General features: G+C 36.9%; 3 protein-coding genes and 1 non-coding gene across 4 annotated transcripts; 2 read left to right on the top strand and 2 right to left on the bottom strand.

Annotated features, from left to right (window-relative positions):
• The first annotated feature begins 44,839 nt into the window (after nucleotides 1-44,839).
• Nucleotides 44,840-55,369, top strand: TTC14 (tetratricopeptide repeat domain 14). Its single transcript, XM_045903311.2, has 12 exons — nucleotides 44,840-45,164; nucleotides 45,620-45,744; nucleotides 45,855-46,054; nucleotides 46,973-47,057; nucleotides 47,222-47,351; nucleotides 47,631-47,786; nucleotides 48,420-48,491; nucleotides 48,898-49,017; nucleotides 49,121-49,243; nucleotides 51,870-51,987; nucleotides 52,926-53,035; nucleotides 53,845-55,369. Exons 1-12 carry the CDS (start codon nucleotides 45,004-45,006, stop codon nucleotides 54,752-54,754), a joined length of 2,310 nt encoding a protein of 769 aa, XP_045759267.1. The 5' UTR covers nucleotides 44,840-45,003; the 3' UTR covers nucleotides 54,755-55,369.
• A 1,375-nt stretch (nucleotides 55,370-56,744) lies between these two features.
• CCDC39 (coiled-coil domain 39 molecular ruler complex subunit) lies at nucleotides 56,745-107,234 on the bottom strand. The gene is made up of 20 exons (XM_045903315.3): nucleotides 106,508-107,234; nucleotides 99,924-100,043; nucleotides 98,164-98,310; nucleotides 96,541-96,699; nucleotides 95,692-95,784; nucleotides 95,467-95,595; nucleotides 92,070-92,261; nucleotides 89,145-89,248; nucleotides 88,258-88,390; nucleotides 84,817-85,011; nucleotides 83,715-83,879; nucleotides 73,815-73,952; nucleotides 71,435-71,643; nucleotides 68,656-68,779; nucleotides 62,241-62,400; nucleotides 61,701-61,807; nucleotides 60,831-60,971; nucleotides 60,505-60,684; nucleotides 60,284-60,369; nucleotides 56,745-58,501 (listed from the first exon to the last, which is right to left on the bottom strand). Exons 1-20 carry the CDS (start codon nucleotides 106,595-106,597, stop codon nucleotides 58,345-58,347), a joined length of 2,829 nt encoding a protein of 942 aa, XP_045759271.1. The 5' UTR covers nucleotides 106,598-107,234; the 3' UTR covers nucleotides 56,745-58,344.
• Nucleotides 63,168-63,270, top strand: LOC123835024 (U6 spliceosomal RNA). Its single transcript, XR_006788586.1, has one exon. It is a non-coding gene; the product is annotated as a U6 spliceosomal RNA (small nuclear RNA).
• On the bottom strand, nucleotides 64,397-67,626 carry LOC123863592 (E3 ubiquitin-protein ligase makorin-1-like; the record flags this gene model as incomplete). The annotated part of the gene is given in 1 exon segment (XM_045903314.3): nucleotides 64,397-67,626. A coding segment is annotated over 1 exon segment (1,056 nt), but the record flags the coding sequence as incomplete, so codon positions are not given.
• Nucleotides 107,235-144,179: the final 36,945 nt, after the last annotated feature.

Here is a 144,179-nt window from a genome sequence, read left to right as displayed (position 1 = left end):
TTATCTCAGCATTCTTTTTTACCAGCTCATTATGATAAAAAACCCAGGTTTATAATATTTTATTTCAAACCCACTTTGTCATCATGTGAAATAAAACTTTGACATGCTCACTTGTGAAAAAGAAAAGATCCCCACATATCACCAAAGAGCTACCTTCTGAACCTCAATAAGGGTGAATAGAAACAAAAAGCTCTGGCACCAAAGAGTACCTTTTAATTGTGAAACGTACTTTTAATTGTGAAATGTCAAACTTCTATCCAAAAGAGCAGAGTTGGTCACATCCACACCAAGGGAAAACCAAATGGATCACTCTTTGCTGTACAAATGGAGGTTTTGCAGTAGAGATGAATGTTGAAAAAACTGAGTGATCACATGCATATGGAGAGTTACTCATGCAAACTCATAAGACTCTTCACTGTTGAAATCAGCACCATATCAATAATGCAATCCACGATTTAGAGGGGAAAAAAACTGTCATATTAAATCAATGTGGTTCATTTAAGTTGGTTTTGTACTTTTGTTTGTATTCGATTTGCAGTTTTTTGTTTCATTATTACATAAGTCTTGGACATTAAAAGGGTTTATACCTAGTTTTATGTTTGTACATATTTTAAGGGTATTTTTTTAACAATCTTTTTTTTCCTTCAAAAGAGATATAGAGGGGCACCTGGTGGCTCAGTCAGTTAAGCATCTGCCTTCGGCTCAGGTCATGATGCTGGAGTACCAGGATTGAGCCCCACGCTGGGCTCCCTGCTCAGCAGGAAGTCTGCTTCTCCCTCTCCCTCTGCCCCTCCTCCCACTTGTTTTCTCTCGCTCGCTCACTCTCTCAAATAAATGAATAAAACCTTTTAAAATAAGAGAGAGAGATACACATCCTTTGATGGAATATAGGGTGTAGCTTTGCTAGGAACTGGCTTATCATTTGACTTCCTGTGCATATCCACCTATAGGGTAGAACTGTCACTCTGGCCAGAGTGTGCCAGTAGCTGTTTCCCATGGCAGTTATAACAAGTTGTGAAAGTAGTAGTCTACCCTATATATCAATCTCTATGAACCTGGTTGAAATAGTTCTACCCTGAGGCAGGAATCCAACTCAGATGAATTAGGTTGAATTATGTGAAACTAACAGTTTTGTAAGTCAAAAGTCAAATATCAGTGTTTTCTTATCATGCAACCTAATATATGCTCAAGCGTCTTTTCTTTCACGGACAGCCTGACCTAAAACAGTATGAATGCATCAAAACAGAGACCTCTTACCAGGCAACTAACCTTCTCTGATGCCATCCTGATATTCACCAGTGCCATTCATTCAAAGTAGAATTAAAAAATAAAGGCTTTGGGGCGCCTGGGTGGCTCAGTCGGTTAAGCATCTGTCTTCAGCTCAGGTCATGATCTCGAGGTCCTGGGATCGAGCCCCGCATTGAGCTCCACATAGGGTTCTGTGTTTAGCGGGGAGTTTCCTTCTCTCTCTGCCTCTGCTCATGCTCTCTCTCTCAAATAAATAAATAAAATCTTTTAAAAAAACAAAAACAAAAGTAAAGGCTTTTTTGTCTCTTCCTCAGTGACACCTGTGGAGGTGGTAGCCATCTTCTATTCGGCATCATGGCCACCCTCAGACCTCTCATGAAGCCCAAGATCATTAAAAAGAGGACCAAGAAATTCATCTGGCACCAGTCAGACCAATATGTCAAAATTAAGCACAACTGTGGAAAGCCAGAGACACTAACAATAGGCTGCACAGAAGATTCAAGGACCAGATCTTGATGACCAACACTGGTTACAAGAGCAACAAGAAAACAAAGCACAAGCTGCCCAGTGGCTTCTGGAAGTTCCTAGTTTCTAGTCCACAACATCAAGGAGCTTGAAGTGCTCCTGATGTGCAACAAATCTTACCATGCAGAGATTGCTCACAATGTCTCCTCTAAGAACCACAAAACCTCTGTGGAAGGAGCAGCCCAGCTGGCCATCAGAGTCAAAATCCCAATGCCAGGCTGCACAGTGAAGAAAATGAATAGACAGATAGCTTATATGCACAATGTATTTGTGTTAATAAAACTATAAAAAAGGCTTTTTTATATATAAAAATAATGAAAAAACAGCTATTAAATATACTTAAATTCAATATAAAAAAGAAAGAAATCCAGAAGAAATATAAAATTAGACAATAAAAATGGGACACTGGAGTTTTGAGAAGATGGTGAAGTAAGAGGATCCTGAGCCCACCTGGTTCCACAGACATACCAAGATTAACAGCTACATCTATGCAACTAACTCTGAAAACAACTGGATGACTGGCAGAACAGACCTGCCACAGTTACCCATAGAGAGAAGACCACATGGAAAAGGGTAGGAGGGGCAGAGACACAGTTGGTAATCAAACCCCCACCCACCACCATGTGACCAACCACAAATGGAAGGGACATCACAAGCATGGAGAAGTGAAAGGATAAGGCACCCCTGACACTGGGGACCCCTACTGGGAAGACAATCCCCATAATACCTGGTTTGAAAACCAGTGGGACTTAACTCCTGGACAGCCAGAGGGCAATAGGAAACTGAGTCCCCATCCTTAAAGAGCCAGTATACTAAATAACTTGGCCCAGACACAGCACAGAACCAGCAGTTTGAAAAGTGCCCGGGGTATAGGTGAAGGAGATTTCTGAATAAACATAGAACATATGCAGGAGGGGAAGGGATCTGCAAGAGTTTCTCTGGGAACAAAAGTGCTCACAGGCACCATTTCTCTTCTCCTTCCCACCCCACTCCTCAACCTAAATGGCTGGAAACTTGTGGGAATGAGTGCTAACACTCTCCATCTTCCTTGCTAGCACCTCATGCCCCATCCTGGCAGTCCCCTGAAGACCACCCTGTCAAACTTACCTGCTTTGACAGGCATCTCTCTCCAAAGGGGCTCTTGCACTGCTACACCAAGCAGGCAGCCCTAGCCAGAACCAGTGCCACCCAATGGTAAAAAACTGAAAGCTTTTTAAATCTAAGATCAGGAAAAAAGAAAAGGATGTCCACTCTCACCACTTTTATTCAACATAGTACTGGAAGTCCTCGCTGCAATGATCAGAGAAGAGAAAAAAGCATCCAAACTGGTAAGAAAGAAATAAAACTCTCTATTTGCAGATGACATGATACTATATACAGAAAACCCAAATGATTCAGCCAGAAAATTTTAGAACTGATAAACGAATTCAGTAAAGTTGCAGAATACAAAATTAATACACAGAAATCTGTGGCATTTCTATACACTAATAATGAAGTAGCAGAAAGAAAAATTGAGAAAACAAACCCATTTACAATTGCCACCAAAAAGAATAAAATATCTAGGAATAAATTTTATCAAGGGAGCGAAAAACCTATAGTCTGAAAACTATAAGACATTGATGAAAGAAACCGAACACAAACAAATGAAAAGATTACCATGCTCGTGGACTGGAAGAACAAATATCATTAAAATGACCAGACACCTAAAGCAAGATTCAATGAAAACCCTATCAAAATACCAACAGCATTTTTCATAGAACTAGAACAAACAATCCTAAAATTTATATGGAACAAAAGACTCTGAATAGCCAAAGCAATCCTGAGAAAGAATAACAAAGCTGGAGGTACCACAATCCCAGATTTTAAGATGTACTACAAAGCTATACTAATCAAAACAGTATGGTACTGGCACAAAAAAAAACAGACACATAGCTCAACAGAACAGAATAGAGAGCCCAGAAATAAACCCACACTTATATGTCAATTAATCTACACAAGGGAGGCAAGAATATACAATGGGGAAAAGACAGTATCTTCAATAAATGGTGCTGGGAAAACTGGACAGCTACATGCAAAAGAATGAAACTGGACCACTTTTTTACACCATACACAAAAATAAACTGGAAATGGATTAAAGACTTAAATGTGAGACCTGAAACCATAAAACTCCAAAAAGAACATAGGCAATAATCTCCTTGACACTGGCCTTAGCAACATATTATAGATATGTCTCCTCAGGCAAGAGAAACAAAAGCAAAAATAAACTGTTGGGACTACACCAAAATAAAAAGTTGCACAGTGAAGGAACCCATCAACAAAGCCAAGAGGCAACCTGTTCAATGGGAGAAGATATTTGAAAATGAAATATATGAACTAAGGGGTTAATATCCAAAATATATAAAAAAATTATACAACTCAACACACACAAAAATAATCTGATTAAAAAATGGGCAAACGACCTGAATAGATGTTTTTCTAAAAATGATATAAAAATGGAAAACAGACACATGAAAAGATGCTCAGCATCACCAATCATTAGGGAAATGAAAGTCAAAACTACAAGGAAGTATCACCTCATACCAGTCAGAATGGCTAGTATCAAAAAGAAATAACAACTGTTGGCAAAGATGTGGAGAAAAGAGAACACTTGTACACTTTTGGTAGGAATGTAAATTGGCACAGCCACTGTAGAAAACAGTACAGAGGTTCTTCAAAAAATTAAAAATAGAAATACCATATAATCAAGTAATTCTACTACTCCACTACTAGGTATTTCCCAAAGAAAATGAGAATACTAAAAAGAAAAGATATATGCACCCCTATGTTTACTGCAGCAGTATTTACAACAGCCAAGATATGGAAGCAACACAAGTGTCCATCAATAGATGTGTGGATAAAGAAGATGTGGTGTGTGTGCATGTGTGCATATATATATATATATATACATGCATACAGAGACATACACAATAGAATATTAGCCATAAAAAAGAAAGAGATCTTAAAAAAAAAAAAAGAAAGAGATCTTGTCACTGTGACAATATGGATTGACCTAGCAGGTATTATGCTAAGTGATATAAGTCAAACAACAAAGACAAACATCATATGACTTCATTTACATGTGGAATCTAAAAAAAACAAACAAACAAACTTTTTTTTCCAAAGATTTATTTATTTTAAGAAAAAGAGTGTGTGCAAGCAGGGGGAGGGGCAGAGGGAGAGGGAGAGAAAGAATGTCAAGCAGACTCCCCGCTGAGTATGATGGGGCTTGATCTCATGACCCTGAGATCATGACCCAAGCCGAAACCAAGAGTTGGACACTCAACTGAGCCACCCAGGCACCCCAAACAAACTCTTAAATACAGAGAACAAACTGGTGGTTGCCAGAGGGGAGGAGAGTGAAGGGGTGGGGTGAAGTAGATAAAGGTAATTCCAGTTTAAAATAAATAAGTCACAGAGATGAAAAGTACAGCATAGAGAATACAGTTAATAATATTTTATGTACGGTGACCGCCCCATTGTGGCGAGCACTGAGCAATGTACAGAATTGTCTAATCAATATACTATACATCTGAAACAAATACACCATTATATGTTAGTTATACTTCAATAATTTTAAAGTAATAAATAAATAAAAGTGGGACACTATCTTGAGGAACTTCTTGGCCACTGATTAGGGAGCCCTCCTCTTTAGGTCAGAAATTAGTCAATCATTTTTTGTATAAAGCAGTGCAGAAAAATTTCAAAACTCCCAGAAACAGACATCAGTCAGAATGGTTTTTCAAAAAAATTCTTTTTATTTTCTATTCCAAACAATATGAAGAAGGTATTAAATATCACCCACAGTGTTTGCTCAGCCCTTTTTTGTGAGGCATCTTTCCTTTCATTGTTTCAAATTTCCCAACAGTGATGAATTCCTACCCCCATCTAACCGTAGGAGAAGAGGACAAACAAAGGTTTGTCCAGTTATCACTTCACTGGAGCTGAGGTGATCTGCTTCCCTGTTTCATATCAAACATGAATATTAGTGACAATACCCAAATGCAACTTTTCGGTCTCATCTGGGACACTGAAATGCATATTCCACTTTCTCCCAACAAATATTTCAAAATAGCAAGCACGACAAAATCCTATGATATAGAGCAAGAGATGAAAAAATCTGAAGAACACCTCAAGTTCTTGTTACCTCTCCTGTTTTAACGTTCATAACCTATCTCTTGGGAAGGAAATACCCCAAATCTTGTGTATAGTAGCTCCATATCCACTTGGTCCCCAAATAAAGAAAGGAGTATCCCCTTGACAAACGGCCAATAAAGCCTGGTCTCAGAAACATGATATTCTATGACTTCTCTGTCATGACACCAAAGGGCTGAGGTTAAGAAAGAGGATATGTATTTACAGAAGAAAAAATGTGATATGTTAGATCTATGAAAAAGAGCTGAGTAAAATTATAATAAATGATAAAGTATTCCTGAAGTTCTGTGATAGTAAAGTTATTCACTTGTTCATTCAACAAATGTTTACAAGAATCTATTATACATAAGATATCATATTAATACAAATAATTAACATTTATTGAGCACTTAACTGCTCCAGGTACTATAGTAGATATTTTATGTACATTATCTCAAAATTGTTATAAATTAGGTATTATCATCCCAATTTTACAGAAGAAAAATTAAAAGTTAGAAAGGTTAAATAACTTGCTCAAGTTCGTAGGTAGCAGTGTCGGGATTTGAATTTATATCTATTTTGTTTTTAACATTAGAACCACTTAAAAACATTTGAAGATTGAAGGAATATAAATATTCAGTGTACCTAACAATGCACAAATCAATACTATGTTTAAGTAAATATGAATCATTTTTATTTTAGCCACCTAAATTTCATTTGGGGTCAAAAGCATAAATATTGAAGTACTTTTTCATTGACAGTAATGTTTCCCAATCTCATCTGTAGCACTTGCCAACAGCCAACATTGACATGAATTTTACAGGGGTGCCTGAAAAATTATCATCATGTAGGCCAGTGTGGAAATTTCCCGCTGGTTCCCCTGTGGCAGTGGAGTTGCCCTTCAAATCTAAAAAGCCTGTAGTCTGCGGAATGCCCAAGACTGGGTTCTTCCCTATGTATTTGCCAAACAATAACCAGGAGTGGCAGCTACTCAGTTCTATTTCGACTTACATGGTAGTGGACTAGACCATGATTATTTCATAAAAACATGTGATTATTATTTTACATATACAATAAACTCTTACTGAGTATCTATTAATGCAATCTATATGACAGGGATTTATGTTCATTTCTTTTAAAATAGTCCCATATAACCAAAGAAAATATAACCAATAAAAATTTGCATATCTACCTTGAGCAAATATAGCATATTTAGGACCATTTCTATTATTCAATTTGCATACATGCTCTAAGGAAGACATGTTGAAAAGAATCTAACTACTTCCCAGTCCTCTAAATACCTCAGATCTTATCAGGAAGGATATGTGCCTTTTTCACTATTTTTATCCCAAGCCCCATGTATATGCCTTGCATTGCTATTTTATATTAAAACAGTAAGTTTGTTGAATAAATGAGCTCTATATCCTTTCAAATCCTCCGGCAGCATCCTTTAAAACAATAATAGTAGCCTGTGGGTCAGAGGCTCTGGCTCTAGTCCTGACAATATGCTGGACCACCATCTGACTTTTTAAACAAGCCATAGTAACAGACTGCTTCCATGAGAGTCAGTGGAACAAAATGGGTGGCTAGAGTGTTAAGGAATGGTACCAGATGCTCCTTGGTTATAGCACTAATGGCTTTTAGCTCATTTCCGAAAGAATGAGCCTCGTAGATGAGGCCTTCCATCAGAGAGCACATGATGAACAAACAGCCTTTTGGAGGTGACTGTGGGAAATACTAGTGAGTGGCCCAAACCCTGCAGACCTAGAAACTATGGGGAAGATGATGAATTTGGACCCAGCTGTCAGAACAGGCTCCGGAATTCTAGCAAGAATGGCATAGTCCAAGGACTAGATGGCCCACCTAGTGGGTCAACGCTAAGAGACAAAACTGACTCTGGGCGATGGAAGGAAATATAATCACCAAGGTGTAACAGGTATCCTGGAAAGCCAAATAGGTGGGCCTGGTGGCATCTTCCAGAAGAAGTAACCAGTTTGGGCACCCCCTTACAGATAAAGCATGCTTAGAGAGAGTCTGGCAGCAACACACTTCGTAGAAGTGGGCAAGCAAGTCAAGTCTGCGGGGGTGGGGGTTGGGAGAAGAACTGTAGAGGCAGTAACTATGAATGGCACATAAGGTCAGGGCAGGACACAGCAAGGCTGGGACTGATGTTGTCTGACAGTCACAAAATTTCCCAGGGAGAGCTCTTAAAATCATCCTACTACTCACTCCTTATATCAGTACTCAGAGTCTATGAAACTGACGACTGCTTTATGCAGGGAAAATCTATTTATTTAATTCTATTTTTAACTTTTCCTTCAACTGCTGAGCTATCTACAGCCAATATTTTTCAAATGGTTCTATGGATGACTCTTTTGACCAAGACTCAATGAAGACAATTAAAAATGGTTACAAGATCACTTAGATCTTCCATTATTAGTGGTCCAGTGATCAGCACAGATCCCAAGATCACTGGGTCCCCTCTTCTTACTGTACATGCAAAGAACTACAGTACAAGAAGGCTGAGTGAATTTTTTGACATAGGACAAATAGAGGTAGCATTTGGCATCGAATCCATATCATGAATATGAACATGCCTAGGTCAGTGCTTTTGTCACTGCACAATACTGGTCCTATTATAATGAACACATTTAGCTTTTCGATTTACTGTTTCCCGTCTTGCACAAGACTTCGTGAAGTAATATTCTCATTAGAGTGTATTTCCCAAATAGCTTGCTTACTAAATCTCTCTTATTGAAGTAAATGTTGTATTTGTTGGACTTCTGAGTCTTGCCTTTCACTGCTTGAAACCAAACCAAACAAAAAGTACAGTGTCCAGTGGGTTTATACTTCCCTGACCATATATGAATCAAAAACTGTCAAATACAATTTATGTATGGTAACCACTGTTAATAATCAATGACATCACAAAAATCTTTAAGTGGCTTTATTGATGAGATATTAAATCTTATAGGACAGGAGAAACAAAGAAATGCATATTAAAGTAAAGGGAGAAATCTAAAAATGCAGTGAAAATTACCTAAGTAGGCATCCCAGCTCTTCCACTAATTAATTCTGTGACTTCAGTGAACTCACTTAATGTCAGGTTAAAAATCAAATAATTCTTGATTTTTGCCTTTCACTCCAAAACCTATCAGCAAGTCCTCTTTGGTCTGCCATTAAAACAGAGCCAGAATCCAACCATTTCCTACTGCTCAGCTGCTTATCACTTGGTGCATCTTTATCCACATCCTCACCTAAAATACTGCAATTATCTCCTAATTGGCCTCCCTTGCTTTTACATTTACCCTTTTATAGTCTAAACTCCACATATGAGTAATCATTTTTAAAACATGAACAGATCATATCAGCCCCCTACTCAAAACCTTCCTCTGGCTTCCCGTCATATTTAGAATGAAATCTAAATTTACTAAGGCCTAACTTTACATGATCTGGCCCCAACTACCTCTCCCATCTCTTCTTTGCCCACCCTCCCTAACTTACTTCACTAACTTTCTAGCTGTGTCTCAAATACGCAAACTCATTCCCACCTTAGACCCTGTTCACTGGTACTTCCCTTTGCCTGGAATGCTCTTCCCAGAGATATTTATACGGCTGGCACCTTCACATCATTCAAATCCCTGACTAACTGTATCTTTCACAAAGAGCAATTCCTGACCACCCTATCTAAAACAACTCAACCCTTCATTTACTATCCCCTTACCCTGCTCTTCATTTCTCCTCATAGCATTTTGCAATTACCCAAAATCAAATTTGTAATTTAACTGATTATAACCTTTTTGAGGGCAGAGACCTAGGGTGTCTTGTTAACTGATTTATCTTCATTGCCTAGACAGCATCAGCTATATAGTAAGTGCTCAATAAATATTAAACAAAATGAATTATCTTCCAAGCTCCATCATTTTATGACACTGTGATACTCACAGGATCAGTGGAGTAGACTGACGTGTTGACTCTATCAGATTCTGAATAGACTGGTAACTTCACCACCCATCTATCTTTGGGCACATTGCTTGGACTGGCTGCCCATAAAGGCACTTTTCTTTCCAAATGCAGGTAGATGCTCCTATATGCCTTCTATTGGTGCTGCTCTTGTCCTATATTCTCCTTTTCCCAATGATGGTCAGAGAAGGTTTTCACTGCTTTCTTTTTCTTTGAGATGGGCATACTCCCTCAGGGATTTGTTACACATTTTGCTATCGCAATAAAACTTCCTGAAGTCTTTGAATTTCTATGATGATGTCCTGCATTTTTTCCTACCAAAATATAACTGTTATATATTTGCTGGACGAGAGTTAACTCATTAGCATTAAATGCTAAAATATTTACTGCATTAAAATTCCATGCCATGTGAAGATGTAGAAATGAAAGCTGTATCCTGCTTCTGCTCTTGACAATCTCTGGAAATATTCTAGACTGTCCTGAGAATTCTTTTTTTTTTTTTTTTATGTGACTTGCTCAACAGTCTTCTATGCTTCAAATATTGTTTATTCATCATTACAAATGATAAGTTTCTGGCTAAGACTGATGTTTGTCAGCTCAGATGGAAACATTGGAATAATTAATAATATCGCTCATTTTTAAAACCTGTAGTTAGGTGGCATGCGCATGTATTAAAAGAAAAGCTGCCGCTTCCTGGAACCTGATTTCCTTATCATGAGAGATCAAATAGGTCAAAGATAGCTAATGCACAAAAGCTGAAAAAGAAGCCCTTGTTTCTAGTCATAGTTCAAGAAAGTGCCCTAGACGATCCCATTCACATATTCCAAAAGCTTTAATTCCTCACTTAAACATCTATGGAAGTAACAACTACCCAGTGATTTAAAAGACCATAAAACAGATACAGCCCATTTTCTTTTCATTAAATACCCCACTGCAAATTCTACAATTTCACTTCCATATGTTCAGGAAACAATAAAACTAAAAATGTCTAAACTGGCTGATTTCTCAGCTCAACCACAGAAGCTGAAACAAGTTAATTCTCAATATCCAAAATGGTATTAAGAGCAACAGTCTTTTTCTATGTGCTAACTGGAACTGTGCATTTAATTCTCTAGAAAAAGATGTGAAGTTGTGCCCTCTGCAAACCTTCTACTGAGATTAGATCTACAAATTTTAAACTCTATTTGGACAACAAATTACATTTTCTGCGACTCTGTCATTAAAATAAACAAACACAAAGTAAACTGTAATCACAATGAACCAAGGAATTAAGGTGAGCTATTAGTAATTCATATAAAGGACAAGTTAGATTCCCTGCTGTCAGCTTCAAAGGTTATAGGTAATAAACCAAAAACTATAAGCAAATTGAGACAAAGGAAGAGAACATACTCTTAAGACTGACTTAGGTCATTTTATCACTTTATCATATCTCTCCCAGATGATAGAGACCTGAAATACTGATATCCTAACCAGACATAACATTAAAAATATTTTACAACCAATATGATACCAGTATTGACCTAGTAAAGTAGACTCGAACTTGCCAAAGAGGAAGTAGGACGCTTTTGGTCTTTGAGGACCCTTTTGTGGCAGCATCAACCATTTAGCAGCTGATTTAGGGGAAGTCTGGTGGGTTCTGTGGGAGGGTCTAGGGCCAAAGCAGTGGGGATGAGGGTAGGGCCACTCAAAATGTTTGGAGTAGAAGCTCTTTACCAACGAGTAAAAAAAGGTATATCAGTACTTTTAACACCTGGAAGAGCCATCCAATGCATGCCAAATGAACATTACCCTTCACACTGTCATGAGCTTTGAGTGACTGAGGAAAGGAGAAAGGAAGGGAATGGAGGAGCAATGAACGTATCACTCCCTCTAAAATATTTTTTTACTTTGCTATTTCTCCTCCCTTAGTGAGATCCTATTCATCCATCAGAATGCAAATGTCACTTATAAAGTCAAATTCCTCACTCCCAACACAAGTTCTCCAACCCCCTCATTCTCACTCTCCCCTCACTGTAATTTTATGTGTTTGATATTTGTTCAATGGGTATTTGTTCAATGTCTCCTTCTCTCTTTAGACTCTAGGTCCCAAGATATCTTAAGTCTTGTACTTTGACTCACCATTTTCTAACAACCAGAAAAAAATACTTGATGCACATTAAATATTTTTTGAATAAATAACTTAACGGTGATGTTTAAAATGCTACATACCATGTAAGGTAAAATGAAACAGCAATTATCCATAGTTGCCTCACAGTGAGGGAGAAAATCACGCATGTTAAAAAAAAATAATAACAATATCTAACATTTATTGAGTTCTTACTACAAAATATTCAGTGTGCTAAGTGTCTCAAATACTACCTTATTTAATTTTCGCAAAACCCTATGAGGTAAGCACTATTTTCAGTGTGCCCATTTTGTAGATGAGGAAACTAAGGCTTAGAGGAATAAGTTGCTAAAATTCCAGAGACAGTACGTGATAGAAAAAAGATCTGAAGCCAGGCCTGTCGAACACCAAAAGCTGAATTCAATCTCCACACATTCTGCTTCTTCATGTTTAATCCATTTCACATATGCCCCCGTCCTTTGGGGCAGATGAGCTGGCAGATATTTTGTGCTTCTATACAGGATTGGATTAAGTATGCACAAGAACCAAAGTAATACATTATAAGAGGAAAGATGACAAGAAAAAACTGCTGCAGGCATATTCTGGTATCTATTCACTGAGCAGATGGTGTACTTCTGAGAAATATCAGGATATATGAAAGAAAACAGTTAGGCAACTGATGTTTATGTGGGTGTAGATTTCTGGCTATAGCAGATGCCTGTTGCTTCCTGACATCTGCCATATTCCACTCTAAGTTCCAAAAAAACATACAGCTGACAAAGTTGCATAGATTGTAGCTCTGCATGTTGGTAAGTTGTACTTATTGGTCCTATAAGGCATCATCCAACCAAGAAGTCAGAAGCTAAAATTGATCTCTCACATACTGTGGCACATTAGAAAAAACATAGAGTCAAACAAGCCTGATTTTAACTCAATGCCAAAACAAACAAAGAAACAAAACAACCAAAAAACAAATAATTAAAAACGGGCAGGGGACCTGAATAGATATTTTTCCAAAGAAGACATACAGATGGCCAACAGACACATGAAAAGATGCTCAACAACATTAATCATCAGGGAAATACAAATCCGCCTGTCAGAATGTCTAGAATCAAAAAGACAAGAAATAACAAGTGTTGGCGAGGACATGGAGAAAAAGGAACCTCTTGTACCGTTGGTGGAAATGTACATTGGTGCAGTCACTGTGCAAAACAGTATGTTCTTCAAAAAATTAAAAAATAAAAATATCACATGATCTAGCAACCCCCCCTACTGGGTATTTACCCAAAGAAAATGACAACACCAATTTGAAAGGATATATGCACCCCTCTGTTTATTGCAGCATTAATCACAATAGTCAAGATAAGTGTCCATTGATAGATGAATGGATAAAGAAGATGTAGTATAGATATACAATGGAATATTACTCAAACATAAAAAAGAACAAGATCTTGCCATTTGCAGCAACATAGATGGATCTATTTTTTTTTTAAGATTTTATTTATTTATTTGACAGAGAGAGATAGTGAGAGCAGGAGCACAAGTAGGGGAAATAGGAGAGGGAGAAACAGACTTCCCGCTGAGCAGGGAGCCCGATGTGGGACTCAATCCCAGGATCCTGGGATCATGACCTGAGCCGAAGGCAGATGCTTAACGACTGAGCCACCCAGGTGCCCAACATAGATGGATCTAGAGGGTATTATGCTAAGTGAAATAAGTCAGACAGAGAAAGACAAATACCATATGATTCCACTTATATGTGGACTCTACAAAACAAAATAAATGAACAAACAAAAGCAGAAACAGACCCATAAACACAAAGAACGAACTGGTAGTTGGCAAAGGGGAGGGGATGGAGGGATGGGCAAAACTGGTGAAGGGGAGTAAGAGGTACAGGCTTCCAGTTATGAATAAGTCATGGGAATAAAAGGTACAGCATAAGGAATATGGTCAATGATATTGTAATAGTGTTGTATGATGACAGACAGTAGCTATACTTGTTTTGAGTGTAGCATAATTTACAGAGTTGTCCAATCGCTATATTGTACACCTGAAATTAATGTAACATTGTGTGTCAACTATATACTTCAATTTAAAAAAATTTTTAATTAAAAAAAAAGCCTGAGTTTATAATCTTGGGCCTGACATTTACATTCTGTGTAATCTTGAACAATGTTTTTAACCTCACAGGGCTTAAGTTTCTTTTTCAGTAAAATGATGCAGTATTGCCTAACCTGCTGGTTGCTATAGGATTCAAAGAGAAATAAAGTGCCTTACAAACAGTAGGCACTTAATAAATTCTAGCTAAATATCCCAACCAAACCAAAGTTTGGCATAGTTGATATGATGGTTACTTTAATGTGTCAATTTAGAAGGTGTTTTTGGATGAGATAAACATTTAAACGGGTACTGACCCATTTAAATAGAGTAAACAGATTACTTTATGAGGGTGGGTCTCATGTAATCTGTTGAAGGGCTAAGCAGAATAAAAAGAGCAACCACCCTGAGCAAGAGGGAATTCTCTAACAGACTGCCTTCAGACTTCATCTATACCACTGACTCTCCTGGGTTTCCAGCCTGCTAGCCCACGCTGCAAAAGCCAATTCCTTATTTTCTCTCTTTCTTTCTGTGTGTGTATATGCATATATACACACACACATTTATGTATGTATACACACATCCTATTACATATACATCCTGTCCCCCCATTTATACATGTATGTGTATAAACACACACATACACCCTATTGGTTCTATTTCTCTGGAGAATCCTGACTAAATGTTCTTCAATTGTCTGATAGAACAATAAATTTTAGATCTAAATAAATTTTAGATCTGGAGAGATGGAAGACAGAATTGGGCCCATAGATAAAGCAGGCCTTGAAACTGAAAGAGAAATACCAAGTCGGCCTAAAATATCCATTGGCCTAAAGATAATCTCAGTTTGGGGCAATCACTTAGAAAAAGGCTCAGAGAAAGTGGATAAAAAGTATGGGGAGTGGGGCTGCCAAGAGAGAAGCTAAAAAGTAAATTCCAGGAACAGGCTATGGGATAAATCTGATGATTGCTCCTTTTGTAGTATAAGAGTTTCAAATATCAATTTGTGTTTAATTAAGGGTCAAAGAAGAAAGGGGATGGCTGAAACAATGGCCCATGGGTGGTAAAACCAAAGGGTTAATCTAGGACAGGGCTCTCTAATTAGCAAAATTTGGAGGTTTCCTTACAGGTCAACTCTCAGAGAAAGTATAGGAGCTCAGAGAGATCCCCACCATGCAGGCTTACCTAGCCAGGGACCATAGGCCTGAGTATGTTTATGAGAAAGCAATAGGTCCCAAGTCTCCTAAATAAACAAAATCTGAGAGTAGGCTTCCTGATGTCTTGAGTAAAGTCCCAGAGAAAATCTCTAATAAAATTCAGATCACTGAGATGATGCCTCTGCCAAAATCTTTGCTTAGTTCAGAACCATACATTTTTGCTGAAACTGACTAATCCAACAATCCATGTAGTCAAATTTGTTTCATTCATGAATCAGCATGTCAAATTTTTTAAAGTCACTCTTACTTTGGCCCAACACCAAAGTATTGGCCTTACTATGTACATCAACCCATTATTAGGCAGTTGTAAACAAGAATGTATAGTCAAGGTTTCCAGAAAAACAGAACCAATTGTGTCTGTGTGTGGGGGGGGGGGTGTACGCACACGCACAAGCACAGAGACAAAGATGGTGGGGGGAACGGAGGGAGGACATGCTCATGTGATTATGGAGGCTGAGAAGTCCCATGATCTACCACCTGCAAGCTGGAGATCTGGGATAGCTAGAGGTTTAATTCAGTCTAAGACCAAAGGCCTAAGAACCAAGGGAGCCAGTGGTCTAAGTCTTAGTCCAAGGGCACAAAAGATCAATGTCCCAGATCAAGTAATCAGCAGAAAGGGTAAATTCTCCCTTCCTCTGCCTTTTTGTTGATTCAGGCGCTCAACAGATTGGGGCATCTGGGTGGCTCAGCTGGTTGGCTAAGCATCTCATTCTTGATTTCAGCTCAGGTCATGACCTCAGGGTTGTGAGACTGAGTCCTGTGGCAGGCTCTGCACTGGGTGCAGATTTTCTTTCTCTCCCTTTCCATCTGCCCTTGTCCCCCCTGACTCCCCCTCCCCCCACTCACACATGCACACACTCTCTCTCTCTCTAAAAAAAAAAATAGATTGGAGGATGCCACCCACACTGGGGAGGGCAAACTGATTCACTCAGTGAGCAACTCAAATGCTAATCTCATCCAGAAACATCCCCACAGACACACCCAGAAATAATGTTTAGTCAAATGCCCAGGCACCCCATGATCGAATCAGGTTGACACATAAAATAAACCATCACGAAGAGTTTGGGTCATTATTCTGGGGATCTTCTTTCTTTTTTTTTTTTTTTTTTTAAAGATTTTATTTATTTATTTATTTGAGACAGAGAGAGAATGAGAGACAGAGAGCACGAGAGGGAAGAGGGCAGAGGGGGAAGCAGATCCCCTGCTGAGCAGGAAGCTCGATGTGGGACTCGATCCCGGGACTCCAGGATCATGACCTGAGCCGAAGGCAGTCGCTTAACCAACTGAGCCACCCAGGCGCCCTGGGGATCTTATTTCTAAGTCTTTTTGAGAAAAGTTGTAAAGTTGAGGACTGGTGATGCTGCTAATAGCGGGTCAAATTGTTACAGTCTAGGCCAGGGGCTGGCAAACTTCTTCTGTAAAGGGCCAGATGGTAACATTTTAGGCTCTGTACATCATAAGGTCTCAAGTACTAAACTCTGCCTTTCTAGCACAAAAGCAGCCATGGACAATACATAAATGAAAGAGTGTGGCTGTGTCCCAATTAACTTTTATTAGGGACTCTGGGCATTGAATATTATATAACTTTCACATATCACAAAAGATTATTTTTCTGTATATTTATTTTTCAACCATTCAATAATATAAAAACCATCCTTAGCTCACAGGCCATACAAAAACAGGTTACAATTTGCCAACTCTCAGTCTAGGCTGATAGTTCTTAAACTGTGGCCTTTGGTACCTTGGGGGGGGTTCCTTCCTCCTAATGGTATCTGATTCAAAATTTTGAGTTCCTGGGCGCCTGAGTGGCTCAGTCAGTTGAGCGTCTGCCTTGGCTTGGGTCATGGTCCCAGGGTCCTGGGATCGAGTCCTGCATCGGGCTCCTTGCTCTGCGGGGAGCCTGCTTCTCCCTCTCCTCCCCACTTGTGCTCTCTCTCACTATCTCTTGTCTCTCTCTCTCAAATGGATAAATAAAATCTAAAAAAAAAATTTTTTAAATTTTTGAGTTCCTTCTTTGGTTGTTATGGACCAGAGAAATGACATGAAATGCCCTAAACATACTGCTATGCACATGTAAGACTACTTACTAGTAATCTACTAAATGATTAATTAAGCATTACTTAAATTTAATTATTAAAAACTAAAACTGATCCAATACTAGAATTTTTCCCACCTCTTAGCCTTTTTAGCTTTCACAAAGATTACATGTTATATCCTCCAAGTTACGTCACAGACACTATACGCCATCATAACCATAACTTTTATTCCTTACCACTTACCATAATTGTAATTAATTTGTTTAAAATCTGTCATTCCCACTAGACTATAAGCTCTGTAAGATCAGTGGTCAAGTGTGTTTTTTTCACCACTGTGTACCCATAGCATATCTGGAATACTGCAGGTGGCTGAGAATGAATTATGAATTGCTTCTTGTCATTAATTGCTTCAATTCTTGTTTTTTAATTATAAAGCACTTTTCACTTAGCTTGAAAATTATCAATCCAAGGGCGCCTGGGTGGCGCAGTTGGTTAAACATCTGCCTTTGACTCAGGTCATGATCTTAGGGTCCTGGGATGGAGCCCTGTGTCAGGTTCCCTGCTCAGCGGGGAGTCTGCTCCTCCCTGTCACTCTGCCTATGCCTCTGCCCCTCCACACCGCTCGTGCGTGTGCTCTCTCTCTCTCAGATACATAAATAAAATCTTTTTAAAAAATTATCAATCCAGTTTTTTGATGGTTGTTTACACTACTGTTTATGAGATTTCAGATATTTTAGGCTATAATTTTGCACTGGCAGGTCTTTAAGACAGCATGAAATGTGGTTCTAATATGAGTCATTCACACTTCTATTATTAAAAATTATATGAAATTCACTCCTGGGGTGAGGGGTGGAGGATTGAGGGGGAGGTTAATGCTTTATTTTTACCTCCAAATTCTTCATTGGAAAGTGGTCAAGAGGTTTAAGAGCCATTGTATTTGCAAGACATATGATCTGTGGGGCGCCTGGGTGGCTCAGATGGTTAAGCGTCTGCCTTCGGCTCAGGTCATGATCCCAGGGTCCTGGGATCGAGTCCCGCATCGGGCTCCCTGCTCACCAGGGAGCCTGCTTCTCCCTCTGCCTCTCTCTCTGTGTCTCTCATGAATAAATAAATAAAATCTTAAAAAAAAAAAAAAAAAAGACATATGATCTGTGAATCCTAGAGACATTATCTTTTCATTGACAGCCTTTGGTTCAGGAGTCAGGGACACTTAATTCATGCTTCTTCTCTACCGTAAGACTAGACTTTCAGAACTTCCTGCTAAGCCTCACCTCAGTTCCACTTGGGGTGATGCAACTTGTACTAGCTGTTTCTAAGGCAAGATAGGAGAAAGAAGGAATCCTCCCGGCTCAAGATAATGCTTCCAAGTCATTAGCTCTCTGTGTGTTTTGTTTTTACAAACATGCAGGTACAAAATGGAGCTCCAGGGATAATGGTACAAACCTCCATGTCTCAAAAGCAGGCTAATGTGAGAATGAGCAAGACTTCCTTTAAAAATGTCAGGACCACTGATCTGTACTCAAAAGCGTCAGATACAGTTTTGGTCTAATTAACCTCAGTATTTCTAGCACTTAATCAAGAAAGATCCAATTCCAGTGGCTCTTATTTTAAACTATTTCACTAAAGGCAACATTAAGGTAATTTAGGTAAAAACAAAATTTAAACAAGGAAAAGGAATGTTAATTACTTTAGGGAAATGTGTAAACTCCCTCTTCATTGAATGCTCAATGGTTATTTGTTCTAATTGCTCTTTAGTGAATATTTATTGTGCACATTCACAAGCTGCTCATTAGAATTGCTGATTTGATGATAAGAGGAAATCTGCAAAACTACCATTAAGTTCACCAGATAGAATCTTGTGATCCTTTATGTCCTTAACTCATTTGGCAACCTCTGCACAAAGTTTTCAAAGACTCTAAAGACACAGTTCTGCCAAACCTCACCCTGATACTCTGATACGTATTCAGAATTTAACCTGCAAGTTTTACACAAATTGACCCAATTTGCAAAATTGAAAGAGGTGGCTAAATTGTTCCTGACACTGTTAACAAGTCCTTGAAAAGAGATAATCTTGTCAAGCTGTGATGTCTAGTTATCTCAAAAAAACTTAAGGAAGCTGTTTTTATAAGTGTGGAAGTGTTTGTAAAGGAGAGAGCTGCTTGGATTTAAACTGTCGCTCGCTCTTTCTTTTTTTCTTTTGAGAAAGAATATTATAGTACTGACAAAAGAAAAACTATTGTTTTGCCTTCCATCTTTGGCCTAGCTGATACAAGTGAACATCTCTGAGAGGGGCCTTCCTCTTGTCACCATCTATCCAGATCCTACCTGTTCTTTGATTCCAGCTGAAGCCCTCCCCATCCTACATCTGCCTGAGTCAGCTTCCAAATGCATCAGCCCTTATCGATTCCCTTTTCCCTCTAAAGCAGCATTGTCTCTGATGCTCATTATATCTCTTATTTCTTGGTTCTTTTGCCTTTATTTAACTGTTCCTCTTCTCCATAATCAAGAGGTCTAGAACAGTGCTTTATTTCCTTTCAAACCAGAAGAGGGGTGGTATGAGGAGCTACTCTTGGGGTACTACCAGGAATGGCCAGCAATCCCTGTACCAATGGATGGAAGACTACTCCAAACTTTGCCATGAAAGAGAAAAGAACGCTCAGAGACAAAGACCCTTTGCTCTTCTTTGCTCCTGCTCTCCTTATCACTGTTTCTCAAGCACGTTGATGTGTGACCAGGGGTCTTACAGAAACTGAGAGGATTTATGGGAAAGATAAGATATGCTAATCTGCATGGTTTACTAAACATAGCCTAAGGGACAATACACACATCTCTTAGATCACAGGGTGGCTATTTGGACAAAGAGAGCTTCCCGGAAGGTAACTCCCCGCTGCATTCCAACAGGCAGAGTGGTCACGCAGGCCTCAGCATTCCAAAGGCCTATGCCCTTCTCCAAAACCCTCCCTTGCCCCCAGAGGCCTCTGTTACATTTTAGCAAGACAGGTATTATGGCTGATTTCACGCTCTGCATTAACCCCAACAGGGTACTGTGAGAACATCAACACAGATGGGGGGAGTTAGGAAAGACTGCCCAGAGAAGATACCCCAAAGCAACATTCTGTCATTTGTAGGCCACTGCTTAACCCAATGATCCAGCAAAGGCTCTCCTTCTCTTCATTTGCTTTCTGCCTATCCTTACAACTTTCTTTTTATTTTATTTTATTTTATTTATTTGAGAGAGAGAGAATGAGAGACAGAGAGCATGAGAGGGAGGAGGGTCAGAGGGAGAAGCAGACTCCCCGCTGAGCAGGGAGCCCGATGCGGGACTCGATCCCGGGACTCCAGGATCATGACCTGAGCCGAAGGCAGTCGCTTAACCAACTGAGCCACCCAGGCGCCCCTACAACTTTCTTTTTGAAAGTACATCCACTTTATACTCAATATTCTTTTGGTTCTTCTTCATTGATAAGACCTCCTTGCTTTCTTCCTTGTAGTGGCAGAAAGCTGAGCTAGAAACAAGTCTGCTACAGGTTTAATGGGTACTCTGATGTATTTTTATTTTTCTCGTACACCTCTGTATTATGTATGCTGTGGTGCTACTGCATATGGATGGGTTCCAGGTCACTGGTTGGCAAACCTGTACTCCAGTTGTGGAGTGATATTTCACTTGCAGACTTCACTGTCCATTGAGCAAGTATGTTATTTGTGTCAGAACAGAAGATAAATAAATAACAATGCAGTAGACATTCCACCCAGCGGTTTTTGTGTTCTGTAAGCAAGTGTAATAATATACCCACTTTACGAGTAGTGTTTGAGGATGGAGAAACTTTGCATATTTAAAAAGCATAGAAATGAACTTTCAGAAATGAACAATTTTATCTCACAAGGGAAACCCGGATTTTAAAAAGGCACTGCTCTTATATAGTCACAGTCAGAAGCAGCATTCTTTATTTGGAGGTAAAAAATTAAACATAGACATACAGGCAAAAAAGACACAATGAAAGCACAGTATAGACATTAAAAGAGTTGAAAAGAAGAGACATGAGCCTTATCACTCAAACCACATTGACTATGAAATATATTGCTGTCAGAATGTTCTGAAATGCTCTTTATAGGATACATATTGCGGGTGTGAAAAAGGCTGTGTGAACATTAAGGCTTTTGCATCACTGACAATATTTTTAACTATTTAATATTTTGTTACTTTGTGGGCGCCTGGGTGGCTCAGTTGGTTAAGTGTCTGCCTTCGGCTCAGGTTGTGGTCTCAGGGTCCTGGGTTCGAGTCCCATGTGGGGCTCCCTGCTCAGCAGGGAGTCTGCTTCTCCCTCTCCCACTGCCCCTTCCCCCTCTGCTTGTGTGCTCGCTCTCTCTCAAATAAGTAAATAAATAAAGTCTTTTTAAAAATGTTTTTAATACTTTGGCATTACTTTGGATTTTAAGTCCTCCTTCCTCCCTTCCTTTCTTTTCTTTTGGATAGAAAAGTAGTTCCTAGAGAGAAAAGAATACTTTATGCATTAATTGTTTTGAACCTTCTATAAGACATTTTTTGACCACAAAAAGACATTCCACAATTCTCAAAGATGTGAGACAGAAAACTGCAGGGAAGTAAAGCATAAAGATCTCTGGGTGGCTCTGGATACAATTTACTTTGGTAATTCAAATAAAATTTGAATATATATATAGAGAGAGACAGACAGACAGACAGAGAGGGGGAAGGAGAATATAATACAAAGTCATATCTGAGTTTGGGCAGGCTGGTCAAAGAGGAAAATACCCTATTCCTGTTCCTGCTGCTGACACGTGACACACTATGCTCTTCCTTCAAGTTCTGCAAAACACCTTATAAAGACAGACTGTTCCCTTTGGTGCATCTCCCCATGAACGTTTTTGCTCTTTTGTTTTGTTATTTAAACTGGTGACATAATTCCGATGTTGTCTGCCTTAAAGGACCAGTAACTACAGGGGTAGACTTGGCAAAGACATATTATAATTTAGATTTCCATGTACCTAGTCTCATGTTTCTGTCCTGTGAACAGATTCCCATCTGGTCATCTTTTCCTGCTTTTCTAAGGAGAGATACTCCTCATACTGATATCATTTATGTTTTTGTTTATTGGTTCTCAAACTTTAGTGTCCATAAATAAAACTCGGAGGAGCTAATTTGAAATGCAGGTTACAAGTCACCAGTCCCAAAGATGCTAATTCAGTGGGCCTAGGATAAGAATTTTAGTAGGATCTCCAGTTATTGTGATGCAGAATGTTTCTAAGACCATACTGTGAACAGGGGCACCTGGGTGGCTTAGTCGTTAGGCATCTGCCTTCAGCTCAGGTCATGATCCCAGGGTGCTGGGATTGAGCCCCACGTCAGGCTCCCTGCTCAGCGGGAAGCCTGCTTCTCCCTCTCCCACTCCCCCTGCTTATGTTCCCTCTCTCGCTGTCTCTCTATCAAATAAATAAATAAAAATCTTAAAAAAAAAAAAAAGATCATACGGTGAACAAAACTGGCTTAGTGAATTTAAGAAAATGCATTCCCTTTCCTAAATTATGTGTGCATATTAATTCCTATTATCTACTGTGGAATACAGTTTTTATGTCCCTATACATGGAATTTCAGATATCCTAGGTGTGGGAAATATTTAGGAGCAGAGTAAATAAAAATCTACCTGGCAAATGAAGGTTATAGTGATTGAAAGGAAAGTTTTTAAATGGCATTAAAATATGTATTTCTTCTAGAAAGCATTTTTTAACACCTTAAATAGAAAACAATCGGGGGTCAATCTTATTTGTATAATGCTGCCTCTGACTGTGACTATATAAGAACAATGCCTTTTTTTATCTTAGTTTCCTTTGTGAAATAAAATGATAGCTGTTAGCAACTAAAAAAAAAAAATACTGTGAATAAATCACTTTGGAACAGTTATCTAGGAAATGGCCATCATCACTCTCCACTCCATCCCTTGGTGTTTCACACCCATGCCATATACCCAGGTACTCTGGGTTCAGAAAGCAACAGCTGTGTGAGCAACATCCATCTGTGTGGCACCAAAGAGAAAAAAATGGATATGAGGGACACTACAAAGGAAGAACTGATTATGAAGAAAGAGCCTTCAGTTCTTCCTGACTTCAAGGATAGAAGAGGCTTAGGAGAGATCTAAAAGTCCTACTTAAATCAGAGGTTTCAAGCTGGGTGATAAAGAGAATCATGATGCCACCAACAGAAATAGAAAAGAGAGGAGCTGATTTGGAAAGCAAAATGATGTGTTTCAAGAGATAATGAAATTTTCAAACTGATGACAGGATGAGATGCCCCAATAGAAATGTCTAGCAGACAACCACAGATACGATACTGCTGCTAAAAAGAGGGGACAGCCCTAGAGATGGTGATTTGATTATTTTCATTTATGCAATGATTATGGCAATATAATGGACGAAACATCTGAAGGGAAAGAGTGAAGAAAGACAATCAGAAAATATGGCTCTAGACCTTTAAGGTAAAAAGAAGAGAAGCCAATGAAAGCAACAGGAGAACAGTAATTAGAGAAATTGGATAAGAACTGTAGTAGCTCTGAGTAGAGGTCAAGGGATGAAGAGAATCCAAAAAAGGAGAATTTTAACTGCATGAAGAAATGAAAGAAAGACCAATGAAAATGGAGACCAAGAAAAAAATTAGGTTTATAAATTTGGAAACTATTAATATTTTTCAGTAGAGCCAGATTTTAGGATAGTGAGGAAGTCAGAAAGAGTAGTGATACCAGCACTGGCCAATAGAAATATAATGTGGACATATATGTAATTTAAAATTTTCTGGTAGCTACATTAAAAACTAAAAAGATGAAATTAATTTTAGTAATATATTTTGTTTAACCCAAAATTTCAATTTGCAGTTAATAGAAAAATTATTGAGAATTTTACATTGTTTTTATCTTTTGTCATCTTCAAGATTTAATGTATATTTTACATCTGCAGCACATCTGAATTTGGTTGCTGTATTTCAAGTGTTTAAGAGCCACACATGAATAGTGGCTTCCTCACTGACCAACTCAGAGAACAGAAAGTAAATATGTCCCATGCAACATGGTAAAGACAGGAATGGGTCTTGGAAGCCAGTAACCAATGTTAGAAGTGGGGATAAAGTAGACTAAATGGATTATCTGAACCTTGGATGAGAAATGGGAGGACAGTGGCAGATATAGGCCTTAGAAATGACATTAGGGAGCAACGACCAGACCTCTGTTGGCAGTTCAATACACTACAAGGAGAATGATAAATGAGGATAAGGCCACTGTAAATGGGTTAAGGGGAAGGTAGTCCTATCAGAGAGAGTCATAGTTGAGTTACGATGAAGGAAATATTTCATTATGAGTAACAGCAGTGTGGAAATAAATGAAGACCAACCAAATTAGCTGGTAAAGGCTATTTATTTAGAGCTTGCTATAGCAAAGAAGTTAGCCACTATTACTTGCATTTTGGCAGACGCTCAAACACAGGCAGGGGAGCAGGAAAGTTTTATAGTGGAAAAAAGGAAAGGCTTCACATATGCCTTGAACAGAGGCTGTTGGCATGGGGAAGCCATATGCTTTCTAACTACAAGTGGGACATCTTATGTGATTGGTTAGGGGTACATATTTAGCTTTCTCTGGTTGGTCCTAAATTGGAAACAGTGAAAAATTAGGAAATTAGTTATTTGTTATTAATCAAGTCCTGGCCATTTGGGGCAGATTGTAACAGAGGTTATTTTTGGTTTCCTTGATTGTTACCAGAGACAGCAATCTGACTTCCTGTCTGATTTATAGCAAGCTGGCTTCCTGGGGTGCTTATGTTAGATAATGGGTTGGTTTCCTGCACAGGTTGCTGCAAATTATGGATCAGAATTCTATGCATATATATGGTCTGGCCATTGTCCATTTGTATATTCAGTTTCTCAGTAGCTTTGCTTCTATTATTCATTGGAACACTGTCCTTTCCAATTTCATATAGCTCAGGAAGGTCATACGTTAGAAGTCAAAAGACCTGGGTCATAATCTCTATTCTTTCATTAATTAGTAATATTCCCAAACTCATCATAAAACTTCCCTGTACCTCAAATATCCTCATCCAAAAATGAAAAGAAATCAAAGTTTTCAGAAATTACAAAAAGAAGGCAGGAAGACAGAAAAAAAAAAGATGTCAACCACAAAACAGAAAATTAGCAATGCTTTACCATAAGTTAAATGTAATTAAACAAGAAATTATAGATATAAAAAATTTTAAAACTCAGTGTAGAAATGAACAAGCAACAGAAATATGTGAAATAGTTAACTAAAGAATGGGAGAAATTTTTTTAAAAAGAAAGACAGAGGGGTGCCTGAGTGGTGTGATCAGTTAAGGGTCCAACTCTTGATTTCAGCTTAGGTCATGATCTCATGCTCAGTGAGGAGTCTGCTTGAGATTCTCTCTTCCTCTCCTCGCCCCTCCCACTTGTGCTTGCTTTCTCAAATAAATAAATCTTTAAAAAAAAAAAAAAAGAAAAGAAAGACAAAATTGCATCAAAAAGTAAGACAGGGTGCCTGGGTGGCTCAGTTGGTTGGGCGACTGCCTTCGGCTCAGGTCATGATCCTGGAGTCCCGGGATCGAGTCCCGCATCGGGCTCCCTGCTCAGCGGGGAATCTGCTTCTCCCTCTCCCGCTCCCCCCTCTTGTGCTCTTTCTCTCTCACTCACTCTCTCTCTCAAATAAATAAATAAAATCTTTAAAAAAAAAAAAAAAAAAAAAAAAAAAAAAAAAAAAAGTAAGACAAAATTATAAGATATCCATGTACCAACATAGGCAATAGATGAAAATCAAAGGATATCATCTGAAACTCATGAGCTAAACAGAAGCCTAACAAAGGAACAGTGGTAATAAGGGCATTATATTAAAAAAAAAATTATTACAATTAGTGTAAAGGTAACCACAAGAACAAAGAATATAAACCTTCCTAAATATCAAAAACAATATAAAAAAGGACAAAGAAAACATGACAAATGTGGATGACAGAGTCCAGAACTACCAATGATATTAACAAATTCAAATGGACTTAACTAACATATTAAAAGAAAAACTTACTTCAACTTACAGAGCAAACCCCAACTCTATGCTGTATATAAGAGAAACCCCTCAAACAAAATAATCCAAAACTTTAAATATAAACAAATGGGCAAAAGTATGCCAAAAAAATGCAAACAAACAGAAAAGGAAGGAGTTGTGATCTTAATATCTCACCAGCTAGAACTCAGTACCTTAAGCATTAAAGAAGACAATAAAAGACAAGTCATTATGCAAAAGACCATGGATATATAACAGCTTTGAATATTCATGTACCATATTTCACAGCAATCACTTTATAAAGCAAATACTATAAGGAATGCAAGGAGAAATAACCAGAAACAAACATTAATATACAAGGTTAATATACATTCTCAGTCCAAGACAGGTCAAGTGGACAAAAAATAAGTAAATAAATAAAGATACCGAAGCCCTGAACAACATAACCAATAAAGTAAATTATATGAATATATATCAGATTTTGTATCCCCCAAAAAGAAAATATATCTTCTTTTCAATATACCTCCTTTTTAAGAGCAGATAAACTTTCATGAAGACAGACCATATATTATGGTCCAAAGAAAATCTCAATGAGCTTCATAAAGTAGAAATGATACAAAGATAATTCTCTGATATTAAAACCATAGATATTATAACAAAATCAAAACATAAATAGGCCTTTCTATCCCAAGTTAACTATTAGACAACTTGAATCAAAGGAGAACTGAAATTTCAGAATTATTTATAAAAATAATGGAAATGAAGACACTACATATCAGACTCAAAGTTAAAGCAGTTAAAGCAAAGACCAGAGAGAAGAATCATAGCCTTATATGGTTATACCCACACAAAATGAAAGAAATAAAATAAATATCTACTTGAATTAATAGACATTCATTCCTTGCTCTTAAATAGTATTTATTTAATATCACAACAATGTCAATTCTTCAAGAGTAATATAAAATTTAACTCTAGAGCAGTTAAAAAGAAACAGAACAAAGAAAGAAGGAAATATATAAAATAATGGCAAAAAATGAGTTATAAACAAAAAAACTAGAATAAATACATTAAAATGATGTTTTTTTGGAAAGAATCAACAAAATACAGAACCCACTAGCTAATTAATCAAGCAAAACAGAAGCACAAATATACAAAATAAGAAATAAGTAAATAACTGTAAAAAAAAGAAAATTTTTAAATATCATAAGACATTGTATGGCACAACTCTGTGCACACAAACTGTAAAACCTAGATGAAATATACATTCCAACAACTGACCCTCGTAGATATAGAATGTAAAACAAACTAATTTCCATGGGACAAATAGAAATAGTTTATCAAGACCCTAGCCTACAAAAAGCACAAGGCCAAAACAGTTTCACAAGGGAATCCTAGCGAACTTCCAAAGATTAGATTATCCCAATGCTCCTATGTTCCAAAACAAAGAGTGGGGGGGGAATCTGCCTATTCTCCTAAATACCTCTTTAACCTGACCCTATGATCTATTCCCACTACCATTGCCTGAGCACAGATTCTCATAATCTTTTGCCTGGACTCTCCATTCCTTCTCCCTCCAATTTTTCCTACAAGCTGATGCTGGGCTATTACTTTTTGGAAAAAGAAAATATGATCACATATTTTTTTAACTTTCTCAATCTAAATGTACTGCTAATTAAGTTACAGGTGTGAAAACTACAATTGGAAAAACTCTGCTATCATCTTAAACACATTCTAAGTCAGATTTTGTACATGTTGGGGCTTAGGAGACTTTTGATACATCCAGGAAGTTTCTTTGGGAGACATTATAGAATTGAAAAGATTGAAAACATATCAGAGGAAAATAAAGGAGGAAAAAAAGAGAATTTAGTGGGGGAAAGTTGAGGGTATGCGACAGATCTTCCCAATGATTTTGTGGGGCAAATAACTAACCATCTTTATTTTGAGACCCTTCTCTCAGAACTTTTAGCCGAGGTCACTCACCTAGCATGTGATGTAGGCAGGACTACAGCCCAGATTATAGATAACTATGCCGGCATTCCACATACACTGCCTCTTTCTTCATCTAACAGTCCTTAGTAATCCTGTCCTCCGAAATGCCATGGCTTCCAATACTGCTTCCTGTTGATAGCCCACTTCTCTTAGATTACATTATGTTCTCCTTAAAAGCAGGAACCATACTTTACTGTACTTTTTAATCAACAAAGTTACCTAGCACAGCGAAGCACTAATTTCTATTACAGAACATTTGTGTAACATTATTATTATAATATATATTTTCTTAAATCTAATCGATTTCTCTGAAGACTGGCACATATTTTTTATGCTATTTTGCTATTGAAAGACATTGAGAGGAAGTGTGCTACACACATAACATGATACACATAGCAACCTTCTAGCTTACATATTTTTTCCTTACGTCAAGGGCAATTTCAAATATTTTGTTCCATTATCACCATCAATAGATGATACGGTTAAAAAAAATGGCAACCATATTCTTATTATTAGTTTGAATTGCTGTCCAAATGTGAAAATCATGCTTTAAGAGCCAAGAAAACCAGATGAGGTGAGAAAGTACCTTGGTTAATTTAGTAAAGTGTTCTCAACTTGAAGCATAAATAATATTGTGCTTCATCTTGACTACTCAATATACTCTATACCTTCAGGCTAATATTGAATAACCACCTATTGTTAATCTTTTATATATGTTTAGTATAATTCATTTTTTAAAATACTATATCACTAAAAAAGTTCATCAGTGCTCATCATTCAGATTAACTAAAGAGAAGGCTAACCATGGTAAAAATTTGAATGATGAATAATGTTAAAGTAATCTTACTAAATATACAGCCTAATTGCACGATACCTAGTTGAGTTCTTCAGAAATTGCTTCAGTGAATAAATTTGAAATTAGCATATTTGTAGTTGTGTCCTTCCAAGGTACATGGAAAGTTTTTTAACACATATCTCCAATTTTGTTAATACTGCCAATTTTCTTAGGAAAATTTTTTTTGTAGATGGCACAAGAGAAATTTTTTATGTAGATGGTACAAGAGAAATTTTTATAGATGTTACAAGAGAAATTTTGACCAACTAATCACAGGATGTAAATTCACTGAGTGTACATGAAGTTTTACTTGCATATAAATTGCTGGGACATTTAATTTGGTGTGCATTTCTAGGTTATTTCTTCATTTATTTATTCACAGAAATTCAAGTAGTCCTCTTTCTAGAACTTGGAGAGGTGAAAATGTACATTTGTGAGAGCACTGTGATGTTTACACACAGCTACCACGGATAAGGAAAAAGGACTGCACCATGGTTGCATTAAAAGGTAGTTTCTGGAAGTAACAGACTGGAAAAGAATCCAAAATCTAAAAACAAGTCCTAGCTAATAATATAAATACCCACAACCATAAATTCTCTTCACCAAAGACTTACTAAAATTCCATGTATTGAAAAAATTTGAACCCTTGATACTCAATTGAGCATTCACTATGAAGAAATAAATATTCAAATGACACATCTGATTATGTCTTTTAAAACTACTGCATTTTCCATTTATTTTGAAAGCCAAGATAAATATCCCTCAGGTCCTACCAGGAAGAGATAGCTCACTCAAACTGGATAACTGAGGAAAACTTAGTAGACTACAAAAGCATGGGAAGTGTTATGGGAAATCAATTAGGAATAATGCTTTACCACAGGGCTAGCAATTGTGAGGAGATATTACTACCCTACATCTGATGGTGTGAAGGGAGAGAATGGCTGCTCAAACCTGGAAAGAGAGGGGCACTAGAGAGGATCCATAGCCTTTGTAAGAGGGACCAGACCAGCCGACTTATTATGATCTAACAGGGAGACCCTTAAAGAATAAATGCCCTGGACTTACATTGCAGGGAGATTTCCATTGGCTAAATGTAACCAGAAGCCAGAGGGCAAAAGAACTCTTTCATGTAGTTCAGCTAGGTCAGTACCTTAGGGCACAGAGAACAAAAGAGTACATAGTGAATCTGAAGGGCAAATGGAAAATACCCAATGTAGTACTCTTTTGCTGCAGGTAACAGAAAAATCTAACTCAAGCCTAAGCAAAGAAGGTAATTTATTGACTTATGTATCTGAAAACTACAGGTGTAGCCCTATCTTCAGGCCCAGCTTCATCCAACATCTCAAAGGATGCCACTGGGGCTCAGTATCTTCCCATCTCTCAGCTCTGCTCTCTTCCAGGTAGACCTTATTCAAAGTTTCCATGTGGTGGCAAGATATCTGACAGCAGTTTAAGATTGAAGTCCAGAAAAAATAGTAAAGGAATAATAATAAAGTAAAAAACTTGAAGTTCTTTCAGCAATTTAATCAGAGTTCCTGGGCTTGACTCTCAGGGGCCAAGTCACTGCCCATTCCTAAGCCAATCAAGTTTATTAGAGGAACAAAACATGATGACTGGCCTCTACTAAGTCATATGTCTATCCTTAGACTCAATAAGACACCCAAAGCCCAAGGACAGAGAATGGAGGAAGAGTGGGTACTGTTACCAGAATTAAGAAAAATGGATGCTAGGAAGCTGAAAGACAACAAATAACCACTTAGGCCTATGTGGTAATCCAATTTGCTTCTCAGCTCTCAATTATCATGACATTCAGGAATATATGAATCCATTAGTTTGGGCTGATAAAGTAGCATTAGAAAAATGTGGTAACAATTTCCACCTTTCTTCTAATTTCCACATATAATGCCAATAATGCCATGACACATTTATTTATATGCAGATAAATATATGTTAGTACCTATATAAATATGCATATAAAACTCCCCATCATGCCATAATTTGATTTGTTTTGCTACTGAACATTTATATTAACTTTCTATATCTATAAGCACAGTGCATATTCTCCTTAGGTTGCTAATTCCTGAAAAGAAGGAGCCATTTCTGTTTCAGTTGTTAGTTCGATTTTCTTCCCAAACTACTGGCATACAAGGATGAATTAATAAGTCAATTTGATGTTAACAATGATAAAATGACACTTTGGGGTATTTTTCTCTGAAGAAGTATCAGTTTTTTTCCCAACATAAATAGTTTTAAAACCCAAATTATCACACTGTCACAGAAATTTAAAGCTGGAAAGGCCCAGATTACTTAGGAACTGAGCATCAAAGTTCAAGTGACCTTGTGCTAGACAGCATTTTAAAATAAATCTTGAAGAAATGAAAGTCTATATCCCAGAGAAATTGCAGTAGAATAAGGTAATGAGTAGAACTGTTATATTTTAACCAGAGACACTAAATAAACTTGCAGGCCATAGTGAATTTTATCATGCAAGTGGCAAGGGACTATTAAGGCTGAACCTAGATGTATATCCTCCTTACATCATTCTGTTTAGGGAAGAAAAGCTTTAGCCAGGTAGATACAGGAGTCAGTGCTCAGATCACACTGACAGAGTAAGTGGAGTTTTTTATGGCAGCTGTGTATTTGCTGATAAGACAAAGTGAAGAAAGCAAGTACTTAATCACCACATCTCTAAAATGATACAAAAGACTATTTTTACCTGTCTACTGTGCTTTTTTACCTTTCCTCTCAATAATGTACCTACATATTAGTTTTTAAATTGCTTACCTACACAAGGTTCATTAGCTTCTCATAGGCTGGTAGGCTGGCTTCATGTTTATTCCTCTATAGAATGAGCACATCTCTAAAATTATCCAGTAATGAAGATGTTCAGAAAAGCAATTTGGGAGCAGGAAATCATTTTCTTTTAGCCTGTTTAACAAGAAACAAACTGAGATGTATCAAAATGAAAACCTCAATACAGTAGTCCTCCCTCATCTGCAGGGATACATCCAAGACCCCCAGTGGATGCCTGTAACTGTAGATAATACTGAACACTATATGTACTATGTTTCTTCCTATACATATATAACTATGATTAAGTTTAATGTATAAATTAGGTAAGAGATTAACAACAATAACTGATAATAAAATAGAACTATTTAATAATACATTATAATAAAAGTTATGTTAATGTGATCTGTCTCTCTCAAAATATCTTATTGTACTGTACTTGTCCTTCTTGAGATGTTACGAGATTTAAAATGCCTACATGATGAGATGAATGATACAGATATCATGACTTAGCATTAGGCTACTATTGACCTTCTGACCATACATCAGAAGGAGGATCATCTGATTCCTGACTGCAGTTGATCATGGGTAACTGAAACTACAGAAAGTAAAACCATGGCGGGGGGGGGGGGGGGTTGCGGGACTACTGTACTATTTAAGATTGCTTTCCCTTTGTCCTTTTTCTCCTCCCTGGTTGGTGTTGGGCTGGGGGACTTAATGCCACTATGACATCCAAGTGGAAGGGTTGTCCACTTTGGATTTTAACTGGTCTCATTTTTGAAGCTGGTTTCCTTGGAGATCATGTTTCCCCACTATATTAACAATCTACTGAGATGTGACAACACCCTCTTTTGATCTCTCTCCATCTTCCTGAGGGGTCTTTCCACCCTGGCTGCCTGGTAAACCTCCTGAAAGTCTGTTGAGTCCTTCATTCTCACCTTTCTCTTTTGTCGACACAGAGAACTACTCACTGCTTTTCATATACCTCTTAGACCTAGGGTTGTCAGGAGGCACTTGCTGTGCTATACCATTACTCTCCAGTTGCTATGGTGTGGTGAGCCTCAGCAAGCCTACCAGAGTCCCAAAGAGAAAGAGTAATTCACAGAGAATAAATCCATCAGAGGAAGAAGGGAAGAAGGGATTTACCACCTCTCTCTCTTTCTGTCCTTGCTCCAAAATTCATTCTGAGGCAGAAATGTACATTAAAAATGCTAAAGCTCTTTCCTTGCCTCTCCCTCCATTCCCACTCTAATTCTTTGTACATATTTATAATAACTGTTCTAATGATGGATTTTTTTAACCTAGCTATGGGTCACATTTTCATGCTTCTTTGCATGTCTAGTAATTTTTGATGGATGCTGGACATAGTGAATGTTATTGTTGAGTGAGTTTTATGTGTTTCATTAAAGGGAGTTGAGTTTTATTCTGGCAGGCAATTAATTTACTTGGAAATTAACTTGGATCATGTGGAAACTTCTTTTTCAACTTTGTTATGGTGGCTCTAAAACAGACTTTATGCCTAGTTTTAGCCCTCAGGACTAAAACTTTTAGTTTTAGTCCTGAGGTTTTTAGGATCTCTATTTAATTCTGAGTGTCAACAGGCCTGTCTACCCTAGTTGGTCAGAATTCAAACATCTCCTAATCCTGTGAAACTCGATGGTTGCCCAGCTTACAGCTTCCCTGTAGTTGTTGTTTCTCTGGCCCTGTGGGGTCTCACCCAAATACATACAGCTTAGCATTCAATCAAATACACAAAGAGACATCTATGGGAATTTCCAGAGTTCTTTCCCTGCTTAGCTCCCTCCTCTTTGGCCCTCTGCCCCATAAATTCCAACTGCTTAAGACTCCATAAACTCTGATATCTGTCTCTTCCACTCAGTGAGGCTGCCATGCTCTTTCTGGTTCCACCTCTCTCTACCAATGTCTAGTCTAGTAAATGCCTCCAGCCAGAAAACTAGGCAATTGTAGGACTTACCCCGCTTGATTCCCTTCTCTCAGACACTGTGGTCTTGCACTGACTGTTGTTATAGTCTGAAAACAGTTATTTCATATATTTTGTCCAGGGTTTTTTGTGGGTTTTTTTTCGTTGTTTATAATAAACAGGTTAGTCTGGCACCAGTCAATCAGTCATAGCTACAAGTGAAAGTCAAGGCTTTCGATTTTCTCCATTTGTAATATTATTGGCAATCCCTAAAATAATGGGTATCCTTCTATGTAGGTGTTCAACTGAGGAGAGGATCACCATTTAATCATTTGGAACAGAAAAAAACATCAACTAATAATTTATAAATCATACTGTTATACTTTATCTCCAATTTCCATAGATTTAAAAACTATATTGTACAGTTAATACTGTTGCTATTATAATGACTATAATCCAGATATCTGATGTATAAAATAGGACTAGAAGACTCATTCACAAAACAAGACAAAAGAACTTACTAGAAGGGAGAAAGAAGATGAGAAGTAAAAGTGACTTCCTAGAGAACAAAGGAAAAGCAACTTCCTGGAGAACAAAGAAGGGACTAAGTTATCCTCCTTTCTAATAAAACTGAAGAATCTCAGACTTTAATAACATAGGAGCCTGCAGTCAATGACAGATTAGGGCGCTGGTGTTTCCTTACTGCATGACTTGGGGAAAATAAAACATAATGCACTAGAAGATAGCAAATAAGAGGCTCAAGGGAGGAAGATCTAAGAGGATTTTCCTGGTTCCTTCCAAGACTTGAGATATGATGTGGTAAGGCTAGCCCTAGAAAGTGTCACCTGCCCTAGGTGAACATGGGTCTAACATGAATCTTAGGAGAAACTGAAATGAACACTTACGATTGTTTTAGGAAAACTGAGAGAGGGTATTCAACCTAAATAGAAAAGCATGCCAAAAAGTCTCAGAGTTCGGAGAAGAGGTAAGGTGTCAATGTTTGAAAAAGACAAACAGGTAAATAGGTTTATAAATATAGAGATTGCCCAGAAATTTCAGCAGCAATATGTTATCAATCCATTCAATATTTTTTGTGTAAAATATATTTTTGTTTAATCATTTTTAATACAATCTATCATAAGAATACTTGCTCACAATTCTACTCTCTCTCTCCATGAACACTGGGAAAGGGGATTAAGCTAATTCAGAATATTCCATAAAATAAATTTGCAGTAAATGGTAAAAAATTTCACTGACTCAGTTCTTATGCCACTAATTCCAAGGGTCTTACAGAAACTCTTTTGTTATATAGCTCAGGAAATGAGTTATCCTTAATTTGGCCAGAAGTAAGAGCCAATGGCAAAGCATTTGGAAATATTTTAATTATACAGAGATAATCAATGCAATGGTATTTGTTACTGTGAAATTATACTATACTATTGTGAATTTTTTCTCTTCTAAATCTTCAAATTGTAACAAAGATACTAGTTCTTTTATACTGTGAAACTGGTAAAAGCTATAAAATAATCCACTTTTCTTCCATATCTAAGTCCACAGATACAGAATTAAGGATCAACAGCAATAGCCATTCATGCTACCTTTTTTCAATTAGGATGTTTCTATGACTTGTTCATCACTGAATTCCCAGCATCTAGAACTGCATGGAACAATAGATATTCAATAAACATTAGGTGAATGAACGAACTACCACTCTCATATTCATGCTAGACACCATGATACCAATGAAAATACAATAAATTCTGGATCACCAGCTAATGAAAGGTCCAAGTATCATAGAAAAATAATAACAAAAACAAAACCAAGAAAACTTTCCTAACGTCATGGTGCTTGGTTTTGTTTATTATTATTGGGGAAAGGGTATTAGTAGCCACAGAAATGGGTTGAAATGATTAACAGCAAAACCCTGGGCTGCTACAGTTAGGAGTGATGTTTTATAGCCCAAAAAAGGAAGTCAACCAGAGTCAGTGACTCATGCAAAATGGTAGATAATTTTTTACTCAGTGCTAACACAGAAGTTATCTTGCAGAAATCACTGCAGTGGGTAAGAAATCTCCTTAAGTTCTAGAACTTAGAAATAGCAAAATAAAAGCACTGCAAGCTTAGAAATTCTGTTGATAAAGGCCCTTAACTGAAATTAATTTCAAACCAAAAGACACTGAAATGTTTATAATCCATATTACAATTCTGATATTAGTAAGAAGTGATGATTCAACTCAGAAAGACATTGGGTATGAACAAAAGTAGAACCTGGTGTATTGATCAATAGAAATTTCTAAACATTCCCAGTTCTTCCAGCTATTCTTCATATAATATGGTCTCCAGATGCTTCACCATCATGAGATTGTATTACTCCAAATAAACTTCACTGTCTTAAAATGAGGCATTGAAGTACAACACAATAGTGATGGTTTATTTTGTGTCAACTTGGCTGGACCATGGTGCCTGGACATGTAGTCAAACATTATTCTGGATGTTTCTGTGAGGGTATTTTAGGATAAGATTAACATTCAAATTGATGTATTTTGAGTAAAGCAGAATGCCCTCCATTATGTGGGTGGGCCTCATCCAATCAGGTGAAAGCCTGAACAGAATAATTGACTGACCTCTCTTGAGCAAAAAAGAATTCAGCCAGCAGATGGAGTTTGGCCAGGAGATAGCCTGCAGATTTGAACTGCAACAATGGCTCTTCTTTGATCTCCCACCTGATAGCCTTCAGGCTTCAACTACAGCATCCACCGTTCCTGGGTTTCCAGCCAGCCAACCCACCCTGCACATTTTGGACTTGCGAGCCTCCATAATCACATGAGCCAATTCCTTAAAATAAATCTCTTTCTATACATATACACACATGCTCCTGGTTCTGTTTCTCTGGAGAACCCTGACTAATACAACAAGAATGCAGATATTTGTCCTATATGCACAGAACACTTTGGAAAAACTATCTTTAGAGACATAGTGAAATTACTGATTAACAAAAGGTAAAAGACAAAAACCAAATACAAACTAGGAGAAGAAAAAAATAAAGAGACATATATGACACACTATGACATATCCTTTATCTGAGTGTGATATCTACATATACATATTTGTACATTGTCATTGATTCAAACGTATTTATTTAGTACCTCATATATGCTGGCACTGAGCTAGTTATTGAGTACCGAGACATGAACAAGACAGATAAGGCCCTGCCTTCATGGATCTTAATGGGGAATACAGATAATAAGGAAATAAATTATGATAACTGTTATTATGGGAAAAAATGGAGTGCTGTGATAGAGAAGAGGCTATCTTTGAGCTGAGACCTGAAAATAGAAAATTTTAAAAAGTGAGGGAAGAGCATTTCAGAAAATACCAAGTACAGAAGCTCTAAAGCGGGCAGAAAAATTGGAGTATTTGGAAAATATCAGAAAATCTATGTGGTTGAAAGAAAAAAAAGAAGAAAATCTATGTGAGTCCTAATGATTTATAGAGAGGGTTGAAAATAAGGTAGGATACACAGGCAGAGACCGTATCATAAAGGGCTTCATAGTGAATTTATTAGGGCAAAGAACAGAGCCCTCCTGAACTTGGAAATCAGATTAGCATAATACACAAGAATCCCCATCTGTAGAAGTGGCTACAAGCAAAGGAGAAAATGGTGCGTGGCTGGGAAGTTTGAGAAATACTCAGTTCCAGAGTGTTACAGTATAGACATACAGAAGAAGGACTAGAATACGATTATAACTTAAGCTGAAACATAATCAATGATATTGAACTCCACCTGGAGAAGTAATCTGTTAACAAGTCTGAGATAGTCCTCAAAGGTATCTCTCCAGCCATCATTTAGTACATGCATGGTGGGGGTGCAGGTAGAGGAGATTAATAGGTTGAGTTCTCATTATATCTCTGTCACTGCTTCAAAAAGGTAGTTCTACAGTTATCTGTTTGTATACTGGGCTTCCATTTTAAGAAAGTTAAAAAAAATCACTGAAAACTGCTTCAGAACCAGCAGTTATATATATATATATATATGTATATGTATATATATATACATATGTATATATATGGAGAATATATACCTGCTAATAAAGAGAAAGAGAGAGAGGGAGGAAGGGAGAGTGTGGGGTGCCTACGTGAGCAGAGTATCTGATAGCCTTAATGGAAATACTCATATAGAGGAAATAGATGTATCAGATTACACAGTTTGATGGAATTAGTCATTAACATCACTCAACAGACTGCTTTTGCTCTGATTCCACGCTCACAAATAAACTGACTATAGTTGGTTTCTCACGGGAGAATATATTGGTATTCAGTATCAGTTTCTGGTCCACATAGCGTCTATATTTCACCATTAAAATATCATCAATATGGTTTCTAAATCAGTGTCTAGCTAGTTTGGTTAGTGTCTATCTGTTTGCTAAACCTGCATTGAATTTCTACTCTTGAAAAATAGGATGCTGAATGCATGGACGACATCATGGAACTATCACTCTGAGACTACCCAAGACTAACCAGCCAAACTGTCTCTGTGACATCTATCTATCTATCTATCTATGAATCTATCTATTGATTTTTATTTTAATTCCCGTGTAGTTAACAGGTATACAATATAGTGACTCAATATGGCTGGTCTCTTTTCTAACCGCAACCAACTGGAACTAGAGAAACTCATTCATTTACAGAGACCATCCATAGTAGGAACTCACACTTACCAGCAATGCAATGCAATAGGAAAAAAACTTCATACTGATTTCATAGAAAAAGATGTACAGTGGCTTAAAGAAAGACATGAAGTTTTAGCACTTGGATTGTTTTTATTATAAAACAGAGAATGTAAAGGGTTAAATCTTAAAGTTCATTGTGTCCAATCCCTTAGTTTTAAAGGTAGCAAGACTTGGCTTGGGAGATTAGATGATCTGCCCCCAAGATGCAGCCTGGACTCCTGGCCTAAACTGTTTCCACTATGATAACTCCCTATCTCATGGTAATAGTTACCAACACTCTAAATCTTCTCAGAGCCATTGAACTTCATATTTTCATTCTATGCAATGATGAGTAAATTTTAAAATCATGTTTCCTAAGAAACAAGAGATATTTAGTCTCCTATAAAAGTTTTTCCCTTCTATTATAAGCAATATTTATTTAGTTAATTCCAACCCATACAGCAGCCAAAGAGATCCTTTTATAATGAAAGACTTAATGTGCCCTTTGGCTTAAAACCCTAAAGGAATGCCCACTCCAGTAAGAGTAAAAGCCAAGGTCCTCCCATAGCCTATGAACCCTGCACTTTCCTGCTGTGTTCCTACCATACTGTCTTCCTTGCTATTCCTCAATACACCACATACCTTCCTGTCTTAGGACCTTTGTACTGGCTGTTCCCTCTACTTGGAACTCTTTTCTCCCAAATAAGTTAAATGACTAATTTTTCATCTCCTTCAAGTCTTTGCTCAAATGTCATCTTCTCAGTGAGACCTTCTCAGTGAGTCCTGATAACGATTCCATTTAAAACTAATACACCTATCCCTCTGCATTTCCAGTGCCCCTTTCCCAGGTTTCTTTCTTTTTCTATAGGATTTATCACCTTATAATATACTGCATCATTTACTTATTTATTTATTTATTTATTTATTTATTTATTTATTTATTTATTTTTTAAAGATTTTATTTATTTATTTGAGAGAGAGAATGAGAGACAGAGAGCATGAGAGGGAAGCGGGTCAGAGGGAGAAGCAGACCCCCCGCTGAGCAGGGAGCCCGATGTGGGACTCGATCCCGGGACTCCAGGATCATGACCTGAGCCGAAGGCAGTCGCTTAACCAACTGAGCCACCCAGGTGCCCCATTTACTTATTTATTATGTTTATTGCTCATTATCTCCCTCTACCAGAATGTAATCTCTTGAAGGCAGGAATCTTGGTGTATTTTTTTAACTATTATATCCCTAAAATCTGAAACAGTGCCCAACCTTCAATAAATACTTGCTGAATTCATTCATTCATTCATTTATTCAATTAATTGTTTTTGGAAATCAGACCCTTTATATCTACCAAAAATCAAATGTTGTATCTAAAGTGGGTAGGATCAAAGTTTAATCTCTACCCAAACATGCTTTATCTTCTAATGGATTCCATTAAGGAGATGACAATATACTACTAGAACAATAACACATTTCTAGTCTCTGAAATTCTCCTTTGCTGCTGCTATCAATAAAATAAAAAGAAGTTACTATTTAATAATTAAAAGGTGATCAATTACTCTTTTTCAAAGAAACATCCAAATTGCATTAAAAATGAGTATCAAGCCAACCCAGAATGTATTGACAAAGAACACTGTTTATTTAGCATCAAACTGCTTGGTTATAATCCTGACATGTTCCCTGCTGGCATAGTATTCTGAGAAACAGCCACAAAATGAGAATCTAAGAAATGTGTGTGTTTGTATCTTTATAAGCTGTCCTGACAAAGTACCTGAAGATAAGCACACTGACCTAATCCATGTATCACACACGTCTTTTTAACTGTTTTTCTTCCCCCAACAATCATGATGGATTTGTTCTGAAATATCCTCATCCTATTCCAAGTCTTTTTTGTAAACAAAGACAAACACGGAAAAAAATGGCTGGCTGAGAATAGCACTACAGATGGCCACAGTGTATGGTCCAGCATTACACGTCTCTAGGAGCGCCACATACATCATACATGGATTATGATGTAAATGCAACAACCCCAACACCCTCACCCCACCTTGGAGTTGTGCAATGTTCACCCCTGGGTCTGTTCAGAGCTAACTGGCCTAAACCGTAACTAAAATTAGTGATGATCTTTCCTCTCAGAAAAATTCAAAATTACTGAGCTAATCGATCCTAGACCATGAGATATGAACTAACTTACATTAAAATAATATCATCAAAACATTTACCAATAACTAAAATATGGAGAAGGTGTTAGAGACACAACTATCTTAAAATGACTCTACACAGTAAATCGCAATTCCCCATCCCTGAGTCCTTGTTTAATTGGCAGTAGGTTTTCTGGTAAAGGAGAGAAAACTTGATACCCACAATGATCTTACAGCACCCTCGTGTGGATAAATATTTGACAATGTTTTTCTTAAAGAGATGTGTTAATCTGTGATATGAAAAATAAGAAGAGAAGGTAGTATAATCCTTTCAAACAAAGACTACTGGGATGAGTGAACCCTTATCAGAAAAAGTCTGAATTATTTCTCTAATAATGAGGATGAATTTTTGGCTGATCTAGCCATACTTTCCATTTAGTATTCCTCCTTTTTCCCTGAGTTAAACCAGGGTGACTCCATATATAACTCTGAATAGAACAAAGCTACTACCTTCTATGGAAGCAAAGCTGCCTCTTGCACTGTGTGCCTATGAATAAAACCAAGTGGCCCCATTATAGGGGGAAAAAAGGTTCAAGGCTATCTTTAGAAGTTCACATAATAATATGTTTTAAAATAAGTTCCATACAGGAATATTTACAAACTATATTCTTAAAGAGCATGGTTTCAGCTGACCCTCTAGATGGTATGGCATGGTAGAAAGAGTACTAGATACATAGATAATGTGGATTCTAAAGTTAGTTTTTGAACAAATTCTTAACCTTTCCATATCTCTTTTTTAATTTTTTAAATGACAAAGTAGAAAGAGCAGAAAATACTAGTTGGTGGCTTCCCAGTATAGTCAAGATTCCTTTCGTTCCAAACCATAAATTTACTCAAGCTGGCTTAAGTAACAATAAAAAAAAAAGGATTTTTTTGAAGAAAAAAATTGGGGAAAAAATTGCTAAAAAGTTAAAGGGAGGAGTATTAACATATCCTTATGGTCTTACCTGGGTCCACTCACACTTCCCTGATACAAACATCTCATCCTTAACTCCAGGGGAGGATGAGGCTTTTTGAAATTGTTTACATCAGAATCAAGAACTAGAAAAAAACCTGTCTATAGATTTCATATATAGTCACAGATTATCTGTGTAAGTCCTTCCCATGTGGCAATACACAAGTTTCTGAGATCCAGACAGACTTCATCTTTTGCATATCGTATCACTAGCAGCTCTGCATGTTATTTTGGGGAAACTTGGGGGATCCAAGAAAAGCTACTTTGAGATATGCTGCTTTTGCCTTTGCTTTTTGTGGCTACCTTGCTCTGGCTAAGTTTTTGTGTTCTTTGCTAAACATTTAATGTGTGTGTGTGTGTGTGTGTGTGTGTGTTCTCACACAGAGGAAACAGGGGTCTCTTCCCAACAATATATAGCCTACCTGAAATTATACACATAACTAAAATATTCCTACCTACCTCAACTTCACACTTGCTGTCTCCAGAACACATCTTTCTTTTTCACATCTCTACTTCTTTAATTATGTTGCTCCCTCCTCCTGGAAGGCACATACTTGCCTCCTCCTCTCCTCTCTTACCCCCATCAACTCCCACTACCTCATCCCCCAGAAAAATAAGGGATCTAAGCAGACACCTAGTAGGTGTCCACGACAATAGTACTTACAATGTGCCCCATTTCTTGTTATGTCTGATCCTCTATTGGACTGTGCACCACTCAAGAATCAGTTGTTTTCATCTTTGTATCTCCAAGGCCTAGAGAGTATTTGTTAAAAGATGTTTATTGTGTTTATTTAAAAATGGAATTTGATATCACAATAAAAATAGGCCCAGGATCCAGACACCAAAGATCTGTCTTGAATGCCTTAACTGCTCTTCTTTCCCATAGTCACTTGATTATTCATACTGCTTAATCTGAAAATCTTATCAAAAAAGATTTTTAAAAGATTCTTTTAAAGGTCAAACCAGTAAACAAAAAAATTAGAGCAAGAAGTGAAAGAAAAGTGTTTTCTATGTCCACCTTGAGAAATCCTGAATATGGGACTAGTTTCTCCAAAATGAAATGCAAAACCAATCCCCCTCACTTCCTCTCCTCATTCCCTCCAATCCTGTCAACCATCCAGTACTCAGTCCCCTCCAAAGTCAAAGGATACTATCCCAGCAGAAAATTAATTCAAATCCATCTGTAACTGAAAAAGGCCTAACCCCATGCTGTGGAAGTAGTACTTGAAAAGTGAAGAATAAGGTTGCCTCTGGCACTTACCTACTGTGACTACCTCCATTTAAGGCCAGCACCAACCAAAGATAGGACCCAGCCTGAGTTTTGATTATACCTCCTGGAAGTTTTGTGGGCCTTTTTCCCCATCATTACTATGTGTACAGCAAGTATTCAATAAATTTCACTCTTGAGGAACAGTGCTTACCCTCTAAAAGCAGTTACTTTCTCCTCTTTCCATGGTCATACCACAGCAATTTTAGATATTCAAGACATGGGGTGGTTGGAGTTTACTCTGGTGTTAAAATTAGGAAAAATAATAGATCCCATAGGGATGAAGGCATGTTCTACTCAAGAATGGCTTCAACAAGTTGGCCTTCTCAGACTAAGTGCCACTGTCTGGCATCTGGTTCTCAGATACTGGGCTTCTCAGTCCCTCCAGAGATAATTAAATCTTTAATAACAGATCACCTCTAACTAAAATCACATGACTTACCGAATGTCTATATAGTTCATTTTGGTGGTTGGCTTTCAGTGACAGCACTCTCTTTCCTAATATCAGCCATTCTCTAGAGCTGTAGCTTAACACAAATCAGTCTGTACCATTGAGTAAACTTTCCTTATGTGCTCATAGTGGCTTGAAATGTATTATCTTTTAAACTTGCATCCTTCTTTGTTGCATCTTCTCAAGTCTCAGTAAACTATTTGTCTGGATTTTTCAAAAACAGGGTAGAGGCATACACTGTATTCTGGACAGGGTCTTCTATCCAGGTGATGAGACAACGAAAACACACAGCTGGAGAGGAGGCAGAATAACTGCTACCATTTATTTTTGTTCAAGAGGACTGTACTAAACTACACATATTTAGATGGCATGGATTTTAATATAGTGAAATAAAACAAAGTCGTATTATCTCAAAATCAGAGGAAATTAGGCCTTCTGTATGATAAATATACTCTTTCCAGCAATTGTCTGTGAAGATCTATTAAGACCAAGGTTGGAACCCTAACTCTAAACTTCTACCAGCTGGGTGATATTGAGCAATTTATTGAGACTCTCGGGCCTGTTTCCTCAATCTCTAAAGTGAGAGTATAATGAGTTAAAGCATTTAAGTTCTCAAGTCAATAACTAAGGGGGGGGAAAGGCCTAAATCACAATTACCTTTGTAAATCATTCGAATTATCCATACATACAATATATTGACTTTAATGTACACAACACTACACTGTAAATCTTATGGGCACTAAGTTTTTAGAAGCCACTTAAATAAGCTAAAGAAATAAAAAAAAGAATGCATATATGCATATATCTAGACATTAAAGCCATTCTGGTTTTAAGCTAACTCTAAAAATCATCACAGTGAATGGAGTATGGATGGAGAACACAATTCCGGTGCTTAATGTTAGTATCCTTTCTTTCTTCTGGCCTTAGACTTCCAAGAAATCTCCCAGAGCAGTCATTTTTATGTGGTTATGTCTGAGACGTAGATAGTGACTCATCCAGCGAGTACTCTGAAGGAAGAACCTTTGTAACTCGTTTGGGGTTCTCGCCCTGGCACTGGCACTTAGAAGCGCCTCAGTATATAGGTGGGTGAATTATTATTTAGCCTAGATTTGAGCCCGGGCCATCTCAACGTAATAATAACATCACAGAAATTTTAAAAAACAAACTTCTCACACATCACTACCTCAGACCGGTAAGCAGCCCTTAGCTCAGGAAATGCTTAGCCCAGCGCTTCCGGCTTCCGTAGTCTCGCTCCATTTCGCGAGACCGAGGCGGAGCTCCTCCGCGCAGCTCCTCCGCGCCGCCGCTTGGGGCGGTCCCGGAACACTTCCGGAAGACAACTGTGTGTCTGTGATGTGTGCTTCCGGCGGCTTCCAGGCCCGTTCCGCAGCCTCCGGGACCACCAGGATGAAGTAGTGGGTACGGAACGGGGGGCCAGCAGCCCACCTGTCGTTGGGTCCAGCAATCTCTAGCCATGGACCGGGACCTAATGCGGCAGTCACTGAACTACCATGGGCCGTCATTGCTCTCCCTGCTCCGGAGCGAACAGCAGGACAATCCGCACTTCCGGAGCCTCCTAGGGTCGGCGGTCGAGCCTGCCCGGGGCCCGCCGCCCCAGCAGCAGTTACAGGGCAGGTAATGGGACGGCGGTGCCGCTGCGAGACAGGGGAGGGGACGCAGGTCGGGGCCCCATTACCGCCGCCGGGTGGCTGAATCGAGAAGGAGCAGAGCCGCGGCAGCGAGCACGTGAGGATTGCGGCGCTGGTGGGAGGGCTGGGAGGAGGAGGGTCCGCGCTCCGGGTGTGAGCGAAAGCGGGGGATGTGGGCAGAACTTTTTCTTTGGTACTGCCTAGCCCAAATCCCTTAGGTTTCGTTATCTGGAGCTTCGGGAGTTACTTTTTAACTTTCCTCGCCCTCCACCTACAGGCTGGCGAATGAGGGAATCCCTGATTAAAACTTTTTCTCGGAGAATGTACGGCCGGGAGCTTGGGATGGACCCGATTGGGCGATGAAAACCATGAGCATAAGCTTGGACGTACTGAAAAGTTTTGCCCATAAACCAGTTTTCATAAATTTTGTTTCCTTTTAAGAAAAGAGAAGAGAGTTGACAACATTGAAATACAAAAATTCATTTCCAAAAAAGCAGATTTGCTTTTTGCACTTTCCTGGAAATCAGATGCACCTGCAACTTCTGAAGTCAATGAAGACAATGAAGGTGAGTTTTATTAAAATATTTTGATTGCGGTTTGGGGTATTTCACTGCACCTGAGATGAAGGAAAGTACAATGCTCTTACTAGTAATTTTGCTAATTTTTTTTTTTTTAGATGGTTATGCAATCATGCCACCTTTAGAACAGTTCATGGAGATACCTAGTATGGACCGGAGAGAGCTCTTTTTCCGAGATATTGAGCGTGGTGATATAGTGATTGGAAGAATTAGTTCCATTCGGGAATTTGGGTTTTTCATGGTGTTGATTTGTTTAGGCAGTGGCATCATAAGAGATATTTCTCACTTAGAAATCACAGTAAGTTACTTTTCAGTTATTTGATTGCTTCTATTTTTGGTAAGAGTCCTCTCAATGCAGGAATTATGTCTTTGCATCCAGTTGTGTTTGGGTGTACCCCGCTGACATAGTTTTGAGAAATAAATATTAATTGGAGAAAAAGTACGTTTTCTTTTTAAAAAATTACTAACGGTGATGTAGTTACTTAGTTTCCTCCTCTGTTTCTCGTTTTTTGGGGGGTTTATTTGGTCCCTTTGGATTGCAGGGATAGAGTCCTTTAAATGCTCAGAGATACCAGTGGATTTGGTGAGATTGATTGGTATTCCAGGCTTATTTCTTCTAGCTGAACATGTTCTTACTTATTTAGTATTTGGAGTTAGATACCTGCGTGTGGATAATTTGGAAACAAATTTCTTATTTTTATATTTACAGTAGTTAAATGTAAATGATTTGTACACATTATAAGATACTTTGCCCAAGATGAATTGTCTTGAATTTGAAATAGTGTGTCAATTTAAAAGGTTTGATATTTGCTACCTGTCAAGGCAGATGATGGAAGAAGAAAAAGCAGGATAGACTGGATAACAGACACAAACTTTGGAGAATTCGCATTTAGTTTTCATTTGAATTCTCATACTTTCTGGCTTTGTTTTTAACAAGCATAAATTATCCTCTTGTTTCATAACCCATACTTATATTTGATTCCTGAAACTAAATGCAAATAGTTTTTGAACTGAACAGAAAATTTGTTTTACTGTTTTTAGGCACAGGAGTTGCTTATAATTAAAATCCTTATTTAAATTTAGACTTCAGAGTGCTAGTTGTTTTTTTAACATTCTTGTCAACTGTTAGCTGATTATACTGAACAACTAGGATAAAAGATGATACTTCTTACCAAAGAACAGAATGTCTGACATTTTAAAATACTTCTCATTACAGGCTCTTTGTCCATTAAGAGATGTGCCTTCTCACAGTAGTCACGGGGATCCTTTATCATATTACCAAAATGGTGACATTATTCGAGGTGATCAGTTTCATCATATTAATAAAAAAGTAACAGTTGTCAGATTTTTGTTCATATTAATTTTGAAAATCTGTCTAATGAGAGTAGTGTTTGGAAAGATTTATGTATTTTTATGTTAGTTTGCGTTTTCTTGTTAATCAGCTTAGTTTCCTTATTTTTTTAAGCTGGAATCAAAGATATTGACAGATACCATGAAAAGCTTGCAGTGTCTCTATATAGCTCATCTCTTCCACCACATCTATCTGGTATTAAATTAGGTGTAATTAGTTCTGAAGAGCTTCCTTTATACTACAGGTAATCTGTCTATATTACTTAAAGAAGTTAATTGCAAAAACAGTTTCTTGATTTAAAAATAGCAAATTGTGTCTAATTTCTGACAAAGTAGAAAATTCTCTTATTTCAAAATATGCTCATTTTATTTTTATAACCCTTAAGTAAGAGAAACCAAAATAATATTACCACGCCTTCATGTATAAAAATGAGTATTTCTTTAATAGAAATGGGACATGCTAATTAGGTTAGTCATTTTTTATATTTTTGTTGTGTGTGTTTTGTTGTTTTTTGTTTTTTAAGGAGAAGTGTTGAACTAAATAGCAATTCTTTGGAATCCTATGAAAATATCATGCAGAGTTCCTTGGGATTTGTTAATCCAGGAGTAGTTGAATTCCTTCTAGGAAAACTAGGAATAGATGAATCTAATCCACCATCTTTAATGAGAGGCCTACAAAGGTATAGTAAAATAGTTGTTATTAAGCGGTAAGGTAAATGGTGCTGAGCTCAAAAACTATATAACTGAGACACATATTTGACTATTCTAAGCCTGGTGGCAGCAATATGCGAAAGAGTGAATGAGCTAGGTGATCCCATTTCCTTCTGGAATGGGAGTCTGCTGTGATTACATGTGTTGAAAAAGATGCAGAAAGTTTATAAGAATTTTATGTTAAAAATACTGTTTAACAATAATAGTCATTTCTGAGAGTTTAAGAATATTATTTTGTAAGAGAGGGAAGCAAACTGTAAGGGCCTCTTAATAAAGAAAAACTGAGGGTTGATGGAGGGGAGGTTGGTGGGGGATGGGCTAAATGAGTGATGGGTATTAAAGAGGGTGCTTGTTGTGTTGAGCACTGTGTATTATATGGAAGTTATGAAATCACTCAATTCTACTCCTGAAACCAATATTCCACTCTACGTTAACTAACTAGAATTCAAATAAAAATTTGAAAAAAAATACTCTCTTGTGGAAGGAATATAAATTTCTTGCCTAGGATTTAACTTTTTCAGTGTTGAATTTTTATCTGTCAGAATAAAATATTATTATCCAAAAAAAAAGTATATAGTTTGATTTTTATTTTCTTTGAATAGCAAAAACTTCTCTGAAGATGATTTTGCTTCTGCATTAAGAAAGAAACAGTCTGCATCTTGGGCTTTAAAATGGTATGAAAACTTTGTGTCTTTCAGCAGTTGCATTATTTAGTCTAAAAGTTAGAATAAGGCAGGCATTTTTAAATCATTATTAAGACCAAATTTGTTTATAAATGAATTAAAATGCCTTTTTGACATTAGCTTTTTTATAGATGTAAATGGTATTATGTTGTAAACTTAACAGACTTGTTTTAACCAACATTTTCCATGTTTTTCAAAAGGAATTAGTATATTGATATATCGATTTCATAAATATTTGTTATGAAATTATCCAAAGGCAGGATACTTCCTAGGTATATTGAGAGTATTGAAGACTAAATATTAACCACATGAGGTTTGTTTTAAAAATTTATCCACGTTAACATTATGTTTGGATATTCTGAGAAATATGTGTGATGCTTTGCAAATGTCTTTTTAGTGTGAAGATTGGAGTTGATTATTTTAAGGTTGGACGCCATGTAGATGCTATGAATGAATACAATAAGGCTTTGGAAATAGACAAACAAAATGTGGAAGCTTTGGTAGCTCGTGGAGCATTGTAAGTGAATCATGGCTTTTAAGGAATATTGATAAGGTAGATGTGTACCAGATTTATGAATAGCTCACAAGATAAATTCTTCTAATTTATTTCCTATCTCTAGATATGCAACAAAAGGAAGTCTGAACAAAGCAATAGAAGATTTTGAGCTTGCATTGGAAAACTGTCCAACTCATAGGAATGCAAGAAAATACCTCTGCCAGACACTTGTAGAAAGAGGAGGGCAGTAAGTATCAGATTTTGTTTAAAATTAAGTAGAGATCTAATGTTCAACCAACAACTATATATAAAATCTTGAACTTAACATAAGGAAATAGCATCTTTAACTCACTTAATTCAAAACACCCTTAGTTTCAATTTTGGTTGAAAATGTTTTTTAAATATAGTCCTTTTTAAGTCTTTTTTTTTTTAGTCTTTTTTTCTTTATTACTGAGGTTCTTTATGATTGGAGGTTGGAGATATTTTAGTGTCTTAAGTTTATTGTTCTGAACATATATTAAGTACGTTTTCTTTTCCTGGACATACACAGGAAGTTTTCGCTTTAATAGGAATTTGATTTCTAATTCATTTCATCATATAATGCCAGAAATTTGAATTGAGAGTTGTACAGTTAATTGTGAATATTTTGCTGTTATGTTTGCTGTTTGCTCTGCTCTGTGCAATAAAATCCACAAATTCAGATTAAATGGAAGAGCAAATCATTAAGAACAAACCCTGCAACTTATATTACTGTCCTGATATGCTGGCATAATACCTGGCTTAGTTGTTGTATCTATAGCCTGTTAATGACTAACAGGCTAGTCTAATTCATAAAATATTGTGAAAAAACATAATATTCCAATATAAATAATTTTAGTAACAGCCTGCTTTAATAATTAAAAAACAATTTATAACAATAGCATCCTTTTGCATCTAATTTTTTTAAATAGAATTATCATTTTTCTGTTTCATGAATTTGCCTAATTACTCTGATTTGTATGATCATTCCAGAATTCCAAATTAAGGAGTTTTGCAATATCTGTTTTTAACTCAAGACCTTCTGTTTAGGGGTGCCTAGGTGGCTCAGTCTTTAAGCATCTGCCTTCGGCTCAGGTCATGATCCCAGGGTCCTGGGATGGAGCCGGGCTCCCTGCTCTGCGGGAAACCTGCTTCTCCCTCTCCCACTCCCCCTGCTTGTGTTCCCTCTCTCGCTGTGTCTCTCTCTGTCAAATAAATAAAATCTTTAAAAAATAATAAAAAAATGGGGCGCCTGGGTGGCTCAGTCGTTAAGCGTCTGCCTTCAGCTCAGGTCATGATCCCAGGGTCCTGGGATGTAGCCTAGCTTCGGGCTCCCTGCTCTGTGGGAAGCCTGCTTCTCCCTCTCGTACTCCCTCTGCTTGTGTTCCCTCTTCCGCTGTGTGTCTCTCTGTCAAATAAATAAAATCTTTTAAAAAAAAAAGAACTTCTGTTTAGACCCAAGTGACTGGAGCAACTTTTTACTTTCTCATTAGGTAAATAGTTAATAAAATATGGCTGTCTTATTACCCACAAATTGGTGTCTTCTGGCTGAGTGGATGGCAACATGATCTACATGTTTTCCAAGCCAGAAATGTTAATATTAATAGTCTTCAGCTGGTCCCCTTCTGCCCATATTCAGTCTGATACAAAAGTGATCCCATTGAAGTCACTGCGTTTTTGTGGGGTTTTGGGGGGTTTTTTTGGGCGGGGGGGGGGTGTTAACTTTTTTTTTTTATTGTTTCGTACTTTCAAAAAACTGAAAATATTTTACAAATCCTTTTCTGCTCTGTATACAAACTTTCTAATTCTGATTTTTCATAGCATAGACATGAGTTTCATCAAATAATTCTTTGTACCAGCTAGCTGTGATATACATGTATGTGTTGGTATTTCCTAGTAAATTTTCTGGGGAAATTTTTCTGCAGAAAGGAAAATTCTTCATAAACTACTAGGAAAAGCCAACCTATGTAATTCTGTGCTAAAGCTCAAGATTATAGTAAATTTATTTTTAAGAATTGTATTTATTTGAGAGAGCATGCACTAACATGGGGGAGAGGCAGAGAGAGAGGGAGCAGCAGACTCCCCCCTGAGCAGGGAGCCCAACGTGAGACTCGATGTGGGACTCGATCCCAGGACCCCTGGGATCATGACCTGAGCTGAAGGCAGATGCTTAACCGACAGAGCCACCCAGGTGCCCAAGATTATAATAAATTTAGAGAAAACCTTGGCTAATTATGTTTTCACGTATCGTACTAAAATCCCAGTGCTGGACATACAATATGGCTTTAGTTACCAGTAATGAATTCCTACTTTTTTTAAATTGAAATATAATTGACATATAACATTATATTAGATTCAGATGTACAACATAATGATTTATCAGATGTATATATTGTAAAATAATTACATTTGGTTAACATCTATCATCACACATTGATACAATTTTTTTTTCTTGAGAGAACTTTTAAGATCTGTCTTAGCAATATTCAAATATGTAATATAGTATTACTGACTGTAGTCACCATGCTGTACATTACATCCCCAGGACTTACTTATCTTTTAACGGGAAGATTGTAATTTTGACCACCTTCACCCATTTCGCCAGCGCCCTCCCAACCCCACACAACCACCAATCTGTTCTCTGTATCTGTGAGTTTAGATTTTTTGTTTTGTTTTATGTGGCCTTTTTACCAAAGAAATAGCAGTAAAAAGCACATGATTTAGGTACTACTCAATTTGAAAAATGTTACCAAACATGGTTTTTCTCTAATAAGTTCTCTCATATAAGCTTCTGACCTATATGCATATTTGAGAATTTTTGTTTTTATGAAAAGCTAAATCTGTTTCAAATTTAGGTTAGAAGAAGAAGAAAAGTTTTTAAATGCTGAAAGTTACTACAAGAAAGCTTTGGCTTTGGATGAGACTTTTAAAGATGCAGAGGATGCTTTGCAGAAGCTTCATAAATATATGCAGGTGATTCTTTATTTCCTCTTAGAAATTTAGTGATAGTTGAAATTGATGCCAAAACTTAACTTTCTTATAGGAAATACTATTCTAGATTACTTAGTCAAGGCATTATGAAAAGTGTCTTTTTAGATACAACTTTTCCAGATTGGGTTTGACATTACTTCATAGTGCCTTTTCTTTTTTGTTAGTACTCAAAAGTAAAAATAGTCCTATGAGAAAATTCCTACTGCCTACATGTGGTATGTGGTTTTGAGAACTGTCCTTATAGTAAGCTTTCCTGGTGGTTACAAATGCAGTGTTGTTGCTGTGATTGAGCTAATTATAAAAACCTCTTTGAGAAATAATTTTAAATTGCCTTTTCCTGTAATACTGATGATGATGTTTTCTCATGCATTTTCTTCTGAATTGGACCATTGCTGCTGTGTCTGTGACATCTGGTGCTGCTCATCCCCATCCTCAAACTGGAAAATGATTTCTTACGTAATCACGCGTCCAACTGGGTTGTGCTATTTTTTAAATGGTTTGTATTTGAACATGGTGATTCCTCCCCCAATTCACCTTAATGGAATTTATTTGAATTTTATTTATAAAATTTGTGTCCTGTCTAAATTTTTCAATTTTTTTAAAAATAATTTTTCATGTATTTTATTTTTTTCTTTTCTTGCACTCTGGGTCATGGGTACCAATGCAATGGCTTCCCCTTTTTTCATGGAATAACAACTGCAATATGGTCCTCAATGCTGTTCTGGCTATTCCAATGATTAATGCCAAACACTTGTATGATTAATTTTTTACATGTTAAAAATACTTAATGCTGGATATATGGTGATTTGTGTATACCCCATTTGGTTTCTGGTGGGTGGGGGGTGGTCTTTTGAAAACTGGGTTTTATATATTCTGCTGTTTTTAACGTGTGGTTTTTTCCGATATCTGGGTTCTAAAAGAAATCTTTGGAATTAAGAGAAAAACAAGCTGAAAAGGAAGAAAAGCAGAAAACAAAGAAAATAGAAACAAGTGCAGAAAAGTTGCGTAAGCTCTTAAAAGAGGAGAAAAGGTAAACTATAATATTCAGTATTTTTTAACTTAAAGCAACTACTGACTTGAACCAAAGTGCCATATGGAGGTTAAAGTAAGTAAAAAAAAAAAAAAAGTATTGAATCATAATCAGTGATACTTTGTAAGTATGTGTACCACACATTTTTCTGTAAAAGAAATTAAGTGGAATCTAAAGGTAGAGTTCTGCAAGAAAAAAGAAAAATCTTTATATAATAAATTGTTTTAATTATCTGTATTTTAGGGAGAAATGTTTTAGAACCAGAGGAGTGGTTCTCACCTGGGGATGGCTTTGTCCCCCCAGGGACATTTTTGGTCATCATAACTGGTGGAATGGTACTAACACCTAGTGGGTAGAGGTCAGGGGTGCTGCTTAACATCCTACAGTGATACCCCAACCCCCACTGTCACCCTTCCTAACCAACAAAGAATTATTCAGGTGAGAATGTCAATAGTGCTGAGGTAGAGAAACTATGTATTAGAGGTAGCCAGATCCAAAACTTCATTTCTTTCCTTTATGTATTCACATAGACTTAAATTTTTTAGACAGTGTTGGAAATGTGACTGTGTCTTCAGAAATAATGGATTTGCTTTCAATGACAATTGTCTACACAGTGTTTTTTCCCCAAAAGTCATGCCTGGTAGTAAAATTGGATATTGTAGTAACTGATGTTATTATAGTAATTGCTCATCTAAAGCCACAGCTTTTATGAAACCTTTAAAGAGAACAAAGTAGGACTAGAATCTTTATGGATAATCAAGAAACATTTTTGTACTTAACATATTTGATGGGTTAACGATATTTTTTAGGCTAAAGAAGAAAAGAAGAAAATCAACTTCTTCCTCTTCAAGTGTTTCTTCTGCTGATGAATCTGATTCTTCATCATCATCCTCTTCCTCTTCCAGTCACAAAAGGCATAAGAAACATAAGAGGAACCGTTCAGAGTCTTCTCGAAGTTCCAAAAAGCATTTAGCTAAGGCCTCCTCAAGTCAGATAGATCAGAATAGGAAAGATGAGTACTTCCCAGTTCCAACCAATACTTTAGCATCTTTTCTTAACCAAAAACAAGAAGTGGAAAAACTACTGGAAAAGCAGGACAGGTTACCATATCAAAAGAAACAGGTAAAAGAGAAAGATAGATGCCCTCTCTCTTCATCTTCAGTTGAAATTCCGGATGATTTTGGAGGTAGGTCTGAAGATCCAAGAGATTTTTATACTCAGGCAAGTAGTAGCAAAACAGAAAAACCATATAAATCAGAAAAACATTTTTCCAGTAGAAGAGATTCCTCAGATTCCTCTTATAGGAATTCAGAGGACAAAGTGAAAACTTACAGTTATAGAAGATTTGAAAAAGATACTGAGGGAAGAAAAGAGCACTATAGAAGGTGGGAGCCAGGTTCCATGAGGCATTCCACTTCACCAGCAAGCTCAGACTACTCATGTAAGTCAGTTGAAAAATATAAAAAATACACTTATTCAGGATCACGTGATTTTAGTAGACATGAGCAAAGATATCCATTAAATAAAAATCAAGGAGAATATGAAATAGAGGATAATTATGAAGAGGATATTAAAACAGAGGTTCCAGAGGCAGATGGCCTGAATAGCAAAGAGCAGTCAGAAAGTGGAGTTAAAAAAAATTTACCTCAGAATTTACTCAATATATTTAATCAGATAGCTGCATTTGAGAAAGAAAAAGGAAATAAGCCAAAAAAATAATATGCCAGGGGATTTAGCACCGTTACACAAAAGGCTGTTAATGAAAGTTTTGGGTCTTCTAGTCCAGAAGAATCACTACTCCTAAAGCTATTTTATTTGTAGAGATTGCAGAAAGCAGATGCATTTTAGCTATTCTCAAAGTAGATTTGTTTCAGTTGTAGGTCTCCTCACAGCTTGATTTATTAGGCTTTTCATGTGTATGTTTCTGTATAGTATTTCTTACTGTGATGATTTAAACTTCACCTAAAGATAATTCCCAAAAGTATTGCTTCCTCATGGTATTATAGTATATAAGAATTTCTTGGGTCCACCTTATCCTGCTGCTTGAGAGAAAATTAAATTTGTTCATTGAACACTTGGATTGTTTTCTTCAAAAATTATTTCATTGTCTTTCCTGTTAAATTCTTTCTTTTCCCTCAGCTTTTGAAAGAGATACATAGTATTTGATTGTTCCTTAAGTACCGTTTTATATTGATCTAAATACCACATTTTTTGTATAACTTCTAAGATTATATACAGATGATCTGTCTTGCCTAATTGACCTCTAAAGTTTGATTTAATTAAAAATGGTTTGTGTGCCAGCTTAACAAGTACCTTAGGAATAAAGCCATGAAAGTTGAAAATAGGGGCCCATTTTGCTTCTTTCTTTTTTTTTTTTTTTTAACCTTATTGTTAGCAGTATAGCCCTAAGAAATTTCTTAACCTTAAACATTGGCAAGACCCTTAGAGACCACATACCAGGCAAGAATAGATCAGAATAAAAAGAATCCTTTTAGCAAAAACAGCAGTGGCAAGAGAAACACACTCTAAATCTGGTTTTCCCCTAAGGGAAAGAAAATTGGGAAACTGTCCCAGTATTGCATATGTCCAGTTGGGAAGGCACTGGGCATGTTTTAATTCGCCTAGAGCTGGCCTGCATTTCCTCTTAATACCTCTCTCCTGACACTTCCCTTGATGCCTCCTTTCTTAGGGTCTGAATAAATGACAAGGCCACCAAAGCCTGGTTTTACTCAATAAATTCCAGCAACTAGAGCTGAAGAAGTGACTTAGATCATAAAAATCCTTCCAAATTTGAAAACAGAGATTTGGAGATAGAGATGGTAGTCATGGTTGTTGATTTATAACGGTCTTTAGAATCTTTCCAATTTCAGATTCTAGACACTGTTAAGTGACAACAGGCCTTTAATGCTACATCTCTCTAAATCATTCTAACTGGGTATGTCCTGTTTGTGGCCTTCAGACTTTAGCATTGGGAGCCTAGTGAAAAAGCTTAAGTTTGCTTTACAGTGAAACAGAGAAAGAAACTGGTCAAAAACCATGGCTAATAGCAGTAGAAAGATCACTCAGGTCATTCATCTTTGTACCAAGAAACTCATCTTAAAAGAGTCCCTGGTTCTTTCTATGTATTAATAGCTCCCTGTATCATCCCTACATAGTCCTACATAGTGGTTTTTGTAAAGAGTGAACAGTATCTCGACATGGTCTTTGATCTTTAGGAATTGCCAGTACATCTTCAGTATTTTATGTACACCATTTACTAAAAAATCTCTGAGCATCACTATCAACCAGAACTATAATTTTCCAAGGTGTCTTTGTGGCTTAATGTTACATTCAGGTACAAGAAAATTAGGATAGTACCTTATATAGGCTTGCCTGAATTTATGAATTCCATCTTCCCCAGAGTTTCTTTCCTGGGACATATTAAACTTAAGCAGAGTCTACAAGCCAGTTTCTAAGGATGTGTTCAGGAAACCCGTCACAGCAAAAGAATATTGGGGACTGGCTTACCAAGAATTGTTAGTAATTATCTTTAGCAGTTTTTTCCTTATCATTATGTCTATACTTTGTACACACCCAGACTGTGTCTTGATTTCCATAAATAACTTTCTAACACAATAAGTGGATATTTAAGATAACTCTACAATTTGGAGATAATGGGTTTGTGATCCCTGTCACCATATAGCATTATTATACACGTAGGGTTGGAACTGTTTATTTAATAGAGTTAAATACAGACTTGTATACTGGCCTAGAACCTAACCATTCCACAAATATTGTGCTAGCCTTTGGGTGGTGACTCAATAATAGGCAGAAGCTATTGTGCAGTTCCTAAGTCTCCTTTTATATATTTGATTATTTCAGTAAACTTGTGTAAGTAACTCTTACTGTCTCAGTATTACAAATAAGGAAAAAAGCATAGAGAAGGAACTTTCCTAAGGACATAGAGCCAGTAAGACAATCCCTGCCTCCGTAGAACAGTGTTTAATATTGAATTGCAAGTTCCAAGTAATTTACAAAGTAATGCAGGGAAGAGAATAAGACCTTCAGTGAACACACAAAGTGAGCATAAAATTAATCAGTTTTTAGATCTTCTAAATCTCATGCATTTAGAATCTTGTTTTACAAAAAAATTACTCACTGGACTTGGCTATACCATTTGCTGGCTATTTCTAAAAACAATAATAAAATATTTAAATAATCAGGAAAAACAGGTTTACTGCCACTACTACCTTTCAGAAGGAACTGTAAATGACACTTCTAAACAATGACAACAGTTGTGACAAATTCAAGGTTTGAAGGAGAAATAAGTATATAGTTTCTAAGTATATAGCTAAGTATTTAAAAGCCAGTTTTATAATCATACTCCACACTCTTACAAGAGTTGAAAATATTGGGCTCATGTTCTACAATAAGGTATTAAATGGAATAACATTCTAAATCTGGTGGTCTACTTCCACTGAATTTATGGGATTCCTGTTGCAAATCAAATCACACCTAGCTCTTTGTCTACTACATCAAGAAGGTCTTGGGGGAAGAAAAGTCTTGAAAGTACATTCTTATTCTTGAAAACAAAATGTTTAATGTGTTCGACTTCTTTCAAGATCAGAGTTGAGTAATTCCTAGAAAGTTCAGCTGCATTCTTATTGATATGCAGTGCTCTTTCCTATTAATTTTTTGGGGGGGTAGGGAATAAATGCTATTTTTTGGTTAAAAATTTTAGAATCATACCAAAAGAAGAAACTAATAGACTTCTCCCCCAGAAGTCCAAGAAATATGTTTCTTTGACTAAAGCAAACCTAATTTTAGGATTTTCTAGGGTAAATGAGAATTTTAGTATTATAAACTATTCAAAGGACAGTGAATCTTTAGAAATTTCCTGAATGTGTTAAATTAGAATTGAAGTAGTTTCATGGCTAGCGTGAAATACTGAAGCAAACGGTTTTCTAATTTAACAAACATCAAAATAACAGTGAAAAGCATCATTTTCTCTGTGCTTATAAAACATGTAGCCTTGTTAAAGAATCTGCTATTACTGCTTTCCTTCTCTGTGAAGAAAACAGTATGGCAAAAGCTAAGAAAATTAAGCATTTCTTTGGCTTATCTGAACCTAAATTGCTTGACTTTTTAACTCAGTTTTCACATTTTCCACAGGGTAAACTTCCGTCTAGTTATGGCATATTTCTAACACGATTTCAGTGGGCCTCTCTCATATCACTACACAGCACCCAAAAGCATAGGGTGGAATTCACTATCTTAAAAGTAAGATTTTTGGTTTTGTGTTTATAACTTACACAAAAGAAATTAAATGTTTATTTGCGGCCCTTTTTGTTTTTACCATTACTGGAGCTACTGGTCGCACTTGGTGGCCTAGAAATATTGCCAGTCCCTGAAGAGGAGGCTGGGAAGTTCAGCTCTAATACTTTAATTGAAGTCTGAGAGGCAGTACTTGTGGAACTTCTGGATGACCTACAGGAAAAGAAAAACAACACTATTTTAAATTGAATTCAAAATCTTTATTAGTAAAGACCCCCTCGCTAATGGCAAAAGATACCATAATCCCACAAGGAATTAAAGAGATCAAAAAGTATATACTAGTAACACTACTAAATTTTAAAAGCATAACCATTCATGTCAAAAAATGCATTCGAAGAAAAATGGTAATGAACATAGAGTTTCAAACTAGTTCAACAAATGTTTCTATATGAGAAAAATATTTTCAACTATAATCAATTTAGAAGGGGAATCATTAAACATTAAAAAGGTTTTGCAAAAATCATTAAAGTGCCATGGTAATTTGGGTGCTGGCAAGAGTGACTACAATAATAGGTTAGGTAATCTAAAGAAGAAAATGAGGCCTATTGACAGGATAAAGTGGTGGGGTCATTTTTTTTTTTTTTTTAAGATTTTATTTATTTATTTGAGAGAGAGAGAATGAGAGAGAGCACATGAGAAGGGGGAGGGTCAGAGGGAGAAGCAGACTCCCTGCCGAGCAGGGAGCTCGATGCGGGACTCGATCCAGGGACTCCAGGATCATGACCTGAGCCAAAGGCAGTCACTTAACCAACTGAGCCACCCAGGCGCCCAGTGGTGGGGTCATTTGAAAAGCATAACTAGCTATACAATTCTGAAATGCTAAGACTTAAAATATGGAAATACAGCGATGTTTTATCAGGTGACTCCTTAACCATGTTTATGTAGAAACAGTTTTGTTCTACTTAAACACTATCTTTTAGGATGTCCCTTTTATTTTCTGAAAGCTCTCTGTGGACAAGTGAAAAATAAATGGCTATTGAACATAGGAGATTGGGAATTTTAAAATTAAGATCATTAATAATTTTTATTTTGTCAGCAAAGCACAAAACTGTTGATTAAACATCAATCTACCTGATAGAATTCCAGATAAAACTGAAGTGCAGAAGCAAAGAATAATTTCCTTTTTAGCAAAATAAAGCAGCAAAAATGAAATAAAATTCTGACTACTTAAAACTTCATAATGTGGTTTTAATCATAAAAATCATATGTCTGGGGACGCCTGGGTGGCTCAGTCGGTTAAGCGTCTGCCTTCAGCTCAGATCATGATCCCAGGGTCCTGGGATCAAGTCCCGCATCGGGCTCCCTGCTCCGCGGGGAGCCTGCTTCTCCCTCTGCCTCTGCCTCTCTCTCTCTCTCTATCTCTCATGAATAAATAAATAAAATCTTTAAAAAAAAAAAATCATATGTCTGTACATCTAAGTTGCCTTTTTATGGTTTAAAAAACTCTCCCCAGAGGCGCCTGGGTGGCTCAGTCAGTTAAGCAGCTGCGTTCCGTTCAGGTCATGATCCTGGAGTCCCAGGATTGAGCCCCGCATCGGGCTCCCTGCTCAGTGGGGAGTCTGCTTGTGCCTCTCCCTCTGCTCCTCACCCCGCTCATACTCCCTCTCTCTCTCTCTCTCAAATAAATAAAATCTTTAAAAAAAAAAAAAATCTCCCCATACTCAGGGTTAACCATGCAAGACATAACCTCCAAAATTTCACCCTGCTTTATCCTACTGAAAGCTGGAAGTCACAAAACACTCATGTCCTCATAGAAACTGACATCAGACAGATCAGAGGGAAAGAGTCTTGCTCTGCTGGCTGTTACCTGCATACATGACACTAACATAGAAAGGTGGGTAAGGAGGATAAGGAGAGCACTGGCAGATCCAGTGGCTGTAGCGGTATTTGCATAGAATAGAGAGTTAATGAGATGATTTTTAACCTTCCACTTACCTTGTTGATAACAGTGAAGTCTGTGAAGCAGATCTAGAACTCTGGCGACTGCCTTTTGTACCAGCTGTAGGTAGTTCTAAACCATTCTGGAAGAATATTCAACAGCGATCATTAGTACCACTGCATTTTAGAATATTTTGAATTAGACTTTATGATAAAGGCCATAAATTTATTTCATTAAGTGTTTAAAAAATATTTTAGCTAGAAGGTACTGTTATTACCTGTTGAAAGTATGTTTGAAGGATAATACGGATCTCAGCATTTTCTTCTGTGACATCAACTAGCATTTCATCAATGATCTTGTGGAAATGTTTCACTTCACGAAGTTTGATATCTTTTTCTTCTAGTGTTTCATCTTTTGTGTCTTTCAAAAGTCGGATTTCCTTGGTGAGTTTTGCACACTGTTGTTGGTCAATAGTAGTCAGTTATTATTTAAAACTATTTCCCAGAACTTAGTATTTTTTTATGGATGGAGGATTTGGAGTTACCATTTGGAACTCCAAAATATGTAAATATGACAGGTCAGTTTTTAAAAAGACAGCAGTACCTGTTTAATTACTCTCTCTAATTTTGGCTTCTGCTCCTCAGTTTCTCTATTTAGTTGAGATGAATAAGCCTGCTTCTCTGATAATTTTTCTTTGACATTATTTGTTAAATGTTCTATAACTTCTAAAGTATTTTTCATGCTCTGCAGAAAATAAAGCGTTAACATACTTCTTACTGGTTAGAATCAAAAACCTAAAACTTGCCATTTTTTCAAGTTATTTTTTTAATTCATTTATTTTTGTATAACAACATACATTATATTGGTAGATAACAAGTATAATGGTTCCTGGATTAAGTTTTGTATATAATTCCACTGGAAAGTATTTTTATGGTACTTAGGGGAAAAATAAGTCAAACAGTGACTATTAAAAGCATACGATTTTCAAAGATTCAAAATTCATACCATTGGTTCCTTCAAACATTAGCAAAAAAAAAAAAAAAAAAAATCTAAATTTTTATATAGAGCTTGCTTACCAAGCACATTTTTTCTCTTTCAGTGATGTGGTTTAGTAACTACTTTCTACTAGATTATTTTTATCTTTCAAATTTTAAGGAGCAAGGTGATCTTTAAAGAATTAAATGAAATAAAAGTTCATTAAATAAAAGTTAGTGGATAGATGTAATTAGCTGGCTATGATTCATCACCTAATTAACAAGTCATTATCAGCAGTCCATCCTGTGTTTAGTACTATGATTTTAACTAATTTATTTAATACTTTGGTCACTTTTTTTTCTCATTTTAATTAAATGAGACTTTTACTATTTACTTTAAAAAATTATCTTCTTTGTACAAGATAACAAGACAGTAGACATAATAATAATGATAGTTAACTTTTACTAAGGGCTTATTGCTAAAGCCTGTAGAATTTACCTGGATATCTTCCTGTAGTTCCCTGATTTGTCTTTGTTTGTATCTGTATTTTTCATCAATAGCTCTTTTTTGTTCTTCTAGTTGGATTTTTTGTTCATACTCATCACCTAAAATTAGAGAATTCTTAGTTTAAATTTTTAACATGTTATGTAGAAAGCAAGCTTCAAGTCTTACATATATTAAACTTCTAACATTTTTTGTTACAGAAGGTTAAATTCCTTGTATCTGCTTGTTGAAAAACAGTATGAGCATGTAATGTGGTAGCCATTCTTGTTTTGTCAACATAGAGCAACCAATGTGCTGCTATTTTCTTCACATTTGAAATTAATTCCCAGAGAAGTGATATGCAATACTGCTAGAACTAATAATGGAAATAACAACTTAGTCCTTATTTTAAAGGGGGCGGGGAGATGATTTTCTGACTCAATCAAACATGGTACATTTTTGTTTTCCATGTCTCACAATGTTCCTCTTTAAAAATAAGTAACTACAGCTTTAATTGCATATATTCATAAAAAATTTTTAATAACTCCTACATACTAGATGGAGTCACTTTTTTAAAAGATTGTTTGTAATTGTTGTTGCAACTTCTCAGCACTTGCAAGGTGTTTTCTAGAGCATAGATTTCTTTTTCAGCTTTGTTGATCTTAGCATCCAAACTGTCACCTTCCCTTTGAAGTTCTTCTTTTTCTTGAGCAGCCTATGAAATACAGAATAGAAGTGACTGCACATGTGGTGAGCGCTGTGAATTATGTAAGACTGATGAATCGCAGACCTGTACCTCTGAAACAAATATTACATTATATGTAAAAAAAAAAAAAAAAGAAAAAGATAGTAGGAAGGGAAAAATGAAGGGAGAAAATCGGAGGGGTGGACGAACCATGAGAGACGATGGACTCTGAGAAACAAACTGAGGGTTCTAGAGGGGAGGGGGGTTGGGGGATGGGTGAGCCTGGTGATGGGTATTAAAGAGGGCACGTACTGCATGGAGCACTGGGTGTTATACGCAAACAATGAATCATGGAACACTACATCAAAAACTAATGATGTAATGTATGGTGATTAACATAACATAATAAAAATTTTTTTAAAAACGAATTTAACTAATTTAAAAAAAAAAAAAAGTGACTGCACAAAAGTATCAGGAGCAAATGTCTGTTTCCAGGGCAGGAAATAGTTTAGTCACAACAATACCAATTTACCTTGGGGCCTACATGCAGAATTAAGCATTTATTTCTTGCACTAAATAGAAGGCAGCTTCAAACTAGATCTATTCCATAAGGAGAATACATGTTTCTGGCCTGCAAGAGACTTAGGAACACTTTCTCATTTTAAGTCTTAGGAATAAAGGAGGTAAGCAATGTAAACCTAGGAAAGTAAATGCATATTATTTCCAACCCAGTTATAATGTTATTAGAACTAGGATTTCAACGTTTTTGAACAGTTAAGTAATATTAAAATTAGAATGCTCACTTGAGTAGCATATACTAAAATCAGAACAAATAGAAAAAATTAGTCTGGCGCCTTGCACAAGAATAACATGCAAATTTGTGAAGCACTCTGTATTTTTAAAAGGAGAAACACTGCATGATTCCACTTAAATGAGATGCCTGTAATAGTCAAATTCACAGACGGAAGATAGCATGGTGGTTGCCCGGGGCTGAGGAGAGGGAAAAATGGGGACTCAGTGTTTAACAGGTAGAGAGTTTCAGTTTTGGAAGATGAAAAAGTTCTGGAGATGGATGTTGGTGTTGGTTGCACAACAGTGGGGATGTACTTAATACCACAGAACTGTACACTTAAAAATTGTTAAAATGGTCAATTTTATGTGTATTTTGCCATGTTTAAAAAATTTTTTTTAATTAGAGAAAGATAAATGTGGCTGGAAAAAAATGCAGTCTATAAATTGCTGAAAACCAAAAAGTCTCAGTAGTAGGCATACTCAGTGACTTTTTCCAGCTTAACTCTGTCACTGGGCTAGGCTCTCTAGAGTTGTATCCAAAAAGTTCCAAAGAACTTCTCCAATTAAATGTTGACAGGGATAACATGAATACATATTTAAAAGTGCCAAAACCCATTTTTAATCAAAATCAAATAATTTAATTTGTTAATTTATTCAATCCCTAGGTGTGGCATGTATTTAAACCAGAATGTGGCCATTTGAAGTTTTATTGGTAATTCTTTATCTTTTAACATTTTCACTGGTATTTATTATGCTTCAAAATCTGTTAACACATATTTTTATAGTAAATAGTACATAATAAAAAATACAGTTAACAAAAAAAAATTTCTTAGATAAATTATAATCTAATTCCAGTTTAGTTGAGTCTAGAATTGGCAACCTTTTCATTCAAAAAATACTATAGTGGGGGACACCTGGGTGGCTCAGTCGTTGAGCGTCTGCCTTCGGCTCGGGTCATGATCCCAGGGTCCTGGGATCGAGTCCCACATGGGGCTCCTTGCTCAGTGAGGAGCCTGCTTCTCCCTCTCCCTCTGCTGCTCCCCCTGCTTATGCTCTCTCTCTCTGACAAAAAAATAAAAAATCTTTAAAAAAAAAAAAAAAATACTATAGTGGAAGAGACCTAGAATGAATCAAAACAGCTAGATTTTAATTGTGGATTTCCTATGAATGAGGTAACATTAAATAATTCATTTTCCTTCTCCGAGTTCAGTTTATTTGTCAAACAAAGGGGCTGACTTTGTACATTTATATATATTTCTTGATCTAATTCCATATGTACCTTAAACTAAAAACTTTTATGACCCTATCTGGTTCTAAATCAGACATTATAGAATGTATACCTTTTATCCTAGATTAGAAAGCTTATATTAGAAACAAATTTTTATTTATACCTTTCTGTCAACATTTAAAGCATTTTCTAGTAATTTCATTTTCTAACAGTTTCACTAAATTGTGGTCAGAACTGGACTGTAACCTTATAAAGACCACGTAAGACATATTGAGTCTAGCTACAAATAAAAAGTTTCGTTTTTACACATCTGGCACATGTGAAGTGTTAAGAGTAAAACATTTAAATATGCTGCATAATGAAAAATGGAATAATGTGGCAAGCTGCGGACCCTAGAAAGGATGGAAAGTGAAGAGTGGCATTAGGAAATTGGGAAGGTAACTGATCGCCTTGATTCATCTTACATATCCCTTATGCTGACATTTATCCAGCAACTTCACCGTAAACAGAACACACACTCTTTTTCTCATAAAATTTGCCTGTTTTCCTGAGAAGTGGATACATCATCATCATCGTCATCATCATCATCACAGCAATAACAATAATGACAGCAATTTACTGAGGGCTCATTTTGTACATTTACTGAGGGCTCATTTTGTTCCAGACACTGTTTAAGGGTTTTATATACGTTTCTTTTTTGGGGGGGGGTATTGTTTTATTTGGGAAAAGTGCTTCTTACAAAAGGGCAGCTGCAAAATACAGAGACCTCTTCAACAATTACTTGTTTTTTCTTAGAGTGAAAGAATGGGTGGGGTCCAAGGAATGAATCAAAGCAGTAGATGGACAAATGAGGAGCATCTCCCAAGTTACTTTAGGACCTAGAGCAACAAAACTCAAAGCTAAAGTTTCCAATCTTCTTCTAACAACTTAACTTTAGCTCGTCTCGTGGATTACCACCCCCGCCCCCCTTTTAGTGGAAAAGCATGACTTACTCCTGCCAACCAATGACCCCAATACAAGAAACACCTTGAACTAAGTTCTGAATCACATCTGTCTACCTGCAAAGCTCAGGGATGGTATGAGGCAAATACCCACAAAAACAAACACAAAAACCTGACAACAAAACCTCAAACGAGGACAAACATTTGTCCAAAAGTGCCTGGGCTGGAGAGGCTGGGAGACCCTAAAACATTAAATACAACTGTGTATCTGAGCCCTGGTTTGTGTTAATGAATGGGACCAGCAGACAGGTGACCTCTCTGTGGCTAAGCCCATTTCTCTATTTATACAGACAGAGCTAGCTAGCACCGCTCTACCAACAGCTACCAATATCCTGCTTTGTCCTTTACAATCTATGTGCCATATGAGGCTGAAACCACTAAACCAAAGTTTTTCCACTAAGGCTAAGAACACAACATCTATGCAGGGACGAGGAGCTTCTCACACACACTCACACACACCAAGTCCATCAGCCTTCGGGAGTCCGCTTCCAGCTCGGCCGTTCACTTAGGCTACTACATCTGTTGTACGTGTTCCTTCTCAACTTTCCTATCGTGCTAAACACAGTAAAAATCTCAACACATTCACACCTGGTTCTGGTTACCCAGTAGTATGACGTGCACAATTCAACAAGAGACCAAAACCACAGAACAGGTGCACAGTGGGGGTTATGGGGTAGGGAACAGATTTAAAAACACAGATGTGCAGATTTCACCAGAAACCTCGGGTATCCACCTCATAAGTCTGTGGCAGGCTACGTGCCACAGTGCAGATCCATCACCCATCACCTCTATTCTTGTACCCCAAAGCAGGGCCAATGCTGTTCTTGAACCTGGGGTCCTCCGAGTAAGTGTGGAGAGTCCATCAACGCTACCCTAGAATGGTGTCAATCTGGTGGAAAACAGATGATGCAACAGACCTACGCTAACTGACAGTTAAATTCATGTTACAAAAAAACTAGCTTTAAGATTTATTTTTGTAACTTTTTTTTTAAACAGAGAAAAAAACACACTCCTTGGGGAAAGGTGAGGGATTGAGACAGGCCCTGGGTAAGAAGGATCACGACAGCACCTGGAGTTGACAGGCCTGCCTAGGAGAGAAGCTCGGGCACTACCACACCACCACAGGGGACAGCTACTGCCTGAGGCTCAGCAGACCAGTTCACCCGCCACGCCAAGCTGCTATAGATGCAAGTCATAAAAATCTTCCAGCTCATCATGAAACAAGTCCCACTCATCTTCAGAGTCTGTCAGGTCGTCGTCCCCACCTGCAGCCAAAAGCATAAGCAACATCTCGCCCAGCTCAAAGGTGACAACCTCCTCTTCTTCGTTGTCAAAGGGGTTGCCGTTCTCTCTTTCCTCAATGAGCTCCCAGAAGTGGTTCCTTCGTTGGGCCCGGTATCTGCTTGATGTTCCCACTTTCTGTCTCTGTGGCTCCTCTCTACGGCCATCAGGGTACGCATGCTTGTAAAAATAGTTCCCTCCAAATGGGCAGCTCCCATGTCCTTCATCAAAATACCTGCACGCCTTGTTGCTCATTGCTTCCTTGTAATCCTGAATGAGTTTCTGCTTCTCTTCTTTCTCCTCTACCCAGTACTCACTTGGAATAACAAAGTTAGATGTGATCCAGCATTCTGGGCAGGACTTTATGATCTGGCTCTCAAATTGCTTAGCACTCCTCTACTTGCGAATACACTTGAGACAGGAAGTGTAGTTGCAGTTGGAGAGAATCCCAAAGTGGCACTCACTGGGGTTGGCTTTTTCATAGACCACCTCCATGCAGATGCCACACACCACATCCTTACTGTGCTGGACAGCAAATGAGAGCTCCATGTCCTTCTCACGGGCCTCAATGCAAGATCTCTGGGCAGCATCCATCGGATGGAGGACCTGCAGCCCACATATGTCACAGGAGTCTCCGTGGAGATACGCACAGTTCTCCCCATACCGGCACTCTCCGACCATAGCATAGGGGCAAAGCTGCCGCTTGGTTTCTGCTGCCGTTTGCTCTTTCTCCAATTCTTCCTTGGTCACTGAGCCTTGCGGGGATGCTTCAGTGCAGGAAGGGGCAGTACGGCCACAGTAGGGCTGCCCAGGAACAAACTCAATGGCATTCACCCGTCTTCTGAACCTGCTCCTACCGTTCAAAGAAGGGCTACAGAAGGAAACTTGCAAGATTAAGTATAAGTCAAAGGAAAGGGAACATCTGTCCACAGGGTCATCCTCTAAAGGTGTGAATTAGATCTTCCCACTTCCTTCAGTGTATGATAGAGGAAAAATGAGTTAAAGTTAAATTTTCCACTCCTTTGTAGTGTCTTGAGTAAGTTCCCAGACCTCTGTGTAAAGGAAATCACACCTGTTCAGTTTCTACATGGCAAAAATGAGTATGGCAGTACTCAGAAAGGGAAATGCATCTAGTTCCTGATCACTTCTCCATTTCCCCTTATGGGTTACTCGGTAAAGATAACCATGAAATGGCAGACAAATCTCAAACATTAGAACAGAGCAGATTCACCCGATCTGTCTCCCTCCCATCTAATATGAAGGCAAAGGAACAGGCCTCTTCCTCTCTGGATAGCCACCATACCAGAGCTGCACTGGTAAATTAGAGAATTAAGATTTCAAAGGTGGTGTAGCTCCAGGTGATGATCTAGGGTGTAGCCACATAAGTGGATGGCTATAGTGAAGTAAGGCCTTGAGACTGAGGTGTTGAACAGGTTATCACATGAATACTAAAGACATGCAAAGTGACAGCAGGTCTTAGGGTAAAACAGATTATGAATCTAGAATAAATGAGGGAAAATGACATGACACAAATGATAGCAAAAAAAAAAGGTATCAAAGAACAGTCCAGACCTTTCTTTGACCTCATGCACTTGAGGTGTATAGCTTCAGGGGGGGCCTGGGTGGTTCAGTCGGTTAAGCCTCTGACTCTTGGTTTCACCTCCCGTCATGACCTCAGAGCCCAGCGTCAACTCCGTACTCAATACAGTCTGCCTGAGGTTCTCTCCCTCTCCCTCTGCCCCTTACCCCACTCGGGCAGTGTTGCACATGCCTGCACTCTCTCAAATAAATAAATCTTTAAAAAATAATAATAGCTGCAGTACCTCTACCTAACAACTAGTGTTTCATGGCCCTGATCAAGTGCAGTAGGTACAAGAGCGCTATGAAATTTAAAGTTGCGTGGCAAAAAAAAAATGCCATTTGGTTGTTAACAAAGAGCAAAGATACTTCACGTTATCACAACTATGAATCAATTAAGATTACCTTTATCACATAATAGGCCTGTGTTTTCTCCTCTTCTCCTTCAGGAGGCAGCATTACAACAGTAAGAATTTCATATCTATTCTTCAGCTTATCAATTTTACTTAGCCTCTCATGAAACTCAGCACTAATATGGAAAGAAAAAGAAAAACACTGAAAAACAAATGACATACATTTTTAAAGGACTACAGTGTTCTTATATGACATTTTTATTAATACTAAATTCAAACAGGTTAAATATATTCTCACTTTTCAATTTTCTAATTAGTGGAAAGCATCTCGGGTTTCACCCTATTTGAAAGCTAAGAAGTTAGGCTGCCATAGTTTCATGGAAGTTGGCAGAAGACACAAGATTCCTAGGTCAGAGAAAAAGGACTTTGTCAGTCATGGTACACCAAGTAGCATGAGCCTCCTGCTTGCAGAGCTCTCAAAGTCCCATGCAAGTGAGGAGAAGCTCAAGTGGATATTACATATACCGCAGGTTTACATCACAGCTAAGGAACCTCAAGCTTAGGTAATCCAAATATCTTATAACGGGAACTAAGCAAATACATCCAATCTTTACTCCAGCAAGAGGATACCACCTCTGGCTTCTGAGGCTATTCACTATCCAAACATCATTTAAAGGTAGTTTAATGCAAATTAAAATCACAATACCATATTACCTCACAGCCTTAGGGTAGTTACTAAAAAAGAAAGAAAGAAAGAAAAAGAAAGGAAGGAAGGAGGGAGGGAGGGAGGGAAGGGGGAGAGAGGGAGAGAGAGAGAGAGAGAGAGAGAGAGAAGAAGAAAGAAAGAAAGAAAGAAAGAAAGAAAGAAAGAAAGAAAGAAAGAAAGAAAGAAAGAAAGAAAGAAAAAAGAAAGAAAGAAAGGAAAAAAAGAAAATATTGGCAGGGTGCCTCGGTCGCTTAGTCAGTTAAGCTGCTGGTTCTTGATTTCAGCTCAGATCATGATCTCAGGGTCCTGGGGGCTCTCAGTGGGGAGTCTGCCTGAGATTCTCTACCTCTTCCTCTGCCCCTCCCCACACTAGTGCACTCTCTTGATCTCTCTCTAAAATAAAAAAAAAAAAATAAATCTTTAAAAAAAAAAGTACTGGCAGGGGCGCCTGGGTGGCTCACTCGGTCAAGCACCTGCCTTCAGCTCGGGTGTTGATCTCAGGGTCCTGGGATCGAGCCCCGCATCGGGCTGCCTGCTCAGTGGGGAGTCTGCCTCTCCCTCTCACTCTGCTCCCCCCTGCTTGTGCTCACTCTATCAAATAAATAAATAAAATCTTTTAAAAAAAAAGTACTGGCCCTCTCTCACTGTATCTATCTGTATCGTATGAATAAAATCTTTTTTTAAAAAGTACTGGCAATAATATGGAGAAATTGGAACCCTTGTGCACTATTGGTGGAACTGTAAAATGATGCAACCACTATGGAAAACAGTATTGCAGTTCGTCAAAAAATTACAAATAGAACTACCATATGATACAGCAATCCCACTTCCTGTTAGATAGCCAAAAAAATCAAAAGCAGGTACTTGAAGAAATCTCTGCACCCCAATGTTCATAGCAGCATTTTATTCATAATAGCCAAGAGGTAAAGCAACCCAAACATCCATGGACAGATGAATGGATACATTAAATGTGGTATATACATGTAATGGAATATTATTCAGCCTTAAAAGGAAATTGCATCACATGCTACATAGATGAACCTGAGGACATTATGCTAAGTGGAATAAGCCAGTCACAAAAGACAAATACTGCATGATTCCGCTTACATAAAGTATCTATAGCAGTCAAATTCATACAGACAGAAAGAATGGTAGTTACCAAGGGCTGGGAGAAGGAGGAAATGGAAGTTTATAAAGACTGAAAAGGGAGACACAAAACTGTTATTTGCAATTGATGTAAATGAAATACCTAGAAATTAGAATCTACAGATCAACTGTCAGAATTAATAAAAGTTTAAGCAAAGTTAATGGATTCTTAATATATAGAAATCAACTGTATTTCTACAATGCTAGTAACAAACCAAAAATGAAATGATTTAAAAGAAATAACATTGACAGAAAGATTTTTAAAAGTAGCAGGTAGGGGCACCTATGTGGCTCAGTCCGTTGAGCATCTAACTCTTGATTTTGGCTCAGGTTATGATCTCAGGGTCCTGGGATCGAGCTCCACATCAGGCTCCCTGCTCAGTGGGAAGCCTGCTTCTCCCTCTCCCACTCCCCCCGCTTGTGTTCCCTCTCTCGCTGTCTCTCTCTGTCAAATAAATAAATAAAATCTTTTAATAAATAAATAAATAAATGCAGCCATGGCGAAGCATGTTATTGAACTCTCCCCACAAAACATACTCGAGGGCGCCTGGGTGGCTCAGTCATTAAGCGTCTGCCTTTGGCTCAGGTCATGGTCCCAGGGTGCTGGGATCGAGTCTCACATTGGGCTCCCTGCTCAGCAGGAAGCCTGCTTCTCCCTCTCCACTCCCCACTGCTTGTGTCCCCTCTCTCACTGTGTCTCTCTCTGTCAAATAAATAAATAAAATCTTTAAAAAAAAAATACTTAAAAATCAGTTCCAAGGGAATTAGTGATCTCATTGCAAAAGGGATAATCTAAAGAATTAGGAGTTAGCCAAAGGAAAGAAGGAGGAAAAACCATAGGTTTATGACTAAGATATGTCCAATATATTAAAGGCCTTTTCAAATAAGTAAGAAAAAGATGATCATCCAGTCAGTTCTTCTGATACGACGCTTACATTTTAAAAAAATTTTAGCAGTATTTTAAAACTCGAATTATTACCTTATGTTCTGCCGTTCTTGCTCAACATATCTTATTTGTGAAGCAAGCATTGTTTTGTGAACTTTAATTTCTTCAATTCGTTCTTCCATAGCTGTGTGTAATTGCTGTTTTCTTTTTTCCAGAGAAAGTACTTCTTCTGCCTTACTGTGAAGCATTTCTCTAGCACGTTTAACTTCAAGTTTTAAAAGATTGTCTTCTATCATCAAATCCTGTCAACATAACAAAATTGTCAGATACTGAAATAATTACTATTATACCCAATCCATAATATTTTCTTTTATTGCCACAGAAGTCAAACTTGAAAATATAACTTTTTCTAATTTGACCACTGACCAAGGTAACTAGGATTAAATTTAGATTGCTCTGAGTGATGACTCTTGGTTTCTCTTCACTTTTTAAGAAAAGGATTTATTTCAAGTCTTATTATAATTCAATTTGAAATTTAAGTTTTACTAATAAAAAAAAAGGAAGAAGTTATTCCCAAAATTGAAACTTATAATCCAGGAATATAGTCCTATATAGTCCTGTGGATGAAAATTTTTATATTCTAAACTAAATCTAACAAAACAACATGTAAATAAATTTTTATTCTAAACAATTCAGTCATGGATAGAGTACTGACACAAGAGTACACAAATAGATCAGTTTTCAGAATAGAAAGCCCAGAAACAAACACTCCAGAACATAAGGCTTTATTATTTCAAAACATAGCTTTTCAGGTGGAGAGAAGATTAGATCCCTACATCTCAAATGTACCAAAAATAAATTCCAGATTAATGAAAAATTTAATGTAAGAGAGAAAACCAATGCAGTTACTGAAATAGTAAACATTTGTTTGATTTTTAGTATGACAAAGAAGTTTCTAAGTATAAAAATTATGCAGGGAAAAACAAATATTTGATGTTAAAAAAAGTTTTTAATGTCAAAAAACTGAATAAAAATTTAAAGATAAATGGAAAAAATATTGACAATATTTATGACAGAGTTAATAGTTTTACATATGAAGGTCTTTTGCAAAGCAATTCAAAAATACAAACCTTCTAATGGAAATATGAGCTAAGATAAAAATCTAGAAATCCAAAAAAAGAAAGATTATGGAATATAACATACTAGAAAAAAATGTTTTAAACATTTTTTCGAGAGGGAGAGAGCATGCACAAGTGGCGGGGGGAGGGGACCACAGAGGGAGAGGGAGAGAAACCCAAGCAGGCTCTATGCACAGTGCGGAGCCCACACGGGGCTCAATCCACAACCCTGAGATCATGACCTGCACAGAAAGCAAAAGTCAGACACTTAACCCACTGAGCCACCCAGGCACCCTTAAACATTTTTATTTAAACATAAATATTTTAAATTTTATGTTGAAACATGAAATGTTTTCACGTGTCACCAACTTAAAAAATATAGACTAAAACAATGAAATACAATGTTTGCCCATCAAATTCACAATTTTATAAATTATAATATCCAGCCTTACTGGTGGTGTGTAAAATAGAATGCTACACACTGCTGGTGGGAGTATTAAATGAATCCTCTAGAAGAAGACAATTTGGCTTAAACATAGTTTGGGGGCACCTGGGTGGCTCAGTTGAGCGCCCGACTCTTGGTTTCAGCTCAGGTCATGATTTCAGGGTCATGAGAGCAAGTCCTTTGTGGAGCTCCCCACTCAGCATGGAGTCTGCTTCAGAGTCTCCCTCTCTCCCTCTGCCACTCCCCCTGTTGATGCGTGCTCTCTCTCTCTAAAATAAAATAAAATATTTTTTAAAAAAGAAAATAGTTTCAAGATACTGAAAATATTCATTCTTTTTGGACCATAATTATACAATTATAAATTTTTCCTAACTCATTAAATAACTATACAGTGATATATATGCATGGTATATGGTAGTACTATTTTTTTTTTAAGTGGGTTCCACACCCAAGGTGGGGCTCAAACTCATGACCTTGAGAACAAAAGTCGCATGCTCCACTGACTGAGCCAGCCAGACGCCCCTGATAGTACTATTTAGAATAACCAAACATTGGAAATAAACACAAAAGAAACACGAAAAACAGGAGATGGTTAAATAAATTATGGTAACTTGCATGCAATAAACTGTAGAAAGCCTTTAAAAATTATTTTTAAAGAATATTTAATGTTCAATATTTAATGCTTGCAAACATACATGGAAATAGAGAATATATTTAAATTTTTAAAAAAATAATATATATAAAGCCAATTTTCTTCAAAAGACTACAAGGAAATAATATAACTTTAACACCTTATCTTGTATACAGTGATTTATATTCATCTTTATAAATTGGTATATTTTTTAAATTTTCTATAGTTAGCATTAAAATGTGGTTTTTAATATTTCATACACATATGATTTTACTGCACCTGTTTCAAAGCTTTGGTTTTATTAAGTTCTTTCTCTGATCTGTCACTGAAAAGGTTTAGTTCATTTATTTTGGTCATGAGGAACTGTTTTTCATCACAATTTTTACTGTTTGACTTCTTGATAAAATAAAGATCATTCTATAAAAAGGGAAAAGAGGTGAAATACATATTTTAAAATAACATTAAATACATAGTATTAAACATATCTTACATTAAATTATATGCTCCATTGAATATTTATAATAATTCGATTTTTAAATCTCATTCTTCGTGCTCTAATGTTTCTAATATAGTACATGGGGATATTCACATAGAAACATTTTCATTTTTATCACTTACTGATTTTTTGGATTTGGTTTAGGTTCAGTAATTCCGGTAAATATTATGTACAGTTCGACCTGAATTATTGGGGGATTGTCATTTATGGGGAGAAATATGAGGAGGAAGCCAAGCATTGGTTCAGTACACAGCTCACCTTTTTAAGTTTATTATTTGATTCAACCCACGTCACAGAAGGCAAAAACCTTCACGGTCTAAAAAAGCATAGGGTTTTCGTTCATGGTACAAGGTCTAGAATCAGATGGCCATAATTATACATTAGCCATCTGACCCTGGTGGGCAACCTACGCTTCCTTAGTTTCCTCATTTCTAAAATGGAGATGACAATACCCACCTCTCTGAGCTGCTGTTACTGTCAAAGATGTTACTGTCAAAGAGTATGTTCAACAGTGTTTGACACATAGAAGGGTCATGAATTCTTACTATTATTTAATTACATGTATAATCACATATTGCTAGAGAGAAAAATGCTAGAAAAGATCTAAGTCCATCAGATGCATAAATGTGTCACACATACCCAGATATCAGTTTCCTAGCTTTATAACAATCTACATCTCTCCACTCACCCAGACCTCGGAACAAGGTTTGTGCTCATAGTCCCCTCTGGGTACCTAAAGCAAAAATTTTCTAGTTTCAAGACCTAGTTCTGTTCCTCTCGCCCTCTTTTTTTTTTTTTTTTTTTTTAAGATTTTATTTATTTTTTGACAGAGAGAGAGGCAGGGAGAGAGGGAATACAAGCAAGGGGAGCTGCAGAGGGAGAAGCAGGCCTCCCGCGGAGCAGAGAGCCCGATGCGGGGCTCGATCCCAGGACCCTGGGATCATGACCTGAGCTGAAGGCAGACGCTTAATGACTGAGCCACCCAGGCACCACTCTCCCTCTATCTTTTATTCTCTCTTTCTCTCTGCCTCCCTCCTATGCCTCTCTCATTGCCTGTATTTTTCTTAGGTATCAAGACCTAAGATTACAGCAAGACAGTAAGAAGAGGAATTTTTTTTTTTTGTATAAAGATGTGATTTCATAAAATTAACTTTTAGAATGAAAAAATTTTAACTTAAGGTGATTTTCAACCAGAAGGAATTAGTTTCTATTATGCAAAATAGGAAATGGAATGGCATGGGAGAGGTAATGCAGAATGACTTGACAATCTCATGGTACTATTGAGAAGAGCAGACCTTCATTAGAAGGTTAACTAGCTTTAATATCTTTGAAACTTCACTTGCATTTCTTTTAATTTATTTATCTCTCTGTTAAAACCAGAGTTGGGATAGGCAAAAGTACTAGTCAACTGTATAACGGACAGAGCCCCAGAGTAGTTAAAAGGCAGAACACTAGAACCATTTCAACACAGCAAAACAGACACAATTCACACCAGGGTCAAGAAACATGCTTGCATACAAATGTCACCCTCCTATCATTCTGTAGCATTAATATTCTCCTCATATTCTATGTAATTAAAACAAAATCATTTATTGAATACCTACTAAAAGCACTGTGTTAAGATACACATTGCTTCTAATTCTCCCAAATGCCCTAAAATAATATCAAATATTTTCTTTCATTTAATAGATGAGTTAACTAAGGCTCAGTTAACTAGAGCTCAGAAATTTTAAAGTAGCAATACTGAGAGGGAGGAGCAAGATGGCAGAGGAGTACCCAGGAATTCAGCTGGATAGGGATCAACCATTCTGAACACCTACAAACTCAACAGGAGATCTAAGAAAAGAAGAGCAACAATTCTATGAACAGAAAAGCGACCACTTTCTGAAAGGTAGGACATGCGGAGAAGTGAATCCAAGGCGATATTTGGGAAGATAGACAGCCCAGGGAGGGAGCCTCCGTCAGCCACTACTGGCAAGTGATAGAGCAGCGGACACAAAATCAGAACTTTTAGAAGTTGGCTCTGCTGAGAAACGTCACTCCAGTGGCTAAGCGGGGCGTGGACCCTCGCTGGGACAGCATGGTCTCAGGACCCTCAGGGTCACAGAAAGACTGGGGATGCCTGAGTGCGGCAGAGCTCCCAGGTAGTGGAGCGGGGAAGCTGGCTGCAGAGACAGAGCCAAGGCGTGGGCTCTCAGCTCGGGATTGTCATAAACCATGATCCGCAGCACAGTCGGGGAACTGCTCCTCCAGCAGGGACCCAACAAGCGGCAGATCTGGGGAGACTCCCCTTCCTCCCCTGGGAGGAGCGGCAAGGGAGCACACCGCAGGGATCTGCTGGGTTTGGAGTCTCTAATGGGGTCGTGTGCCAGAGATGGAAACTCTCAGTCACAGGCCAGGTGAGCATGGAGTGCGGCCAGAGACCAGGGAGACGGGAGTGATTGGCTGCTTTTCTCTGGGGGCGCACTGAGGAGTGGGGCCCCGAGTTCTCCACAACTTCAGAACCAGAGACAGGGAAGCCACCATTTTCATTCTCATCCTCCAAAGCTGTACGGAAAGCTTTCAGGGAACAAAAGCTCCCAAGAGCAAACCAAGAAGATTACTTAGCCTGGCCCCTGGCAAGGGCGGGGCAATTCCACCTCGGGCAAAGACATTTGAGAACCACGGCAACAGGCCCCTCCCCCAGAAGATCAGCAAGAACATCCAGCCAAGACCAAGTATACCGATCAATGAGAACAGCAAAACTCCAGCACTAGGGGAATACAGCACATAGAATTCGTGGCTTTTTTTCCCCATTATCTTTAGTCTTTCAAAGTTAATTTTTTAATTTTCTTTATTTTTTCTTTTTCTATTTTTTTTAATTTTTCTTCTTTCCTTTTTCAACCAACATATTTTATCAATTGCTTTTTTAAAATCTTTTTTAATTTTCACTTTACAAATTCTATCCATTCACTGTATTTAACCTTATTTTTTGTGTATATATATGTTTTTCTTTCTTTAAAATTTTGAGATACAGTTTCTTCTAACATACCAAAACATACCCTAAATCTAGTATATGGCTTTGTTCTAGTCTCCCATGTGATCACATTCTCTCCTTTTTTTTTCTTTTTTTAAATTTTTCTTCTTTCTTTTTTCAACAAACTTATCAATTCCTTTCTTAAAATACTTTTAAATTTTCATCTTTACAGTCATATTCCATCCCTTTATCGTATTTACCCTTATTTTTGTATATATATAAGTTTTTATTTCTTTAAAATTTTGGGAGGCAGTTTCTCCTAACAGACCAAAATACACCCAAAATCTAGTGTGTGGCTGTTCTATTCACCAGCCTGATCAAAAAAAAAATTTTTTTTCCCTTTCTTTTCCCCCTAGTTTCAGATCTCTTCTGATTTGCTTAGTGTATATTTTTCTGGGGTCATTGTTACCCCTTTAGCATTTTGTTCTCTCATTCATCTATTCTTCTCTGGACCAAATGACAAAACAGAAAAACTCACCTCAAAAAAAAAACAAAAACAAGAGACAGTACCCACTGCCAGGGACCTAATCAATACAGACATTAGTAAGATGTTGGAACCAGAGTTCAAAATGACGATTATAAAGATACTAGCTGGGCTTGAAAAAAAACATAGAAGATACTAGAGAATCCCTTTCTGGAGAAATCTAAGAACTAAAATCTAACAAGTCAAAATCAAAAAGGCTATTAATGAGGTGCAATCAAAAATGGAGGCTCTACCTGCTAGGGTAAATGAGGCAGAAGAAAGAATTAGCGATATAGAAGACCAAATGATGGAGAATAAAGAAGCTGAGAAAATGAGAGATAAACAACTACTGGATCACGAGGGCAGAATTCGAGAGATAAGGGATACCATAAGATGAAACAATATTAGAATAATTGGGATGCCAGAAGAAGAAAGAGAGAGAGGGGCAGAAGGTATACCGGAGCAAATTATAGCAGAGAACTTCCCTAATTTGAGGAAGGAAACAGGCATCAAAATCTAGGAGGCACAGAGAACCCCCCTCAAAATCAATAAAAATAGGTCAACACCCCGACATCTAATAGTAAAATTTACGAGTCTCAGAGACAAAGAGAAAATCCTAAAAGCAGCTCGGGACAAGAGGTCTGTAACCTACAACGGTAGAAACATTAGCTTGGCAGCAGACCTATCCAGAGACCTGGCAGTCCAGAAAGGACTGGCATGATATATTCAGAGCACTAAACGAGAAAAATATGCAGCCAAGAATACTATATCCAGCTAGGCTGTCATTGAAAATAGAAGGAGAGATAAAAAGCTTCCAGGACAAACAAAAACTAAAAGAATTTGCAAACATCAAACCAGTCCTACAAGAAATATTGAAAGGGGTCCTCTAAGCAAAGAGAGAGCCTAAAAGTAACATAGAGCAGAAAGGAACAGAGACAATATACAGTAATAGTCACCTTACAGGCAATACAATGGCACTGAATTCATATCTTTCAATAGTTACCCCTGAATGTAAATGGGCTAAATGCCCCAATCAAAAGACACAGGGTATCAGATTGGATAAAAAAAACAAGACCCATCGATATGCCATTTGCAAGAGACTCATTTTAGACCCAAAGACACCTCCAAATTTAAAGTGAGGGGGTGGAAAACCATTTACCATGCTAATGGACATCAAAGAAAGCTGGGGTGGCAATCCTTATATCAGACAAATTAGATTTTAAACCAAAGACTATAATAAGAGATGAGGAAGGACACTATATCATACGTAAAGGGTCTACGCAACAAGAATCAATTAAAGATTTTAGTTATTTGACAGAGAGAGAGAGAGCGAGAGCAGGAACACCAGCAGGGGGAGTTGGAGAGGGAGAAGCAGGCTTCCCACCGAGCAGGGAACCCGATGCGGGACTCAATCCCAGGACCCTGGGATCATGAACTGAGCCGAAGGCAGACGCTTAACAACTGAGCCACCCAGGCACCTGAAGATCTAACAATTTTAAATATCTATGCCCCTAACATGGAAGCAGCAAATTATATAAGCCAATTAATAACAAAATCAAAGAAATATCGACAATAATACAGTTATAGTAGGGACTTTAACACCCCCTTCACTGAAATGGACAGATCATCTAAGCAAAAGATCAACAAGGAAATAAAGGCTTTAAATGATACACTGGACCAGCAACCTCACAGATATACTCAGAACATTCCATTCCAAAGCAACAGAATACACATTCTTCTCTAGTGCATATGGAACATTCTCCAGAATAGATCACATCCTGGGTCACAAATCAGGTCAACCAGTACCAAAAGACTGGGATCATTCTCTGCATATTTTCAGACTACAATGCTTTGAAACTAGAACTCAGTCACAAGAGGAAAGTTGGAAAGAAATACATAGAGGCTAAAGAGCATCCTACTAAAGAATGAAGGGGTCAACCAGGAAATTAAAGAAGAATTTTAAAAAATTCATGGAAACAAATGAAAATGAAAACACAACTAACTGTTCAAAATCTTTGGGATGCAGCAAAGGCAGTCCTAAGAGGAAAGTATATAGCAATACAAGCCTTTCTCAAGAAACAAGAAAGGTCTCAAGTACACAACCTAACCCTACACCTAAAGGAGCTGGAGGAAGAACAGCAAATAAAGCCTAAACCCAGCAGGAGAAGAGAAATAATAAAGATCAGAGCAGAAATCAATGAAATAGAAACCAAAAGAACAGTAGAACAGATCAATGAAACTAGGAGCTGGTTCTTTGAAGGAATTAAGATTGATAAACCCCTGGCCAGACTTATCAAAAAGAAAAGAGAAAGGACCCAAATGAATAAAATCATGAATGAAACAGGAGAGATGACAACCAACACCAAAGAAATACAAACAATTATAAGAACATCTTATGAGCAACTATATGCCAACAAATTAGACAATCTGGATGAAATGAATGCATTCCTAGAGACATATAAACTACCAAAACTGAAGAAGGAAGAAATAGAAAACCTGAACAGACCCATAACCAGTAAGGAAAGTGAAGCAGTCATCAAAAATCTCCCAACAAACAAGAGCCTAGGACCAGATGGCTTCCCAGGGGAATTCTACCAAACATTTAAAGAACAATTAATACCTATTCTTCTGAAACTGTTTCGAAAAATAGAAATGGAAGGAAAACTTCCAAACTCGTTTTATGTGGCCAGCATTACCTGGATCCCAAAACCAGACAAAGACCCCATCAAAAAGGAGAATTACAGACCAATATACCTGATGAACATGGATGCAAAAATTCTCACCAAAATACTAGCCAATAGGATCCAACAGTACATTAAAAGGATTATTCATCACGACCAAGCGGGATTTATTCCTGGGCTGCAAGGTTGGTTCAATATCCACAAATCAATCAATGTGATACAATACATTAATAAAAGCAATAACAAGAACCATATGATCTTCTCAATAGATGCAGAAAAAGCTTTTGACAAAGTACAGCATCCTTTCTTGATCAAAACTCTTCACAGTGTAGGGATACAGGGTACATACTTCAATATCATAAAAGCTATCTATGAAAAACCCACAGCGAATATCATTCTCAATGGGGAAAAACTGAGACCTTTTCCCCTAAGGTCAGGAACACGGCAGGGATGTCCACTATCACCACTGCTATTCAACATAGTATTAGAAGTTCTAGCCACAGCAATCACACAACAAAAAGAAATAAAAGGCATCCGAATCAGCAGTCAAACTCTCACTCTTTGCAGATGATATGATACTTTATGTGGAAAACCCAAAAGACTCCACCCCAAAACTGCTAGAACTCATACAGGAATTCAGTAAAGTGGCAGGATATAAAATCAAGGCACAGAAACCAGTGGCATTCCTATACACCAACAATAAGACAGAAGAAAGAGAAATTAAGGTGTTGATCCCATTTACAATTGCATCCAAAACCATAAGATACCTAGGAATAAATCTAACCAAAGAGGCAAAGGATCTGTACTCCGAAAACTATAGAATACTCATGAAAGAAATTGAGGAAGACACAAAGAAATGGAAAAACGTTCCATGCTCATGGACTGGAAGAACAAATAGTGTGAAAATGTCTATGCTACCTAGAGCAATCGACACATTTAATGCAATCCCTATCAAAATACCAACCACTTTTTTCAAAGAAATGGAACAAATAATCCTAAAATTTGTATGGAACCAGAAAAGGTCCCGAATAGCCAGAGGAATGTTGAAAAAGCAAAGCAAAGCTGGTGGCACCACAATCCCGGACTTCAAGCTCTATTACAAAGCTGTCATTATCAAGACAGTATGGTACTGGCACAAAAACAGACACAGAGATCAATGGAACAGAATAGAGAGCCCAGAAATAGACCCTCAACTCTATGGTCAACATATCTTCAACAAAGCAGGAAAGACTGTCCAATGGAAAAAAGACAGTCTCTTCAACAAATGGTGTTGGGAAAATTGGACATTCACATGCACAAGAATGAAACGGGACCATTTCCTTACACCACACACAAAAATAGACTCAAAATGGTTGAAAGACCTAAATGTGAGAAAGGAATCCATCAAAATCCTTGAGGAGAACACAGGCAGCAACCTCTTTGACCTCAGCCGCAGCAACTTCTTCCTAGACACATCACCAAAGATAAGGGAAGCAAGGGCAAAAATGAACTATTGGGACTTCATCAAGATAAAAAGCTTTTGCACAGCAAAGGAAACAGTCAACAACCAAAAGACAACAGACAGAATGGAAGAAGATATTTGCAAATGACATATCAGAAAAAGGGCTAGTATCCAAAATCTATAAAGAACTTATCAAACTCAACACCCAAAGAACAAATAATCCAAGAAATGGGCAGAAGACATGAACAGACATTTCTGCAAAGAAGACATCCAAATGGCCAACAGACACATGATAACGTGCTCAACATCACTTAGCATCAGGGAAAAACAAATCAAAACCATAATAAGATACCACCTCACACCAGTCAGAATGGCTAAAATTAACAAGTCAGGAAACGACAGATGTTGGCAAGGATGTGGAGAAAGGGGAACCCTCCTACACTGTTGGTGGAAATGCAAACTGGTGCAGCCACTCTGGAAAACAGTATGGAGGTTCCTCAAAAAGTTGAAAATAGAGCTACCATATGATCCAGCAATTGCACTACTGGGTATTTACCCCAAAGATATAAAGGTAGTGATCCAAAGGGGCACATGCACCCCAATGTTTATAGCAGCAATGTCCACAATAGCCAAACTATGGAAAGAGCCTAGATGTCCATCAACAGATGAATGGATAAAAAAGATGTGGTGTATATATATATACAATGGAATATTATGCAGCCATCGAAAAAATGAAATCTTGGCATTTGCAACAACGTGGATGGAACTAGAAGGTATTATGCTAAGCGAAATAAGTCAATCAGAGAAAGACAATTATCATATGACCTCACTGATACATGGAATTTGAGAAATAAGACAGAGGATCATAGGGCAATGGAGGGAAAAATGAAACAAGACAAAACCAGAGAGGGAAACAAACCATAAGAGACTCTTAATCATAGGAAACAAACTGAGGGTTGCTGGAGTGGAGGGGGGCTGGGAGGGATGGGGTGGCTGGTGATGGACACTGGGGAGGGTATATGCTATGGTGAGCGCTGTGAATTGTATAAGACTGATGAATCACAGACCTGTACTCCTGAAACAAATAATACATTATATGTTAATAAAAAAAAAAAAGTAGCAGTACTGATATAACCTTGATACTAAAAACCAGTTGTTTCTGATTCCAAAACATGTGTTCTTTTCCACAAATCTAAAGAAACAGTTTTTAAAAATTTCATCAGGCTACAAGCCACTCCAAACCAAAATGTTGTCATTGTAAATTTTTTTTTAATTAATTTTAAAAAGAGCTCCCTTTGACCTTTGTCATCCTAAAGGAATTCAAGGCAATTCTTCTTATAACCACTAGAGGACACTCATCACAAGCCTTTCAAACTATAAATGACATCCTTTGGGGTTCTCATCCCATTCAGGTCTATGATCGCCTTCATTCTTACTCTCCAGTTAAACTTTAACACAGGATTTATATTTTATAGGTTCCCCTAACATAGGTTTTATATGACCATAAACATAGAAATACTGGAAGATGAACATTTTCATCTTATTAACAAAATAGTCATTCAAAATATTATAACCAAGTAAATATATGAATAACAACAACAAATGACCCATAAAGGTCATTTCAAAGATAAAGGGCAATCAAGTTATTCTGGCAAAAACATAATAGAAAAATGTAATTTATCAACGTTTTAAATCATGTACTATTTGAGAGTATTTTGAAGTCCTATGGTCCAGGGATCAAATCCTAGCTCTCCATGTACTAGCTGTGTAACCATGGACAATTTACTTAATCTGTGACACAAGTAATAATATCTCCCTCACAAGACACTGATAAAGATTAAATGAGATAAAATACTAAAGGCATGTAAATATAATTATCATATAGTAAATGCACAATCAATGGTAATGTTATATTCTCATAGTCGGTATAGAAACATGAACGTCAGTTCATACATTTGTTATATATGCAGGTAGCCTGGCAATCATCCTATCCAAAGTAAAGTCTTAGGACCAAGTTGACTTAAAACAGAATGACTAATGACTAGGATATTTGAAGCATCAAAAGTATTTTGGCTAAGTTACATGAAGCTTCTTGATCTGTGTTTCCAAAAGGCCACATGTAGATTTTTTCTCTTCCAATGTCTTTTTAAGTTCAACAATTTTTGTTTCAAGGGCTTGTTTTTCTTCTGAATTAATTTCTCCTTTTAACCGAGACATTCGGCGTTCCACTTGTTGAATGTAAAAATCCTGTTACATTTTTAAAAACAGATAGTAAGGAGAAACAAACAGTTAAAACCATTTCCATAAATGTAAAAACACAATAAACACTTTCTTAAAGTTTAGTCTTAAGTGTCATCATTTACTAAAGTCATTTTAATTCTTCAGTACAAAATCCTTTTTAACTCTAAGTAGAAAAACAGCAAACTATTCTTCAACAATCAAGGTACAGGATAGTGACATGAAAGTAAGTAATCTTCTGAAAATATAAGAAATCAGCTAGGAGGGTATTTACCATACCACTAGGATGGAACCTCAGTAAATCCACTGGATTTACATGGACATGGATTTTTGAGGGCACATTTTCTAAGGGATACAAAAAAGTCACAAATTGTTAGCCATGAATGGCTCAAATATGATGAACTTCCAGTGAATTATTTTTAAAATAATACTTTAACATCTGTAATTTTGAGAAACTACGACATTAGATGAGGAAATTAAGATGTAGAGAGGGATGACACTAAAGAATTAACATGAGACAGAATATATAAATGGAACAAAGAAGGAAAAATGTCTAAAGTGCTTTTAAACTACTAGTCAGGGGTTGGGGTAAGGAAGCCTGTGTTTGCGTGTCTAAGACTCAACATACGGTTTTTCCAGGTTTCAGAGAGCCCACTCCTTGGATTGTTTTACTCCAGGCCCAATTGCCCCAGGTTCCTTTAAAGCATGATTGTCCCTCCCTGGAGTTGTCTATCCTCTGACCTGTTTATTTCAGATCAAGAAAAAAAAAAACAGGTTTTAAGGCTCCCTTACCCCACTGCTGACCAAACATGATATCCTATTTCAGTATCTGTCTGTCCCTCCAAGAGTGCTTTAAAAATCTTTGTTTTTTCAGGACGCTGTGGTATCTGGACTGTCACAACTATAACAAATCAATATGGAAGACATTCGTAAGATTAACATCTACCTGACTGTACATAATTTCTTGCTGTTTCAAGGTTTCAAAATCCAGTTTATGTAACTGATGGTTGAGGTGCTTTAGAGAGGAACGAGTTCCTTCAATTTCTGATACAACAGCTTTTTCTTTCATTGTCTCAGTCTGTAATTCCTGAACTTTCTTAAATAGCACATCTTTCACTATGTTCAATTGAACTTCCACTTCCTGAGGATAAGAATAATAGTGATCAATGAAATTATAATACCTTGAAATGTTTTATTATATAAACATTATAATCTGGGGGGTCATAAATTAACCCCCCAACATTTCAGCCCTTGAGAATATAAGAATGCCCTTCCCACAATTTCAACAAATCTCCAACATCTTATAATCTACTCTATTCCAGTAACTTGATCTGTCATCTTAATTCTACACCGTGTCATTCTACACCTTAGAACTTGGCTATTCCACTGGTTTCCTTATATATAGCAGAGACGCACAACTTTTAAGTTCACAGAATTTGCTGTAGTCTTGAGGGTGTTACAGGAAAGAAATCACATAGCTCAATCTCCCACCTTCTTTTGGGCACTCTCCAGTGGTGAGCAGGTAAATGTTTAACCACCAGCTTTCCAATGGATGGGAGGTTAGGGGGAAGAAGCTGATTTTCATTTTATAAATATTCCCATCATGGCCAATTTCAAGCTACTAACATGATTCTGCTAAATGCAGATTTGGAAAGAGATATGCAGTAGCAGACCATTACATAGCATTTCCACTATACAGATATAATAAATGTAAGTAATCTTAAGTACCCTTAAGAGCATAAATAGATAATAGTAAAATCTAATTTAGAAGTGATGAGTGTTTATTACTTTGTTTTAAATATTATGTATTTAATTGTAAGTCTACATAATTTAATTTTCAATAGCAGCCATGTTTAGCAGCTGACTTGCAAAATTCCAGAAAATTTAACTATCAACTCTCATGAGCTGGTAAGGGCTGGCCCCAACACACTACTGGCACCTTCATTCACACCTTTTCTCTAGTCGGCCCCCCTACATGTGCAGCCTTCTAGGAAACAGAAACCAGTCCCCCATTCCTACTGCTCATTTCTCAAGAGGCAGATCTGTCTTGACCTTAAGGCTCCATGACAAGTGTTCTAGGCTTCAAATAGATCTCCCATGCCAAGCAAGATCTGTTGAAAGTTATCATTTTAATTGTCGAAATAATTTCCCTCGTGCTCTTATGCCCAGAGAAGCATATTTCCTTTTGGCAACCAATGAACCTCAATATGAAAACAAAATCTATGATTAGCACATTTAAATTTTGACATATTGAGAAATATAATCTTTAAAATGCCTTTTTTATATAATAGACAATTTTCATTAGTTTTAAGACCTTCTCAAAGATTGCCTGGCAGTTTTAAAGTCAGTGCTTGGTGGTGAATAACATAATCCATCACCAAAACATACAGGATTAGGATTCTTCCAAACAAAGAAAAACTAACAGCTACAAAAACCAAGATTATGAATAAACCTCTGAGACAGCACAAGTAGCACACATGCTGCCAATCCCATTTTTTCTAATTAAGCTAATTTCTTAAAAAATGTCACCAGTTTTTAATGTCATCATCAAAAGGTCTATTTCATATGGATTTCAGTCTTTGCAGATTTCTAATAAGTTCTAATATTGTCCTATCTCAGTGCTACAGAAAGTCAAGCTCTTAGGAGGAAAAAAACCATTTTTTTTTAAATAATGTGATTTAGACTCCTATGCCACTCAAGTCAAGACTGCCGCATGACTTCATTATTCAGAGATTTTGAACATTCAACAGCACACTGAAAAAGCTTGATTTTATCCAAATATAAGTGAAACCATACTTGACATTTAGCAAATGAGGGATTTTGCCATGATCTTCAGCTGCCCCTCAGAAAGAGCAGAAGCCAGAAGTAGTGCCAATAGGGTCAGGTCACAGAAGTCACTTGGAAGTTTTCAAAGAGGAAATGGTGAACCAGCCTTTCCCAGTTTCTCAAAATTGGCCTAAATGCTACCAAGATGCCAAAGACATCCCAGTAGAGTTAGTAAAGTAGAACACTTAAGAGTCCATTTACTTATAAATGGTGCCAGACTGTCAGAGATAATAAATGATAAAGAAATACAGGGAAGGAATGTAGACCACTGGGGGGCATTGGATCACAAACAAAAAAAACAAATGATAACCAACTGTAAGGGTAGAAATCAATTTTAAAACATGGGCATTTTTCAAGGTATGTCTGCAATATAAGAGCATATATATGAATGACAAGCAGAGACACACCAGGCATTGGGAAGGCACGACATCTCAAGTGGAGGGCTACCTTTGAAAGAAGACAGCCAAGGCAAATGCCAAAAGTGAAGCAAAAGGAGAAGTAGAAGCTTTAAGAGAGAAGGCCAGAAACATCTTCGGAAGCCACATACAAAAAGGGGGTCCAACAACTCAAAATTCTGATTACAAATGTGGTCACACCAGAAAGCAGAGCCTCTTAAAAGACCTCCTACTCCCTAATTACAAGAGTCTAATTCACTATTGCTAGATTCTCTGTGACTGTTTTTTTGTTTGTTTTTGTTTTTTTGTAGTTTTTAATTTTATTATATTATGTTAGTCACCATACAATACATCATTAGTTTTCGATGTAGTGATCCACGATCCATTGTTTTCATATAACACCCAGTGCTCCATGCAGTACGTGCCCTCCTTAATACCCATCACCAAGCTAACCAATCCCCCCTCCCCCCGTCCCTCTAGAACCCTGTTTGTTTCTCAGGTCCATAGTCTCTCATGGTTCATCTCTCCCTCCAATTCCCCCCTCCCATTTTTCCCTTCCTTCTCCTAATGTCCTACATGTTATTCCTTATGTTCCACAAATAAGTGAAACCATATGATAATTGACTTTCTCTGCTTAACTTATTTTGCTTAGCATAATCTCCTCCAGTCCCATCCATGTGATGTAAAAGTTGGGTATTCATCTTTTCTGATGGCTGAGTAATATTCCATTGTATATATGGACCACATCTTCTTTATCCATTCATCTGTTGAAGGGCATCTTGGCTCTTTCCACAGTTTGGCTATTGCAGACATTGCTGCTATGAACATTGGGGTGCATATGGCCCTTCTTTTCACTACATCTGTGTCTTTGGGGTAAATACCCAGGAGTGCAATTGCTGGGTCATAGGGTAGCTCTATTTTTAAATTTTTGAGGAACCTCCACACTGTTTTCCAAAGTGGCTGTACCAACTTGGATTCCCACCAACAGTGTAAGAGGGTTCCCCTTTCTCCACAACCTCTCCAACATTTGTTGTTTCTTTCCCTGTCCATTTTGGCCATTCTAACCGGTGTAAGGTGGTATCTCAGTGTGGTTTTGATTTGGATTTCCCTGATGGCTAATGATGATGAATATCGGTGACTGTTTAAGAACTAAAACTAAACTTTACCTTTACACTTTTTTCCTCCTCCCTTAGCATATCTTCCAAATTGGTAGCTTTTTCTTCTACAGACATTGTTTTCTCAGTTATCTGCTTTAATTTTTTTTTTACAATCTGATTATGATTTTTAATTTTCTGTAACCTAGAGAGAATTTATGGGGAAAAATAGAAAACATGTCTAAAAAGTAATACAAACATAGAATAGCTTATCCTAAGATTTCTTCATATAACCTGAAGGTTTCTTTTTTTTTTTTTTTTTTTAGATTTTATTTATTTAACAGAGAGAGACATAGCGGGAGCAGGAACACAAGCAGGGGGAGTGGGAGAGGGATAAGCAGGCTTCCCGCAGAGCGGGAAGCCCGATGTGGGACTCGATCCCAGGACCCTGGGATCATGACCTGAGCCGAAGGCAGACGCTTAACGACTGAGCCACCCAGGCGCCCATAACCTGAAGGTTTCTTTTGCCATAAACCTAAACCTTTTTATTACCTTTCTGGAAACCTTATATATTTATTGAATGTATATTTAATAAGTCATAAAAATATTGTTCCTAAGCCCTTACAAAGAAAAACCCAGGAAAAACTTTTTGTCAAGTTTAATAATTCAGTAGCCATCAGTTTACAATTATTTAACAAAAGCTTAAATATTTAATAATTTTTCTAGTGGTCAAAAACTAGGGAGCTTGGGTAGCTCAGTCAGTTAAGCATTCAACTCTTGATTTTAGCTCAGGGTGTGATCTGAGGGTCATGAGATCGAGCCCTGCATCTTGTCCCTCTCCCTCTGCTCTTCCCTCTACTTGTTCTCTCTCCCTCTCTCAGATAAATAAATAAATAAAATCTTTAAAAAAACATAAGTAGTCAAAAACTATAAACATATTTAAATATCTTTTTTCTTACCTTGCTGCTTCTTCATGAATGTCCTTCTTTATTTTGGAAATATTTTTCCTCATAGCTTCTAAATCACTGGAACTTCTATTCACAGTGGCTTTTAAAGAATCCAGCTATTCATTAGTTAACAGACAAAAATTACATACTTACTCTACATCTTATATAAATTAATTTCATTTTTGAGAAGTTCTATTCTGAACATGTTAGTTTTTAACCTACATCACATCCATAAATACAGTGGCCATGTTGCTGTAATCCATATAACCAGTTTTTCTTTTTGATCTGATATTACATTTTAAATGACTTATTTCATGATACTGGCAAATTACAGAGTCCTACATAGATGCATGAAAGGTACTTAGAGCAAAAGCTTCACAGTATTGGATTTGGCAATAATTTCTTGGATATGACAGGCAACAAAAGAAAAAAAGACAAATTGGACTTCATCAAAATTTAAAACTTCTGTGCATCAAAAGACAATATCAACACAGTTAAAAGGCACTCCATAAAATGGAGAAAATACTTGCAAATCATACACCTGATAAGAGATTATCTAGAATATATAGATAATTTCTAAAACTCACCACCACCACCACCACCAACAAAAAAACCCAAACTGATTCAAAATGAGGAAAGGACTTGAATAGACACTTCTCCAAAGAAGATACACTAATAAAAAATGCTCAACAGCATCAATCATTATGGATATGCAAATCAAAACTACAATGAAATACCACCTCACACCCTTCCATAAGGATGGCTACTACCAAAAAAAGAAAAAAGAAAAAAAGGAAAGAACAAGCGTTGGCGAGAATGTGGAGAAACTAGAACTTTTGTGCACCATCGGTGGGAATATAAAATGGTACAGCCACTACAGAAAACAGTATGGTGGTCCCTCAAAAAATTAAAAACATAATTACCATAAGTACCATCCAGCAATTCTGAGATAACTGTACACCCATGTTCATAGCAGCATTATTCACAATAGTTAAAACATAACAGCAACCCAAGTGTCCGCTGACAGATAAATGGAGAAGCAAAACGTGATATATACATACAATGGAATAGTATTCAGCCCTAAAAAGTAACAAAAATTTGACATCTGCTACAACACAGATAAACCTTGAGGACATTATGCTAAGTGAAATAAATGAAATAACCCAGTCACAAAACAATAAATACTGATTTCATGCATATGAAGTACTTAGTCTCATAGAGACAGAAAGTAGAATGGTAGTTGCTAGGAGCTGGGAGGAGGGGTGGAATGGGGAGTTATTGTTTAATTAGTATGCAGTTTCAGTTTTACAAGAAGAAAAGAGTTATGGAGATGGATGGTGGTGATGGTTGCATAACATTAGGAACATATTTAATACCACTGAACTGTATGCTTGAAAATGATTAAGATGGTAAAGTGTACATTATGTGTACTTTATCTCAATTTTTAAAAATATTATATTTATTTATTTGAGAGAGAGTGAAAGAGAGAGAACATGAGCAGGGGGAGGGGCAGAGGAAGAAGCAGATTCCCCGCTGAGCAAGGAGCCCGATTCGGGGCTCGATCCCAGGACCCTGGGATCATGATCTGAACTGAAGGCAGATGTTTAACTGACTGAGCTATCCAGGTGCCCCTATTTTACCTCAAATTTAAAATTTGGAGGAAAGAAATGAATGAAGTACTGATGCATACTACAACATGGATGAACCTTGAAAACATTATGTAAGTAAAAGAATCCAGACATGAAGTGCTCCATAGTATATTATTTCATTTATATGAAATATCCAAAATAGGCAAATCCACAGAGACAGAAAGTAGATTAGCAGTTGCCAGGGCTGAGTAGGAGGAAGGAAGCAATGTGATTGCTAATGCGCAAGGGGTTTCTTTTTGAAAGACAAAAATAGTCTAAAAAATTAGATAGTGGTGATGGTTGCACATTCTATGAAATATTAAAAACCACTGAATTGTATACTTTAAAAGGGCAAATTATTATATGTGAATTATACCTCAATAAGCAAATTATGAATGAATGAATGAATCCCTGCATTCTTTAATGCAATTGGTTTAAACTTAAAAATTTTTAAGAATGAACTGTTATCGGTGACATTTAATTTAGGCAAGAAATTTGCTTATTTTATTTTTTTAGGACCGTAAGTAATTATTCTTTTTGGACAGAAAAAAATCTTTCCTTCTTTATCAGAAATTAAAAGTATAACAACTTGTAGAATGAAATGCTCTACAATATTCCAATTTCCTGCCTAAACAGTAGTAACTTCAGATAATGTGGCCTCAAGGCACAAATTTCAAAAAGATCCCTTTATTGCTAACTAAAGGGATCACTAACACTCCCTATGGAACAATCTAGTTGGCCATGTGTGCCTGCAAAAGAAGAAAAGAACAAAGCAGAAGTTTTGTTCTCTGTTTCAAGGTATTTTACCACTACACTGTCTCACTACTGGACTGAAATATTATCCCTTCACAAGGGGAGAAACTGAACTTAAGCAAATAACTCCACCTAGAATTTGAGTCAAAACCACCATACACATGTAGCACTGAAAAGACACTTCAGGTAATCACTAATGTCGATATTCATCTTCACGTCTGCCCATGGGCCAGTTATAATCATGATTTCAGTCTAGACCTTCAGGAGCCTTTTGCCTCAGTCACTTACAAAACTCCATATCCATTGGGCAAGTTGTGTGCTCCACGACTTCAGGGGGAGACCTTCACACCACCTGTGGTATGCCTGGCACCTACCCCCCACCCCCGTTGCTTTCACCAAGCAGGGCTCAATTGCAGTACCCTAAAAGTTCCACAACATGAAGGGACATAAGAAAAAAGAACTAGAAGGCAATTAATTCCTTAATCAAAAGAGCTTTTATGCTTATTTTTTAATAGTTTGTCATAAACACACAAGCCACTCTTTTTAGTTGACATACCTCATCTTTCAGCTGATTTCTGTTAGTTTCATGACGTTGATACTCCGTTCTACATTTTAAAAGTTTACGATCAGCAACAGAAATTTTTTTCTCATACTCTGTGTTATTCCAAATTTCACTTTCCAAAAACTTGATCTTTTCTTTAACCAAATTTTCTTTTTCTCTTATTTCCTGCTTTATCCTTGCTAATGCCTAAGGTTTAAAAATATGGTAAATATATGTTTAATGCAAAGAACAAAACAAAAAGGAATTTAGTTTTTATTTTTCTATATTCCGTATTTTTATAAAACTTCTTAAGACAATATTTTCTTTTAAAAAGTCTATTTTGGGGGCACCTGGATGACTCAGTCAGTTAAGCATCCAACTCTTGATCTCAGCTCAGGTCTTGATCTCAAGGTCGTGAGTTCAAGCCCTGCACTGTGCTCCACACTGGGTGTGGAGCCTACTTCAAAAAAAAAAGAGAGAGAGAGAGTCTATTTTTATATGAATAAAAACAAAGTATTAATATGTTACACATCAGTATCTATAAGCTCATTTTTTTTGAAGATCTTGTTTTCTTTCATCTGGTACTTTGCTAAAGAGATGAGAAAAATGTCAAGCTTTTATAAACAAAAGGTGGTATCTAAAAAATATAACATTGTTGAATATTTTTACATAGAAAGTTGGATTTCAATTATTTTTTTCCAAATATTTCATAGGACCAGTTTTTTTTCATCTTTTGAGAATAATATTTTAGTTACTGGTTTCAATAGGAATGCTTTTCACTCAGGCCTTTTGCTGGTCTTGGAGAATAAAAATAAATAGAATATACAAGGTAGTAACTGAGATGTGGACAAAGCACCATGGGAAAAAGAGATGATGAAGTCTACCCAAGAGGAATTACTAAAAGGCATTACTTAAGAGGCTTCTCTTAAGTTAGGCCTAAAAGATAAATGGAGATGCATAAATACTCTAATGTGGTTAAATCGTAGGGAGGGCAGGGATGGAATGGGGATATATTAAGAAGGGGTGGGTACAAATGAAAGGAATGAGGCTGGAAAGGTAGAGGTTAGGGCCCAATTGTGAAAAAAATCAATTTTTTTAACTGCCATGTTAGAGGTTCAATTTTTAAGCAATGTGGAACAAAGAAGATTTTAGAGCTGAGGAATAAAAAAGCTCATATGTGGTTTTTATAAGTGATGTTGATAGCAACATGTTAGAGGAATTGGAGGAAAAAGATAATTTTACCCTAAGATGTAATTCCAAAATGGGGTCCCACCAAACAATCCCAGAAAATTGGGTTGGGGGAGGGTGTATGTTCTGAAATGAGTAAGTTTTAGAAATCTGTATGTAATACTGTACATATTAGCATATTAAATGGATATATATTTGAAATGTACTACATTTTTTTAAAGATTTTATTTGAGAGAGAGAGAACATGAGCAGGGGAGTGGGATAGGGCAGAGGGAGAAGGAGAAGTGGGGAGTGGGGTAGGGCAGTGGGGGAGCGGGGTAGGGCAGAGGGCAGAGGGAAAGGGAGAAGCAGGCTCCCCACTGAGCAGGGAGCCCGACTCTCGGGGCTCGATCCCAGGACCCTGAGATCATGACCTGAACCGAAGACAGATGCTTAACCGACTGAGCCACCCAAGCACCCCTGAAATGCATTACATTTAAAAAGGCACTGTAAATTTATTTAATCCCATATGTTGTCTATAACAGTTAACACTCTATAATGTAGCATTCTATATATACACTGTGTTCATTCAACCAAAGACAGGTCAAAACATCCTAAGTTTATGTATGTCAAATGATCATTCTAGAACTTCCTGCCTTATATTGATTTTCTATGACTTAAACAGATACTTTAATATCTACTTCAACCTTCTCATCTACTCACAGTTAAGTTTTTTGTAGGTGACACTGATAAGTACAGTAATTTTCTATACTGGAGTATCCCAGAATTTCTATACTGGAATAAAAGCATAATAGAAAAATATTTTTCCTTTTCTATATAATGTAAAAGTTTCTCTCAAGAAGCCAATTTCACATTCATATGCTCAGACTCCTGCCAAGAAGACACTAAGAAGGCAGGAAATGTTTTGGAGGAAAAGGAACAAAAGATCAAATCCTCTGGTGGTGTAAACTGGATCTCATTGGCTCACCAGCACTGACTGACACATCTCTTCTCAACTCTGTGTTGAATGGAGTCACGTTGGTATGGAAGTAGTTTCCCCACAGAAATCAGAAATGCTACAAATGGGAAGCCAGTTGTTAAACACTCAGAAGCATACCACTACATATGAAGCCACTTCTTAGCACCCACCCTATTCCCTTACAATAAAGACAACCAGGAGATGTCCATAAGGAGCCATAGTGAATATGACCAGAGAGCTACAAGTTGTATATTCTGCCAAATCAGCATGCTGAGTCAATTTAGCTGTGGGGTTGTATAAGAATGCAATTGTGGATCTGCAATCTTGGATCTGTCACATTTGATCTACACAGAGGAAGAGTCAGGACTTGATGTCTGAAACCAAGATCAGCATTAAGAATTAAGAGGAACTCATAGTTAAGACTGGTTCTCCCTTGTCCCTCCAAGGAAGTCATAGGCCATTTTGTTGATAAAATGTTGGTTACTTATAGAAATTTAAAATAAAAGAATAATTTACATATAAGTCACATATAGCAAGTAAATCTCATACAGATATGAGAATTCCAAACTCCCAAAGACCTAAGCTGCTTGCCTTTCCATGGAGTAGACACAGAATGGAAGTTAACATATCCTCAATTCCTTCTCCTTCCCAACTCTCCCTAATCTTCCCATTTTTACTCACCACCATTTTGCCCTTCAATGACTTTCTAAAAAACGTCTCCTAAATTACCTCTGAAAGTAGCAAAGATAACACTAGGTCCGTGTTTAATCGGTGTGGTACTCCTTCCCTTCCAAGCTTCTACCCTATTATGGGTGCCTCAGTTTCAAAAGTGAAACTTTATCACAGTCTAGGTTTCTTTCCTGATTCTCCCTTTTTGTTTCTTGGCCAACCATGACACTCATTTCCCTACACCAGTGATTACTTCAAATAGCACATAAATATTAAGTCCAAAGCACCTTGGGCAACCATGTGTAAGTCAGAGCATTGGTTTTACTGCACTAACATTATCTATTGACTTTCTCTTGTTCCACATTTCAGAGTGGCAGGATCTAGTCTTCAGCATTATAATACCATAAGTAAATAATCCTCATAAAATCACATATCTAAATGGAAAGAGTCAGCTTTGAAAAACATTTACCAAAACTACTGAACCCTACTACAAAAGTGATGTTCAAATAACAATGTGAGTTACGTTTGAAATGAATGAGTTAAATACAAAAGAGAATAACACAGTTGAACATTGCAAGGACCAAACAACTACTTTACCAAGGCACCATTATCAATGTCTCGATCTCTCTTCTGCATCTGCTCTATTGTGTTCTCCCACTGTTTAATGAGTTCTTGTCTTTCATTATGAATCTTACGAAAATCTTGTGCTGCTTTATCCAATTCTAACTGTCAGATAGAGAGCAAATAACATTTTTGTGAATTTAAGTGCTTTTGCATACATCCCTTCGACAATTAAGAAATAAAAATCTTCACTAAACTAACCTGTGCACTTAGAGTCTCCGTAAGTTCGTTGTCAAGTACCTTTCTTCTCTGATTACATTCCAAAGTCAGTCTTTCTAATTGCAGGGTCAGTGCCTATGATGTAGTTGTATGTAAAAATATTCAAAATTATCATTTAACTTAAAAGCTATTAATATATCTCACATTAAGTACTATTATATTATAGATACACACCTATTTGCTATCTAAAACAATTACAAAACAATACATACATTATCCTTTAACCCCAAAGGGCTGCAATGAAAACTCAATTGTTTCTAAAAAGACTTTTAATACTTTTTAAAGTTAGAAAAAAAAATAAACAATAATTTGCCATTTAAAATTATTTAAAATAATGCATTTGGTATTAAATCTATTAGAAAATAGCATGTTTCATAATACTAATGTATTAATACATTTATTACAAGTAGATTTTAAGTAATGGTTATAATAATATATTAAATAATAGCACTATAGTCTCAAATCAGCAAACACTGTATATTACATTCAAACTATTATTTAGACAGAAGTTGTTAAATTACTTATACATAATTCTAATATAAAATTTTCTTCTCTGAAATGTTTTTTGAAAACTTTTCTCAATCAGGATTCTTAACCTGGAGTCTGTGGATCCCTAAATGGTCAGAGGGTTTCAGCAAAATTTTATGAGTATTTGAGTATAGTCACTTTTCTAAAGAGAGGATCCTTGGCTTTATTAGACTGTCAAAGGAGTCTCTGACGTAAAAAAAAGTTTAAGAACTACAGCTTTTAAATTACAAATCTAATTCAAAAAAAGGGTTCACATACTACAGATTCAGAGAAAGCCTAAGATTACAATTTATAATTTCTCACCCTAATTTTATTATCATCTTGTTGTGCATACTTCTGAAGAGTGAGGGCATCACTATCTTTATGAGCTGATTCTTCTAACCAGGCTTCCAATGCTTGCTGGTCCCAGTTCATTTGACATTTCAAACCATCCAATTTTTGAGTAGTTTTAAATATGTTATTCTAATTTCCAAAGAAAGGGGGCAGGGAGAGATTACAGAATATTATTTACTACACAAACTAAAATAAAACGTAGTATTACATACTACAGAACATATTAAAAAGGAAAGAAGAAATCCTGTCCCTTTCCCAACTTCCAGATATATATAATGCACTATATTTCATTATATAACAACCATACTTGTATTTAATTCTTCAGTTGTAATAGAGGGGAAATGATTATACAAGGTTGAGAATAACAGTTGAGTCAAAGATGGCTTAAAAAGGCTTTAGGGAAAGTCTCCCCAGAGCAATCTCTAATGTTAGTCACTCCACCAAATCCATCCCATGTGGATATACAATCTTAGTAAAAATAATGTGCTTGATAAGCTAACTCAAGCCCAAGTCAAGGCCCCATCAGCTCCATTTCCAATCAGATTCTTGCCTCTAAGAGGCTTCTTCTACAGAAATTTTGAAAGTAGTTTTAATTGAAATAAATATAGTTGTTAAGAAGATAAAAATATTTCTGTAAGTGAATAAGTCAGTCAGAGAAAGACAAATACCATATGATTTCACTCATATGTGGAATTTAAGAAACAAAACGGATGAACATAGGGGAAGGGAAGGAAAAATAAAATAAGATGGAAATTGAGAGGAAGGCAAACCATAAGAGACACTAAACTCTAGGAAACAAACTGAGGGTTGCTGGAGGAGAGGTGGGTAGGGGGAAGGGATAATTGGGTGATGGGCATTAAGGAGGGCACTTGATATAATGAGCCCTGGATGTTATATGCAACTGATAAATCACTAAATTCTACCTCTGAAACTAATAAAAAAATTTTTCTGTAAATGTATTCATTTAACAAATCTAGAGTCATAAAAGAAAGCAGATCAATATGCAAATAAATATAAATTAATATAATAAAATGTGTATGTACGCATATGCATATACATGTGCGTTTCTATATGTATATGCACATATAAAGAGAAGAATTGAATTTAGAATGAGCTCCCAAATCAAGCAACTAAAAACAAAGGAAAAGAGAAAAAGAGGTTATAGTAGTTTAATATTAGAGTTACAGGCTAAATTAATATGAAAGGTAAAAATTTTGAATGAAAAATGAAACTCAGTATTAAAAGTAAGTTTTTTAATGTGGCCCTTTAAAAATATATGAATAAATTAGCCTAGTATCATATGATACTTCTGAATAAATTATGACTAGTATCACATAATAGACAGCCAGTGAGGTACTCTGCACATGGTGGCTCAATGACTATTTGGTAAATGAATAGTGGGAAAATAAATATAACATTCTATCGTTGCATTCAAATGACAACTCTACATGCCTTTCATTGTCCAAAAAACAATGTAAGTAAATGTCAGGAAACTAATGAATGTCTTTCTCATACAGAAAAAAAATCACTGTTTGTTTGGTGAGGGAAGAAAGAACAATAGCACAAAATTTTAAGTAACATTTCAATACATACTTCCTTATCACTTTTCTTTTCCTGTATTGAAGCCATTTCATTTTCCAGTCGTTGGATTTCATCCTTCACTCGTCCCAGTTCTCTTTCAGCAATGATCCTAAAATGCTCTTCACTTTCAATCTCATGCTCCCTGGCTTTACAAAGAGACTACAGAATAATTTACGAGATAGAAAAACATTTTAATTTTTAATATTATAAAATATTTATAATAATCCATTAGCCCCCCAAAAAAGTTCCCACAAAATACTGAGATTAAGTACTATTAATTCCACTTCCCTGAAACCTAAACCATGTTAGACTTTATGGTTCAGTGTACTTTGTGCTGTGTCCTAGTTGTAAGAAAGTCAATTCATGGAATGACCTAGGAGAAAATACTGTTGTCAGCAATTTTCAGATATTATGTTAGTCTAGGGAAATTGAAGAAAACCAAAGTTAATAATGGTAAGACTTAAAAGAGATATAACTCATTACTTACCTAAAAAATAAAAAATAAAGTTTATTTAAAAATACTTGGGAAATGGGATGTTTCTATGAACTGATTATATATTCTAATTAAGAGATAATTTATAAATGACAATGTAAACACTGATGGTTATAAATATTTCCCAGAATATATTAACAAACCATCATGCCTTTGTGTTAAGTTTTACTTAATAAAATAGTATTTGTTGACTGTTGAGTTTGTAGTGCTTCAAAGTTATCACCATCAGTATTATTTTTAATTATTAGAGTGTATAGGAAGTTTATTGTCTTTTATGTCTATTATCTGATTTAATTAAGGTTTAACTATAATGAAATATACCTACAGAGAGTCTCTGATTTTCAAATCCCCAACTCAGTGATTTAGTAACTTTAAGAAAAGATGTTCCAAACAGTTTATTAGTTAATCATATCAGGATTCTAAAATTTCAAGTATTGCTTTTAAAAGTTCATTAAATTTGTAGCTTCCTAATAAGATTTATACACAATAAAATGGCTATTTATCTGTATTAATTATAAATTGGCATTAAAAGCATGCTTTGTTCACTTTTAAGAATTACGTATCTTTCAAAGAAAGGTAGAGGCATTTTAAAAAAAAATAGTTTGAAATGGAAGTTAGTAAACTCTCCAGTGCTGATTTCCTGAGCTGATTTGCTGGGCATCATCAGGGAATGATATTCTACACATGAACAGACTGCCCATAAAACAGAAGCTTACTTAACTAATCACTCTAAGTTTTAAGTTTATTATTTATAGTTATATTCTAAAATGGATTATACTTTCCCTGGTTATCTTAAATAATACCCTAAATATAATTTAACTTTTCTATCATCTCAGGATCCTAAAATACCATGGTGCCCTAAGGGCTACTGAAGTGTGTGAAGGACGTGCTTCCACTCAAAAAGGCCCAGTGGATTGCACTGAAAAAGTGAAAAGGAGGTGGAAATTCTATCATGAGTTACACTAGGTCTATTCTGGCTTAAAATCATTGTTTGATCACTAAACCCTTCTCATATAATCTGATGCCTAATATTACATTAGACTGTATGAATGATTTCTTCTTTCAAATGAATTAGTTATTCCTGAACTCAGTGGCAGCAGTGAGTTCCTCAAAGCCTTTTTTTTCTACCTACTTTCAAGTTCAAGGTTATGTTCACAATAGTTTAGCTATGCTAAAGTTTCCTGTTGTATCTCTAAAATAAAATCACAGATGTAAATGCAATGTGAAATGTTCCATGACTACACATGGCATAATCAACATTATGTTGGCATAATTGTACCTGTGTAAATGAAAATTCTTGCTTAACATTTTTGAAGTGAGCAGTCATAGCATTAATTCGATCTTCATAGTCACGTAGCTGATCTTGCAAGCTTGACCTTTCCTCCTGCAGCTTTGACAACTGTAAATAATACGTGCGGTAATTTAGAGATTACTGTAGGAAAATTAGCACTACATTAAGACAATAGAAATCTCTCAGATTTCTCAGAAATCTCTCAGGGACCACTGCTAAGATGCAATTTTCATACAGCAGTACTTTAAGGGAAAAAATGATATTTTATTCCATAATTAAACCACAAGATCTCTAGAGCAAACCAGAGCATAATAACAGATATAACAAAAACACAGAACATGAACCATAAATTTGATAAGTAGTGGGATATACTTATATATATACAGGTATAATAGCTCCTCCCCGAACTCCTATGCAAAACCAACAGATTTAGGGCAAGCTGGACAGAACAGAACAACTCTCATGTGCTTAGACCCTTATTGTTAATAATTGAATTAGAACCCTGAGTAGAAACAAAACAATGCAAATGCATAACAAACAAACAAAAAAAAAACTTTAGGAAATTACAAGATAGATTCTCAGGACAATTAGAATATATCACCCCTCAAAGCAATACAAAAACTCAACAAAACAAAAAAATATCCTTTTTTATAGTCTTGATCTGTGGTTCCCAAAGTTGGGGCTACAACCCAGGAGGTATACAACAAAATCCACAATATTTGAATTTTTAAATAAGGAAGAAAGAAAATAAATACTAATGTACTGTATGTTATATCCTATATTTTATTAAACATACTAAGTAACATTAAATATGTATTTTTTGCTTTTTATTTCATTTCAGTTTTACTTTTTTTTTTAAGATTTTATTTATTTATCTGACAGAGAGAGAGACACAGGGAGAGAGGGAACACAAGCAGGGGGAGTGGGAGAGGGAGAAGCAGGCTTCCTGCTGAGCATGGAGCTGGATGTGGGGCTCGATCCCAGGACCCTGGGATCATGACCCGAGCCGAAGGCAGACACTTAACAACTGAGCCACCCAGGCACCCCCAGTTTTACTTTTAATTCCCTCTTTTATTTACTTTGTTGTTCTTTTTTATTTAAGATTATTTATTTATTTATTTGAGAGAGAAAGAGAGAGAGCATGAGAGGGGGGAGGGTCAGAGGGAGAAGAAGATTCCCCGCCCAGCAGGGAGCCCGATGTGGGACTCGATCCCGGAACTCCAGGATCATGACCTGACCCGAAGGCAGTTGTTTAAGCAACTGAGCCACCCAGGTGCCCCTGTTGTTCTTTTTTAAATTTATTAAGAGCAGTTCTTAATTTCCTTACTTTTTGTCACATGGATTACAATGGACTAAATGTTTGTGTCACCCTCAAATTCATATGTTGAGGCCCTTACCCACATGTGATGGTATGTGGGGGTGGGCCTTTGGGAGGTAAATAGGTTTAAATTAGGACCTGAAGGTAGGACCCTCATGATGGAATTAGTGTCCTTATAAAAACGAGAGACCAGAGCTTTCTTTCTCTCTGCCATGTGAGAACAAAGTGAGAAGGCAGCCATGTGCAAGCCAGGAACAGGGCTCTCACTAGAACCCAACCACGCTTCCACCCTGATCTCAACTTCTAGCCTTTCAGAACCTTGAAAAATGAATGTCTCGTTTTTAACTCTTAAAACTCAGTCTATGGTATTTTGTTATAGCAACCCAAGCCAACTAAGGCATTGATTTAAAAATGAAGGCATTTAAGCCTGTAAGTTTTCTCTAAGTAAGATTTTTGCTATTTCCAATGAATATAGGTGTGAAGCACTCTCTTTTTATTGTTTTCTAAAAGCTGACTTTCCCTTTCAATTTCTCTATGATAGAAGCGCTATCCAGGAATATATATCTGAGAAATTGGCCTAAGTATTTAAGACGGATGTCTTAGTCAGCTCAGGCTGCCATAACAAAATGTCATAGACTGTGTGGCTTAAAGATCAGAAATTTATTTCTCATAGTTCTGGGGGCTGGGAAGTCCAGGACTGAGGTGCTAGCCAATTTGGTTCTTGTGAAATCTCTCTTCCTGACTTACAGACAGTGCCTTCTAGCTGCATACTCAAATGGTGGAGAGAGAGAGAGTTCTGGTCTCTCTTCCGCTTCATATACAGATACTAATCGCATCATGGGAGCCACATTCTCATGACCTCATCTAAGCCTAATTACCTCCCAAAGGCCCCATTACCAAATTCCATCAATTGGAGATTAGGGCTTCAATATATGAATGGGGGAGGGAGATATTAGTCCATAACAATGGAGGATAATTTTTAAAATTATTTATTACAAATGCTATTGGTTATGATTAAGAGTGTGGCCTATAAAATTCCTACCACTCATTTCTTTAATTGTGGTAAATATTCATAACCTACTTTTTATCATTTTAACCGTTTTTCAGTATACATTAAGAGTGGCATTAAGTACATTCATGTGTTGTGCAACCACTATCACCATCCACCTGAAAATTTTCATCTTCCCAAACTGAAACTCTGCCCATTAAACCCTAACTCTCCAGTCCCCTTCCCCCCAGCCCCTGGAAATTGCCATTCTACTTATATCTTTATGAATTTGACTACTCTAGGTATGTCATGTAAGTGGAACCATACAGTGTTTTATGTCCACCTTATTTCACTTCATATAATGTGTTTAAGGTTTATCATTCATTTTTAGTGCATTAAGGATTTTGTTCTGATATAGTAAATGATCCACCTTTGTAAATATTTTACAGACATATTCTTTAAAGTGTTTATTTAAGGGATATATATACTCTCTCTGTTTTTATTTTTATTGTATTATTCATAACTCTATATCCTTATTTTTGTCTATTAGAATTGTCCAGTTCTGAGGAGGTCAATATTGAAGTATCCTACTACAACTGTATTTTTTTGTCAAAATCTACTTGTATTTATAATAGCTTTTCCTTTTATGTACTTAGTTATTGCATTGTTTGGTACATACAGCTTTATGACTTTTATTTTCTTCATCAGTTATAACTTTTATGATTGCATAATGAACCCAGAGCAAAAGCATCTGTTTTAATGAAAGCATAATGATTAACTCTCCACAAGCTGATAATTCCTTCCTCACAGAATTCCCAGACAATATTTTCTGCCTCTTTTAAATATAAAAGGTCATGCAAGGACCACCAGATACTTACTGAAAACTTACATCATGTGAGGGATATCAAGATAAACAAACAAACAAAAAGATCCCAGAGGAAACATAACTCAAGACACAAAAAAGAACTAAACACACACACACACACACACACACACACACTCAGCCAGACTGTAATTGATATTGTACTCCTAAAACAAGACCATACGCTACAAAAAAGCAACAAGCAAATAACCTGAAAATTAAAAATATGGTTGATAGAGCTGCAATGTAAAAATGACACAAAACCCTAAAAGCTTCCAGAGATTAAAACTATAACCTACAAAGAAATGGAAATCATTCTAATATGAGATTACTCACCAACATCACTACTGGAAGATAATACTTTGCAAATTCTGTGGAAAAAAAAAATTTTTTTTTAAAGATTTTATTTATTTATTTGAGAGAGAGAATGAGATAGAGAGAGCATGAGAGGGGGGAGGGTCAGAGGGAGAAGCAGACTCCCTGCTGAGCAGGGAGCCCGATGCGGGACTTGATCCAGGGACTCCAGGATCATGACCTGAGCCGAAGGCAGTCGCTTAACCAACTGAGCCACCCAGGCACCCGGAAAAAATATTTTTAACCTAGAATATTCTACCCAGCCAAAACTATCAAATGTGAGATTAAATAAAAAACATTTTCAGTTCGGAGTTTTCCTCCTATACACCCTTCTCAGGGACACCCAAGAAAGTATTTCATCAAAACAAGGAAATAACCCAAGAAAGAAGATATGTGATCTAGGAAATAGAGCATCAATGCAGTAAAGGAATAAAGGAAATACTCAAGTTAACAGTTGGAAAATAGGCTTGTGGAAAAAAATCCATATTAAAAAATACAGGACTCTAGAAGGAAGGAGTGGAGGGAGAAAGAAGGTATCTTGAAGATCTAATACTATGACTTAAAGAATATAAACTTAAAGCAGGCAATGCAAGAAATTAATTGGCAACTAAGGATGCAATGAATCAAAAGCACAGTACTACGGACCCTTCTTGAAACAACTACTTAAGGATAGAACCCAACCAGTCAAAAGACGAATTAAAGTGAAAAATCCAAGAAAAGGTAAACTGAGTAAAAGTGGCTGCATTAAGGACCATTAAATCAGTTTAAATATAAAACTAAGACTAAACACTTGTAGTAAATTAAGGACACTGGACAGAATGAAAATAAAATAAACCTTGATAATATAAAAATAATAAAACTACTATTTTTTAATGGGGTAAAAGGTGGTAGAAAGAAGTGTGAGAGTTAATTTCTTTGTTTTAAAAATGAAAAATGAGGGGCGCCTAGGTGGCTCAGTTGGTTAAGCGACTGCCTTCGGCTCAGGTCATGATCCTGGAGTCCCGGGATCGAGTCCCGCATCGGGCTCTCTGCTCAGCAGGGGGTCTGCTTCTCCCTCTGACCCTCTTCCCTCTCGTCCTCTCTGTCTCTCATTCTCTCTCTCTCAAATAAATAAATAAAATCTTTAAAAAAAGAATAAAAAAAATTAAAATGAAAAATGAAAGATCAGGGAATCAACCCATACTGTCAACAAATGAAACAAAACATTTTTTAAACAATAATTTAACCATTTCATTTTTTTCTTATAGTTTTTCCTAATGTTAAGAAAATTTTTTAGCAATCATTATCTGTTGTAATCAAGTAATATTTATTTGAAATTCAACAATCCCTCTCTTTTGTCTCTTAAGTAAAATTAGATTATTTTTATTAAATAAAAATTGTTATGTTAAAAACAGCACATATAGTAGGATTCCATTCTTACAATACTTCTGTTTGTCTTTTCTATCTACATATCTGTAGATAATGATGTCTGGAATATTCGTTTAAAGTCATGACAGTCACACTTCTATAGTCAACAGTAGGTATTTCGAGGAGGGAATACTCTTTTATTTTATACCCTTCTGTTCTGTTTGAATGGTTTAAACTTACCGGAGTTGCTTTTTTAATGCCACTTAAAGTGAAGTGATTACGAACCCTCACTCTTCTTTCTATTGCTCTATAATATTTTTTAAATAGCTAATATAGGGGCGCCTGGGTGGCTCAGTCGTTAAGCGTCTGCCTTTGGCTCAGGTCATGATCCCAGGGTCCTGGGATCGAGTCCCACATCGGGCTCCCTGCTCCACGGGAAGCCTGCTTCTCCCTCTCCCACTCCCCCTGCTTCTGTTCCTGCTTTCGCTATCTCTCTCTGTCAAATAAATAAATAAAATCTTTAAAAAAAATTATTAAACTTTAAAAAAAATAGCTAATATAATTACTATGTATATAAAATTATATGAGACAAATATTATGGTAATAATACCAAAAACTAACATTTGAATGGAAGTTTAACCTATATTAATGTGCTTAGAGCTGTTTAAGGATCCTTTGAAATAATTATTTTATTTATTTCCAGTTTATAGAAGAAACAGGCTCACTCATGGTAATTAGGATCTAAACCCAGGGCTGGATACTTCTTAATATTATTATTCCTCAGTACTCAGTGCTAAATCTCTTATTTTCCCTAATGTAGCCCTTCATTAAAACAAACAAAAAACTGCAGCCATCTAATTTAGACATGAATAAATATGTCAGAGTATTTTGAAAAAAACTTCAAAAAACAGTGAAGGATTTTCATTTTCATTTTTCAGAGGAAAGAAAACCTTCTCTTCCATTCTATAAAGTAATGTAATCATCATCCGTTCTTCTTGGACCCTCTTCTCCACAACACACTGCCATGTGATAGAACTTTAGACTGACTGTTAAAGGTTTTTAAAAGTTTTCTGAGCCGGTTGCAATTTTATTTTTAACAACTATTATGCATTGGTTGCAAGCTGGTGTAAAATATTCCTTACAACGTAAAATATTTTGTATCACTCTGTGCCAACATTCTCACTTTGAAAAGCTGCAAACTGTACATTTTACATTCTTACTAGAACGTTCCTCTTGAAAACATTTCTTCGAGTCACTTTCAACTTTAAATGTCATAGGCAGAAACTCAAAAAGAAATGTCAACCAGAACGTGTTTTGTTTATAAACATCCGCTAACAACTGTTGCTACGAACACCGCAGAAGTCCCTTTGCAAGCCGCTCTTAATTCTGAGGAAGGAAAAGTGGACCCGGGAATCAGCCTTTCCTCTCCTGCCCACGAGGCTGGAAATGAGTACGTGGAGCAGAAGAGGGCAGAGTAACGACTCAGGCTTTATGTCCTGAATATTAATTATCGTTTCAATTTATATTTTATAATGCTTAGCCAAGTTCCGAAAAGGGCGGGCAGGTGAGGGAGGAAGAAGATGGTGCGGGTGAGAGAGAAGAGATGAAACTCGGGAAGGAAAGGGGAGAAATAAAAGGGTTGGGGTATTCTGCCAACCAGAAGCTTCTTCCTCTTTACCCCGCCTTCTTCGCCCGATCCTTACCTGATCTTCCAGTATCTTGTTCTCCTCATTTGCCACCGGGATAGCAAACCCATCGTCCCAATGCAGCTCCGCCAAGAATTCGCTACTCATGATGGCAAACGAGAGGGGACCTCTGACAGGCTGTGGAGGAAAGATCCGCTTGCTCGTCGAGCCCGGCAGCAGCACGCGAGGCAATCCCCCGCACCCGCCAAGCTCCCCTGTAATTACCACCGCAGCCCTAGCAACCGTCCCGCGCCCTTAGTTACCAAACAGGAAGTGCTCGTGCCGCAAGGCAAAACTTCCGGTTGAGAACTCGGTCCCTAGATCACGAGCAGCTTTTCCTTTTTGAGTTCCCAGGGAAGCGAAGCACTTACTCGCTCGGGTTGCCAGGCGCCAGCATAACTTTCCCTCAAATTGGGGTCGTCCCCCCGGAGCGCTCCTGGAGGGTGTAAAGTCGGTGGCGCCTGCGGTCTCCAGGCCACACGGGGTACGGGAATGGCATTGCACCACGCAACTGCCGGATCGCGCGCAGATGAGAGCTAAAGAAAACCGTAAAGCCGACTTTCAAGTGGTGTTTGTTGAGTTTCCTCCGTAGGTGAAATCTCGTAGGCTGAAGTAGACTGGCATTTCCGAAGCACAGTTCATCCCTTAGAATCGCTGATGTGTGTTTCGATCTTTGTGTTAATCTCCTGGTCTTCTTCACAATGCTCGTCTGCCCTTTGCAGCGCGTCCTAGCTAACCGCGGACGAGGACTGCGCAGAGATGGCAAACTTGGGGCGCAGAGTTTGGTGGTCTCTCCCTCGCCACTCCTACACCTTATTTTTCTCTTTACATTTTCATTTGTTAACATTCACAAATCTTCTCTTTCCCACAGAAATCTGTAATTCTTCCTAATCTCGAAAAAGGAAACACTGAGCCCACATTATCATGAAGGCATTATTTGGCTGAAGAGGCGCCCCCTTTAGACTGGCAAGCACTTCACCAATTCAGTAATTTGAATTACCTACTTCGCACTGGTAGACATTAGAGTTTACAGCTTCTGTTCTATAGCATCTCAGAACTGGAAAGAATAAAACAATCAGCTAATCTAATCATTTCATCTTCCAGATTAAGAAAACTGAGGCTCCCTAAAGTGAAGCGATTAAAGTCGCAGCACTTGAACCAGGATACAGATCTCCTACTACAAACTATACTGTCATGAGAAATGTTCTTGGCTGAAATACCTCTACTACAGCATCATGAGCTTAAATTAATTTTGCTTATCCAATAAGCAACTGTCTGTAGCCTTTTTGCCCTTTTGAATTTTATCTTACCATTATTTTGTTACACTTTTTATTATAAAAAGTTTAAATATAAAAAAGAATAAAGGGGGGGCGAGATGTGGGAAAAAAGAATAGAGCAGGGTATGATGAATGCCCACATACTCATTATCTTGATTTAACATATTTTGCCACATTCACTTCATCTATATTTTTTGCTGAAGCATTTTAAAGAAAATCGCAGACCTCATGACATTTCATCCCCAACTATTTGAGCATGCATCACTAATGTTTAACAGTCAATATTTTCTAACATAAATACAGTATAATTATCACATCTATCAAAACTAACAATATCAAAATTCTTGAATATCATTTCATAACCATTTCAATTGTCCTGAAAATGTCTTTTTACCATTGGTTTGTTACTATACTTTTGAAATCTTGTAGTTTTATCTCCTTGTGCTTACATGGTTTTCCATATATTTAATCTTATGGACTGTTTCTCTAGTCTCAAAGAGTCTCAAAGACTAAAATTAGCTTTTTGTATTCTTAAAAGCATTTATCTTTTATCTTCTATCACCATAGAAATATTTTATACATACTTTATAGATGTATTAAATGTAGCATATGTGATATATATTATTTCACTGAATGACATTACTCAGATGCAATGAAATTTTATTATTCTTAGAAACAACTTTTATACATTTGACTATCTAAGTATATTCCATGCATCAAAGTGTAATGAACACATTCCTTCACTGAAATACTATATTTATCGATATATACAACTACCATCTTTAGAAAGAATTTTTATATGTGTGCCTTTATGGAGTATATTAAATGCAGCACAGTGTGGCGAAACATCATTCACTGTAAATAACACTGTACTTATTCACATATACAACATTCTTAGAAATATCTTCTATCGGGGGTAGAATTAGTACAGCATTTTATCCCTCACTTCTGCAATGCCTAAATTCCCGAGGTGGTGGAGGAGAAAGACAGCTTGTAGGGGGGATTTCAACCTGTGTGGAATAATGGAAATTTAGAGCTTAAATAACCTTATAAAAGATGATCTTTTATTTTATAATAGTTTAGTCATTCCTACTAATGAAAATGTTAGTATCCAGCACATATTGAGATGGCATATAGTTATTTATACTGGAGATTTGTTATGGCAATGCTGCTTCCTAAAATTATTAGTGTTGTTCTGCCCATATGTCTTAAACATTCTTTTCTAATTTCTCATCCCCATTACTAATGTGAATACTGAGGCAGCTGCCTCAGCCTGTGCCAATCTGCTGATCCACCCTTCTGTGTTAGCTGGAGCTGCCAAATCCATGACTGCAGCTGTCTTTGCTATGTTCTCCTGCAGGCCCCAAGGACATCAGAAGTCTGGCAGACAAATCCATGCAAAGAGTCCCATTCCTCATGTCTCATGGATTCTATTTCCTGAATTTCAGGAATTTTGTACAATGCTGAATTTTGTACAAAATGTCCATACATTCTCCTAATTCTACATTTCTGCCTTAAAACGATATTCCTGCTTCTCCACCTCATCACCACAGCATTCCATATCATCCAGTTGCCACTTTTAGAATCCCACTATTATAACTCGACTTGAATTTACTCAGATCTAGACTTGGAAACAAAACCCGAAGTTTTACAAGCCTTGTTGCTGACCATGAAATACTCAATTTAATCCCAAAACGCTAAGGTAGATGTTACTCTTTTTTTTTTAAAGATTTTATTTATTTATTTGAGAGAGAGAGAATGAGAGAGAACACATGAGAGAGGGGAGGGTCAGAGGGAGAAGCAGACTCCCTGCCGAGCAGGGAGCCCGATGTGGGACTCGATCCAGGGACTCCAGGATCATGACCTGAGCCGAAGGCAGTCGCTCAACCAACTGAGCCACCCAGGCACCCTAGATGTTACTCTTTTTAACTACTGCATTCCCAAGTAGATAAACTTCATCCAAATCAGATTTTTCAGGTTAAAATATGAAGAGGTTTATGGTTTTGCAAAAATAATGTGATATTTGTAAAAAAAAAAAAAGAAAGAAAAAGAAAAATACATATATGTATAAAGAAAAAGGAAAAGATATCTTTCACCTCCCACTAATCTCATTCCCAAGAGTTTGCCACTGTTTGGCATGTGTCCTACCAGTATTTTTTTAAGTAAAGCTATATATACATAGATATATTAATTTTTCCCATAGAAATAGAATCATATTATAAATATTCTTTTGCAGATTCATTTTATCACTTAACAATAGTGGCCATGTTTCATATCAGTACATTAGATCTTTGGTCTTTTAATGGCAGCTTAAACTTCAGTATTATCCATCAATTTTAACTTTTTAAACAATGCTACAATGAACATTTTTATAATACTGTATTTCATCAAGTCTGGGGTCTACTTATTCTCACATCTGAATATCTCTAAAGTTGGGATACATATTTCAATCAGTAGTGTTTTTGATTTGGTGAATAAGAGATAACCTTGCACACATATGTGTTTCTGCATGACCTATTCTTAGAAGTAAAATTAATGGAAAACATATATAAGCAATTTTATTTTGATAGATACTACTGAATTCTTTGAAAATGTCTTTATATACCAACAGAATATGGCAGTATCCTTACATACTCTACATATTATGAAGTAATATTTTATAACCTAAAGAGAAAAATATGGTATCTTGTTGTTTATTGCCAATTTTTAAATTATGAGACTGAGCATCACATTTCTTCTGCTAAGAATTTATCATATCCTAAGACAAGTACCATATGATTTCATTCATATATGGAATTTAAGAAACAAATGAACAAAGAAAAAAAAGAGACAAACAAGAAAAGACTCTTAACGATAGAGAGCAAACAGATGGTTACCAGAGGGGACGTGGGTGGGAGATAGTTAAAACAGGTCAAGAGAATGAAGAGTACACTTATCATGATGAGCACTGAGTGATGTTCAGAATTAGTGAATCACTATATTGTACCCCTGAAACTAACATAACACTGTACATTAATTATATTGGAATTTTTAAAAATAAAAATAAATAAATAAAATGTATCATATCCTTTGCCCATCCATCTCATTAGGTTGTCTCTTCTTTTTGAACTTTAACAGTGCTTTCTATTTTATGGACAGTGTTCTTTGTGCATGCTTGTGTGTGACATGTGTGTATGAACAGTATTTTTCTCCCAATCTGTTTTTTGGGGGTTTTAAAACTTTGTTTTTGGTATATTTTGCCATACCACCTCAGAAACTGCTCTTGTTGCCATTAGTATGCTTCATACTCCAATGGGAAGTTTAGCATCAACTCGCCAGATCTATGCACTGCATTGAGCTCAGCTATTCCTTCCCTCTTTTTTTCTCATGGCTTTTTAGGACTATCAGTTTCCCGGTAACCTTCTCAGTCTCATTTGTTGCTTTATTTTGTCCTGTTTGGCTTCTTAATATTGGTATTCTTCAAGACCCAAAGCTTGCCTCTCTACTCTTCTCTTCTTACACTTGCTTCCTAGGTGATCATATCCATTTTCATGGCTTTAAGTACCATGGACTTCTTTAACAACTCCCCTTAGTATTTCTGTATCCCAGATCTCTCTTCTACACTAAACATATGTCCAACCGCCTATCTGACAGTTCCACTGAGATGTGTCCTAGATGAGATGCCTCAAACCTAATACAAAGGTGCAAGACAGAATTCTTGATTTCATCCCACACATATTTCAAACCTCTTTCTCAGTCTTTCCTAGCACAGTAGAACCAAAGCCATATATCCAGTGTACAAAATCAAATCCTCGCTGTCATTACTGACTCCTTCCTCTTCCTCACCTTCCACCTCCAATACATCACTATGACATCTCACTTCTACCCTCAAGTCTATATTGATTCTACTTCTCTCCATCTTCACTGCCATCACTCCAATTTGGACTATCATCATTTCTCACTGCACTAATGCAGCTGTGTCCTCAATATATCCAGTCCTTTCTTCAATGTTCTTTTTCTATTCCAGCATCCAATCCAGCATACCACATTGCATTTTGTTGTAATGTCTCCTTAGTCTCCCCTGGTCTGTGACAAGTTCTCAGTTTTTTCTTGTTTTTCATGACCTGGACAGAACTGAGAAGTACTGGTCAGGTGTTTTGTAGAATGATATTTGGTTTATCTGATGGTTTTCTCATACTTAGGACAGAGTAATGGGTTTTAGGAAAGAAACCCATAGAGGTGAAGTGCACTTCTCATCAAATCCTATCAGTGAGTACATGTTCTCATGACATCACTGGTGATTTTCATCTTGATCATTTTGTTAAAGTAGCATTTGCCAGGTTTCTTTTTTTTTTAATTAAAATATAATTAGCATACAGTGTTATATTAGTTTCAGGTGTACAGTGTAATGATTCAACGATTCTGTATATTACTCAGTGCTCATCAAGACAAGCATACTCTTGGTTCCCTTTATCTATTTCACCCCACTTTATTTTTTTAAAGATTTTATTTATTTGACAGAGAGAGAGAGTGCGCACACACAAGCATGGGGAGTGCAGGCAGACTGAGAGGGAGAAGCAGGCTTCCCACCGAGCAGGGAGCCTGATGCGGGGCTCGATCCCAGGACCCTGGGATCATGACCTGAGCCAAAGGCAGATGCTTAACCAATTGACCCACCCAGGCGCCCCTATTTCATCCCATTTTAAAACTACTATTTTCCTTTCCAAACTCTGAGTGATTCAATATTCAGCCTGCCCTCAAGGAGGGAGATTACACCCTACCTCCTAAAAGGGGAGTACCTACATGTATTATTTGAAATTTTTCCATAGGTAAGATTATCTCTTCTCCATTTATTTATTCAATTATTAATTAATAGCACTATGGACTAATATATACTTTATACTTTGGATTCCAAACTATGCTGTTTTGTTGCTCAATTTGTTCCAGATTGAGCCATTGGCCCCTGTCTCTTTGACACACCTTCATCTTTTTGAGCACCTCTTTACTGTCTGGCATTGCAAAATGCCCCAGGATCATCTTGTTTTTTTCCTTACCCAGCCTAAGAATTAGCCATTTCTCCAAGGAGCCCTGGTTCCTTTTGGTGGAGAATGGTGTTTAGAAACCAAGATCTGGGCTCTGGGTATGTTTGTTGCTATGGGGTTGTCATTATTTCTGGGTCCTCTCAGCAGACAGAATTAGATAACATATGTATGTATATTAACCCAAGAATTCATACATATATATTATTGTCTTTGTATCTATCTACCTGTATAAGCTAAACATTGGTACCTACTGATGTCTCTGACTCCAATCTAGTACCACAGAGTTCATTCTAGCCTGCCCTTCTTATTTGAAACTTTCCTTCTGACAGTGAGAAACCTTACTCCCACTATTCATCATCCATTTACTTATTTCTTCAACTTCAATATACATTTAAACTAGTTCCATAATTATTAACATACTCTCAGTACAAGCCTTTTCAAGGACATATGTTTTTATTTTTCCTAGATAAATACCAAAGGATACAAATGCTAACCATAGGGTAAGGTGTATATGTTTAGTTTTATAAAAACATGCCTGACCTTTTTGGCTTAGTTAGAATTAAATCCAAACTCCTTAACCTGTCTACAAAGTCCTACGTGATCTGATCCCTGCTTGTTTTTTCCAACCTCATCTCTTGCCATCTTTCCTCTCATTCACTATGTTTCAGCTACCCTGGCTTTTTAAAATTGTTTTGTTAGAACCTCAAAAAACGAAGGTGTCTTCCAGACTTGAGGGCTTCATATATGTTGATCCTTCTCCCTGGAACATTTTCCTCCCGTGACTATAGTTCTGTATATTCTTCGGTTCTATAGTATTCTTCAGGGTTCCTTAGTCTTCAGTTTATATATAACCTCCTTATAGAGATCTTCCTTGCCCATTTAATCCAACATAGCTTTTTCCTGTTATTCTTTCTTAAAGCAAAATTTTCACATTTAGCAATTTCATTCAGACAACTCACCACAATTGGCATTTAATGTTTTTATTTGCTTGTTTATTTATTTTTGATCTTTGCCATTAGACTACAATATGCATGACAGTAGGAACCAGATGCATTTTGTTTACCCTATATTCAGAAACTGGAACAATACCCGTACCTGGCAGTGCTCAATAAAAATCTGCTGAAAGAGGGCGCCTGGGTGGCTCAGTCATTAAGCGTCTGCCTTCGGCTCAGGTCATGATCCCAGGGTCCTGGGATCGAGCCCCGCATCGGGCTCCCTGCTCGGCAAGAAGCCTGCTTCTCCCTCTCCCATTCCCCCTGCTTGTGTTCCTGCTCTCGCTATCTCTCTGTGTCAAATAAATAAATAAAATCTTTAAAAAAAAAAATCTGCTGAAAGAATCAGTATGAATAAAAAGAGGAGTTTTAAATGTTTGTAATTAAATCAGTCTTCCTCGATAACTTTTGTTTTACACCACACTAGGGAGAGCCTTTTCCAGAAGACTATAAAAATGATCTCCAAAAGTTTTTCTAGTATTCTTAGAATTATATATTAAGGGGCGCCTGGGTGGCTTAGTTGGCTGGGCATCTAACTCTTGATTTCAGCTCAGGTCGTGATCTTGCGGTCCTGGGATCGAGCCCTGTGTCGGGCTCTGCACTCAGGGTGGAGTCTGCCTGAGAGTCTCTCTCTCCCTCTTCCTCTGCCTGTCCCCCTTACTCGCACTCTCTAGATGAATGAACGAGTGAATGAATGAATGAACAAATAAATAAGTAAAATCTTTTTTAAAAAGAATTATATATTAAACTTTAATGCACATAAAATTATGTTTGTGCATGAGAAGTAGATTCACAGTTCTCTCTCAAAACAAATAATTTTCTCAGCACCATTTATTAAATAAGTATCTTGCTTTTTGGTTTGAAATGTTCCCTTAAGTACTAAATTCTCATATATACAAAAACATGTTTCTGGATATGTGGTATTTCACTAATGTATTTATCTGCCTCTATAAAAGTACCGCAGTTTTGAGTAGCACAGCTTCTGAATATGGTAGGGCCAACCACAACAGCTATTACCACAACTCTTCTTGTCTACCCTCAAACACTTCCTTGAAGCCAAGTTGTCAAGTTTTCCAGCTCCCTCCAAAAAAAAGAGGAGGACTCAGAATCCTAGGAATTTCACTGAAGTCTCTCTAAATATACATAATAACTTCAAAACACTGAAACTTTTTTTATTGTCTTCCTACCCAGAAAAATGGTAAATGTCTCCATTTTTTCAGGTTTTCTTTTATGCAATTCATTCTTAAATCGTTGCATATGATTCAGATTCAGAGCATTTATGTAAACTCAGAAGAAACTTCCAAGATTGCCTGGGGCTACAACATGCCCTTCAGCAATGTGCAATCCTTCTGTGCTGCTACTGCTTAGGTACTCACTCTCTCCTGAGGAAATCCATTTATTATGAAATAGTTAATGACCTGGATAATGACCTAACAGTCTTATTGGGAAAATGTCAGAGGAGTCTCATACCTCTCCTGTTCCTCAATTTCCTTACCTATACAAAATATATTCTTAGTGGCGAATATACTGACCAGTATCTACAACATCTTGCAGACGTATACATTTCACAAGGGCTGAATCAGATATTTCACTGCTCTGTTGGATGCTGTTAATGAAAAAGATGGATTTAACTCTTTACAAAGGAACATTTACATCACAGACCAATATTATGCAGTATTTTTGAAATCACTGTTCCTTTTTTCTCAATGTTTTTATCTTTGTTTCTGAAACACAGTAATCACTTAATACTTGCTAAATTAATGAATAGATTATTCCCAAGGATTTATTTCTCCTGGTAACAGGGGGCCACAACTATAGTTAAATAAAACATTTTCTACTACAGAGAAATAGTAGAGTAAAGACCTCTCTAATTACAGGCTTTCTAATATCCTTTTCTAGGAAATACATGTTCACAAAATGTATTTAGCCCATTGCAACCACTGCCTTGTAAAAAAATATTATATAATTGAATCTGGTACTCAGAGGGGGCGTGTGTGTGTGTGTGTGTGTGTGTGTGCACGCAGGTATAAAAGTCAATTGCTGTAGGTGGGTAACTAAATCACTGCTAACAGTCATCTGTGACTATTTCTCACCTGCAAGGACAAAGAGAAAAAGAAGGTCCTTTATATCAAAGTATTCTCATCTATCAGAAAAACAAACCTCAAAACCAAAGAATTGACTAAACCAATACTATAAGAAGCTCTGATATTCATGGGTTCATACTTTTGCTAGTGGAAATACATATTTTACAGATTTTATTCATTTACTCTAATCCAGTAGATGGTGCTACATGTCTGTATATGTAAAGTACCACAAATGCCTTTTTTCTTTCTTTTTTTTTTAATCTTTTCTCTCTTTCTTTTTTAGCCAGAACTCTCATCAAGATTTACTATTATAATGAAGCTCATTATTCCTGACATCTGAGCCAAATCTCTGGGTGTAGCATTAAAGATATACTTAAGGAGAAATCCCCACCCCCCCAAATAACTGTGGACCAAATACCAACCTAACAATCTATTAACAGTTTTTTTTTTTCCTCAGCTCATTCTCACTCTAAAATGACAAAATCTTCAATGTCACACAGAATTCTGTCTCAACGCATTAAAAACATCCAGATGCAAAACCAGAATCCCTCTTATTCTTCTAAATATTGCTAGTTGCTATTATTATGAAGCAGCCATAACAATGATAATAATTAACAATGAAAGCTTAAATTTAAGATTGTAATGGGTAGATCAACACATAAATGTACCATTTAAGAAGATAACATGGAAAAAAACTTAGGTATATAAATTTTTGTAAAGATAAAGTTTATTGTTAAATCAGCAATTAGGCTTAATCACACAAATTGTTTCTTTGTGAATCATCAAAAACTGAAAGCTTTATAAAAGTAGAGACTCTATTTAGGTATCAGCACAAATAATCCCATATCACCCAGCAACCTATGAACAGTTAATTTATGTTACTTATGTATTATAAACACAGGAACTAAACTGGGCATATAATTTGAATCAGAAGTTATGTATTTTTTGTCGCCTTTACCATGCAGATTGTAATGCTATTAGCTCACAAATTCAAAACGCTTTGAAATCATTGTATTATAAACCAAGAATAAGAGGACATCAACTACTAATTTAAAAATTAGAACATTTTCAGTACTGTATTAGTTTATTGTATTAAATTTTGATTTAGTTAACTGTGATGTGATTTCATAATGTCCTTTTACATTCTTTCAAGTTTTTTTTACTCTTTTCATTGTATCCAAAGAAAAATGAGAGCTGCAGTCACTTATTTCAGAGTTCTATACATAATATAGGTATTAATAATCTGCTGACCAAAGGCTTAATAGAATGGTTTTATTCAGTGAATTAGATCACTTTAAGGACCAGATTCTAATACAAATACAGGAAAGTCAGATGTAACCTTTTAGATGACTATTTTGTCATTTATGCTTTCCTTCATTCATGTTTTCATTAACTCTTTGACCAGTCCTTGAACAAACTCATGGAGGCAAAATTGAATTGGTTATTCCTAGGGCTACACAACATGAAAAAGCCACGATCTTAATCCAGGAATGACTTCTTAATGAAAAAGACAGAAAAAAAAATAGTTATAGATAAGGTAAGGTAATATATATCAACTTACATACCTACTGAGAGCAAGGTCAGGGTGTAGTGCCACTAAATCTCCTCTGTAACTAGCTTACCTGGAAACAGTAACATTGATCCAATGACTATGTGAGCCACAAGGGACACAACTTCTCAAAGGAAGTGGCTTGTTTTTGTCTTTCTGAGGTATTATAATGAACATAAGTAGAGTTCTTCATTCATAAAAGACACATCGCATTTGTTAAAACACTGACCTAGCCTTCAAGTTACAAAATAGAAAAAGTGGTTATCTTTCCCTCAAAGAGTTTACCGTTAAGTACAGAAACCAACCATTAAGTAGAGAAGCTGCCTCCTAACTGGTAACTGCCTTCATAACTCATAATCTCTCCAAAACTCCATACCTCAGCCAAAATGACTTTTCTAAACCTCAAATCTCAGTACATCATCCCTCCCAATAAGAACCTCTCCTTGGCTCTCGATGACCTCCCTAGCATGGCTTATAAGGCCCTCATGAACTAAATTCTGCTTCCTCTCTAGTCTCATCTCTCACTCTCCCTCACCTCACACTGGGAATTCTAGCTCAAATGAATCTGTCTACTTTTCCTCAAGGTCTCTCCCATTTCAAGCCTTAGCACATGTGTTTCTTCTGCTTGGGCACTCTTCCCAAATTTGTCCATCTAATGTCAAACTTCCCTGACCTATTCATGCTTCCCCAGCTTCATGTTTTCACTATTGTGGCACTTAAACTTTTTACTTCTCCATGTCCCCTATTACACTATAAGCAATGTAAGTCAGAGAGTGTCTAGTTTATTTAACACTGACTTCCAAGCATTAGGTACATGGTATACATTCATTCATTCATTCATTGTATAGTCTTTGAGCAGCTAATGTGTGACATGCTCCCTACGGTAAGTGATAGGGACATGTATCAGTGAACAGAACAGAGGAGGAAGTTGCCTTCCAGAACTTCCATTAAATTAACTAAATCAGACCAAGTGCACACAGTTCGGCAAAGCTATCAGGACTCTTCAGGGAAAGCGTGTCTGTCTCCAGGTGGTAGGCGGTTGGGAACAGATGAGTCACCCCATTGGAATAGGGCCTTACCTGTAACTTCAAAGATGTGGATACAAAGCTTCCTGGTGAAAAGTTGAGGAAAAAAGTTGTGGAAAATCTTGAACCTGGGAGGTGAAGGGAAGTGAGGAATTTACAAGTAGTTCGACACTGCTGAATGGGGAATGGAGTGACTTTCGTAGCATAGCATTTGCCTATGAGAGGAACATGAGATGAGGCAGGGAAAGTTGAAAGGCACAAGGCCACAAAAATATTTTCTTGTGGATAATAGGGATACATCAAATAATTTTGATTGGGAGAGATAAATAGAAAAGAGATCAGTAATGAGGATCTGAAATAGGAAAAGAGACAAGTGGCAGGCAGTCAGACTTTGTGACTCTCTGGAGGCAGGACTAACCATGAAAATGTTCTTCTCATCCTGTGGGAAATGTCAGGGACCAGTGGGCTTGGGATGAGAAAAGCTAGCTCCAGCATCCGCCAGCAATACTGTGCCAATAGCCAAGTTTTCAAAACCTTCTTAAAATTATCCTGTCGAACTGTAAATGTGTTTTTGCCTAGCTTTCCAAGCCTTATATATTCTCCCATGTGCTTGACAATCCCACTCTTTAAGTCATCAGAGTACATAGTAACACCTACAGGTACCTGCATGTTTGTGTACATCATCAGTGTTCTTACTCTCCAGGGTCCATGATGGACACAGAAAGACAGGGAGAGGAAGTATAGATCCTGTGTCGTATGCTGTCCCGGCAGTTAGTAAAAGAAACACTGGTGATGGATTGATAATGGGCTTCTTTGCGTTCAGTATTGTTCTTCAAAATAATACAAAGGTTCTTCCATTTCCTTCTTTGTTCTTTTCTAAACTTTTTATATCTTTACAATGAGTAGGAGAAATACTTTTTTTTTCAAAGATTTTATTTATTTATTTATCAGAGAGCGAGAGAGAGAGAGAATCGGCATGAGAGGGGAGAGGGTCAGAGGGAGAAGCAGGCTCCCCATGGAGCAGGAAGCCCAATGCGGGGCTCGATCCCAGGACTCCGGGATCATGACCTGAGCCGAAGGCAGTCGCCCAACCAACTGAGCCACCCAGGTGCCCCTAAACAAAAATACTCCCCCCAAAATCCTGGAGAGGTAAAGGGGAGTAGTAGAAACAGTAAACAAAAAATATGCCCACCATATAACTCCTATATAGAAAAATGTAGGGTAAGATACAGGGAAATGTGTGTTTGTCATGATGCCGTACACACCATCCATGTGAGCACAGCATAAAAATAAGGCTAGTATGGGGCTGCAGCTTGCACTGCCCATGCTGTAATATGGAAAAAGCACCACTCCACTAGGCTAAGAAACTTGGCTTTTTTATAGCTAAGGCTTTAAGAGACACTGCAGAGAGGTGGCCTTCTTTATTCAATGAGCTATAGCTCTCCACATAATGTATGAGGAAGTTTACTCAAAGCACTTTTATCAGCTGTCAATTTGTTTCTTAGTCTGCATTTGGCCATATTTCAGGTAGCAAAGGAGAAAGCAGGGATTATTCCGTGGTTTTTGCCCTGGGAGAACTAATTGTTGCCTATTACTTTAGTGAATTGGGTGTGGAAGTAACTACTATTCTTCTGCTACATTCTATATTATTATTCACATACACTCTACTCAGTTCAGTCCAAAGTCGATGATGTCTGCGTATACATGTACCTAGATAGTTGGAAGTGGTTGTTTGAAACTGTCTGACAGATGTCATCAGTGTTGAGACAGCTGTGAAGGAACCCTCAGTCTTTCCTCTCGGAATCTGTTCAGTGTATTTGCCTGTAGTCTACTGTGGATTAAGAATTTTATGCTATCCATTGTTTTTCCTCTCTGCACACTGAATGCTGATTTCTTGTTATTCCCATGTCATTATCTTACTCCAAACTCCTTTGTGAATGAGTTTCTTAAGTTTCAGTGAGGATTTCTGAAAATACAAACTATTCTACCCTCTTTCTTTTAACTCTACCTCTCACTGAGGTTCATGTAAGGGTGGCTAGTAATGGTGGGAGAAAAAGGGAGAGAGAGAGAGATGCACACATTAACAGTTTTCTTTTATGAACAAGAAAATTGGCCGTTTTCCTATTAGCATATGAGGAACCTAAGAATGTCCCTTGTTGTCAAGGCAACAGCTGTTCCTTGGGTAGCTGCAATAGAAAAGAAGCCAGAGCAATCTTTATAGGATCAAGTCTTTTTTATCATCAAATCATAGAAAGGAACCTTGACAGTCTACCCAGCCTATTCTCTTGCCTTTAGTTAATACCCACTAAAATAATTTAAAACCAATACAAAAAAAGTCCTATTTTAAATAATTCTGAAGAGATTACATAGCTTTCGTTGGTAATCACTTGCAATGTTTTATAATTCACACTACTAATAAGTTTTTTTCAATCATTCTAACTTAAATCTTTCCTGCTGCAGTTTCAAATCCATTTCCTGTAGTTCTATTCTAAGTGGAAATAAACAACTAACTGTACACTTTCCTCTCTAAGAGTCTTGCCTGTACTTGAAAGAATAACAAAATTATCTGACTTAAATTCTTCAGAGTGAATAATGCTAGGTTCTTTTATCTTTCCAGCCATTTGTACTGTAGGTCTCCTCTGATGACGTCCTATACTCTGCAAGACGATCTCTAATTAGGCAACCCAGTCCACCTTGTTACTTATAGAAAGCTGACCAGCGTTGCCCAAAAAGAGCAGGCTACCACCACGTCCTCAGTTTATCTAATCAAGTTTCCCAGGTTAATTTAAGCTGTAGAATTATATTCATCATAAGGTTTTTTTTGCACAGACTGGCTAATACACCTTTTGTGCCGTGGTTTTCCTTGTAGAATCATGTCTTCTTGGTTCTTCCTCTCAGGATAAAGTTCACTCCCTCCTGCCCTCACTCTGGCAGGTTTAATGAACATACTTTCTGCCCTCACTGTCCGTGTCACTAATTAATATATGCTGAGCATTAGCCACAGGAAAACATCCTGAAAATCTGTCTTAAAAGATATGTATACTGGCCAGTCATGCACAAAAAAATGTATCACCTGGAGCCAGATATTTCCTTTTGCACTGGATTTCCTGTGTCATTCTGACCTATTACCTTAGTGCCTCAGCCGTGGATAATATACTTTCTGGTCCTAATTTTTCTCATCTTTATAAATGGAGAGACTGCAAACATAGGTTTATGGATCTCTTTTTCTATGCTAGGCACTATACTAAGCGTCTTGTTTAGATCATCTCATCATAGCCTCACAACATTCCTGTGAAGTAGATATTTATTGTCATTCCCATTTTATAGAAAAGGAAAATGAAGCTTAGCATGGTCAAAGATATCCCAAGATATCGTGGCTACTGAGTAATAAACCAGAATTTGAGATAAGGTAGACTGATCTCCCATGCTTTTAACAATTTTGCCTGGATTTATATCCAGGAAAATGGATATAAATCCTGCTATAAGGTCTATACATTGGTAGAATCTTTCTGGAAGGTAATTTGGTATCAGAATCCTTAAAGAAAAATGTATATCCTTTGCTCCAGTATTTATTTTTTCATTTACCAAATATTTATGTGGTACTTACTATGTGCCAGGTACTGCTCTAAGCATCTTTCATATATTAAAAATGAACCTTTATGCCAACATTATAAAGTACTCTTATCTCTATTTTACAGAAAAGCAAATTGGGGCACTTAGAAATTAAGCAATTTTTCCAAAGTTTCACAATTCTAAAGGATGTAAAGCTAGGTTGTGGCTGCGGAATCATATATTAATATGTTGATAAGAAAAGACAGTGAATAAAACAATATTAGGGTAGATCTATTTTTATTTAAAAAAATAAAAATTTATATGTGGGGACAAAAACAGACTAGAAGAATATAATAAGAACAACAAATGTAAACAGTGGCCTCTATGTTATGAATGGGTGATTTTTTTTTCTTGAATATATTTGTATTTTTCTTTCTTTTGTTCTGTTTTTACAATGAAAGTATGTTTATTTTCTAAATAGCAATTCTTAATTTAAGAGCAATTTAGGGGGCTCAGTGGGTTAAGCATCCAACTCTTAATTTCAGCTCAGGTCATGATCTCAGGGCTGTGAGAACAAGCCCTGTGTTGGGCTCCACTGGATGTGGAGCCTGCTTGAGATTCTCTCTCCCTCTCCCTCTGTCCCTCCTCCACTCCCCTCCCCTGCTTACATGTGCATGCTCACTTGCTCTCTTTCACTCACTCTATAAATAAATAAATAAATAAATAAATAAATAAATAAATAAATAAATGCAACATAAAGAGAATCTAATAGAATATCTCTGGGGTCTTTTTGACAGCAGGGTGGTGCTTACATTATGTAAGTTTACATGAACAACCATGCTTGGAACAAATTTTAACTGGAAATCTAGTCTCCCTAGTCCATCTTTTATTAGTATCAGGCTAGCAAGCAAGGAGGGTGACTTGATTTGTTTTAATGAAGCTTTTATGTGATCTAGTGAACAACTCTTAATTTGTTAATTTGGAAAAGTTCACTCAACATGACAAGCCATTTAACTCCCCTTGCTACATTTCCCGGTTATGCTGAAGGTGTCTGTGATTCTAGGATAGAGTAATGGTTAAGAGCCAGTTCCAGGGATCAGGCCTTTATAGGTTCCATCCCTAAACCCACCCCTTATTTTAGCTATGTGACCTTAAACTCTCCAGGCTTTATTTTCCTCATCTGTAAAAAGGGTATACTATATAGCGTTAAGAATATATGGTTTTTAGGAGAATTGAGATAATGTGTGTTAAACACCACTCTATCAGGTACATAGTAGTTATACAATAAATGGTAGCTGTTTTTATTATTACTGTTTAGTATTGTTTAGTGTTCATTAAAAAGTACACTTGAGGTTCTCTACTAAAAGTTACCATGTACTTTCTAAGTGGTATTCCCACCTAAAGAATTTAAATTTTTCTTTAGTAGGGAGATGAAAAAAAGCAGGGCATCATGTATGATCAGAAATATTTAAACTTATTAAACTGTCAATATTTTAAATGACCCCTGTGGTTTTCTAAGGCCAGTTTTAATAATCAATGTGATTATTAGAACTCTCTTGGTTAATAATGAACCATTTTTATGAACTATTCAGAATCCACAGTCAGCCTATACTGATTATTTTGATTATACCACAGACGGTTTGCTTTTGCATATAGATACAGCCTTGAATCAAATTCATGCACCCTAATCCTCATCTGACACCAAGGCTATATTGACTACTGCCAGTTTCCATGGGAAAGGAATATTAGGTTAAATTCTGTGTCTTAAAGACAAGAAAAATATCAGTGAAATAGCTTTATCCTATAGCACACTAGGGCCATTTCCAAATGAGACTTCTTCCATGTATCCATGTAGAGAGTAATGAATGAGTGCATACACATGTATATACACACACAGACACACACACACTTAAATCTCTTTTGAATAAAACAAATTAAGGGAGTGGCATTCCCATCCTTCTAACACTGTTTTATCTGAATTCAAAAGAAACAGCTTTGGGAAAATTCTTGCTGTCTTTTGCCAATAGAGTTGTTATACCAAAATCTGAACTGGCTTTTCAACTGGATTTGGTCGTGTGAGTCAAAGCAGAGCTTGTGTTGTTGTACGTCTCCCTGCCTCTCCCCACTACCCACATTAGTTGAGCCTCACTGCTCTTCACCATAATCCTCCCAGCCCCACTCTCTACGTTGGTTGAGCCTCACTGCTCCAACAAGTAATGCACTTCTGACACAATGGGGGACAGCAGGGGCAGTGTGGGGAAAATCAGATAATGCAGACACAAGCTTGACAGACTTGCTTCGTTTCGAGTGCCACATTATGAACTGGCCGAGTGAAACATGAAGGTATTATCCTGTCTTATCTGGTGGTTGAAAGGGGTGCAGCCTCCTTAATGGTATGGTTTTTGGCTTGTTGCCAAAGGATTCTCACTTTAGCTGCTTCACATATTCACCCAGAATGCTGTCTCCTCACCTCCGTTAGCTGTTTTGACTCAACCCTGCTCTGAGATGAGAGAAGAGAACCTGTCAGGACCAGGTAATGTCTCTGCCAAATGGGTTATATGAAGAGCAGATCAATTCTGAAGCCAAGTTAGAAATGTCCACAACTGTAGAGTGAATTTAGGGACTCCGGGTTACCCTAAAGAGACCCTAGATTTGGTAGTTCCCACTCTCGTGCATCTCTACCAGATTGGCTTTAGTCTTCTCACAGGAAACCTGTCATTCTTGGATCACTATCTTCCTATTTCAGAGAGGAGAGTACACACACACACACACACACACACAGTCTTCAGAGTCCACACGGAAAGGATCCAGTGTTGGTTTTTTCAACATGCTCCACAAGTGAGTCTAATGCCTAACCTAGAGTTTGAGAACCATTGCCCACAGCATTCCTATAGTTCCATCCAGAGACAAACTCAAGGGCTAACTTTTTATTTTTATTTTATTATTTATTTTTTTAAAGATTTTATTTATTTATTTGACAGAGAGAGCAAGAGAGCACAAGCAAGGGGAACAGTAGAAGGAGAGGGAGAAGCAGGCTCCCTGCCAAGCAGGGAGCCCGATGCGGGGCTCGATCCCAGGACCCTGAGATCATGACCTGAGCCAAAGGCAGATGCTTAACCATCTGAGCCACCCAGGCACCCCACAAGGGCTAACTCTTCAAATGTATGAGTCACTCTAAAAGAACAAAAACATTCTGAAGTTCAAAGTTCCCCTTACTGCTGACAATTAGAATAAAATGTATAACACTACTTTTGAAAAGATACCCAAAATGGATGCCTAGGTTTTTTTTTTTTTTTTTTTTTAAGATTTTATTTATTTTTTAGAGAGCAAGCGAGAGAGAAACAGCACGAGAGGGGAGAGGGTCAGAGGGAGAAGCAGGCTCCCCGCTGAGCCGGGAGCCCGATGCGGGACTCGATCCCAGGACCCCGGGATCATGACCTGAGCCGAAGGCAGACGCTCAACCATCTGAGCCACCCAGGTGCCCCTGGATGCCTAGTTTTTATTGTTACAAGTAAATGGCTTAGTTTGCCAGACCAATAGCATAGCCTTTTTACATCATAATTAATTCTACAAAAACCAGCACACAGACCATCATCCAGTTGTTGTTTGTGTGACCCTAAAGAAAATTACTTAAGGTATCTGAGGTTCAGTTTCATTATGGACAAAATGTATTCTCTGCTTACCTCCTAAAATTTTTCTAAGGATTAAAGATAAGTAAAGAGCCCTCCCCAGCACCCAGTTAGTGTACTGTAGGCACCCAATCCAAACCAACATTTTTCCCTTCTCTATTTCTGTGCCTCCTTCACAAACACCTTTGCTTTCCACTGGACCAGAGACCTTAATTTACCTATTCATTCATGATGCTAAACAGTCATTCTATTCAAGTAATGCATACCATCCTAGGAATTCAAAGGTGTTTTTAGGTAATATTTCATTAAACGACATAAAAGTCTGATGTTGAAGGAGGCAAAGATTCTCATCTTCATTTTACATGCACTTGAATTCTTTGAGGTTGTGTGCTTCCAAGAAAACAAGCAATCTGTGACCAAGATGTAATTAAAACCCACGATTTCTAATTCCCAGGCTTTGACTCCAACCTCTGAAAATGCTTCAATTCAATGAAACTAATGGCACTTTGGTCTCTGGAATTAGATCCTGTTATCAATGACTTCCACATGGAAAGATCATTCCAAAATGTGTAATTAACCAAGAAAATGCAAATAAACCAATTTGTACCTGCTATTTAGAGGTAAGACATTGAAATGGCTTGAGTTCGTTATTTGAAAACTTAACCTTTTTCTGCTTCTAATGTAGCTCATGTTCTCCAGTTCAGACATTTTTTAAAAAATTAAATTTTTAGTGAAATATTTTAGATTATTTGTGATTCTCCTACAGAGCTTGGAATGGAGAGAGAACTACATGTTATCAGTCACAATGGGAAGAAAACCCTTCTTTCAATGACCTTTGGCAATTCAATTTAATAAACATTTTTTTTAAATCTGCTGTGTACCAGGCAATGTGCTAAGTGGGGTAGGAGTTAAGCTCTCAATCTAGCACAGTTGGAAACATGATAACACTTGGTCAATGTTACTGAATGAATGACCATAGTGGAATACGTAAATACTTAACTATACCTTCTAAAAAACAGACAGTGGGGCGCCTGGGTGGCTCAGTCATTAAGCGTGTGCCTTCAGCTCAGGTCATGATCCCAGGGTCCTGGGATCCAGCCCTACATCGGGCTCCCTGCTCCGTGGGAAGCCTGCTTCTCCTTCTCCCACTCCCCCTGCTTGTGTTCCCTCTCTCGCTGTGTCTCTCTCTGTCAAATAAATAAATAAAATTTAAAAAAATAAAAATAAAAAAATAAAAAACAGACGGTAATTGTATAATAACACAGGTCTATATGGTATGGTTTAAAGACTGCCCAGAGGAAGAAATTTTTAAGCAAGACCTAGAAAACTACTTCTTTCAAGTAACAGACACTCAATTCAAAGTAGTTTAAGGGAAAAAAATGAAGCAATTATGAATTGGCACTATTAAAATAAGGACTGGGACATCGGAACTACCTCTCTTTTACCTGATTTTCTTTACACTTTGCCTCATTGTCACCTTCTGCATGTGTGCCTTCTTTTTGTATCAGGAGACACAGCCACTGGCAGCTTTGGGCTAAACGTCGTTCCAAATTAATGACTCACAAGGAAAGAGTATCTATCTTACCTACCTTCATTCTAAGAAGGACTCCAATTGGACCAGCTTCAGTTACTGGCTCATCCTTGGATCAATCACTACAGCCACAAGCATGATTTGTCTGGCCTGGGTCATGTAGCCAAAACTGGGGCACTACTGTGTTTGGCATAGCTTTCAGAAGCACATCATTGCAATGGGAGAGAAGTAGATTCTTTTAGGAAGAGGAGTTCTGGGTAAACCAAAAGAATGAATTCCACTGCAGTCCAAGCTAACATGGAGAGAAGGTTCATTTTAAGCAGAACAGTTTCAGCAAAGGCCCAAGAGGGAAAGAGGAAGAGAAGAGGGAAAATTCAGTGTGTGCTAAGGAAATGGATGGTATTGTTGGTACACAGTGGGAAAGAATGGAAGGTTGGTTGGAGTCAGATAGTGTGCATATATGAAGCCCTATAAAGAAGCTGGTGCTATGTTCTCTAAGTAAGGTACAGGTTTTTAAGGTTTTGAGAGTCATATAATACACCCTACATTTTAGAAAAATAATTCATTTATATCATGGAGGATATACTTGATAGAAATGCTGGAGACAAGGAGATTGGGTAGGAGAGGTATGGTGGACATGTTTTTGCATGAAAGCATTCATTTCCTGGTGAGAACTTTCTCTCCACTTGTCTTTGTGGGACTGTCAATGACCATGTCCCACAGAGCCAAAAGGTTGGGCAATGTTAATGCTATATTTCCTGGGACACATGATTGGTTCATGGGTAAGCATGTGACTCAGGGAGAGCAAATTTGGGTTCTTTATTGAGGTTTAACCCATGGATACTTTCAGTCAATACAGTCTAAGGATATAGGCTGAGTGCTCCCAGCAGCCATCTGGCCATTACAGTGAGTCTGTGTAAAATAGATATCAATACATTACAAGAACACAGGTAAAAGGAAAAGAGACCTCTATCGATGTTGCGTCAGCCCTGGATTGACAGTGCCTTGAAATTCCCAGGTACATGTATCAGTATTATTCTCCTTTTGTTTGTCTTTTAGTTGCATTTACTTCACTCAACAACCAAATACAAAAGATACCTGCCATTTACTAAACACCTATTACATACCAGGCATGGTGCTGGGTACTTTATAGGCATTATCATATTAAATCTTTACAATAACCTGAAAAGTAGATATTATGATTCCCCATTTTATAGAGGGAGAAAATCATGACTCAAATAAGTTCCATACTTATTTAGTTATTAAGAGTTGGAAATTGTATTCTAAAGATTTGTTCAATTCCAAAGCCTATATTCTTTCCACTTTACTATATATGTGCTACATTGCTTCTGTTCCATTAAAAAGCTATATTCTCAATGAAATAATAAAAGCCTGAACTAAGGCTTATAGCAGCCAGGATAGGAGGAAAAGACAGAAATCAAGAGATTTTTTAAGAAAGAGAAATAACAGTGCTTAGTGATCTTTTTTCAAAGAATTTTAAATGTTGAGGAAACATAAGAAATCTAAGATTATGAAATCAGGTTAATCTAAATATATATAGGAGGAAAACCTGGCTGGAAGAGAACAAATCATGTTTCATTTAAAGTGCACGTTGAATATCCAAACAAAGCCATCCAGTGAGTAACAATATAGTTCTGGTGATCCATAAGAAGATCACAATAAATATATAGGCTTGAGACTAATATATCTATACTAGTGTTTACAGCCTCTGAAGTGGATGAAACTGTTCACAGACGGCCCATAAAGTGAGAAATAAAAGATGGCAGAAGGTGAACCTGCTAGATGTGAAAACATCAGTATTTAAAGAGTGGGCCTTTGTTCATGCTCCCTCCCTCTGGAGTGCTCTTTTCCCTTTGTCTACCTTATGAATGTATATTCATCTGTAATGACACGACACAATCATAATATTGCTTCAAGGTTTTGTTGATCTTCCATTCTTCGTCCTCTAATAGAACTGAATGCTTCAACCTTTGTGCCAAGCCCCTAGGACTTTGTACAATAATATTCTTATTGTAATTCTTGTAATACTTTTATTCTGTAGCACTGAGGACAAGAGCCCAGACTACAGATTTAGAAAGACCTGAGTTGAATTTCTACTCTATGATTCACTAGTTGTGTGGCCTTTGGCAAATTATCTAACCTCTTTTGAGTCATGATTTTTTCCTATGTAAAAAAAAGGAAAATACCCTCCTTGCAAGGTTATTTTGAGAAAAAAGGAGATATGTGTAAAGCTTTTGGTACAGGGACTAGCACATGGAAAACACTAGACTAACAGTAGATATTATTTGTTTATAAATTTATTTCTACTTCCTAGACTTCTCCAGTGTCTCACTCATCTTTGTATCTCTGTTTTCTGACAAAGTAGCTGGCACCTGACAGCCACTCAGGAAATGTGTGCTGAATTCATGCATGAGTAGGTAGAAGTCAAAGAAGTAAGAAGATAATCAGGAGAGAACAGGGACATGGAAAGTAGGGAGAAGAGCCTTTCAAAAAATATGGAGTGGTGAACAATGCCAAATGCTCTAGAAAACTATGGTATGACATTGGACAGATAGGAGTTGGATGATCTTTGTAGTAGTAGTTCTAGTGAAATGCTGAATTTCAAAGGAGATTATAGTGATTGTTGTGTAAATGAGATGGGGGGATATGAAGTCCAGATGACTTTTGCAAGAAGTTGACTGATAAAGGGAAATAAATGTGGAGGTAACTTGAAAGTGAAACAAGTAGAAATAGAAGAACAGGTTTGTTTGCTTGTTTTTAATAATAGAAAAAAATTTTAAAATGTATATAACCAAAGGGGAGGTCATGATTGTGTTAGAAAGAATATCCAAGGGGCGCCTGGGTGGCTCAGTCGTTAAGCGTCTGCCTCCGCCTCAGGTCATGATCCCAGGGTCCAGGGTCCTGGGATCAAGCCCCACCCACATTGGGCTCCCTGCTCCACGGGAAGCCTGCTTCTCCCTCTCCCACTCCCCCTGCTTGTGTTCCCTCTCTCTCTCTGTGTCTCTGTCAAGTAAATAAATAAAATCTTTAAAAAAGGAAAAATATCCAAGACTTGGAAAAGGGCATAAGCAATTATTAAATGTCCTCCTAGGACTTTCCAGGATTTATTTGATTTTGTAGCCATGTAGAGTACCTCTGAATTGACTTTCTATTAACTAAACTATTTCATAACTCTGTAGAGGTAGAAGTTTACTTGTTAAAAAAAAAAGAAGATAATGCAAATTATTCTGGTTAATAGCAATGCAAACAAATTTTATCCAGTAGAGATATAACTGACTTTTGCCCTGTAGAAAAGATAACCTCAAACATACCATTTTTTTGCCCTAAAGAATATTAACCAGTTTTCCATCTACTGGTATATTCATTTCTGCATTCCTAACTACTTGTACGTATCTCTGCTTTTTAAATTCTCCTTCAATATGATCATAATTATTTCAATGACAGTCCTTCTATTAATGAGCTGAATAAAAATTTTTTTAAGATTTTATTTATTGGGGGGCGCCTGGGTGGCTCAGTTGGTTGGGCGACTGCCTTCGGCTCAGGTCATGATCCTGGAGTCCCGGGATGGAGTCCCGCATCAGGCTCCCTGCTCAGCAGGGGGTCTGCTTCCCCCTCTGCCCTCTTCCCTCTCGTGCTCTCTGTCTCTCATCCTCTCTCTCTCTCAAATAAATAAATAAAATCTTTAAAAAAAAAGATTTTATTTATTGGGGCAGCTGAGTGGCTCAGTCATTAAGTGTCTACCTTCAGCTCAGGTCGTGATCTCAGGGTCCTGGGATCGAGCCCCACATTGGGCTCCCTGCTCAGCGGGAAGCCTGCTTCTCCCTCTCCCACTCTCCCTGCTTGTGTTCCCTCTCTTGCTGTCTCTCTCTCTCTCTGTCAAATAAATAAATAAAAGATTTTATTTATATATTTGACAGAGACAGCATGAGCAGGGGCGGGGAGGGGCAGAGGGAGAAGAAGAGGGAGAAGCAGACTGAGCCACTCAGACACCCCTGAGCTGAATAAAATTTTTGCTATGTGTTCACTTTATTTGTATGAAAGTCATTTGTATGAGAGTATGAGCCTTGTATTTTTAACACTTTGAAAATTATAATTTAGCAGTGGAATGGTGCTATGGAAGGAAGAGCAGAGAAGAGATAGCTATCTGCACAAGATTTTGGAAAAGGAATGAGTTAAGGAGTGGATCTCAATGAAACATCTCTGGGAAAGGGAGAGGAACAAAAAGAACTTTCTTTTTTTCCTTGATGGAAGGATGTAAGTCCAACGTTTGATCATGTATTATCCAATTTCTTCTCCACTGACTATATAACAAAATAAGCTCATTTCATACCAAATCGCTTTCGCAGTCCCCTCCTTTATGGGCTACAATAAATACTGTATGTTCAGTTGTTTGTGAGAGACACTAAGCACTCATTAATCCTAAAAAAAACTTAAAAAAATAAATAAATAAAAATAAAATAGTAACTATTTCTGAGTGAGAAATGACAGATTAATTTCTTCTACTTTTGTAGATTATGTACTTTCCTAAATTAAAGTGCTTCCTTTATAGTTAAAAAGTTAGTAAAATACAAATATTTCTATTTTTATAATGAGAAAAATTCTTCTCTTTTTTTTTTTAAAAGATTTTATTTATTTTTCAGAGAGAGAGCATGAGCAGGGGAAGGGAGGGTCAGAGGCAGAGGGAGAAGCAGACTCCCGGCTGAGTAAAAAGCCCAACTCGGGACTTCATCCCAGAACCTGAGATGGGATCATGACCTGAGCCGAAGGCAGATGCTTAACCAACTGAGCCACCCAGGTGTCACAAAATTCTTTCAACTTCAGCTTTTAGGGGGGAAAAAAAACACAAATATTTTTCTGCATCCCTGTGACTATCATTTCAGATCTCAGGAAAGGCACTTTTTCTCCTTTGCTGTCAGACGGTTAGAGAAAAAACCTAAACCAAATATAACTAAGTAAAGAGGCATATGAATGCCCCAACCACATGAGTCATCTAGAGTCTTCTCTCTTCTCAGTCTGCACTAGTCATCCATCACTAAGAAGTGCATATGTTACCTCCTGATGTTCTTCAAACTCTCCATTTCTTGTCAGCACCACCACTACTGTGTTCAGTTCTCCATCATCTTTGTCCTGAATGATTTTACAGCCCTTAACTTGTCTGTGTACTTTCAGCCTGGCCCCCTCCCCTTCAGTCCATACAACAAGCAGAGTGATCATCCTGAAGAACAAATCTGACAAAGTAAAATCCTTCAGAAGCTTCTTATACTCACTGTTCAGTGGATAAAGTTTCAAATCCTTAACACAGTTCATGAGACCTTCATCTTTTGGTATCTACTCACTTCTCTACACATTTATCTTCTAATCTCTTTGTCATATTCTATGCCCCAGCACATGGAAACATAGCACCAGAACATGCCATGTCCTCACTGACCTCTTGGTCTTTGTACATTCTAGTCGCTAGAATGCCTTTTCTTTCTCCCTTTCCCACCGTGCCTAGCAACAGCTGACATCTGGTTTTTCTCCAGGTCTTAGCTGAGACCTTTATGCAGAAGGCTTTCCTTGACCTCTTGGTCTGTATAATATACCCTTTCATTTGCTTCCATGGCATACTATTATAAGCACTTATTGTATATTATGATATCAGAAAGTATGCTATAAGATTTGATATGGAATATAGTAAAACATATTTTATCATAACTACTTCTTTTTTTTCTTGATATATTTGTTTACTTGTTTAGATTTGTTGCTTAGTTCTTAAATTTGTTTTTTGGTTCTCCCTAACTAGACTGTAAGCTCCTCGAGAAGTGCTCTATCTTACTTACTTCTATAGTCTCAATGCCCAACATAGTGCCTGATACAGAATAGGGGCTCCACCCTATCACAGAATGACTAAATGGACAAATGAATGAAAGCATCTCAAAGCCTAATAAAAATGGCCCTCAGGTTACCCACTAGACCCTGGGCTAACACAGGTGGAAAGCAGCCACCATTCCACTACCAGTATGGAGAGATGAGCACCTATTTACATATAAAACATACTGAATAACATGGAGAGCAGAGGTTTAAGAAATGAAATAAATTAAAGTTAACCAATTTTAAAAAACCAGTGTCTAGCTATTTTTAAAAATATCACTCATTGGGGCACCTGGGTGGCTTAGTGGTTAAGCATCCAACTCTTGGTTTTGGCTCAGGTCATGATCTTGGGATCGAGCCCCGTGGCAGGCTCTGCACTCAGCACGGAGCCTGCTTCAGATTTACTCTCCCCTCCTGCTCTCTCTCCCTGCCTCAAATAAATAAATAAAACCTTTAAAAAAAAAAAATCACTCTTTTTGGGGCACCTGGCTGGCTCAGTCAGTAGAGTATGTGACTCTTGATCTCGGGGTTGTGAGGTTAAGCCCCATATTGGACATAGAGATTACTTTAAAAAATATGCATATCACTCATTGTTTTTGTTTTTGTTTTTAAGATTTTATTTATTTGCGAGAGAGAGAATGAGAGACAGAGAGCATGAGAGGGAGGAGGGTCAGAGGGAGAAGCAGACTCCCTGCTGAGCAGGGAGCCCGATGTGGGACTCGATCCCGGGACTCCAGGATCATGACCTGAGCCGAAGGCAGTCGCTTAACCAACTGAGCCACCCAGGCGCCCTCACTCATTGTTTTTAATTAAACAGAGTATCTTTATCTTTACCAGAAATCGAAGTCATCCACTGTTTTTCCTATGATTTAAACTGGTTCATTGTCTTTTCATTGTAGAGGAGATGTAGTGTTCCATTGCTGCAATCCCCAAAAGGACATTCTACACAAGTGACCCTTGGTATGTACTATGGAAAAAGGGAGTCCCAAATAATTTGGGCAAAAGGCTGCTTTTATTATTTCCTGCTCTTAGAAAGGTCCAACACAGATGGCACACACTAACAGCTGAGAAAAATTTATTAGTTTAACTTCTCAAAGCCTAAATTATCAAACCTGTTTGAGCTTAGAGCCCAAGTAAACCATTTTTTAAAATGCTGATATAGAAATAGAGGATTGGATTCAAGGTCAGGAGACCAAGGGTCAATCTTGTTTGTACCACTCCCTATAAGTCACTTCAGTTCCAGAGCCTGTTTCCTGATTTGTAAAATGAGGGCATTGTGCAAAATAATGTCCAAGATCCCTTTTGGACCTAAAATTCTATTTTAATTTGATCATGTCAAATAATTTGTTGATCTACATTCCATGAGATACTTAAGAAAAAATGTCAAAGATTATTTAATGTAATCATAGAGAACTGAATTTTATTGCACTTACATCCCGCTTTTTAATTTTACATCATCATCTAGATCTCTAGATGGACATTCAGATAACTAAAACCTATTTGATCCTCATTCATGAAAATAAAAAATAGTTAATCTGGCCATCTCTGCAATGGTCCTCTTAAATACATAGTGCCATTTCCTTCTTTTCCCTCCTGATAAGTAACTGAAATAAAACTAATGGATATACAAGTACAAAGATATCATAAGGTTGGGACCTCTGAGTCTGACAAACAAAAAGCCGATTCTGCGTCTGCAGCATGCTGTAGACACATCTGGCTTACTTTAGCTCACAATGGAGAAATACGAATTGTGCTAAAAAGCACTATTTGTGCAAATGCAAATAATATTCCATCTGCTCAGGATTTTTTTTTTCTTATATAGCTTTTGTTCCAGTGTGGTAAAAGCCTGTTTCTTTACCCTGAAGTGCTCCTGCTGATGAAGAGTGAAGTACATGACAATGAACTAAAATCCATTATCAAACAAATACAGTGAGCTTTTCAGCAAGTCATCACAGGGAATGTTGCCTTTTTCTCTGGCATTAAGTTGAAAGTGATTTGTGTTCATGCAAATAAGACAAAGTGGTAGGGTTTTTAAAAATTTATGCGTGTGTGTGCGTGTGTGTATTCCATACACTGTAGTTTGCTCTGTAAATCTTTCTCTCTCTCTCGGTGGGGGACGGCAGCAGAGAAGCATTTTGGCAGCCTTTAGATTTCCTTATGGTTTGAGTAGTGATGAGTTCTCAACAGGAGAATTTGAGCTCTGCCTTATGCTGTCTTGAATGCACTTACTTGGGAATTGCGAGAACTGCTTTCCCAGCTCCTGAGAAGAGCCTGGGGCAAAAGCTGGAAGAAAACTTAACCCCTGTGCTACTGAAACCAAACACAGTAAGCTTCAAGAGATCCAGCTCTGGGATTTGCTGGTGGTGACAAAAGTAAATTATCCAAGTTCAATCTTGAACATCTCTGAGTGCTCCTCCATTCCTTTCGGTCACTGGGCCTTAATCTGAGGGCTTTGTGACAATTATACTCTTCCTGAAATTAACAGGCTATTTTTCTATTTGCAGGAGGAATATAGATCCGAGTGACAGTTACATTACTACAACACAAGACATTGATAAGCCAACTCCAGAGAGCATTTGGATTCGGGAAAATGAATTCAGCTTTCTTTTCAGTCCACTTGGCCCTTAGCTTTGACCTTTGTTGCGCTTCCTTGTCCCCTTCTCCTAAGATCTATGATTTCTATTTCGACAAAACTGAAAAAAGCAAAAGAATTTGATCCTTTCTTCCTGAGATCAGAGAAGTAGGGCAGAAGAAGATTATAAGCTTGTATGAGCATGAAAACACACTTTTATTTTACACAAAAATTGAAGGCTTATTTTATAGCATTTCTGGCTGCTTTATTTATGTCTGATGATTTTATTCAATATCAGTTGAGTTTTAATAATCTAACTAATATTTTGGTCTTTGTGAAATTTGAAGAATATTCTTTTATGGAACAGAACATTTTTGGAGGTTTGTCTTTTTTATAATTTTTATAGTTTATAAACTTCATATTATGCACTGCTCTTTCAGGTTTAAGTTTTATAATACTATTTTCAATTAACATTGATTTGTGAGTTTGAATATTGATGTTAAGATTCAATGAAATAATAGATGTAAAAAGCACTTGAATTATTTGAGAAAAAGTTGCTACAGACATCTAAGATGTTAATGCTGTTAATGCATATAATTTATAATTCTGGGGGAAAAAATGATTGCCAGAAAATGAACAGTATTTCTTTTGTAGAGTACACCATAAACATCAACAGATGATTATTTTCTTATAGCTTACTTTCTAGAACATATATTAAACTACCTTTTACAGCACAAGTAAAACCTGAATTAAGCACTTGAAGGCACAATTGTGTTGTATCAACAATTTTACAGTGAAGCTACCCGCAAATATTAACATTTATTCCAGAGTTCAATTTAACAGCTAAAAATGTGATCTAAAATGAATTAGTAATTTAGAACCAAAAGCTACTAAACTACAATGGTTATCTTGCTGTAGTGTCTATAATTATATTTACAATCTTGTAGTGTATTTTAGAGCTACTGAGAATTGTAAAGAAATAAAATAATATCTGCCCTAATAAGGCCTCTTATATCAAAGGTGATTTCCTTTTATGTTAAGGCAAGATAACTTTTCACTCTTTTCAACTTCAAAGGAAAATGCATTATTCCAAATATGTTTTAAACTTTTAACATAAAATCCTTACCCATTAAACCATTAATATACGGTTGGTCAGGAAAATGTCTCATTCCACTCACAATAATGTCTCAGTTTAATTAGACCCTGAAAAGTAAGGGATTTAAATTCAATCCTGGCCAACATTAATTATAGAATTCTTAGTATTGTAGCATGCCCTTTACTAAATTTCTAGGATATGTCCTATGCTAAATAAAAAGGAAAATTAATTTCTGGGGACAAAGGACTGACTTTTGTAAAATATTGTATGTATTGATATGTGCTACGTCATCCTAAAGTCCTTTCCCAAGACTTAAAGAAACAACAGAACTCTGAAGTCCAGGAACTTTGAACTTTGAAGGACTAGAACTTCTCATCATCATTTTCCACAAGGGGAGGGTGCCAAAGACCTGCTGTTTCTAACAGCTGTGAATCTGAACATTTTTTCAGCCTATTTACTAAGGAGAGGACTCCCTTAGGACTCCCTTTGTCTCTCTTCTATGGTTCCTCCTTAATCCTAGTTAAATGGAGAGTGGTTCCACGTACAGCGGCTATAGCCATGGCCAGGGAAGAAGGACTCCTGGGCCATTTCATCAAGTGTAGGAACAGAATCTAGCAGTGACTGAGAACAAAAATGCATAGGCACATGCCAGCTCCTCTCCAGGTCTGTTCTGAGATCTTTGCCTCTTCTCACTTCAGTTAGAGATGTTTTGCTTCTTTATCAATTAATCAGTGGGGTGGGGGGTGGTTGGGAAAATCTTATTTTTAAGTAATCTCTACACCCAAAATGGGTCTCAAACCCACAACCCCAACATCAAGACTGGTAGGCTCCACTGACTGAACCAGCCAGGTGCCCCAATCAGGTTTTTATTAAGCATTCATTTTCATATCAGGAGTTCTGTGAACTGTCCCCTCAGACAGCATGCTGAAGGGCAAAAAGCATTGACTCAGCATTCTCATCCCAGTTCTATTAATTATAAGCCTTCTCTGTGACCTTGGTCAGTCCCTTAGGTGCAATTTTAATGTGGCTCAGTCTTCTCATCTGTAAAATAGTTAATAATACCTGCCCCATTTGCCTCTTGGCATTGTTCCAAGAACTAAAAAAAAATTAAGTTATGGAAAGAATGCTTTAAAAATTGTAAAATACAAAGCAGACAGAAAGTGGTAGTATTATTGGACTTCATTCTGTGTGATTAATAAATTTCTGTAATTTCTCAAAGAATAGGTGTTAAATAACTTCAAAATTGCAAAAAAAATCTATTATGAAATGCACTTCAAATATCAAATGAATACTGTCAACTCTAGCTAGTTTTGGTAAGTAGTCAAATGATTTGAAAGTTATTGTAGGGCAAACAACAAATACATATTATTTTATTTTATTTACTAATTTCATTCATTTACTTCATTTCAGCCAAAAATTTAGGCAATGACTTTGAATTTCCCGAAGTCAAAAAGACACAATTCTTGGTCAATGAATACTTTGTAATTTGGTCTCAGGTTAAGGGAATAACAAAAATTAAGTAGGAGGTCACTAGTGTTCAGTACAGGATTCCTTCTTGGCATTCCTTAGGATGTTTATGTTTTTCCAAATTTCCTATTCTGAGGAAAAAAAAATTTTAAGAAGGTAGAAAACAGGAAATAGGTCATAATTACCTTTTGGGAGTTAAGGCTTAATGATCAACAGATGCATCAAGTTTGAAGGAATCCACTACCACCAAGTCAAAAGCAGAAAACACTGTGTGCTTAAGTAACAGTTTACCCATTCTGAAGCATGGGTCTGTAGCCTCCTCACCAATCCCAAAACCAAAAAATAAAAAGAATATTAAGTAACCAGAATGTATGTTATAACACCCAGGCAGTAAAATTTATAGTCTGTTCATAGGAGAGAACTTAGAACAGTAATCAAAACCAGTTTAGTCTTTAACGGACATTTCTAACTTGTTTCGAGGCCAATAGTGACTTAAAGCAGCAAATCAGGAAGGGAGAGAAGGGCTGCAGAAGCAGGCCTTAGTATATTAACAAGAAACAACAATATAAAAGGAAAAGAAAAGAGACACCATAAAAAGCGAAGCAAGAATTCAAAAAGGATGGCCATGTGGAATTACTTAAGGGTGTGGCAAATGGTCTCACACACGTCAGATGAGCCCTCTATAATAATCTACAGAACACTCTTGGAAATATTTGCTTATTTAGTGCACAAATGATTGAAATTCATACTAGAAATATTAAAATATAATAAAAGTATTGATTTTTGAATGTTTAGTCTATAAGAAGCAATACACTTTGGCTATATAATGTAACTCACTTGCCAAGAACTCAGAGTACCCAGATGTAACTATGTTTTTACCTTATTTTAAAGCCAGCTCAATTTTACCACAAGTATATGATATTATCGGCTCTCCACTGCTGTGGAAGGTGTACTAGAGTAGTCTGTTGCTTAGGATCTGTTTTCCAACTGTTTCAACATGTTATCTCATGATTGCTGCTTTTGAACAAAAAATAGATTTGTATAAAGGCTTTGTTAATTTTTCTTTAATAGCAGCTCACACTTGATATCTAACTGATGGATCCCTATGCAGGGTACTCGTAGACCAAGAGGACATAAGAGAAGCCACTGACCTGTGGGAAGAAATAATGAGTTTTTATTTATCTTTATCTTAAAAAGGAATAAAATAAACCCTAGTAGTATTTAATATATACTTGACAATGACACCCTAAATTGGTCAACCTAACGTAAAAGGTTTGTCAGTGTGGTGGAGGGAAATACGCGATTTTAGCAATGTAGAGGGTCAACAGGGAAGCCCTAATTCTTCCACAAACTTTCGGCATATTTTGGCCTATTGCAGTTTATGTGTGAGGCTAAATATATATACAGATGTTACTTTACAATATCTGAAGTAGGTTGGGAGGGAGCAAGAAAAGTCTGGTGTATTATAGATGTGTGCTGGTAGTTTCTTCAAAAACTACTTAAAAGAGTTGAATGTAAAGGAGAGTTGTGACATTTTTTTTAAAAACAACTGCTCATGATTTGTTGACCTTTTCTAAGATGGTAAGTGCTTGGCATTGGGGTGTTACCAGCAGATACTTTTATAAAATAAATTTAATAATGATGATGCTGTTAGTGAGGAAAACAAGTTTTCTGTAACATAAGTAAACAAAATAAATGATTTTAAATTAGTTATCTCATATTCATCTCTTTCTAGTTTCTTATTTTGTGAATTTTTATAATGTACATAATACACAATGCTATATGTATCTAATATACATTCTTTATCACATATATGTGTACAGTAATGCATCTAATAAATAAATATATCAAAGCAACATGCTCAAACATTTTTTGCTGGTTGAGATGTGTGATCCACTAACTCGTGCATAATGACAGTAACATTTTCATATCTAATGACATCTTGGTGATGACAATCACATATTATTCCTGGCAATAGTCTAAAGCACTATGGAATCCTGCTTTTATTTGCTTATCACACTAAACTTAGAAGAGGTAATATGTATCAATCAGGATGCTTACAGCTGCAACTAACAGTGACCTGTCAGAAGTAGTGTGGGCTTCAGACAAAGGGATACAAGGGCTTCAGGATCTACTTCACATTATTTTCTCAGCTTTTCCCTTCTCACTGGGTCAGTTCTAGTCCTCAGACTGGCTTGCCTCATAATCTCAAGATGACTGCCAGTAGTAGACAGAAAAATGGAATTCCTTGTTCATGGTCAAGGGAAATGTAGGTGTGTGTCAGAGACAGACAAACAGAAACTAGCCTGCCCATCTGTTAAATTGCAGGAAACTCTTTCCCAGAAACCCCAAGCAAGACTTTTCTAAAGTCTTTTTGGCCCAAATTAGCTTAGACAGGACCCTATCTAAACCAATCTGTGTTAACCATGATAAGACCACCATAATTGGCCACTAAAGAGTGGGACTAAAATGCCTAGTGAGGAGTCACCCACAGTGTTCACCAGGTACTATTCTCCCCATTTAGTAGATCCTTCTCACTTTACTACCCCAAGTGGAGTAAGCAGTTTAACCAAGGTTACCTAGCAAATTGACTTTGACTTGACTGAACTGATCATTCTTGTCCTCTTCATAATTACCATTTATTGTAATAATTATTTTATTATTGCCAAAACAGTGATAAAATAACTAAGATTTGTATTGTATAAAAGAACACAATATTAGCGGGGAAATATCTGCAGATAAATAGATCTAATAGATAACTGAGAAATAAGTCAGAAAGTATCATAAATCCATGAGATTTATCCAATATAAGAAATAGGAAAAAGTGCCCTCCTTTATGGAAAAAATAAAACTAACACCCTACCTCTTCATAAAATACAAAAATTACTTTCACATGATTTGTATAAAATGTAAAAAATAAAATTATAAAAAGAGAATTAATTTTAAGCAATAATTCTTCCCCTCTCTGAAGTAAAATATTTGGAAGTAATATTTATAGAAGTATTAAAATGTATAATATTATAAATAAAAGAAAGGATTTCTTTTTCACCATAAAAATGTAAAACTATATAAGGTTTAAAACATCATAATATTAAAAGGCCAAAAATAAATGCAAAATGATAAAGGATTTATATTTTAATATATAAGTAGTTCTTATAAGTCAATAAGAAAAAGATAAACACACCAATAGATAAATGATAAAAGGATAAGAAAAGATGATTCACCAAAGACAATTCAAATTCCAATAAAATTCCAATTAAAAGTTCAAACCCACTAGCAACAAAAGTCTTATTTATGTTAAACAAATTTATACAAGAGCACTAAATTAGAAACAATCTAAGCATTCAAAAATAGCAAATGGTTTGATAAATTACTGTAAGAGCATTCAATTGAATATGTTGCAGTCATTAAAAATTATGCTTATAAAAATATTTAAGTCATGAGGAACCACAAATGTTACTAAATTAAATGTGTATCAAATCTTAGGAAATAGGGTGCCTGGGTGGCTCAGTCGTTAAGCATCTGCCTTCAGCTCGGGTCATGATCCCAGGGTCCTGGGATCGAGCCCCACATTGGGCTCCCTGCTCTGCAGGAAGCCTGCTTCTCCCTCTCCCACTCCCACTGCTTGTGTTCCCTCTCTCGCTGTTTCTCTGTCAAATAAATAAATAAAATCTTAAAAAAAAAATCTTAGGAAATACATTATGATCTCAATTTTGTAAAAAGATATATAGATATACGTTCAGAAATAAGCTGAAAAGACAATATATTCAAAGATCTTTGGAATATGGAAAGATTTTCATTTTTTAACTTATATTGTTCTATAATTCCCAAATATTCTACAATGAGCACCTAAGGATTTTGTTGAAGAATGTATTGAAATCCTTCATATTTTCAAAGTCCTGTCCTCTTTTAAGAAACAAGATCTCTGCTTCATTCATGGATGTACATACTGAGGAGCTATATATAGGAGGTCATACCAATATACTATAAAAACATATATGAGATCTAAGAGTAGAACAACAACAAAAATATTTTTACATAACTACAAATGACCAAATACATGGAAATCATACCTCTAATACTACAAAAAAAATGTATAAGATCTGAAGCACATTCTAAAAAGCCTTCATACCTATAGCTGATTACATGAACTAAAGTAAGCCTAACATTTATTGAGCACCTACATACTCAAAAGTAAATCATTTTCATATATAATCTTATTCAAACCTCCCAACAAACTATGAGTAAGATATTATCCCATTTTTATAAATGAAGAAACTGAGGCTCAAGTAAGGTTATATACCTAGCCAGAATAGCATCACTAGGTAATGCTATAACCAAGTTTCAAATCTAGCTCTGTCAAATTCAGTAGTTCCTAGCTTTGTACAACCCCACTCATGCTGCCTTTCAATCAATTTATAGAGAAACAACTGATCAATTAAATGATGAATTAATTTAAAGCAAACAGTCTGACAGGAAAAGCAAGCTACAGTTTTTGAGAAGTAGCATGTGATTGGCTTATTTGCAAAACTTTATTTTGGCTTTTTGTCTGAATGATCCTGATAATTTAATTCATTTTCTATTTTCAATTTAGATTTATGTTTCTTCCTAGTCTACAACCCTTAGAATGGATAGGAAGCTGTGTTTGCACAATGCCAACCATGCTGACAACTTAAATTTATCTAAAGGAATAGATGTTTCTCTTTTCATGCAGGTGCTAGACTTTATGCAGACGCCTAGGGAGTAATGACACTCTGATTGTCTTCCGTGGGATTTCTTGGCTCAAACCACCAGTGCCAGGATAAAAACAAGACAACTAAGAAGCTTCAGCTAGTTATGTATTTTATAAACAGAGAATTAACATATCATGGTTCAAGGAGTTGACTGATCTTAAACTCTGTATTCTGTCTTTTGAGACAACTGACAAAACTCTATTAGTGAATTTCACTTGGCAAATTTCAGAATAGTTGTATTTTAAAGGCATCCTAAGACCACATAATTACACACTGAACTTAGGATTAATGATGCTGGACATAGAAATAGTATTTTTCATCCAGTTTTCTCAAGAAACAAACACTTTATCATTAAAGTTTATCAGGAGGAGAGAGGACTCTATTCGAACACTGCTGTGGACCAGACCTGAAAATGAAATTTTCTTCCAGTATCTTACAACAGCAGATTTTCAAAATCATTTGTATGTCTTTTAGTTGTGTTGCTAGGTTTGTTTGTTTGGGATTCTTTTTGAACATCCATTTTGAACATTAGTATAAGCTTGTTGGTTATCTTTGAAAGATTTCTCCCAAAGAGGAAAAAAAATGGTGAAGTAAGATTAGAGGCACAGATGACAAAAAAAAGAGGTGTCTCCCTCCCCACTCTAACATACTTTTCTAAAACTGCTCCACTCTTACCTCACACATATACTGCAAATACATATTTTTAATTTTATTTTATATGTATTAATAACTTCTATTACCAAGATACTCTTAAAAACTGCACCTAGGCACAAAGCTTATATCCAAACACTATGAAAAAGATCTTAACAGCAGAAACTGATAAGCATATTTTATTTTCCAGAATTAGGTTAAGACACTATTGGGTAACGTAACCATCCTTCCTGACACAGGATGCAATTGTCTTAGAAACTGATCTCTTTATACTGAGATTTTATGAAATGGCTCGGAAGTGTTCTTTATCTTTTTCACTATGAACCACAGCTGAAGTTGCTCTTCCAACAGGATTTTGATATCTCTTTTAACACCAAAGCATTCACTGCAAGGGTAGAGCCTCATCAATGCTTACTCAGCCTTCAAAGACATGGTCATCACCTGATACATTCTAAGAAATTTGTAACCATAATTGAACAAAGCAAAATAATTAACAGAAATTAGTGTAAGTGATTGGGAACTTTGGACTTCAAAATAAAAACTTTTCACCTGTCCTTAAAACCAAAACCAAAAGGTCAAGTATTCATTGACCAATAAAGACCCCCCATCAACTAGAAAACACCTTTTGAAATCCAATTAA

The sequence above is a fragment of the Mirounga angustirostris genome, unplaced genomic scaffold, assembly GCF_029215605.1.
Source record: "Mirounga angustirostris isolate CCGP_5_RB_7025 unplaced genomic scaffold, mMirAng1.0.hap1 SCAF_1, whole genome shotgun sequence".
In the NCBI taxonomy this organism is placed as follows: domain Eukaryota; kingdom Metazoa; phylum Chordata; class Mammalia; order Carnivora; family Phocidae; genus Mirounga; species Mirounga angustirostris.
This window is presented reverse-complemented; position numbering and strand designations above follow the sequence as displayed.

Coding starts and splice junctions, on each gene's coding strand:
- CCDC39 (XM_045903315.3), bottom strand. CDS start 106,597: ATGAGTAGCGAATTCTTGGCGGAGCTGCATTGGGACGATGGGTTTGCT. Junction 71,644..73,814: donor AAACCAAAGCTTTGAAACAG/GTGCAGTAAAAT, acceptor TTATGTTGACAG/GATTTGATGATAGAAGACAA. Junction 68,780..71,434: donor CAAGAACGGCAGAACATAAG/GTAATAATTCGA, acceptor TTTCCATATTAG/TGCTGAGTTTCATGAGAGGC.
- TTC14 (XM_045903311.2), top strand. CDS start 45,004: ATGGACCGGGACCTAATGCGGCAGTCACTGAACTACCATGGGCCGTCA. Junction 48,492..48,897: donor GCATCTTGGGCTTTAAAATG/GTATGAAAACTT, acceptor ATGTCTTTTTAG/TGTGAAGATTGGAGTTGATT. Junction 49,244..51,869: donor CTTGTAGAAAGAGGAGGGCA/GTAAGTATCAGA, acceptor TTTCAAATTTAG/GTTAGAAGAAGAAGAAAAGT.